The sequence below is a fragment of the Pezoporus wallicus genome, unplaced genomic scaffold (assembly GCF_028554395.1).
Source record: "Pezoporus wallicus isolate ANWC-B61680 ecotype Strahan unplaced genomic scaffold, APGP_CSIRO_Pwel_v1 contig_8188, whole genome shotgun sequence".
Taxonomy (NCBI): Eukaryota; Metazoa; Chordata; class Aves; order Psittaciformes; family Psittacidae; genus Pezoporus; species Pezoporus wallicus.
This window is the reverse complement of record NW_026640104.1, coordinates 4,215,476-4,337,371: the sequence shown is the minus strand read 5'-3', so window position 1 is coordinate 4,337,371 and position 121,896 is coordinate 4,215,476. Positions and strand designations below refer to the sequence as shown.

At 41.4% G+C, this 121,896-nt stretch overlaps 2 protein-coding genes and 1 long non-coding RNA gene across 10 annotated transcripts; 1 reads left to right on the top strand and 2 right to left on the bottom strand.

The window, feature by feature from the left end:
* The first annotated feature begins 2,486 nt into the window (after positions 1–2,486).
* On the top strand, positions 2,487–24,252 carry ENO4 (enolase 4). Of its 2 annotated transcripts, XM_057417356.1 has the most exons (14): positions 2,488–2,704; positions 5,211–5,339; positions 6,237–6,427; positions 8,009–8,142; positions 10,208–10,377; positions 10,689–10,814; positions 12,271–12,336; positions 13,322–13,384; positions 15,292–15,459; positions 17,177–17,302; positions 19,545–19,740; positions 20,664–20,731; positions 21,295–21,412; positions 24,038–24,252. In XM_057417356.1, exons 1-14 carry the CDS (start codon positions 2,561–2,563, stop codon positions 24,184–24,186), a joined length of 1,848 nt encoding a protein of 615 aa, XP_057273339.1. In that variant the 5' UTR covers positions 2,488–2,560; the 3' UTR covers positions 24,187–24,252. The 2 variants fall into 2 exon arrangements, with proteins under 2 accessions (XP_057273340.1, XP_057273339.1); XM_057417357.1 differs by lacking the exon at positions 21,295–21,412 and having other exon boundaries at positions 2,487–2,704.
* Positions 24,253–24,729: 477 nt separating this feature from the next.
* Positions 24,730–90,349, bottom strand: SHTN1 (shootin 1). 6 transcript variants are annotated; one of them, XM_057417263.1, is made up of 17 exons: positions 90,161–90,348; positions 80,888–80,940; positions 73,702–73,762; positions 69,064–69,158; positions 66,778–66,946; positions 64,158–64,255; positions 63,120–63,201; positions 61,626–61,720; positions 48,702–48,848; positions 47,279–47,432; positions 44,889–44,994; positions 43,245–43,327; positions 39,683–39,795; positions 39,026–39,079; positions 36,123–36,243; positions 35,045–35,177; positions 24,730–26,674 (listed from the first exon to the last, which is right to left on the bottom strand). In XM_057417263.1, exons 1-17 carry the CDS (start codon positions 90,216–90,218, stop codon positions 26,464–26,466), a joined length of 1,833 nt encoding a protein of 610 aa, XP_057273246.1. In that variant the 5' UTR covers positions 90,219–90,348; the 3' UTR covers positions 24,730–26,463. The 6 variants fall into 6 exon arrangements, with proteins under 6 accessions (XP_057273246.1, XP_057273243.1, XP_057273245.1 ...); XM_057417260.1 differs by having other exon boundaries at positions 35,045–35,228; positions 90,161–90,347; XM_057417262.1 differs by having other exon boundaries at positions 35,045–35,228; positions 39,683–39,792; positions 90,161–90,347.
* Positions 90,350–103,272: 12,923 nt separating this feature from the next.
* On the bottom strand, positions 103,273–110,169 carry LOC130603519 (uncharacterized). Of its 2 annotated transcripts, none has more exons than XR_008973202.1 (3): positions 110,086–110,169; positions 104,484–104,675; positions 103,273–103,702 (listed from the first exon to the last, which is right to left on the bottom strand). It is a non-coding gene; the product is annotated as an uncharacterized LOC130603519 (long non-coding RNA). The 2 variants fall into 2 exon arrangements; XR_008973201.1 differs by lacking the exon at positions 110,086–110,169 and adding an exon at positions 109,166–109,196.
* Positions 110,170–121,896: the final 11,727 nt, after the last annotated feature.

Here is a 121,896-nt window from a genome sequence, read left to right as displayed (position 1 = left end):
TCATAGAATACAGAATATTAAGAATGAAAAGAAACACTTACAGAAGCATTATAGGTGCAAAAAGGGGGAAAAAAAAAAAAACCAAACCTTTTATTTAAGAAATTCAAATGCCTCAAAACCAGTAAGATAGCTGTACAAGATTGTTTGTATCACCGAGCTAAAATGGCAATCCTGATTTTATTGGAAATGTCATGCAGGTTTTATGTACTCAGACATGGCTTCTTGAAGACCCTGTCAGTGGAATGAGCACACATTACTCTCCTGTGGAATCCCACAAGAACCCAGGTGGCAATGAGACCATGATCTTAATTGATTTAAGGGTCGAGTTTATATCTTTAAAACAACATTTTAGAACACCAGAAAGCAAATCCTTTACACGACGCTCAAGCACGCCAAGTTATACTTGCTTTTAGAGCGCCCCAGATTAACATCACATATAAACACCCAAGTGAGATGCAATGCATCTTGCAAAAAAAGGAAGGTACACAATACAATTTCATAAATTAGGAACAGTTTATCATAATTTATTTCCTGGCACTAGCTATAGTAAAGGCAAGAGGTGATACGTACAGCTATTTGCAAAAGAAACACAAGACTCATTTCTTTATCCACCCAAAATACTATATGATCTCAAAGATTCTGGGAGAAAATCTATTGAAGACATCAAAATACAGTGTGGAAAAGTAGGAAAGTAGGAAAGTGATGATTGCCATCTTATACAACTGGGTTTGTATGTTTTAAATGCACGTGTTTATATAAGTAAAGCATCTTTAGTGTTTAAAAACAAGAACTACTGTAGGGCATTATTTTTACCTGATCACTTCTCAAAAGCCAGAGCCACACTAGTCACAGGCTTTTCATCACTGGGTTTTTCCCTGGGGCTTGCAATACATACTTTGATTAGAGAGTTTTTAAATTACACTTTAGCCTGTTAACACCACAGGGCCAATAAAACTAAGAGAAATAGAACTAAATTATTTTCATTCAACACAACTGTTAACTAAACACCAATTAATTACACCCACACAGGCCTAATGAAGATAATGGGGTTGCAGAGAGTTCACTGATGGTATGAAGTGGCTTGCAGCATCCTAACCTTAATCAGTTAACTACTGCATAATAGGTAGGATCACAGGATAAGCCATCCTCTTTCTACATGCTTACAATTACTATTACTGTTAATGGAAATTACACGGCCATACAGAGGATTCATTTAACATTCGCTTGATCACGTACCAAAAGTGATAAATATTTGAGGGGAATCCTCACTAGTATTTCAAATGGTTTATTAAAAAAACAGAGTGCAAGGTTACTAAATAAACCGAGTATCAATCTGCTTCAGGTCACTGCTGTCCTAAAGGTAAAGCTGACAAGTTGGTTTTTTTTTTTTCCCAGATGGTTAATCAATACCGTCGAAGCTGTTTCTCTATGATGCATTTTATTTAGAGCCCTTTAAAAGGCAGAAGGTGGGAAACTGATCTAGAGGCACTTGAAACGTATCAGAAGGCACAGCTCTCGCATTGGCTTGCATTATCTAGCATGCTGAGGATGCTCTCACAGCACGACACCAGTTACCTCCACGAGTCTTCTTCCAAGAATACTTAATTAAACTGGAGCTTTCCTGGCCAAGCACACAGACGTGATGCAGATCTGGAACTAGTCCACAGTAACGTACCCAAAGGAGCAGCCGCCCATCGTGCTAACGTGAAGGAGGGAAGCCTAATTCGCTGCCTGCTCTCCTCAAGGAACAGGTAGTGTCAGTTTAGAAACTTACTCTGAGGAAACAGCTTGAAAGAAAAGAGGGTTTAACTCTCTGGAGAGGCACCATATTATTTCTGAAGGATGTGAAAGGAAAAGAAAACGATTCAGTAGGGATTTTTCTTCATTATCACCCCACCCAGAGAAGCGAACACACAATGAGCAAAGGTCTACACATATTGATTTTAGAGCTGAGGAAGTGTGCAGCTAACAGCTTTTTAAGTATCTCCATTTTCAGTTACTTCAACAAAATTACCAATGAACAGTGTAACAAAGTGAAAGTTTTTTTTCGTAGGAAATTGCAGACTAAAAATGATCATTTAGGTTGTGAAACGTTTCTTTTCATTGAAAGTAAAGGGCTTTTAAACACAGGAGTTACCGGGGCATTTTGCGACGTTCTCCTCACTAGACATTTCACAAACCATAATCTGTCTCTCTGTCAGGATGATAATTTCACACCATTTTGTTGCTCGGAGACTTTTAAACCTAAAGAGTACCTGCTCCCGGCATTCTGACTTGGATCGCCACAGCCAGCCTGAGGGAAGCGCCGACACGCGCGGTATTAAGGAAACCACCCCACCCCACCGCCCGGCTCTGCAGCACCCAGCCCAGCACGGGCAGGGGGTTCATCAGCGGCTCCGCGGCAGCAAACCCCCGTTTACCGACATTCACCCCCTCAGCAGCACCGTGAGGAGACCCCGGTACCTCAGGAAGGGGTGGCGGTACCGGTGCGACGCTCTCGCGAGAGCTGGGGCAGCCGTCGCCTAGCAGCCAGCCCGGCCTGCACCGCCACAGCCGCGCCATGGAGGCCGAGGCGGGGCAGAGGCTGCGGGCGTTGCGGATGGAGGCGGCGGAGTACTACCGGAGCCACGGAGTGCCGCAGCGGATGGAGGACGCGCTCAACACGCTCTTCCCCCAGCGCCCCGGGGATCTCTACGGGGAGCTGGTAGAGCGGGGAGGGGAAGCAGCGCGCAGCCTTGACGGAAACCCCGCAGAGCCTCCCTCCTCCCGCGCCGGGCTGAGGGGCTGCGGGGCCCGGGGGTTGCTTTCCTCGGCGGGCAGGATGGTCAATTTCCTTCCTGTACTCGCTACAGGGGCGAGGAGCGGAGGGGAGGCCCCCCCGATGCCCGCCGTACCGGGCTTCCCCGCGGCTCCCTCCCAGTGCCCGGCGAGGTGCCGGGCTCTGTACTTGCCCGCAGGCAGAAGGGATGCTGCCTGCTCCTTGGGTTTAGTCAACCAACATGTTGATGAGTGTTCAACGTCTCCGACTCATAGAATCACAGAATGGTTTGAGTTAGAGGGACCTTAAGGCTCATCCAGTTCCAACCCCCTGCCGTGGGCAGGGACACCTTCCACTAGAGCAGCTTGCTCCAAGCTGCGTCTGACCTTAGATGGGCTTTGACTCACACAAGGTTTGCAGTGTTTTTACCTTTGTGCCCGGTGGCACTTTGATACTGGGCCAAATACATTTACACAGCAGTGGGGCTTTTGTCCTGTGCTGGTTTTGTGTGTCAACACAAAACCGAAGTAAGGTCCCTTCCAGTCCAAACCATTCTATGACTCTGTGTAGGCTTAGGAGGGCACAGATGGATGTCCCTAACAAAGGTGTTGCCTAGCACGGCAGTGTGTGGGACCAGTGACAATAGGAGACAGGGTGCTATCCATACTGCAGCTGCTCCTGAGAAGCAAATGGGCCTCAGTGGAAGTGTCAAGAATCAGACCAATTTTATTGTTCCCAGTTGGCAAAATACTATAGACAGAAGTTCTAATGAAATGTTAGTGGTGATACTGGAATTACCATCACTGCAATAGTGAGAAACTCTTGAAAAAATAAATTCTGGTATGTTCTCTGACGTGAAAGTGAAATATTTCGTTGCATCTTCCACCATTTCCCATCTCCAAGAGTTTTGCTATCACTAGTGGAAGGGACTAGAACTGCTAACACCTTTGCTTGGTGTTTGGCATATCCTTCTTCTATGTAGCTGCAAGTGTTTCCTGGTTTTCCCATTTGGTATATTCAAGGTTTGGTGACTGTCTCTGATACCAGACTAAAGAATGAAACTAGTAAGGAAGTATGTAATAAACCTCAGGGAGCAACTTAATCCTTTTGTTAAAGCAACATCAGTGTTTATTAAATACGGGCAGAGCCCTGAATAAATTCACATAGTTGGATGATGACTGTTCAAAAGGCCCATTAAAGACCATGTTGGAAGATGCAAGAGAGTTCTGCCTGCCAGAAGTCCAGGTTTCCATCTTTCTCATAGATCTCAAAGTGTCCTAACCTAAAATCCCAGATTTCCTATGGAGTAGTGACCCCTAGCTATATCCATTGTCTTGAGTCTTGCTGGTAAGTGCAGCATAACCACAGCTCCTTAAAATCGTGCTGGCCTTGTTAGCTCACTTCTAATTAGGAGAGCTGGTCATGGTGATAAATAACCTTACACCAAGTATGTTCTGTAAGAGAGGAAGCTACAAAAGAAGTAGTTATCATTGTTATTGAGAAGCTTCCTGACAAGCTTCTCTTCCAGATTAAGTCTGCTATGAAGATCTTTAATATTAGTTGAGTGTTGAGACACATGAACATAAGAACGTATGTTCTCATGTACATATGTATTTGATGAAGCAACCTTGAAACATTATTAGATATCTGGGACATTACGTACTTCCTATAAGCAAGAGGTATATTCTAAATATACTTATTGTTTTCCCTGTGTGCAGCATGTACACAATTTTATGCATAGAATTTCACATGAGAACTTTTTCTAAGCAGGAGGATTTGGGTTAAAGATTGGTTCTAGTTTTATTGTTAGGGGAAAAAATGTAATATTAAATCTTAATAACTACCGGTTAATAGATGTTAATAAATAAAAGCATGCCACAAGAATTTTAATATGCCATTAGAATCTAGTAGCATTCTTTACAGATTTTAAAGAGTTACTCTTGGCCAGGATTTTTTTCTTTCCTTATGAGAGGGAAGAGACAGGTATTCTTTCAAGATCTTATCCACAAACAAACCCATTATTTTAGAGCACCTCACTGCACAGGGGAGGTGGAGGCTATGTGAATTCTAATAGAAATCAGTTTAATGAGTAGCACGATGACTAATTTTGGTTTTCTCTGTAAAGCCAAGTAAGCTTTGGACAAATGCATGGTTTTTAGGAGAGTAAAGGAGATTTGGATGCTCATTGCTAACTTTGCTAAATAAAACACAGGTTCATCTAACCTGGATGCGGCTTTGGACTTCCACACTTAGGTATGAGTTGGATCTGTTCCCTGGAATCTCATTCTCAAGGGTATACTACAGAAGTAAATGTTCAGTAACAAATCTTTTGAATACTGCAACATATAAATGAATTTGCTCAATGGTGGATTTGATTGAAAATACTTAATGTAATAAACCCCTCTTTGCATAGAAATTGACTTTTAACGAAGTTCTTTCTCTTTCATTTAAGGCTAACTACTTATCTAAATTTTCAAAAGTTCCAGTAATATCCAGATTAGTTGGAAGAAAAGTTCTTGATGGAGTTGGTCAGCCAACACTGGAAGTGGAAACACACTGTACAGTTAGAAACTATGAGAGGGTATGAGCTGCTTCTTCCTGGTTGATTTATTTTAGTAAGGAATCGAGGAGAGGTACTCTTCTACTCACATCCTAAAGAAAAATACGTACAGGTGAAAAACACAGTATAGGTGAAGGCAGGTTTTTACACTGAGCTAATAGGCTGATGTGGGTGATAGTTAAGTCAAACATGATCACCTAGCACCTGCAATGCAAAATTGATGGTGCATTGCTATCTCTTCCCCAACCACAAATACTCAAGGTATTGTGTTTGCAACTCTAGCTGTTCTGGAGTAATTATTTCTGCTTTCTCTCAGCTAAACTAGGGTTCACCTCATTCTTGAATTAAATAGCATTTCTTAGCTATTCACACTATGCAAAGGTAATACTGTTAATGCAGGCAGCACTGTGATATTTGTAAATGATTTCTTCATTAAGCAAATTCTCTTTTAAGTATCATTCTTCAACAGTACAGAAAGGTAAGTTTAAATTACTTAAGTAAGACAAAATGTAATTTATCATGAGGGATGTCATCAAGCATGAAAGCTGATGAATCGTGGTACAACAGGCTACCGACAGCTGCACTTAAACATTCTGCTGACTGTATAGTCTTTAAAATAACTTCATTCTATTCTGGTAACAAAATGTATGTGTAAACCAGCTCTGTCAGGAGGTTTTTACCTAAGTAGCTGTAATTGAGGTAAGAAACTTGAATAGCATCTGTGATTACTAGAGATAAGGAAGAAAGGAATGGATGAAAAAGCGAAGCAAACAGTAAACTTGGAGAAAAGTCCTTATAGAGTTGATAAGGACAAATACTTCTTAGTCTTTCAAATGCCATTTCCAAGCGAGAAATCAATAAATAGTGTTTTATTAAATCAAATAGTGGTTTAAGCCTTTTCATGTTTTTATTTTGCAGAGGATTTGCTCTGTTGTCATGTCTTCGCATTTCCAAACACTTGTAAATGCTTTACCTGAAACAATTGAAGCTGATGAGAAAGAAAGGAATAACTCTGTTAATGCTGCCGTGGAATGGGTCAATGAATCACTGAGCACAATGTTAAGAGACGTGAAGCCTACTGACCAGGGTGAAGTTGATAAGATGCTTGGGTAGGTCTTGCTTATTATGCAAATTATTGCATTTGAAATATACACCATTAATTTATATTGTAAATTAAAAACATATAAAATATTAAATGTTTTCTACTATTTTTAAAATATTTTTAGAACACGATGTCTCAGGTACATGCACCACATTATTTCCTGCTTTTTTCACAATTATGATATGAAAATCATGCTGGTTTTTACAAGGTTTCATACACGGGATACAAAAATAAAGAGTCCTTAAGAAAAAAAATGCTTGGACATGTTCATGAGTCAAAGTTTACATTTATGAAACTCATTCAGTGCCAGTTTAATTCAGTGGGAATGTTTCTTCAGACTGCTACTCTCCTTCTGTTCATTGCACTGCAGAATAACAGTGATAAAAAAGGCCTCTGTGTGTGCCTTCTGCATTGAGGTAATCCATAGAAAACATATATACATAAAGTTTTCAAGTTCTGGTGGAGTCTTCCTTATGTGCAAGCTACTCCAAAAGGCTTCTTAGTTGAGGCAATTATTTTCTTTGGAAATATAGTTTCTGTGGTAAACATCCATATTAACTTTTTTCATACAAACATTTCTTCTTGGGAGTATCCCAAAGTGAAATACAATGGCCATGTTTTTCCATCTAAGGAAATATGTTTGGATTTTATAAGTCAAAACCAAAAGAGGTAAGGTAAAATTATCACAGATATATCTGAATGTGTTTTCACAGTAACATTAGAGGAGCTACCACGCAACATTAGTGGCTTGCTTCACCCTGGAAGCAGTAATAACATCCTTTGTTGTAGTCAGAAGTGTCTTTCAGCTATATCACTGAGGGAGATGACACAGCCTTAAGGGTAACGATTGGGCTGCCACACTTAACACAGTCTCAAGCAAACAGACCTAATTGCCTTCCGTGTGGATTAGCTTTGGGGAAACCTTGATGAAGGGAGTAAGGACTCCACTGGGAAGAAATTCTTCCAAATGAAGTGAGTCTAAATAAGATTTTAATGCCTTGTTTACACTACTTTATATATCTTATATATTTCCTTTGCCTGAATTGGGTGAGTGTGACCCATGACTTTGGGCATGTAATTGAAATTCTGCCGCTTCTGAGCTTGGAGCTGCTTAGATAACCAGTATACAGCTGATCTATTGGATTAGCAACCTAGGCCAGGCTGCTGTATGTCATGAAGTTATGACAGGATCTGTTAATACAAAAAGCAAATACATCCCTCATGCCAAAATTGTCTGCTCAAAGCTGACTTTCCAACCACTGTGATTTGAAAAGCATGCTTTAAGGTTTATAATACTTGCTTGTGTTTCTTTTTGTTTAATCAAAGCTGCAGAAGACTACCTAAAAAAAAATGTCATTTATTGACTTCTGTAGCTTCACACAATGAGCCTATGGCAGAAGCTCAAGTAGATGCCCGTAATCCACCTCTTAGCATGTTCTTTGGCATGTATCCTGTGTCTGCTTGTCACATATCTAACAATATTTTATTAATATTGTAAATATGATGTTATATCGTTAATATTAACAAAATAAATATTAGAATATAATATTTTTAATAGAGACAATAATCTTTATGTCTCTTCCCTCAGTGAATACTTTACAAAAAAGGTAGAGGAAAAAGAAGAAATTCGAAAGCGAGAAGAAAAGGAAAAAGGCGAAGAATCCCCTTCATGCGTTCCACCAGCAACAGCACTACCTGGGGGAAAAAAAGCAGCAAAACAAGGTTTTATTTTACTTCATTGTAATGTTCTCTGCAATACAGATGTTGATAAGGGTGCTAAAATATTTTCTGAATTATTCTGTGGACACATGACATGATGTCTCATGGTCAATGGTTACTCTCCTAAATCTTTCTGATCACAGCATTTCTGCAGTTTCTACTGCAGAAATGAGAGGGGGGAAAATACAGTTTTCTCATCATTCACATGCATTTCTGCCTTTGTTTTACAGTTGGCTTAGACAGGAGGTTATTAATCTTCAGAGTAAGGAATAAGAATGGAGGAGGATGTAAATGAATAATAAAAATGAAAATGATAAGGAAAGAAAAGAAAAGGGAATCACAGCACTGAACAGGGAATTAAGATAGAAGTTGAAAAGAATGGAAAGAGGGAGGAAGGGAAGTTTCTTGCTAACACCAAGAAAAGGTTAAAAGCAAAAGAGAAAGAAGGAAGGGCATGAGATGGGATTGATGGGCAGGACATAGTAAAAAGCAGTAAACAATCCTACTAAAGGAAAAAATGGTGTGAGAGGAGGGAAAGAGGGGAAGTATAGTGGCCCGAATTAAAATCCCAAAGGGAAAAAGCACCATATGTTATCTCCATATATGCATCACCCTCATTAAAAAAAAAATAAATTATCATTTATTGGAAGGGCAGAAAATTTTGGCAAATTATTATTTCTTATCAGTTTAGTTTCCACTCTCATATACTATTAGTAAAACCTCCCAATTAATATGTTAGGTATGCACACAGTAAATTCACCTTTGAGCTGAAATAGAATCATAGAATCATACAATAGTTAGGGCTGGAAAGGACCTTAAGATTATCTAGTTCCAACCCCCCTGCCATGGGCAGTGTATTATCTGCAGCTGTCAGGACCATCCAGATATCATTATGTTGTGTCTTATACTTTTAGCCAAGCTTCTGCTGACATATATATTACTTGTTATCACTGTGTTTTCTTTATACTTGATTGTGACATTGACTGTAATATTATTGTTATAATCAACACCTACTATTAACAGCCAATGATTATAAAGCTACTTGTTGTTCCAGACCACTAACAGATGGTGACTTCCAGTAGCAGGTGCTTTCAGAGCATCTATGGTGTAATTTATGCACGTTACAAAGTAGTGTAGTGTGAAGGATCTCTGCGAAACACTGCTTTGTCAAAGTCGCTCAGTACTGGATTAGTAGTGTCTATGTATGTAGCTTTTCATCCTCAATGCAAGAAGTATAGAGTCTGTTTATAAGATGAAAATGATGTATTATCTGCTCTGCATATCCCAATTAAGGTTCCATTAAGAACATTTTATCATAAAATACCAGTTGTATCCTGTAGTATTTATCCTTTATTGAAATAAAAACTTGTTCTGTACTCCTGTTAGGAACCAAAGTTGTTGGTCAGGTTGACAAAAAAGTCCCCAGTGCAAAAGTGTTGGGAATCAGAGTACTTACTGTGGTTTTACATAGGTGTTTACTGTACAAGTTCCTGTAAGCACTGTAGGAAATAAACATGGTAGTGGAAACTGCTAGGTTTCAAGCATTTTGGCAGCAGTTACTCTATGTGAAAGGGAAATAATTCCTTTTGAAAATGTAGATTACGTAAAAGACTTGTTTTCTCATTGGAAGACCCAACTATAATAGGACTAAATTTGTTTCACATACATTATTAGAAGAACTCAAGTATGGGAACTCCCAAAAATCAGGTTATTATGTCATTTGCTGGTTTTGCAAAAGCTGAGCATATGAAGGAGAAGGATAAAGAATACTGAAATCATGGCTGTGAAAGGAACCTGAAAAATGATACAACGTTACTGGATATAAACATAGATAAATAAAACCACAGATTTCAGTGGCTGAACATCCCCAGAAGAAATGGATTTGAAATATATTTGAAACCAGGGTGACATTTGCATATTTATAAGGTCATTTCATATAAAACAACTGATTCTTTTGTAATACATCGGATAGAACTGAAATGACAGTAGCATATTTACATAGAACTGTGATACATAAGCACATGTTTTAAACCAAGAAAATAATTAACTACTAGTCTCTGACTTGTAGGAAAGAAGGTGTCAGTTCCAGAGAAAATGATCCCACCTGCAGAACCCATTGAATTGGTGCTTTGTGGCAGCTTAGCCATTGGAGGAACATCCCTTGCTATAGCTAAGGCTGGTGCCACCATTAACCGTGTCCCGTTGTACTTACATATCTCACTGCTGAAACACAATCAGGTACATGTGACTTTTGTCCTTTTTATTGATTTATTTTATCCCAGTTATCACAATTACTCTGGAATTCTGAAGCCAGTAGTCCCTCGTGACAGTGGTGTTAAATATACTTCATGGAATACACCTTTAAGACCATTGCTTGTAGCAGCCTTTGAACCCTGTGCCATAATTCAAATATATAAATTTTATATATATTTACATTTTATATAAATTTATGTAAATCTGATTTTTAACATTTTTATACACATTAAATATGTTACTTTAATATTTAACGTTCATTTAACAATTTTATTAATTGGTACCCCCAATTACAGGATTCACCTAAAGAAATGACTCTACCACTCCCAATGGTTACTGTATTGAACTGTGAAAAAACTGCAAAACTGAAATTAGTGAAAGAAGTTATGCTTATACCACCAGTTCATTTATCATTCAAACAGGTAGTATTTCATTTATGTTCACATGTATGTATTCTATAGACTTAATATCAACTATATATGTACATGAGTACCTGGAACTTTGCAATATAATCCTTACAATCTTTCATTTCCTTGTTTGCTTGCAAGGCCAAACTTTGAACAAATGTTAGTGCAGAATTCTAACACTAGGAACATTAATAGAAGTAAATAGATGAAGACTTAAAAGAAGGTACATGAAGATTTCAATTTAAAAATGTATGTGCTAGAGGAAAAAAAAAACTGCATTGAAGATGATGTAGGGCAATTGTGTTACACAAGCAGGGATTTTAGTTTTGTTTCGATTGTGATTTTACATTATTAGATTATAAATAGTATCAGTTGACAGACCACACAAAACAACAAAACTCTTAAATTCACAGGAGAGCCTAAAATCTTTGGGAATACATTGCTTTTAAAATGACATTGTGAAGATAGAAGGGAATACAAAGCAGAACAAAATCTATTCAAGGGGCAAGAAGGATGGTTGATCCAGTCTGTCAGCCTGGATCAACCTTCTCTTTTTGTTTAGCCATGTGTTGCATTAAAGAATGTATCTGCACAAGATGCCTACATTAGGGCTGTGATTTCTACTTTGTATGCTGGTGACCTGAACAAATTGCTGAGCTCGATTCTCTTTTTCCTTTAACTGTATAGAATTGTCACCAAGAGCTCTGAATAAGGTTGCTAATTCTGTACTTTTCAAAGACAGAATGCCTCCTAGTGCTCATGGGAGAGTAGCAAGCTGTTTGCTGCATTGCAAAAACCGTAGCCATTCGTCCTGTGTTGGTGTGTTGTCAGCTCTGACTGACTTCTGCCCTCTTCAGTATTCCTTTGCTGGCACAGTTGAAGAAAATCTGAAATGGGATTTATGAAGTTAGCATTAAACTTTTACTAACTTAAGCAAAAAGGGAAAAAGGGTCTTACACTAAAAGCAATGGATTCATTTAATCAGAGTGTTCCTCATTCCCATTTTAAAATTAAGACAGCGATTTCTTTTTCCCTGCTTCCTGGGAATGTTCTGAAGGTAAATACATTCAATCTTGCCAGTTTCCAGTTAGGAAGTCTTAGATAGAGTTACAATTGTGACAAGTGATTATCAACTTTCCATTCCTCACATATTACACAGACTGAGGTAACGCTACATGTTAGATTTGGAAAGGCTTTCTTTTGGAGAAGAAGAGACTACTTTTCTTGCCATCCCATTGAGCAGCATGACTAAATACTCATGTTCATGCCACTGCTACTAACCCTTTCTCATTTGACACTTGATGCATTTTTTGGGTGGGGAGGATTGCATTTAGGAAGCTTATAATAGTTTTGGGGTTTTTTTAAGACTTAAGATCTACATCTAGAATAAGTGTTCTCTCTCATCTGATTTAACCTGCTAAAAAGGAAATAATTTATCTTCCTTTTGAAGATTACTGTTGTTTAATTTCAGGGCTTAGAAAGAGCTCTGGATATTCAGAAAGAATTTATGAGACTGTTGGATCTGCTAAGCAAAGAGGTACAATAAGAATGTGCAATAATAATGTGATGTACTTTGTTTCGTCTTTCTGTTTCTATTCTCTTTTCAAGATTAAATACGGAACATTTAGCCTGTTATCAGGCTTTGTCTTATGGCACAGGTTAGAAGGTGTGTTTCTCTGACAGATGAATAAGCATTGGCCATTTGGTGATATTAAATTAACAAAGATAATATAAAACAATGTTCTAAGCATAGTAAGACTTTCTGGTTACCTGAAAAAGTATCCTGGGAGTGAATGGTATCATAGTGAATATACAATATATGGTTCTGTTCTTGCTAAGTCACACACAGCTACACACAATGTGCATTATTCAAGGTGCTGTTGCTGTTAGAGTCTACATTATAATTTCTGAGATCCCCTGTATTTTTGATAGACTTGGTGAGAATCTTTGAAACAATGGTTGAAGTGATGCCCATGTAGAAATGAACATTTCTATACAGGTTTAGGGGAGACCTTATCACCATGTTTCAGTATTGAAAGGGTGGCTACAAAGAAGATGGAGACTCTCTTTTTATAAGGGGTCACATGGAAAAGACAAGGGGTCACGGGTACAGTGAATCCCAGGGAGATTTAAGTTCAAAACAGGAGGAAAATTTTTCACAACGAGAACAATCAACCACTGGAATAATCTCCCCAGGGAAGTGGTGGATTCCCCACCATTGGGCACTTCTTAGATTCAGCTGGACAGGGTGTTGGGGCAACCAGTCTAGGTTTTCCCAGAAAGGTTGGCCCAGATGAACCTTGAGGTCCCTTCCAACCTGGTACTCCATGGTTCTGAGATTTGAAATGAGTTACCACCACAAAATAAAAGTGGATAGCTGCTGATAGTATTCAAGACAAAACAGAAGCTGTATCCTAACAAATATTTGCAATCTCTTTAGGCCAAAATTCAGTCCCTTTATTTGTATGACTTTTTTGGACTTTTCCATGGAATTGATTTCTTTCTTATTTTACCACCACCAGCCCAGTCCTCGAGCAGCAGACAGTAAGGAAGGAAAAGCGCAAAATACGAGGAAGAAATCTGTGGTAAGAAAAGAGACTTTCATTTTAAGCCTTCAGCATAGTAATAACAGCAGGGGACCAAAATGTTCTAAGGAAATGAAGCATTAATCTACATTACTGCTTTGGAAAGGTTAAGGCAAAACTTTTAAATGTTCCAGATGCTCGTATCTTACATAGTAATTTGGATTCTTCTGGCCATACCTTCCCTTCCTGTGGAACAATAACAGAAAGGGGAAATTCTTCTGGAATCTGGTCTTTTTTTTTTCATATAGAGATCCTGGTAAATTATCCAAACAGGCATTTTTCAGGGCTATAGTGCCAGGAGAGAATGTGCCTTTTTGACCATGTAGGCCATAAAACTATAACCTGTAAGATTTGCATATTGTGCTGTTTCCTGACTCAGGGAGCATAACTCCCCTCTTAATCATGCTGCATTAAGTTCTCAGTTCCTGTTTCAGGTTATAGATAGTGGCAGATACAAACCAGGAGCTAAAGGGCAGCACTCCCAATGTGCACAGGACATTATTTTATATGACTCAGATCACTTCAAAGCCTGTAGTTTATAGATGAGTTTTCCATCTAATGGGATTGAAACGCCATGTGGGTTTTGCTCTCCATTCTGAAACGATTAAAACAGTATCAGGTAAGAATTGTTGCTCTTGTTGAGTATGAGCAAAAGAGAGCATGACCTGAAGTTTTCCTATTCTTTTGCTTAAACACAGAATTCATCATCATTAAGCAGTGGGTAATTTCCACATTCTTATCACAATATATACTGAAGTCACAAGTTAAAACAATTCCATAAGATCTGCATAGGGAAACAATCCATTAGATTCTCTGGAAAAAAAAAATCCATTTATTTCAATAGGAGAAAGCTAAAGGAGATAGAAGTGAGACTGAATTTTAAACTGATAAAAGCACCATGTTGGTTTGAACTTTTTTTTTTGGGGGGGAAAGGGAAAATTACAAAGTAGGCAGTGAAGAAGAACCTGTTTAGGTTGTAGAAGGTTATAGTATAGATAGAAAGTACTATGTGCTATAGTATAGACAGAAAAAATGGTTTTATAAAGATCATGCTTTTAATAGAATGAACAAGGGTACCTAAGGGTACCAATGGAACATATGGGTACCTTGAAACTCACATGAAAATGCAGACTTAACCTCTGTAGTTCATTCTCTAATTCTTGTCAAAACCGATGCTTTCCAATTGTCGTTTCCAGTCTAACCTAGGATTATATCCTGCTGCTTTCTGGGCAACTTAAGGTCACTCTTCATAATCCAAAATTCACAGGCTTTAAAGTCAAAAATCAATGTTTGAAAAACCTACAAAAAACCCTCACAATAGAAGGACACATGAAAGATTTTCTTGATACAACTCTGCTTGCGGCTCATGTCCAGGAACACTGTTCCTGAGGCAGACAACTCTATGCAGCTGTGCTTGAGGTATTTCCCCTCTATGAAATTTGTTCCTTCTAGAAGTCCAGGAAGATTCTAGTGTTTCTCGAACACTCCATCGAAGCAATATCAAAGCTGTAGTTGAGGATAAATGAGTAAAAGCTGTTTAAAAGTAGAGATTATGTTTTTGTTGCAAAGAGATGGTCCACAGTACTGTCAACTTTTACACAGCATCCATAGCAACTCAGTGGTTGTTAAAAATGTGTTTAGTATCTTTTTGTAAGCCAGTATTGGCCGCGTAAGTACAAGAACTACGTGACTGGACATATTTCCAAACACAGTTATCTCTCTACTCGTTAGCACTTGATCATCGCTAATTCATAGAAAATTGCCCTTAAAGTTGCCAATGCAATATCTGAGAACAGATTTATGTTTTGATGACTGAATGCAGACTGAAATGACAGTGAAAATATATATACAAGTATAATACATATACATGTGTGTACATAAAGTGATTATTTTTGTTTTACTTGCAGCAACAAGCCTCAAAAAGAGTATCACACTTAGGATGCCCAATAACAGGATGTGATAATCTAGAACAACTGCTACTCCTAATGCAAACAGCTTGTGACAATAGAAGCCTGCAGTTAGGAAAAGATATGTACTTAGCAATAAATTGTGCTGCTCATGAATTAATGGATTATGTAAGTTATTTTCAGCATCTATTTTGTTGTTCTTTCAAAGAAATATAGCTATTTGTTAACATTATTTAGCATTACGTTGCAAACTCACCTTGAAGCTTCTAACTCCATTTTTTAAGGTAGCAATCAAGCAAACCAAAAGAATTGTCTCTGCATTTAAATCAGTCCTACAAGTGTAACAAATGTGTTACTGGCTTGTGAGTGCAAGGGCTGAGACATGCAGACATCCTTCTGGTAGCCTGGTGCGGTGGGAGCAGGGAGAATGGATGTATTCCTCCTCCCCAGCTGCACCAGCATACTGGTGGCATGGAACAAGGCTCTGGACCAAGGCAGACCCCCGTTATAGCTTTGTCCTACGTGCATAAATCTCTGTTCCTTTCATGATTTGACTTTAATCATTGAAATGGTATAAGCCTGACTGCGCCAGCCAGGTTTAGTCCTTTTCTCTGTTTAATTATTCATTCAGATTTTTCAGATCAGCCTGGGTCAAATATAGCAAACTCTTTAATGGGCAAACACCTCTGTTTGACAAACCAGCTTCATCTCGCATCACATCTTAGACAATTTTGAATTCAAGTATTAAGCAGCAAATCCTGTTTTGATGTTTGTTGTTTTTTGTTCATTTCACCACAAGGTATAAATGAAATAATTTTGTCCTATCCACCTTACTTGCAAGGATGAAGAACAAGAGATTATTTACACAAGTGTACTTCTGCAATTCCTTAGCACCGCTACATGCTTATTTCTCCATTATACTACACTACATCTGTTGTTTAATTCAAACAACCTTAACCTTCCTGTCATAGTATGATTCTGTACCAACTAAGATTCATCTCATTGTGTATCCACATTAACCTTTTCATTCTGATTTTTAGTTGATATTTATCTGCAGCTGAAGTCTTAAAGTTCTTGCCCCTTGTTCCAAAATTAATCAGATTTCTCTCTAAGCAGAGAAACTTTCTATTCCATTTAATATCTAAAGAGGTTAATTTGGGTGTACTGTAGTGACTAATATCTTCTGTTAAAGCAGTTGTTGGTTTCCGGACAGTCTGGTGTCTGTATCCCATATACGAGAACAAGAAAAATCTTAACCAGTGAGTTACAGTTACTCTCTTTCTGTTACTGAACTGCTGAAGTCACTAAAGCAGTAGCTATTCTGGCACTGTCTGTCAGTCTGCTTTTAATAATCCTGCAGTTTGTGCTTCCCATAATGATGACACTCATTTTAAACTAGCCCTTTTAGAATGGGGTGAAGGCCAAGGAAAGGCAGCACCTACATTTTGAGCACTGGAGGTGCACTCTTTTCCCCTAGTAATATTTTCTTTATGAAATAAGGACCCAAAGTTAGCTCTGGGGAGGAAGTGATTAATGAAGTTTTTCATGCAAGATTCAATAAAAATGTCAAAGATCGATAACTATCATAAAGCAGTGTAAAATGGGCAGTGTTCCCTAAAAATGCTGAAATAGATCTCCTTTCGTTTAGCAGTGGCATGGTTCAGAGATTTTGGCATGAGCCCCCTGGCAGAGTTTTCTATAACAATATGCTGGGCACTTACATGCAGAGTAAAGCAGACAAGTGAATGGGGGCTTATTGAAGAGCACACAACCCACTGCATTGATAGGGATACTGGTGTCACAAGAGCTGTGTGCTTACATTAGCACTCTGGTTTTTAAAGCATTACCTTCCTTATGTTTTATGGTTTTTTACTTTACTTTCTAGAGTAAAGGCAAATATGAAATACTCACTGGAACATTCATAAGCCCTGATGAAATGATTAAGATGTATGTGGAGCTGACTGACAAATTCCCTTTTATTATTGCATTAATAGATCCCTTAAGAAAAGAGGTAAGATACCACAGTACAGTCCTTAGGAAGCTGATAATACTGTTTGGTGGGAAATCACTGAACTTTTCACATGTTTACAGAAAAGAAAATACAAAGCTTCTGCTTTTGGAGTCATTCAGCATAAGAATATCACTAGAAAAATTATCAATTCATTTGCATATTTGTAACTGACAATAGCTCTAAATCTTCCTATACTTTTGACACAATTCCTGACGGAAAAAAATCCTGGCATGAACAGGAGGTGGTCAGTACAAACATTTTAAAGAATTATAAGAAAATGCCTTTTTTCCCCTGAACAACTGTGCCATTTTTATTACATTTTCCTTACATTTTGTTAAATTATTTCCATAATTCAAATTAGAAAATAAAATTATAAAATTCAAGTTATATTTTGCTGATTATATTGTATTATATTATATTATATTATAGCTAAAATTATAGCTGTATATTCCTTAAAATCCCTCAAAAAAAAAAGATTGCTGCTGTTCTTCATGGCTGAGATTTATTCCCAAAGCCTGACCAAGCCTGTCACTGGCAGCATTGTGTGACAGGGATTAAAGTGATTGTGAGATCTCATGTATTTCCTATTGTGATCAAAGTTAGAGGAGTTAATTTAGTGTGGCTAATAGATTATAACAATAAAGTAGAATACTGTTAAGCATGTTATCAAGTTAGAGATGGGTGAAAGAAACAGATTGCATAACTCTATTAGCATTTCTACATAGCTAAGATTGTTTCCGTGCATTACACAATAGATCAGGACTTAATTGTAGCAGAACCCACAATTGCAGACCTGGATCCTGCAGATGCAGAACTTCATAAAAATTGCTCTTGCTGTTGAACTTTACACATTATCTTCTTTAAAATAAATATGAAGGTGTTGTTTTCATGAACAAAACATGAAGGCTGTGATTAAAGGGGAAGCAGAGTGAGGTTGTCTTTGTGAATCTGCCCAGTGAATAAATAATTCTAAACCTGATGAACTGCAAAATCCATCTGAGTTTATTCTTAACTGGAACTTTAGAAGTTCATTTTTCAAGTCTCTGTGTTAATTGTTACCTCACTGTAGTTAGCCCTGTCTTCCTGCACTGCTTCTCTCTGACTCTCTGAATTACCCGTGTTCCAAACCACCAGCTTATTCCCCACTCCTGCCAGGGCTGCAAACTTCCATGATAATCCTTATGAAGGAACAATTACAGTATGCAAATCCGCAGAAGAACTTTCACAGATAGTGAAGTGCAGTTGGGATTAGAATACTACTAAGGGACATGCCTCTCCTGCTCCTCCCCTCACTCCTAAATCTATAAGGTTTGCCCATGCCACATCTTTGCCACAGATCATTAAGTCCTTGAGGCTTAGTTCTGGTACCAGTTCAGCAATTCATTGCCAGACAGCAGAGTGTTTGAGTTTTAACATTTGTTCAGGTGTCAAAAGCTTCATTTTCACTTATGTGTGGGCTTGAAATCCTGAGACGAACGGACCCTTACACAGATTGCAGCTACATAGGTACAGAAGTCTGTCTGATCTGCAGATAAAGAATTATTACTGGCAGAATGATTAACTAGAATAGTAATGTTTTTCATGTGATAACTCTACATTAATTGATAAATTTCTGCTTTCAAATTATTTACATATCCTTGTCCTTTGTTTATCCTTAAATCTCAGTACCATGTGGGCAGCGCATTAAAAATCAAGAAACAAAACCCCTAAAGCCCCAGAGCTTTGCTGAAAGCGAGCGTTGCAGTCTGCTGTTCTCTCTGGCTCAGCCTTGCAGCTCTGCTCATCCTGTCTCTATACATGTCATTGAGTCTATGACTGCCTCCAGTTTCAGTATTTTATATCCAAACAAATATTAGGACACTTAAAATGTTAACATAAAAATGAGTCCTCTGAATAAAACAGTAGAAAATTATTTGATACTCCATTAAAATGGAATAAATTTCAGGGAGGAAACCAAAATAGCAAACTCCTAGAGTTAATTTATATGGAAATATTTTAAACTATACTTGTATGCAGCAAGGTTTGAGTAATTCCAGATCAGCATTTATGTTTTCTAGCAAGACCTTAAAATTCAAGCAAAATTCCAGTAGCATGTTTTTCATAGCTGGACAGATTTAAAATACAGTATAAAATATGTTTATATGAAGAGTAGCTTTGGGATTAAATCCAAATTTATTCTTTATTTTTATCTCGTTCAGTTTAGTTTTATAAACTCCAGTTATTTACCTGATTCTTTGTGCAGGACAGGCAGCAATGGAGTAACATATGTTGTGCTCTTGGTTCCAAATGTTTCCTGATTGCTGAAGACGCTGCCACGTATATTTCCAAACTTAAAATTGACCAAAACTTAAATGTACCAACGTGCAGTGGTGTTGTCCTAAAGTATATTAACCAAACTAAGGTCTCAGACCTCATAGAACTTACTGGACTTCTAGACGGTGAGTAGAGTGGGGGGGGGGGGAAGGCTGTCTGTCAAAGCTACAATAAATAGCATGGAAATACTACATCATTTTATGTAGTTAGTGCCACTTCTAATTTAGAAACTAAAGAAGAAACTAACATTCATGTTTTGATTCACAAATCTCTGTTCAGGAACTTAAACCGGCATTCAGTGCCTAACTACAGTAAATGAATACACTGTGATGTTTTCAGTGTGGGTGCCCTTTGACACTGCAGCCAAGTGACATACACTAGATATCAGAATTCAACAAAATAAAGATGTAGTTGAGTAATCTGAATTTTAACTGCTACTAGTATTAATGATTAAGGAATCCAAACAAGTACAAACTGTTTAAAACTGCAGTTTACTACATTCTTGACTACATATTGCTGAGCCTGTGTGGTAACAGTACTACGATCTTGTGCAGTTTCAATAGGGATTTCTCTTTCTATCCCTTTTTCTTTATTCATTTTTATACAATAGATGGACAAATTTAATATATCTATTTGTTCCAAAAGCCCAGAATCACTATATCAAAGCAAGTAAATAGCAACTTAAAGCTTTCATTCACTCAGGATGATAAACTCCTTTTTTATACTGAATAAAAATCATTACTGTAAGGAGCACATTTCAAATGAACAGAGCAGCCTCCTAGCCTGTAAGAATACATTACCACACAGATCAGTGAGAGACAGGAATCAGGCTGGAATGTCAGAGATGCCCTTCTCCACTCTGGAAATAAACCATAGTGTTAATGCAGCAGACTTACAGAGTTTACATTTAGGTGAGCTGGGTTTCGATGGGTTTACTCCTCTTTGCATTTAAGTTTTGGTAGCCCAAGGATAAAAAAGAATGCAAAGTCCAAACAATTTCTATGTAAAATATACTCTAATGAAGTTTTTCCACTCCCGTTATGTGCAGGTCAAAGACAAATTACCATATTAGGAAGCCCAGATGGAGAATCTTCTGATGATAGCCTTGTGGATCTGGTACGTATTGAAAGCTGTTCAATTGCAGAATTGCCAAAACACTGCTTTTAACATGAACTGGTTTTTAAAGAGAAAGCCTCTTTCTGCCTGAGAAAGAAACAACGTTTTACAAAATGGGCTTTTTCTTGAGAGTTGCTTTTTTTTTTTTCTCCCCCCACAGAGTGTTAATCTTTGAGTTTAAAGAGAGCACACAGGAAATTTGCCAAAGCAGGGAGGATATTCAGAAGTGTGTGTGATCTGTTCGGTTGCGTAAAAAACCCTGAGTTACTTCAAACATTTCTGAGTAGTAATAATATTTTAGGCAAAAAACTCCTTCACACCAATATATCGAGTCTTTTTGGATCAAAGCTCCATTTGCAAATACAGTTTCATCCCATATGCCAGTGAAAATTATTGTTTGCATACGACCAGTCTTTCACGAAGGGATTTTATTTCTCCTTAGAGGAGGGGTTTTATCTGTAGAAAGCTGCGAGCGTTAAATTAGGAGCAGGATACCATGTTTAATCAGGGAGAATGCCTTCCCTTCCCCAACTGTAGTTTTAAACTGCACTTTCTCATTTAAGGCTGTCGGACTGGGTGCCAGGTTCATCAAGTTGGGAGGTCTTGCCCGCGGAGAAAGGGTGACCAAATACAACCGCCTTCTTGCTATAGAGGAAGAACTGGCCGAGAATAGAACGCTACGTATGAGCTTCTTTCTTACTTTGTTTTCAGCTCGCAATGAATACGGGAACAAAGATTGGAGGGAGAATGATTGAAACTGCACCACAGGAGGGAAGTGAAATCAAAAGACTATAAATAAGCGCTGACAAAAAAAAACGTAGGATAGCACTTGCCACAATGTATATTGTTGTCCTAATGGATTATCTGTTTACTGAATGTTAAAATAGACCCCTTCTTGAGGAGTAGCCCACATTAAGCTTTTCTCCAGAATTAATTGGTTGGAGTCTTGAAGCCCACAGTGCAAAAAGGAACAAAACAAAACCCATGCATGTAACACGCCGAAAAGCTGCCAAAATGGAATTTTAGGCCAAATACCCCACCTCCCTGGAGCCCCTAAACAGATATTGCTAACAAAACTTCATTTCACAACCCTCCTTTGTGCGTTACATTTCCAGCAGAATGTGTTTGGAAAGCTCCAATTGCATAGGGAAGCGGGAAATAAAACCCAAGAAAACCTGAAGCTGGCAATGCACATTCAGCCTGAGCCACTCGTACGCATCTGCCTGCGTTTCAGCATCTGCATCTTCTTTTTACACCCTTAGCTACCCTGTTAAACGCTTAACAGTTCATTAGAGGCACTGCTCACTTGCTCAGGTATCAATCAAGGCAGAATAAAGGCATACAGGCTGAAGGGGAAGCAGAGACAAGGGGAGGAAGAAAGGAAGGAAAGGGTTTGCAGGAATTGCATTGTGCCTAAGAAAAAGACACATGAAGGAGAATTTAAGTCATTTTACCCTCTTATTTCTCATCATTTTCAATGTGCTATACACGGGGTAGCAGCACTTGACATGCACACTATAGAACAAAGTTTTTATGTTAGAAGAATTTGTACTGAAATCTGAGTTGCTGAAATCTCCCCCTTGCTCATGTATAACCTGATAAAGAAACAGAAGAGCAGAAATTCTTCTTTTTGCTAAGAAAGTGGTTTCACAGAATACACTTCTCAAAAAACAAGACAGATAATTACAGAACTATAAATCTGAGCTGCCTCAGGCATAGTAATGTGTTCCCTATTCAAATGGTATAGTCTAAACAAAAGAGCTTGAGTTTGACAAATATTTAGACCTATATCTCATAAAATGAAAGAGCAACAATTCCCCACGCCGTTAATCGCTTGGCAGCAATAAAATCAGTAACTAAATCAACAGCAGGGAAATATTGAGATAGGGCGTCTGAGCTGCATACCAAGCTCTTCATTTGGCTGCGCTGTGAGCCGTGGAATACACCAGAGAGCTGGGAAGTCGAGGGCTCTCTAAGTGGCTCATGGATGGGAGGTGGCACTGGCCCATCAGGAGTCGCCACCCTGGAGTGGCTGTAGGGGGCCTGCAGCTGGGCCAAAGAGTACCCCTACAATGGGCAAGCTCAGGTCTCCAGTGCCTGGTCCCTGCTCCCTACAGGTCAGTCCAAGCCTTAGCCTCAGTGCAGCCCCTCTGCTGGCATGTGTATCAGTAGCTGGGTTCACGTGGCTGTTGCGTGTGAGCTGCTCGCAAGTGGAATCAGAGAATCCCAGACTGGTTTGGGTTGGAAGGGGCCTTAAAGCTTAACCAGTTCCAACCCCCTGCCATGGGCAGGGACACCTTCCGCTGGAGCAGGTTGTTCAAAGCCATGAATCACACACTAAAAAGTAGTCTGTACTACAAGGGAACATACAGCTGAGCCATGTCGGGGTGGGCACTTGTGCCTGTGGCAAAGCAGTGAGTGAGGTGGTGAGGTAAGGGAAAGGAGTCTCACAGAACTGGGGAAAACAACAGTGAGAAGAGGATGAAGTGTTAGTTTCAGGAGCAATGGCTGAGTGTGGGCTTACATGAGGTTGTGACAGGCCAGGGTAGAGAAATGGCATGGTCAGCTGAGGGGAACTTCTGCAAGAGCAGAGTAAGATGGGTGTTCAAAACAAGGGCAGCGAGATGATTAGTGAAGAAGGGAATGTGCAACAAACACCCCAGCTCAGGCTGCTGTCCACCATGCCCTGTAATCAAAGTGCAGACCTGGTGCTCCTTCATTTATAAGGACCATAGGAGGGCCACAAAAATGCTGGAGCAGCTCTGCTCTGGAGCCAGGCTGAGAGAGCTGGGCTGGGTCAGCCTGGAGAAGAGAAGGCTCCTCAAGGGGAGACCTTAGAGCAGCTCCAGTGCCTAAAGGGGCTGCAGGAAACCTGGAGAGGGGCTTGGGACAAGGGCCTGTAGGGACAGGCCAAGGGGAATGGCTTTAACCTGCCAGAGGGGAGACTGAGATGAGCTCTTAGGCAGAAGCTCTTCCCTGTGAGGGTGCTGAGGCGCTGGCACAGGGTGCCCAGAGAAGCTGTGGCTGCCCCATCCCTGGCAGTGTTCAAGGCCAGGCTGGACACAGGGGCTTGGAGCAAGCTGCTCGAGTGGAAGGTGTCCCTGCCCATGGCAGGGGGTTGAAACCGGATGAGCTTTAAGGTCCCTTCCAACCCAAACCACTCTGTGATTCTATGACCAGCTTGTAAAGGTGTTTCCAGGCTCTCATAAGCATCACATATCCCTGGTAAAAAAATCCAAGTGCACCAGAGAACATTACAGGAAACCAGATTCCAGCAAACATTAATTTTTTTCTCTTCTATTTCAGGTGAACCAACTCTTGAATTTATTGCTTTTCCTTATGAATCACAGCCAGAAGAACCTTCTGATGAACTCGCTCCCTCCACAGCTCTCCTAGACAGCCCCACAGGTTCACAGCCTGTCTGCACAGCTCCCAGCAAGCAGCATACTGACTGACCCAGGTTGTCAACATTCACTTCTGGATAAATTCCTAAAGAAAACCCTGTTCTAGTAAGAAACTCAGATATTAACTCTTCTTTAATCCATTTTAAAGGCATTTAAATGGTAGTAGCTTCCCTTTTCCACTGCTTTCAGCTGAAACCAAGTTAACTGAGCAGTGGCTGTAGTCTGAAAACACCCCCAAATTCTGTGCTGTATTTACAAACTGACCAAACAAATACCTCTGTGTTAAGTCCAAAACTAAATGTTTGTTTTGGGAAAGTGGAAATCTCTCTCCACACAAAGAGCAAGCTATTGACAAACAGTAAAAAACCAACAACAAAGCCCTTGACTGTTATCCTGCTCCATCTCCCCCCCCCCCCCCCCACCCAGCACTCTCAATGCTGCTCTTGGAGCCTACATGGGGAGCTGTGCTCCAGTTCTAGTCAACATCAGCACAAGTGCATCTGTGCAAACCCCAAATGTAGGGCACAAAGCTGTAATTGGCATCGCCAGGAAGCCTCAGCCACAGACAGGGAGTAACAAGTCAACTGCACAAGGTCTGGGAAACTTGTCAGGAGTCTTTTTAATAAGCACCAGAGAAGAGATAAATAAGTAATTGATGTCCGAGGTAACAAACAGCTCAAGTGAAAGAAAGAGTCTTTAAAAAACTTGTGGGTTTGGTACCATTTGAAAATTAGAACATATAATACAGAAGCAGTAATTCCAGGGGAAAAATACATATATAAAATGTTGCATTTTAAATTCAGTGTAACAGATACCCAAGAGAAAAATGAACCACCAGACCCAATCCCCGACCCCCCAAATGAGGATATCAATGAGAGACAAATTTCCCCAAGTTAAGGAATTCTAGGTAGTCCTGTAATTAGACCAAGTCCAAGATTTTCTCAGCAAACATGCAAAAAGCACCAAAGAAGATGTGAAACTACCACACTCGTTACTATCATTTTATTGGTAGGGAAAGCACCAGACAGTTGCATGCAGAGCCAAACCACCAAACTCAGAACATTCACCCATCACTACTATCACTGTTTCAAATCATGAAATAAAAAAGAATCCAAGTGCATTCAAGTACTTGACCACCCAATTTCAGTTACACCCACCTTTAGGTAAATCCCTGATTACATTTGTTTGTTCGTTATAAAAGGATGAGATACCGTGTTGGATTTAAGAGACTACAATGGAATGTGAGTTGGCAGTGGAGGGAATGGGTGACGTACCTGTCCCACTGCCTTCACAGGAAGTAAGGGCTGAGGGAAACGGGGATTTGTGTTATCAAATACAGACATCTAAAGTGTTACCTCATCAAGTAATTAATGCCACCAGTGTGTACCAGCTGCAAAGCAAAGGCTGATCTGTTAGTGCTGCAGCTTTCAGCTGGAAGCTCTCAAAATGCTGATGCCAAATAACTTGGTCCCAGAATGAGTGAATCCCAAGTGTGCTCCATGATCAGGGAGCCTAGGCTAAGTTGTTCTTTTGCAGTTTTAAGTGCAGACTCCACTTGCAGCAGTTCCACACTTTGCTGTGTACACTGAAACAAAACTCAGGATGTAAATCATCCTTTGAAAAGCTTTTCATCCAAATGAGAGCACCAGCTTCAGCTCACACACTTCTGGCTTATCATCACCAGAAGTCTCGGTACCAAAATGACAATGCTGCACTGCCTCTGCTTTTCAGTCCCTGACCTGGCTGGCCACTGGGGAGTCTGAAACAGACATGGTGTGCTTGTGCTTTCAGCTTCCTCACAACAGCCTCTGTGGAGAGGGCAGGAAGGAGACCTACGAGGTCCTGGTTTAAGTAGATACCAAAATACTTTCAAACCAATGTGTCCAAACGCTTATGTTTTTACTAATGGGTAACCCCCCACTGTACAGCTGATATGTGTGTTATCACCTTCATAGGGTCTAACCCAGACCTGTGCAGTTCAGAAGGGCTGCAAGGGGCTTCTGGCAAGCTTTGGAATGGACAAGGCATCTTCTCAGTAAAAGAATAATTTTAAAAGCCTTTTCAAGTACAGTTTAAAGTAAAGGTAACTGACCCTATCTAAGAAAATAATAACCATAGCTGCAAAATTAACACGGAAATGGGATTTTGAGGGATATATTGTTATGTAACACTTTAAAGCATGTAACAAAACTGCAGTACAAAAGACCATTTCAATGTCTATTACTGAAAACCAGTTGAAGAACAGACCGCAGCCCCTAGTAACACACCTAAGCAACCCACATGTCCTGATAATGATTCCCAAAAAGTTACAGCCTTTCCAAACAACAACTAACAGTTAGAGCTGTCTGTTTCTTTGATTTTCCCAACAGTAGTTTCTTTATGCAGGGGCTTGAGTTTTCCTTCTCTCATTTTGTTCTGGCTCAGCGCAGCTTCAGACATCTGCTCCCCACTGGTGGAAACGGGATCTAAAACCACCACGGATTCTGTCTCTTTTTCACCACTAGAAGCTTTTCTTGTGAATTCTGGATGACTAGTTGATCTAAAGGGAAAAGAACACATGTATTTATACTTACATAAATATATATACTCATATAATACAGAAAACAGTTCACATATTTAGGAGAAAGAATATAAATATACAGAAGAACATTTCTATTTGGAGTAGCACATATGACCAGGATAGGTCTACTAAACTAGTAAACAGATTTGTAGATTTAACAGCTGTTTCAAAGAGAGTGTAGTGCACTAAATGCAAGTCACATTAACCCCTTCTGAACCATGGAAGGTGCTGAACAGGAAAGATGAACTCACAAGGCACTGAGTAAACCCTTACACTATGAAAGAATCAGTTTAAACATAGCCTTTAAGAATTCATTTTCTCTCTGCTCATGGGTTTAGGTTCCCCCATGTCCAACAGAGCAGCTGCTCTGGAAGGAAATGCTACCAGTTCCTAATAGTCCTGCAGCCCAAAGCACGGCTGCTTCTCCACACCTCCATCCAGAGCAGCTTACACAGGGCTTTCACTACTACGCTCTTCCATACCACAGGGAGCAGCAGCAGCGTAACCAGATCTTCCATGTGGCTCAGCACCAGCAGGCTGCTAGTGGTCTCAGCGGGAGCAAGTGCAAGTGATTTCTCAACATTCACTTGCTGCATTTGCTGGAACAGAGGGTGCAAAACCTGCATTCTGTACTGCACAAACAGGGCTACGCCTCGGTGCCTTGCCAGGCAGGGATTCGTGCAGATAAAAAACCCCTCAGAGCACGGAGAGGAAGGAAAGGTCAGAGACACCAGCGTTTGTTGTCGAGGCTGGCATCATGCTATAAATACTAAAAGCACCTGTCTGTATTCAAAAGCTTTGTACTATGTTGAAAACATGCAGGCAAATCCTTACATTAGCTAAAACACACCAGCAGAAATTCAGAGAATCACAGAATGGTTTGGGCTGGAAGGGACTTCAAAGCTCATCCAGTTCCAACCCCATTGCTGTGGGCAAGGACACCCTTACATCAAATACTGACCAAGCCACAGATGGGGGGATCTCCTTTGCAGGAGGCATGTGCCTCCCACACCACCACATCGCACTTCCTGAGCCTGCTGGTCTCAGTGCCAAGGGTGTGCAACCAAGCACAGTTAGGGCAGTGCCACACTGTGCCCTCCTGCTTATCCTTGGGCAGGGCCACACACACCACAGTGTAGGTGTCCACACCGACAGCCACTCAACGGGCAGGGGCAGGGATGCCTTAAGCGGGAAGGTCCTACTCATACCAGCGGGTGTGTGGCTCTGCTCTCCCCAGCAGCCTCACTGCAAAGCTGCCAAATACAACGGCATCTGCTAGTCCAGAGCCTTTTGTTTTCCTTTTTGCTGTTCTGTTTTATTTATTCTTTACATTTTTCCACGCTTACTGCTATGGAACATCCTTCCACACTGCTACAGTAACACCCTCGAAAGGAAAAGCAGTAGAATCAACTGGAGGGCAGAGAAAGAAATTCAGCTACAGGATCCATCTGCCATGAACCGCCCTTTATTGTGACAGTCTTTGTCCTAGAGAAAATGACAAAGCAAAAAGAGGTCACCCCACGCCACAGAGCATGGGGCGGGGAATGTGCTGGCTCCCACCTGATAGAAGAAGGGAAAGGCACAGGTTAAACCCAAGCACATAATCACACAAACAACAGTTGTTGCCCTTTCCATTTCAGACGGGATTTACTCAGCTTGCTGCTGGATAGAGCAAATGAAATTCCATGTTCAAGCTTTAATGACGAGAATTGTCTCCAACATTAGAACTTTGCTATAAGTTAATTAATGCGGAAATGGGTGCTAATAGACACAGTTTCACGCTCATTTGATTACCATCAGAAGGCAGTGATTTCATAAGGAAAATAATGCTTATTTTATGCAAAAGTTGCCAATCATTCCAGAAAATACAAGCCGGGGTATTGGGAACCTTACAGCAAATTAAACTTTTTAAAGCAGTGTAACCAGAAGAGGGTTATTTTTAAAAGTGCTACCCTCTGAAAAGCTGATTGCCCAACATCATCAAAATGGTCAAAGCCATAAATGCCAAGTTCATTTTTATTTCACTTTGGAGGTAACTATCTTTCAAATCCCAACAGCTGGACTATTTAATACAATCTGGTGAATCAAAGTATAATTCTTCAGTGGGCTCACAGCGGGGAGTCTGCATTAGTGTATGGCAGCATTCCAACAACTGATGCACGGCCAAGCGCGCTCAAGTCTGTTTCATTTCTAACAAAAATGGATAAAACTGCAATCATATTTACCACCTTCAAAGGACAGAAAAATGAAAGATGTCAATATAAAGTAGTTTAATGGAGAAAACCAGTGATTAAATCAGCGTTTCCAGCATAAAAATAAGAATTACTATTCAGACTTTGTTGTACTACCACTCCCTTCTTCAAATCCCTTACGGCACCCGTCTGACGGTGATGCTGTTACAGCTGAGGTGCTGTTAAAATCATTAACCCTGTGTACCAGGTGTTCCCAGCTCCTTTTCAACAGTTTGTCACAAGCAGAATGCAGGTGGAGCGAAGTTTCAGTGCAAGAATGAGCATCATTTGGTGCTCCCTTTCAATAACCGGGTTTGACTGCTAGAAAATGAAGCTGGGGAAAGCAATTCATGCAGATACAGTGAGCCACAGCTTTGAACTGTTACAGATCTGTCCAGCCAAGATACTTGCATTTAGTTCCATATAAAACTCTTCCCTCATTACGACTGTTAATGCTGTTATCAGTATTCCTGTTATTTGTCCAACTATGTAAGCCAGAAATAGAGAATGTCGTTCTACTGTTCTCATTCATACATCGATGTTCATAAGCCTGCCGTATTTTTATGACTAAACACATAAAACCTGTACTGATTTAGATGTTAAGGGTGTTTTAGGTTAATTATATGTGACATGCAAAGTCCGACGCAGTGCAGAGGACTGCTTGTGATACAAGAGTACCAAACTATTTCTATAGTTACAAAAGGATGAAAATAAAGGGTTACGCCTGACGGGCCATCCATGCGCTGGTACTGCTGTGCCCTTAGTAAATAATTTACAGCAGAAGTACAGAAGGACAAACTAGGGCTTGGATTATCAACTGAGACTTGGAGTTTCTTTGTTTCCTTTGGTTAATGTTATAATCTGGGTATGATTTAACCTTGCTCTGTGCACTATGCCCAAAACCATTGTACTGTGGTTCCATTAGAAAACAGAGTTTTGTGTAAATATTATAGAACACATGACTGGAGCAAGTCCCATCCTATTTTTAACTATACGTAAAAGCAGAAAGCTAAAGGAAACCAGTCAAGGAAAACACTGTAGGAAAATCTATGGGGTTTACAGCATATTCAGAAAATACCAGCAAAAATCTATTCTGGCAAAGATGGTTTTGCATGGAGGGGACTCTGCCCGGAATCCGAGGTGGCAGGAATGAAGGCATTTCTGCTGCAGGAGCCAGCGCCAACAGGGCACCAAATCAGCCCCCTGATCTGGGACACTGAAATAGCTGTCAGCTGCCTGCAAACAAAACTGCTTTCAAAGACAAAGTAACACTGAACCCTTAGTCCCCAAAAGATGAAATACGAAGTATTAAGATAATCTGACAGCTGCTCACCACCAGTTGCTTCTTTGTAACACTTAAAAACCAGGCTGCCATGTCACTCACAGAACCATACAATCTCACTTCTTGCTCCAAGCCCCTGGGTCCAACCTGGCCTTGAACACTGCCAGGGATGGGGCAGCCACAGCTTCTCTGGGCACCCTGTGCCAGCGCCTCAGCACCCTCACAGGGAAGAGCTTCTGCCTAAGAGCTCATCTCAGTCTCCCCTCTTCAGACCCAACCCAACCAGCCCAGGGAGCCAGGTGAACTCCAGTGCAGGACAGTGGGTCCCAGCACACAGGATGACACCACGTCTGTCTGTGCCATGCCAGACAACAGGCGTGCTGGCTCCCTTTTATCCTCCATCAAAAACGAACTGAGAATAGAAGTGAAACTGCAGATGTGTCTACTAAATATTCCAGAATTCTTAACAAGGCAGGGAAATCCAACAGACAGGACCAAAGCCTAACACAAAACAGCAGTAAAATACCCACTAATTCTAAGTCTTCAGTGAACAAAAAACTCCATCACACTGTGGTATCTGCCAACATGAAATTACAGGGGATACAAAAGGTGAAGCTACTGAATTTGTCTGTTGGTTCCCTTTTCCGATTTTTAGGTGCTGTTTTGAAAATGCCCAAACAAAAAGACTGGCAATGAAGAGGCTCAGAAAGCTTCTGCCTGCACTGAGAGCACATAAGAAATACACTCATAATATGTGGAAAACATCTTACAGTCTCTTTTCGACCAGTGAAAACTGAGGAGACCTCAAACTTCCAGAACATCCCATTGTTTCCTTCATCTGTTGTTCACACTAAATTGCCCATGCTCAAGCTGCAATGGCAAACCTCTGCAATGGTGTCTGGCTGGGGCTGAGCTGCTTCCCGCAGAGCTGGTGGATGATGCAGGGCTACTAAGATTACAGCCAGAAGGAGGACAAATCCTTTAATTGTATAAAATCATCAGATTAAGACTAACCCTCTCTGTGGTTCCCTGTGAGCAGGGAGCTCTCCTGCCCAGAAACTCAATGTTTATAAAGTGCTGGGAAGAAACCAAACCCAAACCCCCAAAAGCAGCAGGGCAGAGCCAGACACACCTTCCCTTTCTGGGTCTACACACCACAGGGGGGCACAGGAACTCTCCTTGCTCACAAGGGAACTAAATTGTCACCTATTCTCCTTTAAGCAATTGTCACCAAATTGCACTCCTGCTGGATTAAACATTTGGGAAGAGATCTGCAGATTACCTGAATGCTGAGGTAAAGCCTCAATTTCCCTACAGGATACACACCATTGATGTCTTTCCCCTCAGCACCACCTTCCACACATTCATCATCTGCTGAATGGCTTCAGACCTTTCTTCTAACAGCCTCCTGCACTGAAATAACACCTCACCTGGGGGTTCAACCCCCAAATTTCTCACCTGAATTAACTTCTCTAAGCTATTGCCACTTAGTTTGATTAAAATATATTTCAGAATCCACCTGATTCACCATGGCCAGGTGGATGGGGCTTGGAGCAACCTGCTCTAGTGGAAGGTGAACCTGCCCATGGCAGGGGGTTGGAACTGGATGAGCTTTAAGGTCCTTTCCAACCCAAACTATTGTGCAATTCCATGAACCTGTGTTTATGGATGTTACAGCCCTTTTCCACAACCCCTCTTTAGGCGACTCAGGAGCAGCCCAGAAGTAATCACACCATGTGTGGAGTCCTACTGCAACCAAAGACTGGAATTGCTTACCCCATGCCTGTGTATTTGGGTTGGATTGTCACCGATTTGGGGGTGGGGAGGATCCAGGGTTTCACTCAATGAGCTAACTCCTCTCTGGGCATTGTTCACAGATACATTCTCAAGACTGGCTCTTTTTCAAAGGCACAACCTTCTTTCTCTGTCAGAATGGGTGTGCTCAACTGTTACTCACCGTGAATAGAGAATGATGAATAGGGCTGTCCACATTTAAATGTCTGTCTGTATTACCTCCTCCTTCACATTACTAGCCTTAGGAAATCGATGGTGCAGCAAAGAGAAATAGCTCATGCACACCTATTCCTCAGGTTTTCTATAGGAAGCTGTACATTAAGATCTGGGTGAAGAAAGAGGAATAAATATGCACAGTATGGGACCTGCAATCCTCTGCTGTGCTATAAACTGGCTGCTGCAAACAGTCAAAGCAGGTCACACCTCTGTCAGATTGCAAGGAATTGCAAATGATGAGGCAGCTGCATCCTCTTACCTCAGGTAGGAATAAGGAGAAGAGCTACAATAAAGCTTTTGTATGCCTTTGACACTTAGGGTACCTGTTTGTCTAGTTAACAGGGCCTAACTGGGGAAAGAGCGGTTCATGAGAAGCAGGCATGTAGAGGGAAACAGCCTGTGCTTCAGACCAGTGTCCTGTCAGTGCAGGGGGGTTATTCACTGAACTAGCTCTGATATGGCCCCTGGGCCAGCCCCTACAGGCTGGATCACATCTTCTGGCTTAGTTTCAGTCTTCCGGTGAGTCCAGGGATCCAGTTTACGCACTAAGAGCACTCCAGGATACAAATCAAAGCATGGCAAATCATGGACAATGAAGAGATGCTCTGCTGATCCAGACTGAACCGCAGGTAGAGATGGACCCAGGGAAGCCCAGAACGCTGCCTAACCACAAAGCCATGCTGTCAGACAAATGAACTTCCTTCTGATGTCTGCATCACATCAGCCCTGTTTCAAAACAGCACATACACACCTTGGAGTCCAGACAGTACCCAGGAGAAAGTAACTGCATTTCCACATGGTACAAAGCATCTGGGTTATCTCTGCTCCTCCCTGCCAGCCCAGCAGCAGAGTAGGAGAGCCACAGCCCCTTCTCTCTTGCTGTAAAACCATCCTCAAGGATGAACCTTTCCAATTAAGCAGGCTTACACCAGTGGCTGGCTGCAAAGATGCCCCACAGCGATACGGAATCTGGCCCACTGCATTTGTTTTAATGCTTTAAACAGATAAATTAAAGTGAAATGTGTCTTTCAGGATGTCACTGAATAGGCAAGCTGAGAAATAAATTGAGCTTCACGTATGCTTTTATAACACATAACAACTGTGACTGTCAACACAAGATCCTTTTCACTGTCAATTCATCACGCATTCTGCAAGACCTTGGGGCCTGCAATTATTTCATTTCCTTTCTTGTAAATGCAATTTCCACTTAGTTTGGTGGAATAAAGGTAGACAAAAGGGGGTAGGAGTTGCTGTTTTTCTGATTAAGGTTATCTGCTCAAAACTGAAGAAATCCACAAACTACACACACGGTATTTTTCAGGAACAGCCTCACCTTTCTGTCAGGGTAGCAGTTCAAGAAAACACAATGGCATCACTCCTGTCAAATTAGCTGCGGAACCAATCGTCATCTTTCGGATTAAATTCAAATGAAGATCGCCTTTCTTTTAAGAATACTCAGATGAAATCAAAAGGAAAAATACACATGACTGGAAAAGGCATTCTGCTTTTAAAACTTGGTGTGAAGGAAATAAAACTGCAGAGCACAAAAGGAAACTGGGCTCTTTATCCATCCAAAACTAAATGATAGAAGTACCTGCACGAGAGGGAAACAAACACCAGCCCATAAAAATAGATGGGAATTGAATTTCCAACTCATTTGTCATGACTTGCTCCTTTGATCCAAGCAATGGAGACTTGCTACAATTGGTACTGGTGGTATTTTCTTACTGACAGAGCAGGAAACCAGAGGTTTAATTAACCACGATTACAATATTCTGCCAATCTGATTTGTCTCATCCACTCCCTTTTCTTGCAGTGACAAACTGACAAACAACCTGACAAGGGAACTGAAGCAAGTGCACAGCCCAATTTCAAAAGGAGCTTGGTATTGTTGTAAAACAAACCAGTCCTCCAGGAGATATACCTGTAATAAGTATTCCTGAAGCAGGTTTAACTCTTTGATGCTTTACTGGCACCTTGGATCTTCAGGCTGTCATGACAGAAGATTCTGCTGCCCATCTGTGCAAATGCAGCACCAACTGTATGCTGGTTTGGGGTTTCTTGAAGAATTCATCTTGAGATTTCAGGCTAATTCAGAGCTTTCACCAGCAAACATTTAAGAGTAATAGTGAGGACTTCTTTGGGTCCAACAGGACCTGCTTGTACACGGACCAGCATGGATTGCATGATTCTAGTTTTTAACATACTGTGCTAGAACTGCCTTTTTTAAATCAAAAGTTAACTGTATAACTATCATCCCTCTTCAGGACATGGAAAGAACCCTGAACCTTGCTATTCCTCTTAAAACCCTGAGTTGTCTTTTTTGGCAGAGAAGATGAATGGGTTTTTAAAGAATATTCACAGATTTTACAGGGAAATAACTTCATCTCAGAGAATTCAATTTCTACCTCCATGTGAGACTTCAGATTCTTTGAGGAGTCAGTGGTAACCAGCTGCAGACTGCACGTATATCATAGAATCACAGAATCGTTAGGGTTGGAAAGGACCTTAAGATCATATCCTCTTAACCAAAACTGGTATTAAATTTATGTGAAATTAAAAACATAATAGGGTATATTTCCTAATAATAAATACATAATGAAGTGGCTGGCCCACCACGGCAGTGTTCAAGGCCAGACTGAATGGGGTTTGGAACAACCTGCTCTAGCAGAAGGTGTCCCTGCCCTTGACAGGGGGTTGGAACTGGATGAGCTTTAAGGTCCCTTCTAACCTAACCATTCCATGATTCAGTGAAGTTACATTCAAAATTCACCAATTAAACAGATCTGATACTAAAACACATCCAGAGATCCACATTCTACTTACTGTAGTGTAGGCTTGCAGCCTGTTACACCCTTAAGCTGGTTAGAGGTGGGACCTGAGTCAGGAACTTGGGAACTGAATTGTGCCTCCAGGTCTTTCTTGTTCAGGGCTGTTTGTGCAGCACTGGCTCCAGAACCTAGCACAGGCAGAGATTTTGATTCTGATGTGGCCAAGATTCCAGTGGGACCTAAAACCCAAAGAAAGTTTAATGCTTCTGTTATCCTGGTCTAGGAACAACACATAAGCACAGCAGAATTCAAGCTAACTGCAGAAATCAGTTAACAAACAGCATTCAGTGAATGGAGAGGATCAAAACACCGTATCACACAGTATGCCACACAGCCTCTGCTCTCCCCACCAAGATCAGCCCCGTCTTGTACCATGAGCAGGGCTTGGTACATCAAGTTGTGCACTCAACCCCTTTACCTTCTGCGATGGTAAGTCCCATTGCTCACACAGCACTAACAAGTCACAATTTGGCCATGCTCTCCCAGCAGATGTGCAGCTGGAGCAGGAACCAGCCCAACAGCACAAAAGCCTCTTCTCACACTAGTGAGTACTCAGCGAACACTCTATCTGTGAAGTCCAAGCTAAAACCATGCAGTGACACTGAAACTAGTTACACCTGCATCGACTCTGGCATGGGCTTACACTTGCACCGACTGTTTCTAATCAGGCAGAAGGTCAATAAATGATAGTAAAGCATAGCTTAAAAACTGCTGAACCTTGTTCTGCAGAAGAGATTGATTCAAAATCAGTCCTAAACCCTCGTTTGTCTGGTTACCATTACTTGTTTCACAGTAGGCTCAGACTATTAACTCCAGTAACAATGTCTGAGCTCCAGGCAGGACAGAGTAACCTGTGTCTATATGGCTGCGTGCGCAGGAAATCCTGACAGAAGCATCTCTTGGAGAAAATGGGGATGGAAAGCGGCAGGAGCGATGGGGAAGTGAGTCACTGCAGAGGTAAGCAGAGTTCTCCAGAATGGCTGAAATGGCAATGGTCTGGAAGAGAAAGTAAAGCTTCAAGAGTCACTTAATGCAGGGAGAGGAAGAGGACTACAAAGAGTCCAACCACTTACTGCCACTGTCCTGGTCTGTGGTCACTTTCCGGCGCCGCAGCACTCGCTCCAGCTCTGTTTCACTGCTGTCTGTTTCGAGGGACTTCAAGCTTCGGGAACTAGTGGATTTATTCAGTGTTTCCTACAGCAAGAAACAGGCATGAGAAGCTGAGGACACACTGTGGTGCCTTGCCAAACATCCCACGTGCACCTTTTAAACAGCATAAAAGCAACTGCAGTTCTAGACCAGAGTGCAAAGCTCTTCTTTAGTGCAACAGTGAGCATCTGGGGACTGGCTTACCACTCCTCCCCTTACTTGGATTTCCTGATGTAGGGATTAACCACACTTACCTACATATTAGAAGACTGATATCAGGCTTAAGAAAGATGCTCTGGATCATTAATGAACAAATTCTGATGTTTGCAGGGAATTGCCAACTGCCTCTATCTTAACATTTAAAGGATCTTATAAAAAACCTGCTACAGCATTAGCATGGCCAGAATTAACCTTTTGGCAAAAAGCCAAAGATCCATATTTTACATGATGTATGTTTTAGCATGATCCTGTGTTGCTGCATCCTGGTACGTACACGAATATGCAGAAGTCAATACATATTAGCTGCAACTGCAGCACGCTATTATATCCTGTATCTAGCTCATCTGCCATAACCCTCACCCTGTGCCCTTGTACTTCATGTGGACAGAGCTAGATCTCAAGCTGAAAGCTTTTTAAACATAGAATAATCAAGTGGTTTGGCTGAAAGGGGCCTTAGAGCTCATCCAGCTCCAACCCTCACACACCACAGGCAAGGACACCTTCCACTAGAGCAGCTTGCTCCAAGCCCCTGTGTCCAACCTGGCCTTGAACACTGCCAGGGATGGGGCAGCCACAGCTTCTCTGGGCACCCTGTGCCAGCGCCTCAGCACCCTCATGGGGAAGAACTTGTTCCTAAGATGTAATCTAAATCTTCCCCTACATACAGAATACATGTTCCAAAACACGTCTGACTCATACAGTGGTTTTCCAGGGACTAAATATTCTTAACATCTTTTGTTGACAGGCACGTGACTGCTGAGCAGAAATAGCAACTGACAACAAGAAATGGCATCACAAGCTGCAAAAGCTGTGCTGCCTTGGGATCCCAGCAAAGTAACTTGTTCTTTATGCCTGCCCCAAAAATTCAAGTGTTCTCTTTGGCAACTATTAGAACTTGAACTGAGCAGGGACATTAATAATCAGCAGCATGCTCCAGATCCCTACAAACATGCACATACCAGAGCAACTTGAGCAACGGAGTCCCTCAAACTCTGCAATTTACAGAGCATAAATGAGGTTTGTGTGTAACAATTAGATGGAGGCCTATGTGAAATGCACAATTAGCAGAGTAACAACAAATGTTTGCTCCACCACATCCCACCCCCATGTTTGTTGTCTGACTGTGCGTAATGATCGGTCTCAAGAATAGACTGGAATTGGATTTTATACAGTTTGTCTCACACTGCAAATATCCTGAAGGGCTCAAAAGCAACGAGCCAGATACAGAAGGGCAGTGACTGCAGGTTTCTCTCTGCTCCCTCTTAAGTACATAATCGATCAAGTCTCCCCTGATGTCTGTGGTACAGTGTCAAAGACATTAAAGAGCTATTAGAAAAGGAAAGGACCTTCAACAGGACCCTTCAGCCCAACCCTCTCTGGTCCAAACAGCTCACCACATCAAATCAAACCACTCCTGTAATTACAGAGCTCCATTTTAAACATAACCTCCGTGTGGCATTTTATTCCTTTTCTATTTACCTTCACATTTAATTATGTGTCCCTCTAATTAGTGCTCAGTGTTAAGGTCTGGTGGCTCTCTAGATCATTTCTTCCCTTCCTCCCCTGCTTTCATGTGACTGCTGAACTGTGAGTTTAACACAACGGTGGTACACACTCATGATTTTAAATCACAGCACAGGCTGTGGCTACGCTCTTTACTCTCTAGTCTTCCACCACTCAACACAACACTGAAGTTATTTCTATAAGGGCTGTTTAGGTGCTACCACAGATGGTCAGAATGATTAGCCCTACCTTCTGTAGAGTGGATGCGAAGCATTTTGATTCAATGAAGGCAGAATGTCACTGTATTTCACCTTACAAAGGCAAAATTTCACCTGATGTGCCAAAGTTACACTTCAAATTCAAAAGCCTCAGGGTCAGGGAGAAAGAACTACAGCTCCTTCTGACTGATACAATTTTAGCACTTGTGCAAATGAAGCCATCAGTTAAATAAGCAATGCAGTGTATGAGTAAAGGACAAAACAGGAACAACCTTAGCACATTGCTCTGAGCAGGACCAAACACACGCCTGATGTTTGTATTTAGTGATAAATGGGCATATGGACAGCTACTCAGAATCAATGTTTTCTACACATTCACATGCAGACAGACTAGAGAACTCTTGCTCTATTTAAGCTATGCCTACCCTATCAAGAAATTGGGTGACTCGGGAGCAGGAGTTCAGAGCAGTTGATGAGGAGAACCCCACACCTACTGTATGTGCAGTCCAAGGGCTTCACTTCAGACTAGACACAGATACTTGGCTGCCTCTCCCTCCCTAAGCATCCCCACTGTGAGCACTTGGAATGCCTCCAGAGCATCCACGGCAGGTGCAGACTGTAACATCCCCTCTAGTGGCAGGAACATACACATCCAGAGCAGTTAGCAGGCTAGTTTTCTCTCACATAAATTCTGTTAGCAAAGCAAAAACCCAATCCTTCAGTCGGACCAAAATTAAAAGTGGAATTGGTGGATTCACTCCAAACCTGCTCTACAGCTTTAAACCAGAACACTAATGGAGCAGCTTCCAACACTCAGCTATTTTGGGCAGAAGGCCCTGTCAGCTCAACGAGAAGAAACTGAAATACAAACTCTTAAGTTTTCTTACCAGAATCCCTTTTAATTCTTTCATTGCACTTTCGGAGGGCTTTGGTGTTTCTGGCTGTAAACAAACACAACACGTTAAAAACCACGTGAAATGGATCATGACAGACTTTGTACTTGAAGACAGACATGGCATGCACTTGAACACATGCAGGCATACAGTTGTGTTATGCTCCTCTGCTTTCTCCTCTCATGGGCTATCATCCAAAATACTATCTTATATGGATGATGGTAAGACTCTTAGCAGGCTGTGAGTCACCCTTAACCCTGTGAATCACAGCCTACCCATAAAGATTATGCTTTTCTGAACATGGTAAGCAATATCTTATTGTAGCCAAGTTCAGGTATTAGTCTTCAGTACTGTGTAACAGGAATAAATACTGCTAAATACTGTCTACTTCTTGATCACCCCTTTACTCAATGCAGTTATTCTGCCTGTGCTTTTTGTTTCTCGGAACCTGTTTGATTTCAGTTCCTTTGTGTGTCAAAGAAACTGGGATTCTTTTTACTTACTGTTGGCTTCACTTCTTCTTCTGTTCTTCTAGATATATGCTGCTCTAGTTAACTTTGTTCAAAATCAAGGTGAGGCAAATGGCAATTTATTTTTCAGTGTAAATTACTGTACTTAGCTAATATTACTGCTCTGCTGTTTATTCCAAACCTTTGTTTTAGGCCTGCTTGACTGGTTCACTGGTCTCAGATGAACTCCCTTTTTAATTCTGTCCATCATTTCTTCAACAGCTTGTCTCTTCAGATCTGTAACTTCTTCACCTGCTTCAGAAATCAAAGAGGATTATCACATTCTAGATATAAACTACAGAGAAATATCACAAAGGAATAAACATGTTAAAAGCCTCCTAAACAGCTTGCTTGCCATATACAGCCAGTTACCATAATCATAACTTAGTTTTAATGATGAAACAGCATTTATATACACAATGTACTGAGTTATACTTGGTGCAGTAGGTCTTCCTGCCTGTGTGATACACAGTTAAGGCCAGGTTGGACACGACTTGGCGCAACCTGGTCTAGTGGAAGGTGTCCCTGCCCATGGCAGGGGGTTGGAACTGGATGATCTTAAGGTCCCTTCCAACCCAAACCATTCTAGGATTCTTTATGGTAGCAGAAACAAGCAACCTCATCTGTAGTTATCAGGAACTCTAGTTTCTGGACACAGCATCACAGGAGCAATCTTTGCTATCAGCTAAAGTGTCTCAAGTTCTTCAAGTATAAAATGCCAATCCACACATTGAGGATCATGCCATGGACTTCACAAACAACAAACCACAGTGTCTGCAGAAGCTGAGACAGAAGTAGGTCCCACATGCTGAAAAACACAGAGCTCCTCTAAGTGGGAATTGCACAAGGTCAGTGCTACTGGCTGAAGCACCAAAGACTGAAGAACACAGCCCCACTTCCACCGTGGCTCAGCAGAAATCTCCACAGCTCCACTGACATGGGACAAGTTGATAATGCCTCATGCAACCCATCACAAAGTGACCATATGTCTCCTATTTCTCATGGGTTTCTGAACCTTGCTGAAACAACACACAGTTGAACCCCGCTGAACTAAACCCACACATTTAAGGAACCCTGCATCGAGTTAAAAGGCGAAACCTAAATACCATGAAAGGGAATGGTTGCTTCTTCAAGAGATTCAGTATGAAGACTGAAAAAGATTCAGATGAAACAGGAAGCTGCGTGACGAACCTAAACAATACCTGTTAACTTCTCAGTGTTCTGGGTAATGTAACAAAAGACACTTAACATGCCAAAAGGTGGGGGGGAAGAATACTTACAGCAGATACATGGAGAAATAGGGTTGACACTATTCAAAGCTGCAACGTTGTACCTTATGTAAGAGGAATTTTAAATAGACTTTCCCTCGCTCACTTGTCAAGGTACTATTGATGATTCATAGAAATGCAGTTTCTGTATTCCAAGGTAATTTCATGTCAGGCTTTAATTTCACAAACAGGCTGTTTCAAATATAAAAGCTTAATTGGTGGTATGGGATAGAAACCACTCATTCTAAGTCCTTAACAAGGGTCAAAACAAGCTTCAAGTTGGATATAATAACTAGATCAAGAAAGAACTTTCCCCCTTTTTTATCTTTATTTTAAGAACAGCTCAACTATTAAGAGAAAAAGCAGTTTAGATGTGATTGAAGAAAGGTCAGAACTGTTACAGTTTGCTAATAAATAATGAAAGAATGGGGTGTAGAGAATTTCATAGAATTTCCTGCAATCACTGTTTGTAACAGTCTCAACAAAGAGGTGCAATCAAAACACTAAGGATGCTCCAAGGTAAGGAAACGTGGTAAATGAAGGCAAAAGAACTGAACTTACTGAAAGATAAGACTGACTCTTCATCAGAGATCTCAATATGTAGGTTCACTTCTCCAATTATTTTACCCAGACCAACAATCTTACTTCTCTCAGCCTGGTAACCAGGTCCCAAAGATTCCCCATGTCATCCCATTCCTGTGAGGTGAGGAACTGAAGTATTCTGCCTGTTGGACCCTCCACCAGTCCAGCCATGCTTGCATACCATTGCAGTCTGCTAACAGTGTTTTTTTCTCTAACAGTTATATCCTACACCTATAATTTCAGCAGGTTCCCTTCTGCAGCCCCCTTCTTTGTTTAAGTGGCAGCAAATGAGTTAAGCAATTCACTACAAACAAACTCCTGCTGTTTCAGAAGAAAGAGAGAAACAGCAAGAAAAGCTTTGTTTATTTAACTGGCAGTGCCTGTCTAACTAGCTCTGACTCTTCAGGCACTCATGATCATTTGTAAATCTCTACTTAACTCCTGTTCTCAACCTACTAAGTTTCCAGCTTCCATTAAGAACAATAAAAAGCAATTTCAGCTGTTACTTCACATGCAGAGCCACCTCAGTGCAAGATTCTGTTTTGTTTTAGGGCTTCCAGTATTATTAAAGGATTAGCATTACAGTCAACTCCAAAAGGTGATTTTGCAAGATATGAATTGAGGGATGAAAACTGAAGCATTTAACAAACTAGCTCTGTGGAGAGGCTCTGGACAGAAGAAACCACAAAGAAGCAGCTATTTGGAAGTTGGAAGCACCCCTGTATTATGCTGTATATAACCTGCTTTCTGCCTAATGCTTGTTGGGTTTGTTCTTCTGCATCTTCCAGGTAGCCTATGGAAGGCCAATGCCCTGTACACACTATAGCTGCAGCTACATGCTGTAGTGTCTCCAGTTTAGAGGCACAGGTTGAGACCCTTAATGCTCCTATAGTTCAACTACTACAGGCAGTACCAAACTGCCAGGGTACAACTCAACAAGATGCACAGCATCAGTGTAACAGCATGGGGCCTAAACTGAACCATCCTGTTCTACCCCTCCAGCTTATCACCATACCCAACAAAGTGCTTATCTTCTCAGGGCCTTTTGTGAGCCTGTAAGAAACACAACCACAAGAGAAAAAGAGGTATTTTCCTGCCACATCTGCAAATGAAATCAACTCAGTGACATATCTGATAAACATCAGAGCTAGAAGATCAGAACTTCCTTCAGTTACAGCTAGTGCTAGGTCTTCCCTTAAGGTTTTTGAACCTCAGCATCAAAAACTGTTCATACCAAAATCCATTTGGAAAAAGCAAATTGGATGCTGATCACCAGCTCAGTTGTGGAGGCATACATGACTACAATGGCTACACAAATTTACCTGAGATCTCAAGAGGCTTGCAGTAGAATAGCACAGACTATTTCAGTTGGAAGGGACTCTGACAGGCTTGGGGCACCAACCACCTTTGGGAAGCCTGTTCCAACACTTGACCACCTTCTGTCAAGAAAGGCTTCCCCATATCCAGTCTGAACCTCCCCTGGTGCAACTGTGAACCATTCCTACACATCCTGTCACTGGATCCCAGGGAAAAGAGATCAGCACCTCCTTCTCCATGTACCTGCCTTGGGAAGCTGTGGAAAGCAATGAAGTCTTCTCTTAGCCTCCTTTTCTCCAAACTGGACAACTCCAGAGAGACCAAAGCTTCAGTGCCAGAGATATCACTTTCTATTTCAGAGCATGTATACCTGGGCTGCAGTCACATTTCTGGACTGCAAGGTAGATGAATACACTGGGCCATGGACAGCAGTAGTTAATGTTGACAATTCTATCTGTACCCACAGCTCATTTTCAAGAGCTTTATCTGCATTATCTAGTGAATAATGTGCATGACTTGAGAAAGGATGAGCCATACCAGACTCCTGCTGAGGAGGTTTCTCCTTCTTGCTCACGTTGGTGTTGGAGTGAGATCTCTTGCGAATCATTGACATGAGAGACCTGTGGGGGAAATGAAACTGCAGACTGACATTCTGTCCTGTGTTACACACTGCTAGAATGAACTTGAACATGACACACAAACAGCTTGCTTATACCTGATTATACAGCTGCTTACAAAAGACTCACTTAACAGTTCTTGAATGCAGATATATGTACTGAATTACCCCCCACAATGCCTCCCATCAAAACGCACCAGAGAAATTTATTTCTTTTTAACAGACATTAGGCACAAATCAAAACATTCTAGATTTGAATATTAAAAGGCAGTGTCTCATTGTGACACATGACAAATTGAAGCTGCTCTGGCATAATAAAAGGAAAGAAGAGCTGTAGATATTGAAGTATTATGCTCCAGAGGACATTTAAATATGGTGATCAGTATCTCCTCACCAACTCCAAGTTTGTAATCTTCTTACAGTGTCAAATAATTATCCCTTCACTACAGTCAAAACGTAGAAGTCCAGGCAAGGGAATGATTCATCTCAAAGCCCAAGTATGCACATAAATATCACAGTGCATGAAGGAAACACTCTGATTTAGCTACTATAGGGCTTAAAATGAATAGCGTTCTCTATTTCAAATAGTAAAGGGCACGAACTTAAACAAAACAAAAACCCACCACATCCCCACACAGTTAATTCATGCTACATGTTAGTGAGAAAGAAGAAAGAAGCCAAACGAGTTAATGGACCTAAAAAGAGCAAAAGCCCAAATATAATTGTTCAGAACATGTTTAGTTTTGATTTCTGAAAACAAAGCAAGATGCACAAAGGGATGAATTCTCCCTGCTGATCATCTCCATTCATATACTTAACACAGTGTTTGAGACTCCTGTATGTAATTTCCATTACAGAAGGTTAGAAAGTGTCATGGAAGTCCATTTATGTTTAAAACCAAGTAGACAACATGAACATTAGCTGAGTTCCTAAAATTAACCAACCCTAAAGCACACTTCAGGGCTTTGGTAATACATTTGGGTCTAATGCCTGATACAGCATATATTGGGCAACGTCTTTTGCTGTTCTTTGCAAAAAAGCAGGCTTGGTTTTGATAATTTCACCCCAAACTGCTTGATGATGGGGTGGTGATTTTATGTGGGGTTTTAACTTATGAAAGCAATTGTGTGGACTCAATGGAGTCTGCATTTTCATATGAGTAGCTGACAGGAAGTGACATACAGTAATCCAACATATCCTTTGGTTCAAAAGGGTTTTCTTAGCAGTGGATTCAGACAAGCATTTCACAAGTCTATAATTACAGCTATCAGGTGAATAGAAAAAATGTAATCCCCTAAATCTGGAGCAGACAGGTATCCCTCCTCCTCCAAAGTCACAGTCTAGACTATTTGTCAGGCTTGGCAAGGCAGGCACTGTTCAGAATTGGTCAGGGTGTTAGTCTGTCGGCAGGTGGAACGCAGAGCATGTCCTGCTGGTAAACAGCCCAAGATAGATGGAGAAAGCCTTTTTTCTTTAAAGACACTCTTCCTGCTTGAATGCAAGCTCATGTAATGTGTTCTGCTTCAGCAAAGCATTGACGCTGTGATCCTTATTTAAGCACTTACCGTATAGGGTTAGGAGGAGGGGGAGGAGGGAGAGGAGGAGGTGGCGGTGGTGGAGGAGGTGGTGCAGGATTTTCTGACTGCTGTACTCGTTTCTGAAGTTCATCAACTGCACAAGAGCAATAAAACAAACTAGAGTGAGTTCTGGGTTCTCACATCTGCTCTAAAAGCCAATTCTGAGGGTATAAGCAAAGTAGCTACTAATTAACTGAAAACCAAACAAGACTAAACCACACAACTGCTGGCAAGCACTATTTTTGAGTACATTTTCTACCAAGAACAATGTCTTAGGCACACAGGATTCTCATTAAACCAGTTACCTCCAACGTGAGTTACTTTTCAAACTAAAATGACACTCTCCCTCACACAGAATTCTTCTTATTAAGTAATAGAGCAGGGAAAAAAAATCACATTCCTGTGATGGCCTATTTGAGGTTGCATTTGAAAATGAATCATAGAATCCCAGACTGGTTTGGGTTGGAAGGGACCTTAATTAAAGCTCCTCTAGTTCCAATCCCCTGTCATGGGCAGGAACACCTTCCACTAGACAGGCGGCTCCAAGCCCTGGCAACCTGAACTAACCAGAATTAACAAGAACCAACAATAATAATGAACTAACCAGAGATGAAAGAAATGAACAATTTGAGCTTCCAGACTCATCTCTGTCTTGCTGATGGTATGGGTTTGCCCCATAAAAACGGTCAAAACTGGGCAGTGGGCTGAACAGATTCTTTCTCTCCTCAGATCTAAGATGTGGATGTTACTTTTCTGCACTTGAAACATTTTCAAACACAATTAATTGAGGAAGGGCAGAAACAGAGGAAAAGAAGTTAAAATTTCTTTTAGTTACAAAAATTCTTAGCAATTGTCCTAAATACAATAGGAATTATGCAGAAGGGCAGAATATGATTTCCAAAGGGCACACGGTTCTTTGTTGTCATAACGATGGATTCTAATTAAAATTACAAACTTTAACATTTAGTTTTAAATTTTAAAAGGGAAAAAAAATAATCAATGGAGTCACTGTAAATTCCAGGTACAATCTTTATGCTGATAAATCCCTTCTGAAGAACAAATAAGCCTGGAAGGAAAGAACCTGCTGTGAAGGTCAGATCTTTCCCAAGGCAGCTGAGAAGGACTCATATGCTGCCTGGGCATATTTTTAAGGCTGGGTAACGTAAAACTCTAACACAAAACAGTTCTTCCAAGCAAGACTGCAACCAGCTTAAAGATAATCCTGCTCCTGAGGATCTGTTTCAGGAAAGCACGGCTGTATGTGGTGTCTTAGCTAAGGATATGGACTTTGGCCTCCTCTGATAGGGGCTCAAATGCTTCTCTGAGCAGGTGTCATATTTAAAACTAGCACCTCCTTAGGCCTTGAGCTGAACAAGGACTGAAAGCAAAGGCACAATCAAATACTTAACAGCCATAGCTCTGCATTCCCTATTGCAAGGCTACACACACCAGGGCCCTTTTTAAACCCAATTTTAAATAAAGAGCATTAGGTCCAAAATTTCCTTATTCAATAGACAGGATGCTTCAGGCAAGCCAGGCACCATCCTCATAGCAATAACTATATGAACATCTGCACTGCTACAGTTCTACCCTCCCAAATATTCCATGAATCTTCTCTGCCTGTATTCTTTGGGCAGAGACAACACACAGTAGCTAGCAAGACTGTTTCTTGCCTTTCATTCACTTGACATGGAACAAAATATCTGACTATAAGAAAAGAGATTTAGATGTAGCACTCTCATGGATATGGGCCATAAAAGCCCACTGGATTTGTCTGGTTAACTCCCTTTGTAGAGTTTTGAAGGCAGCATTTACATTTTAAGTATCTGCTCAAAAACAAAGAAAAGTAATACCCCTCAGGCCCTCTCACATCTGCAGAAGTTGTTTTCTCATGTGTCAATATGAAGGGCTAAATCATGTTTATTTTCACTGGTGTCCTCTACAGTAAAACTATTAAATAGTTGGGCAGGTTGATAATTCTGTGATGGGTTATTACAATTCATACAACATAGACTCCACAGTCTGTTTGGGGTTTTATTTACTTTTAAAACTAGGTAAGAGGATTTTGACTGAATATGAAGGATTGTGTCTTTCACATAGAAACCCATTCACATGTATAAATCCATCTGTAAGACTCAGGGCAACCTAACAACAGTATTTCTATAGCTTACAGGAGTTAGAATAACAGGGTTATTCTTTCATACACATTGTGGACATGACTGTTCCGTGGTTGAAGGCAGCTGCTGTACTTTGCCTTGTGAAGCACAGGTCTGGATCTCAGCTACACAAGCGCTTCTGGGGTCTCAAACAGGCATAATTCTATTTGACACCACTCATACCTCTGTACCTCTAAAATGAAAGTTATTAGATGATTTTACCTGAATGCTTTAGGTCTCTAGCTTTTTCTTCTGAGTGCTGACACTTGAGCTCTAGTTCCTTTTTATCTTCTTCCAAGAGTTCTAGTTGCTGTTTAAGACGACTGATTTCCTTATGCAGAGCTTGATTCTCTAGCTGCTCTTCCAGTTCTTTGATCTGGAATTGGCAAACAATAGCAGTCATTACAGTAAGAGGTACTTTTTGTCCTTTCTTTTGATAAATTAACCCATTAGGTATGGTTACTCCTGAAAACATGATTTTATACTATAGAAGTGAACTACAAGTCCCAGAAAGGGGCCAATTTTTGAACAAGAGCTGGACAGATTTTTCTAAGAGATGTCAACATTTTCTATCACAATCCCAACTTGTTTCATTTCTTCTTTAGAATACATCTTTAGCTCCAAAGTACTTAAGCTATAAGAATGTTCCCTTTTACTTTCTAGAGCTTTTATCACATAGTTAATTTCAGAATGTTTCTTCATTTGAAGCACAAGAACACTGACATTTTTGTTCTCATGCTGACTGCTTCTGACAGGTTGGTTATTTAAACTCCCTTGTCTCAACTCATGCAGATGCCAGTGGGTGAATTACAGAACATCCAGTTTAAAGGCAGCATTCAGGTGCAGAGTATCAATCACTTCCCAACTCCCCAGATATATACATTTTTCTCTAGACTTCAAGTAGCCAAAGACGCAGAGGTTTTCAATGAACTGCCAATTATTCTTCCAAAACACTCATTCAGAAGCATGTGAGATTATACACAGTTTTAGTATTGCTCCATTGATGAAAGCACAGGAACTGTCTACCTATTCCCTGCATTACTGTTACCAGAGCTTTAAGAACAGGCCTCATAGCTAAGGGAAAACTTGTCTTCAGGCTTTTAAGTGAAGCAATGGTGATTTCTCCCAGTTAGATATTGATTTAGTCCAGTTTCAAAGAACATACTTGTTTAGATCCTAGTTCTATAAATACCACTTTGCAGCATTCACCTAACATTTCCCTACTCCAGTATATCTGGCTCTTCCCCATGCATTTCTTTAGCAAGTGACCAGATTACTATAGTGAACTGCCTGCCTCTCATCTGTCTTCTTGGCTTACCCCCTCAAAATACCCTTTATATTACTCAATGTCCAAAATACTCTCCTGACATCTCTTCTCTTAATGGAACTTGACTTAATGCACTTCACTGGCATTCAGAGTAAAACACTTACTTAAACCAGAGCCTTCAGCCTGAAAAGCTTCCAGGTTTTGTACTCAGGTCTTACCAGTTACCCAGAGAAAGGGAATCACAATCTTCTCTGAAGTTTTGTTTTCAGATGGTGAACTCTTATGGGTACAAGATCCCAAGTAATTCTGAACATAACAAATACATGACACTCCTGACATTCAGAAGGCTTTCAAAGACTTCTGCATGAGATGTTTTACCTTTTGTTGGTGTTGAAGCCTTTCTTCTTCTAACGTGTGGGTTAGCTTAGCATTGTCATCCAGAGCCTTCAAAAGCTGTTGGTCAGGCGCAGAATTCTGCAGAAGCAACTGGCTTTGCCTTTTCATCTTGTTTTGTTCGATAAACATCTGCCAAAACAAAACCCACCCCCAATAAAAGCAACAGTTATGCACATTCTATTGCTATCCTGGGGGAAATGGCAACTAGAAAGAAAATGAAGAAATTAACGTCATGTTAATAGGGATAGTGAGGAAGAAGGTGGGAAGGAAGGGAAAAGGATGTTTGAGAGTAGAATTTACAAGAGCTAAGCTCGCACTGAAAGGAACTGGGTGTTTGCCAAGAACCACCCAGTGCTACACCTTCATCACCCACATGTTGGCAGCATTCAGAATTTAAACATTATCTCTGGAAACAGGAACAATCTGATCCCTATTCTGGGAGCTCTAGAGAGATTGAAAGAACTCTAGGTGGAATTCACAGGCTACCTCCTCAAACACATCTGCAAGCCTTGCCATAAAGCCCATTTATTTGGGTTACCTGGGTATGGGAATGATGGAGAGTCTTTGGGAGATGAATTTCAGTCCATGTTTGTGTAATCAGTGCATTATGCACTGATTACAAGAAAAGACCTTTCAGGTCAATTTCAGCCTTTTAGTTCTGACCCTTGTGTTCTTTCCTCCTCCCCAGTTACACTTTTGATGTGGAGAATGGATACACTGGGGAGGGGGGGGTTGTCAAATAGTCAAAATTCCTAGTGACTTTATTCTGCATCTTGACATCTTCAGGTAGAGGGCTGTCACCACAGGCAATAAGGGCTTTCACTCCTGACAAACTCAGCTGTGCCTGTTCTTACAGCAGAAACAGGGACTGGGTCATGCTGAGGTTTCAGATGAGTGTGCACAAGTCAGCAAAGCAATACTGCTTTATGGCAAGAGAAAAGGGAACAGCCTGAGAATGCAGACACTCCCTCAGACTGTAAAAACACTGTTATACAGAACAGCAAACGCAAGAAGATACTGTAAGAATGGAGTATTACAAATTCAGGAGTTCAATGTGATCTCTCAAGGTTCCCATACTATTTATTCACAAACCAAAGTTACAGATAAATGTATGATTTCTTCCCATCCACTGCTACTGCAGCAGTATTTATCTTTTTATTTATTATTACCTTTTTACTTATTATATATGATTTATCTTTTTAATACAATTGGATTTTAAAGAAACATCAGCTGATGCAGATCTGTGGCAAGCATTCCACCCAGAGCTCTGCATGGGCACTTCAGCTGAGGCTTCTTAGCAAGCAACTCTCTCCAGCTGTCCATGCAGACCTAGAAGCTTGCTGACTGTGCTGAACTTTTAACTCACAAGGTAGCCTGCTCGACCCTGTTTGCCAAGCAGCATCAATTGATGCAGTCCTAATACTAATAAAACCTGCAATAAGCACTTCATTGGGCAACACTGTGCCACAGGGGTAGGCAATAAAGGACTGGAGTAGTCGATGAAGAGGAAACAATGAATACAGGCTCCGGTACTACACCTTGTTGTAAAACACAGACAAATACAGACCATGGTGGTAGAGTGCAAATGTGCACTGTACATGAGACCCCTGTCCCAGAATTACTCCTGGGGAGATTCTGACTGGACACAAGAGGAAAATTTTATCAGTGAGCACAATCAGCCATTGGAATAATCTCCCGAAGGGCAGAGATGGATTCCCCACCAGTGGACACTTCCAAGATTCAGCTGAACAGGTTGTTGGGACATCCAGTCTAGTTCTCGGTTTGCCCACAAAGGTTGGACCAGATGATCCTTGAGTCCCTTCCAACCTGGGATTTCACGATCCGATGAAATTCTGTCAGTCAACCCAATTGTGCTTGCGTGACCTTACACTAGTAGTGCTGTGGCAAAAGCAAGTCAAAGGCACGAGAAGATCAGAATCAAAACTAGCCACCCCAACCCGTAAAAGGTTTGTCTTTGTATTGCAAGTCATCTATTTAACATTTTATCTTCTTAAAACAAACAGCACCTTTGAAACATCATATTTTAGAAAGGTCCCTAAATCACTGCTAAAGAACTTAATGCTGTCTCAAAGCCTCCTGCTTTCAAGTCAGTCAAAAGTTATTTAACCCCGACAGAAACACCATCTCTCTAAAGCCATCTTTAGCAAACATCACAGTTTGCCTACTGTGAACTTCCAGAGCAAAGTGAAAACTTGGGATTCATTTTTTTTTGGAATCTGACAGCTAGTTTGAAGTGCTTTTTCTAGATTTGTGTTCCCTGCATTTCACCAGAACAGAGTTGTTGCAGCCTGAGAGGGCAGAAAGCTGCCAAAACAAGAAGAAATCAAATAGGGCAACTTGAGCAGACACTTCACCAAATGTAGAAAATCCATATTCACTTTGTTTCATGCTCTTCTGAAACAAAATGAACAGGATCATTTTGAAGACCTGGGTGAAAACGTTTTCATTCAGAAGTCTGCACATGAAGTGCTGCATTTTCTATTAGCTTCCTAAATTGCCTTCATGATATTGCAAATACATTCCTGCTTACAGAATATCCGAAAGTGTCTTTACCACCACAGAAAGATTTGATGCTTATAACTTAATGCTGCAACCAGACACATGGGAAACAATTTCTCATATGGAGTCCCAGCCATTTCAGAAGTTATTTACACACATGTCCGTGAAGTACCAGCATATTCTAAATGGAAGGGACAAAACTAGACAAGATGGTCATGGCAGATATAGCAGAAAGCAAGCTGGTGATGAACTGATGGCAAGTTTTTGAGAGGTTGCTCTGAGTGTTTGACATGGGACAAAAGAGACCCTTAGGAGTTAATTCTAATTTAATAAATACAATTCCTGCTTCAGCAGGCAGAAACCTGACTGCCTCCACAGCCCTGAATATTAATTAAAGTGACTGCTGAAAGGGCAAAACAGCTACTAACAGGATTATTTGGACTAGGTGGAATTTAACCAAGTGATGGATTAGTTCCGACTTTGCCACCTGCTAGACAATTATCTGCAGAGCATCCCGATCGATGCTGGAACTGTACACTGATGCTGGAGGAATCTACTGAAACCATGACTGCAACTAAAGAGAGATCACAAAGGACAGCAGTTTGCTTACACCTACCATTTTAACAATCTCCAAGCCGTGTGCAAACCAGCTATGTATCTTTCCCCCCTGAGTTTTCATAGAGAAGCTGCAAGGTGCACGAAATCTAGGACTTGGCCACTTTCCACTAAAGCTTGCACAAGAAAATAACAGATGCTTTTCCCTTGACCTGAATGGAGCCACACCTCATTCTCAGACCCCTGGCTCCAACCATCACCCTACAGAGCGTTCACTGCAGCTGTTACTTCTCTACACCAGAGCTGAATAAGGAATTCTTCCTCATTAAAAAAGTTAGAAAGCAACTCTGTTAGTGTCAAGTCCCTGGGAACAACAATCCTCGTTCAAGTAACATTCAGGGTATAACTCCATGCTCTCCAACTAACTCTTCTCCCAGGAGCAAAATGAAGCTGTAGGAAATGCTTTAATATCTATGTGTTGCTGCATTTACATCTATACTTCATTTGGGTACTCTATGGGGAGCAACTGGTTTTGTCTTAGCTGAAGCGTGAAGGGAGAATAAGGTTTCAATACAGCAGCGCTGTTACAATAATCAGTGGTTGCATACAGTAAAATAAGCATCAGCAGCAAACACTACCCACTATGAACAGAGTAACAAAAGGTATGTAGCAAGGCAGAGTCAAATGCTGGATGTCTGAAACAGAAAAGGGAAGATCAGTCAGCTGAGCAGTTGGCTCTGACTTCAGTCCTGGGCAGCACTTCTCCATCCCATCCACATCCTAGTAAGAAACCAGTAAGTCATCCTCATGAAGTGGTAACCACTCATTCACCGTGGTCACGGTCTACAGGAGCTGATGTCTTTTGAATCATGTGCATCCTGAAGCCTTGTGTTCAGATCTGAAGTAAGTCCTAAGAGAGGCATGGTCAAGGTACTTGTATTTTAAGTCATGAGGGGGAGAGAATGATCTTCTCCAAATATAGCTTGACAGGGCACTACATGGCTCTGAATTTAGGAGGTACTCAGTCTAAAATATAACTCCAGGTGTGGATTTTCGTTACGTAGCTAATTAAGAATATATATCTCTCTCTATATATATATAGATATATATAAACTCACACTTTGTAACGGCTTAACTGTACTCCATTACCAAAGACGCCTGGGCTTGTGAGGTTCACTGCTTATGATTACAGCAGGAAACAATGGCCAGTGGGTTTTTCTGACAGAAGAGTTGAGAAGCAGATATAACTTATTAAAACACATTAATAAACACGTCAATAGTTTGGACATTGACCTTGAAATGCTCCCTCTCCACTCAGGTTCAATCCTGCACATGAAGAAATTATATCAGCCGTGTATGAGTTATGAAATTTAGCGTTCATCGCAGGTGTTGGAAGCCCTACTCATGAAAAAAGCTACAGCAAATAAATAGGTCCTGCAGTTAGGGCACAATCCAGAAAACTTGAGTCAGCCCATGCTTAATTTTAAGAGCTTGTGGTGTTATTTCAATCTGAAAATTTTGGATCTGGTGCTTGTATTTTTCCCTGCCTGGGAACTACTTCTATGGAAAATAACCACCAAATAATGGCAGACAGAAAGAGATTACCCAAACGGCTAATATCAAGGGCAAGGAGGGCACAGGACAAGATTCTCTTTAACAAAAAAACACCCTAGTGTGACACATGGAAACCCAGAGTGATGCATTTCTGGCAACGTGCTGTGACCTTCATAGACTTCAGAGGAGCCAAAGACTAACCTAGCTGGACTGTCAAACTGTCATAGAAAACTGAGGAACGTGATCACAACAAAGGACATATGCATGGCAATGGGGGCAGCCAAGAATCATTCCTCTAGATGACCCATAATACTTTAATGGTTAACAGCTTTATGTTAAGACCTGCATCAATTTTAGACTAACAAAGACACAACACACTTGTTTTAGTTACTTGGCTGATTGTCAGATAACTTCTGAAGGAACTATTAAGAGCTACAAGCTGTCACATTAATCTGTTTTATGGCTCAAAAGAAGAGGCCTAATTTACTCAGAATGTCGAAACTGGAGTAGATGAGTTAACCCTATTTGTTGTCCATCATTTGCTTCTCATCACACAGGTGCCTGGAGCAGGGATTTTGAGTGTGAGAAAACTGAATCCCCATCAGCATCATGACTTTCCTTCAAAACAAGGTATTATTTATTTTACCAGCCTGGTCTGTACTAAAGGGTTTGTCAAACTCATTCTTCACTTATGAGGCATAACTGCCCAAGGCCCAGAATAAAGGGGGAAAAACAATCCTTATTGTTACTCATTTCTTCATTTCCTGCAGTCGATGGCTTTCTTTTTGCCATGGTGCAAGTATGGAGATCAGGTCTATAATGCTCAGTCTTACAGCATTTAGACACCATTCAATATTTTCAGAAATAGATCATATACCACATGAAAAAGGAGGAAACATCTTCACAGGTTTTTCCCCCCAGTAGATTAACTGCCTGAACTAAAAAGAGAAGGGGGCAGGGGGAGAGACAGAGACCAAAGAGATAGTTTCCTAGAGCATACATCTGTTACCATTTCACAAGCCTGTTCTTGGGAAAAAGCTCAATGAAACATATTAGTGTTACATCATGCTTCAAAAGTGGTAACATTCAAGCTCAGGAGAATTCAAGTACTAACCACTTATCATGTCTCTTTAATTATTATTTCCAGTTCAGTCAGCTGGACTGCAAATTAATTACCTTCAGATACCAGTTGCTGTCGAACTAGCCTTGATAATGCACAGAGCATCCGACTTGTAAGGGCAGAGTTGCTCCATGAGTGCTAGTTTTGCAGTACACACTCACAGATGTAGCATGTTAATGCAAGAGACCTCACAAATGAACCCAAAAGGTCAAATGCATCTGAGGAAGCATTCTTTGGGAGCTCATGTCATCAAGATAACCAAATCCATTGCACGCAACCTCATGAGCAGCACAGACATCTGTTGAGAATGACAATAATTCTTCCTAAGTCTTATAAAATGATAGCCACCTTTTATCTTTCTGTAAAGGAAGATTCAGTCCCAGATTGAGTAATGACAGCTGGACACTGACTTAGGTAAGAGGTGCAGGCATTTTGAGGTAAGCAAGTTAAATGGAAACATGTTGTTGTGTAATGATTCCTTAAGAGTATAGTGTGCTGGTTTAATGCATCCGTAAGTATTGAGAACTGGAGGGAAAACCAATGCACGTTATGATTCACTTTGTATTTTTTAATCCATCAGGATCACAGTTCCTCTGAACACCGCTTTCCAACCTCCCAAAGGTGAGGGTGGTGAGGCACTGGCACAGGTTGCCCAAAGAAGTGGTGAATGCTCCATTTCTGGCAGTGCTCAAGGCCAGGTCAGGCAGAGCCCTGGGCAACATGTTCTAGTGTGAGGTGTCCCTGCCCACTGCAGAGGGGTTTGAACTGGATGAGCTTAAGGTCCTTTCCAACCCAAGCCATTTTATGATTCTATGATAAACTAGAAACTATTTTACAGGTAACCATAAGCACTTGGGGAACCCTTTCCCCCTCCTCAGTTGTGCATTTTGAGAAACAGCCTGCTCTAGCCTCAAAAGTGAGAGGAACCCCAACAAAGTGCTCAGCAGTTTGACACTTCATTTCTGGTTTTCCCAGAGTCAGAGGACAAAAAACAATAGCTCAGTGCTAACTTTGAGAGTAGGCTGCCTCTTCCCTGGGAGGTTTCCAAAGTAACTTTAGGTGCAGATTGTCTCGATGCTAGCACACATGACTGGTTTTGGTTGGGATAGAGTTAATTTTCTCCACAGTAGCTGGTATGGGGCTATGATTTGTGATAAAACAGTGTTGATAATGTTTTGTCACTGCAGAGCTGCATTTACACAGAGTCAAGGCCTTTTCTGCTCCTCACCCCACCAGCAAGCAGGGTGAGGGTGTATCAAGGAGTTGGTAGGGGACACAGCTGGGACATCTGATCCCATATGGGGTATCCCATTTGATATGGCATCATGCTCAGCATGCAGACCTGGGGGAAAAGGAAAAGAGGGACAGCGGGAGTGATGGCATTTGTCCTCCCAAGTAACTACGGTGTGTGGTGGAGCCCTGCTTTCCTGGAGATGGCTGAACACTGTGCAATGGGAAGTGGTGAATAAATCCCTTGTTTTGCTCTGCTTGTGTGCATGGCTTTTGCTTTGCCTATTAAACTGTCTTCATCTCAACCTATGAGTTTTCTCACTGTTACCCTTCTGATTCTCTCCCCCAGCCCACCAGGGTGGAGTGAGTGAGTGGCTGTGTGGGGCTGAATTGCCAGCTGGGGTTAAACCACAAGATCACTTTACAAAATATTGTTGCAAGGCAGGATGTATGGGACTTCTACACCACTAAGACTTTCAATTTACTTCTCCCTGTATTCCTCCCCTTTTGGCTTGCTTTGGCTGCGTGTATTGTATTTTGCTCATGTTTGTAGAAGAGCGCTTTTCAGGGCTAGCCTCTGTATTATTGTGATGGCCTTCAAGATACTCTCTGCCTTCCTTTGCTTTCTTACAAACTGCTCCACAAACAGCTGAGAGAGCTTAAAGTGTCTCTTAAAACATGACACTAGAATTCTGGTTAAGCTTGCCAAGATTCCTGTGTTAACAACCCTGTTTTATTCAGGTAGGTGCAGATTCTTCCATGCCCCCACCCTTTACACACTCTATTTATTTAGTTCTTTTATGCAGATTCCTGTACCTTTCACAATGGATTGTGACTCACTTCAAACCCTCTTTCTTTTTCCTTCCCCCTCTCCACACCACGGCTGACAATATTTACTCAGTTTCTTTAGAACCTCTAAAGAACGTGAATTCTAATGTTTGAAGTTGGACCATTTTTGATTAATTAAATATATATTATGGTGGTGCCAACAGCATGACTATAATTACAGCTGTATTAGATTTTTTTTTAATCAAAAGCTCTGATTTTCAAGTGTTCTCTCACTCCTATATGTGCTTCTCCCCCTCTTCCTCCCTCCTTGTCATTCCTCTCCCCTCATCTGTGTTCGCCTCTGCACACACGCTCACCCACCCATTACCTCTCACACCTGCACTCCCACTTGCTCATGTTTTGTGGCAAATCCTCCTTGCTTGTCAGAAGGGCAGGATGCAAAGGGCAGAATGTAAAGGGCATCCCTTTGACAAGCAGCCCGCAACAGCCGCTCATCTGCTCTCCTCCGATCACAGCCGCAATGCAACCCCAGGAAGGTAAAGCTAAAAGGTGAAGCCACGCTATGGAGAAAGTTTCTAATCTGAATACATGGGCCAACTCCCCCCCTGAAGGCAAGATTCAGATCCTTCAGACCCTTAGACAACATGCCCATGACCCTCCACAGGCAGCAAGTCTGTAATTCAGTGAGTTACAAGACTGAGAAGTCACAACCACTGAGATGTGTCATTCTGATGTCATGGTGCTGTGGTGACACCCACGTTACTTTGAGCCTATTTCCTTTCTCGAAGTGCTCCAAACAAGTAAAACACAAAGCACTGAACATCCAGTGCTGCTCTTTACTCAAAGCTATTCCTTCTCTCAACACTGCACAGCTTATCACAACCAACAACTCTGGCTTCTGCAAAATGCAAGCAAAAATCCAGCTGGATTTTTGTTTTGGTTTTTTTCCCCAAGAAACATTTTATAGGGACAGAGAAAACATGTGGCTGATGAAAGCAAACACAAAATCCCTGCACATCCTTAGTGTAATCGAAACAGCTCCTGTAAGCACATCCTAGAAACCTCAGCTTTCAAAACACAGCTGCAACTGCGGCACGATCCATGTGAGAGGAGGCTCAGCCAGCCTCACCAGAGCATAAAGCTTTGCTGTTGTGGATGCAGCTGTGGGCCAGAGCCCGTCTCTCTCATGTCTCAGGTCACTTAAGGGACACCATCAGTATGAAACCAGGCCAAAGATAATAGATTTTTAGAGTAATTTCAAATGCTCTTCATTGCCCAAACACAAATGAGAAATGTCGTTGTTGTCTCAGGCTCCTCTATTTTAGAAAGCTTCCCAAAATCTTTCTAAATAGTGTGATACCAAAGGAAGAAAGCAGATACACAAACAGAAGATTAATACAGGCCTGAAGTTCACTGTTGCAGTGACTCCTTTTTGGATGGGACAACTTCATGGAGTGAAAAGCCTCAACTGTGCTGTCAATCTGCAACAGGAACCCATATTTTTGGAAGAGACAGCAACTAAATAATGACAACAACCAACCAGTAAGTACTTGCTTGCAACTAATCAGCATTTCTTTGGCATTGTACTTAACAGCTTGGCTGTCACTTTTTTATTCAAATACAAAAAGCACTTTCAATATCTTCTTTCAAAATATATAGGTGTCTGAATATTACATTTATGAATCTAAGCAGAAGCAACATTCTAGGCCCAGAGTATCAGATTATACTCTTCCATGATGTGAAAACCAGCTTCACTATGCATTTAGAAATCCCTCATTTCTGAGAGATGCAAGGTCCTTACATACATTCTTCTGTTGTTAATGAACAGAAACACATAATTGCTCTGTACTTTAGAAGATAAAACAAAGCAGCAGGAGACTCAAGATAGATACTGTAATAATGAATAAATGAACATGCATAACACTTAGAGATTTGCTTTCTTAAAATAACAATTCTGCAGCCATTACAGACAACAAACACCACTAATAAAGCAATAATGCCTGCACAATCTCGTGAGGTTTAATACAATTCACGTTACAAAATAGCTATCGTGAAAGGATAGGTAATGAACAAATCCAGGTTTCCTAAAATTTAAAAGTAGTTGCACAAAGGTTATCTTTTATAGCACAGACTGATAACAGGCTTGAAAAAATCCAAATCAATACTTCAAAAACATAGGCAATACTTTGGTTTACAATCATAGAATAGGGTGGAAAAGGACCTTAAGATCATCCAGTTCCAGCCCCCCTGCCATGGGCAGGGACACCTCACGCTAAACCATGTCACCCAAGGCTCTGTCCAACCTGGCCTTGAACACTGCCAGGGATGGAGCATTCACAACTTCCTTGGGCAACCCATTCCAGTGCCTCACCACCCTCACAGTAAAGAATTTCATCCTTATATCCACTCTAAACTTCCCCTGTTTCAGTTTGAACCCATTACCCCTTGTCCTATCACTACAGTCCCTAATGAAGAGTCCCTCCCCAGCATCCCTATAGGCCCCCTTCAGATACTGGAAGGCTGCTATGAGGTCTCCACACAGCCTTCTCTTCTCCAGGCTGAACAGCCCCAACTTCCTCAGCCTGTCGTCTTACGGGAGGTGCACCAGTCCCCTGATCATCCTCGTGGCCTCCTCTGGATTTGTTCCAACAGTTCCATGTCCTTTTTATGTTGAGGACACCAGAACTGCACACAATACTCCAGGTGAGGTCTCAGGAGAGCAGAGTAGAGGGGCAGGATCACCTCCTTCGACCTGCTGGTCACGCTCCTCTTGATACAGCCCAGGATACGGTTGGCTTTCTGGGCTGCAAGCACACACTGCAGGCTTATGTTCATTTTCTCATCGACCAACACCCCAAGTCCTTCTCCACAGGGCTGCTCTGAATCTCCTCTCTAATCTCTTCTTCCAATCTCTTGGCTAATAAAAGCCTCTGTCTTTTATAAATTTGACTGGGATTTGCAGCTCTCATTTTATTTCTGAAAAATCACAGTAAGCCTTTGACCAAATGGTAAATGGCCCAATGGTACTAAACATGTCCCTCGAAGGAGAAGAGAAGGCTGTGTGGAGAGCTCATAGCAGCCTTCCAGTATCTGAAGGGTGCCTACAAGGATGCTGGGGATGGACTCTTCATGAGGGTCTGTAGTGATAGGATAAGGGGTAATGGGTTCAAACTGAAACAGGGGAAGTTTAGATTGGATATAAGGAAGAAGTTCTTTACTGTTAGGGTGGTGAGGCACTGGAATGAGTTGCCCAGGGAAGCTGTGAATGCTCCATCCCTGGCGGTGTTCAAGGCCAGGCTGGACAGAGCCTTGGGTGACATGGTTTAGTGTGAGGTGTCCCTGCCCATGGCAGGGGGGCTGGAACTTGATGATCATAAGGTCATTTCCAACCCTAACTTTTCTATGATTCTATAAAATCACATTAAATTCAAATTTACTTAAACTACAAGGTGACTCATCAAATGTTTGAAGCTTCAGTAGTGGACCTGATAAACAGTAGTCCGTCTAAAGCTAGGCTATATCACATACCTGTGTGAATGAAACAGAACGTGTCAAAGCTTTATACAGCTGAATTTGCAAATACCTGTCCCCTTCAGGATGAACACCCAACCCTGTTACACAAATACGAATCTTCCTGTTAATAAAAATTGATCTGTACCCAGAAGTTACCAGGTTTCTGCCAAGCAAGCTCCTTGAACCAGTTTCCCAAGGGGTCAACAGCGTGACCTTGCAAAGGAGAGAACAGGAAAGAGAACCAGTCCCCTCGGTCATGATGCTGTGAAGTCCTCCAACCTCTACACACAGCACAGAGACAGAGGGCAAATGCAAAGAACATCTGTCAGCTTCCTCACCCTTAGCTTCCAGATTTTCAAATGTACTTCCAGTTTATCTCAAACTTTGTTTTGTTACTATATGATTCTGTTCGTATCCAAAATACTCAAATACCCCACAAACAGAACACAGAAAACCTCTTCACTGTTTTCTATGCAGGTTCAAAATGTATATATGCCCTTGTTTACAATCAGTGACTGAATGCAGTTAGCTGTGCAGGAATTATCAAACATATTTTTAAGGGGTTTTTGAGAGAGAAACAGCAGCAGCAAAAACAAAAAGCAAAAGAGCTCTACTCAAAGCTGACCTCCTGAAGGCTAAATACCTGCTTGCTGGCAACACAGCTTCAAAATGTAAAATCCACTTCATATCAGATGTTTATTTACAATATCCCAGTACTGATGACTCATGTCATTTTGCTATCTAACGGCTTTAAACCTGAGCAACCTGAAAAATGATTACTCGGGAAACCCCACTTTTATTAAAGAAAATATCAATGCATGGTTTGGGATAGAAAAGCTTGAAAATATAATCCAAGTGCAGAGCTCTCAATATCCAGAGTGCAAACAGAAAAAGCACGAGGAAAAAAATAAAACACCCACACACACACACATCCCATTCTACCCCAAAAAAGAACCCCAAATAAACCTCATGATTTTATGGGGCTTCAGTCTATTAAACAGATTGAAAGAGTTTGTTGTGTTTTGTAAGGCAAACATTGCCAGTTTCAAGCCAGCAGAGCAACCACCAGCCATTCCATAATGCTCCCCAGTAATTTCATATTCCTCATTGGGAGTTTATACCTTTTCTAGACTATGGAAACAATTTTTGTCAGCTTGAATGGTGCCTGCAATAGGTCATTTGAAAGGCCTATGTTAAATAGCAGCCAAACTTGCACAGGCCTAAACTAATACTGTATTTTGCAACTCTTTTTTTTTGTGAATTCACATACTTCTCAGGAAAAACACAGCACTTCAAATGATATCACTACAAAGACAGCTGATCCTTCCCAGATCAAACAACTACATACAACACACTGAAATGTCATGGCTAACTAAGCCTGTTACAAATTCACTTTAAAAGGGGAAAGAGGTAAGGCTGCAGGGACAATTCTGAAATGCTTTATAAATGCTGTTTAAACAATAAACCCATTTTACAGATGAAGTACAGATGTTAATTAAGTAGTATGTGGCCACTCAAAGACATCTTTTGTATGAGATCTAGGAACTGAAATCAAGTCACCTAGACTGGTAAGTTTTTGCCCTGTTGTCTTAACGTCACAAGATCTCTTTTTCTTGACCACTCACCTCTTGTGCAAATGACTCTGCTTTCTTCCGCAGGTTCTTTTCCAGTTCAAAGTTTACATGGAGCTCTTCATATTCCTCTACTGCCAGCACAGACACTGTTTTACAAGAATAAAATGAGATCGGAAGTAGAATGGATCAAAAGAAGAAAGTACTGCTCGATTTACCCAGATAACCTGTTATTCCCTAGTAGCATGAATTCTTGAATGAAGGTGTAACCTAGTTTTACATTTCCATATATAGTCCATTTTGCAATATCTATCCTGTTTGCTGTAAACCTCACTACATATATATGCACAATTACTATTCTTCTGAATACAGTAATACTCCTCCCACCCAGACTCCAAATCTCCAGTAACAGGCATCATGTAGCACAGATCACATTTTGCCTCTTTGGCTCTAAGTGACCAAAGTATCAAGAGAGCCTTGCTGAATCAAAGATTGCTGTTATTTTGGAGGCACTTGTATTTGCCCACCTGGTTTCAGTGAGACTAGACGTGTCCCTTCACAGAGGTTTAAAGACACCTCAAGAAGGAAACAGTGCAATTTTGTGTTGCCTGTATTTAATCTGTGTTCACAAAAGCCATGCTCATACGGGTGGCTAAAGCTAACCATGGGGCATGCCTTGGTGTTTTAAGGGTATTCAAGTACTACCAGTCATAGGCTTAAGCAATGCAAACACATGGAAGAGTAAGAAATGAATACATGATGGAAGCTTACAGCATATGCCCTCCTGTATCTTGGCCAGATCCATTGTCTTCCACTTCAGGAAAATGTGAAACAGCCAAGGAGACTTTTAAACAAACAATTTTTAAGTTTATAAGGCTAAATAAGAATCAAGAGAAAAGGGCACAGTAATCCAAGGCACTAAAGTCTTTCTCCTCTCTGAACTTCTTCTGGGTCAACTATTTCTCATCTGGAAGCACTAAAATTCATTATGAAAAAGCTTTCCTTTTCTGAGCTTTTAGACTTGCCCTGCCTTGGTTTTCTCTCATCTCTTTCCAGGAAAGGAAAGTCCCCACTTTCCTTTTGTAACTTGGAAATCGTACTTATCTCATTCCTAGCACTCTTGCCTTTTTCTCATCATCCTCTGAACATACAAGAAGTTGCTCTCAATTCTTCAGATATTCAGCTGTTTCCCAACTAATAGAAAGGCTGACGTAATGATTCAGGAAAACAGGAAATGGAAGATTCAAACTCCATCTCTGTGAAGGACTGCCTTAGCTTGCCACTTTCACCACAGGGCAAAGTATTTTTCTATTCATACATACAACCAGCTATTTACACTGTCACATTTTCGTGCAGTAGAGACAGCCCAGAATAATCCATGTGTTTATGCAGTCCATGTGTTTATGTAGTGCCTGTTCCAATGAGGCCAAGTGTCAGATCTGGACCATAGTCACTGTTGTGTAACCTACTCTTTGCTACAACATAAAAGCTCTGAAGCTTTTGCAAAGGATGTAGCAAACTGTTAAAGAACTTGCCGAGACCACACACCTCTGTTACATTTCTCCAACAGTTTTTGCTGCTTATTAACTTCTGATGTCAAAGCAGCCTTTTCGTCTTTCACTCTATTTACCTAGAAAAGTATAAAGAACAAAAAAGGGTATTTTAGTTAGTGGCATAAGGCATATGGCACAAACATAGTACAAGCAGTATTTTTCTTGATGTAATTCTGTTTCTTAGATTTGGCTTGTTGTTAGGGTTTCCAGTGGGATGGAAAGCATTTTTACCCCAACCCACAGACCTCACAATAGATGTCATAAAAGGGTTATGAATTAATCCTCCTATGGCCCATTCATACGGCACGTACCACTCACAGCTGCAAATACAACATCTTTGGAACCTTTCAGGATCAAGCACCATAGCACCTGGTTGAAAAGTTACTAGCTTGTCCTTGACTGTGTTTTAATATAGTCAGGCTGCTGTTTTGGATTTTTTCCTGTGCTCTGTTCATTGTCCAAGAGCCATCAGCTGTGTCTTTCTGAATGCAAGTGCTGCATAGACAGGAAGAAGCACTAAGTCCTGATTTGCATCAGTACGTGGCTTATCCAGTTTTCAAGCAGGAATGAAACTCTGCTGGCTCAAAAAGCTAATTTGCTGGTCTAATTACCATGACAGGGCACTGCCGATGGCTAAACTCAAGGATATGCTCAATGAAGGAGCACCAATGATTAAACTGGACATCCTCCAGAAGTATTTCTTGCACATCTACAGGTTTAACAAAATCAGAAAAAAAAAAAAACCCTGCAGGCTGCATGGGAGAGGGGCTGTCAGGAAAAGGAGATGAGAGTTACAATATGGGTGTTAAGAACAGATGAGAAGTCACGAGCCAGCAACTGCAGCAGAGTGGACTCTTGACATAGCCCCTTCTAGGTGTATGCCTTAAGTGGTCCATCATATGGGAAGGCTGGCAGGACTTGCGATTAGATAGTATTCAATTAACTTCACAACTGAGTGTTTTTAGCAAAATTAGATACAAAAAGTACTGACTACACGCTAACGTGATCTCGCCTTCCATGGTACAATACATACTTCTTCAATTACTTCTACAAGTTTGCACCTCAGGTTTTCCAGTTCAATGGCCAAGGTCTTCTTTTCCTCATGAACAGATACGATTTGATCTCGCAGCTCTGCAGTTTAGGGAAGGAAATGAAAGATATATCTTACTCTTAGAAGAAAACAACAAAGGAGATGTCATAGCAATGCAAGTAGAATTAACTATGAAACACCCTAACTGCATACAAAGCATCAGCTGTATTCAAGGCATGTCCTCAATAATTTAGGACCTTTGCATAAGTGTCAAGTAACAGACCTATAACTGGGCTCCAGTTTCAGATTTATGCTATTGAGGTAAGCTGCCCTGTTCAGTATTGCTGTCTTTATTTGCATTCTGAATGATTTATTTCCTGCTACAACAGGGCCAATCCTGCAATCCTGCCACCACAGAGTGTCCTCAGCCCTACTCAGGAGACTGGCACATCTCAGAGACTCTGGTACAGAGGTAGCAGAAAGCAATTTTTAATAGGCATCCTTTAAAACAAATTAATGCACTTCAGTTCTTTTTGGATCATGAGTTCTTGTCACAAGGGAAATAAACAAAACAACAGGCAGTTAATACTTGGGAGGTTTTCACTGAAGAAATTGTCCTGAACAGCTGCCAATTCATAGTCTTTGCAACATTCTGTGAGCAGAGGCAGAATAGAACCTTTACTGATGAAGAGCTAATGCTTGTAATTTTCCCCTCAGAATTTTTTGCTCCTTAATTATCAAAATATGAAATAAATTAAATTCACAATGGAATAAAACATTTGATTATAATCACTTCTTAACAGGAGATCAGTTTGCATACATAATACGTCAAGGTTTAGGTTAACATAAAATCACCACAAAAACATAAATGTATTGATATATAGTAGCTTCCAGTAAGTGCTCTGATTCCCCACCTGCTTCCAGGATTTCATAGCACAGCTGTTCATTGAGCAGCAGCCATGAGTTGAGACAATCGTTGCTAATCAATTGCAGATGATGATGACCTACTGGATGTCATTCTGTTTGGTCTCGCATCTTGAAGAGGATTCAACCCCAGCCCCCTTCTCCCAATTCAGGAGCTTCAGACTTATTTTCCTCCAGATTACAGGGGTATACACTTTAAATAGAAAGACCTGTTTTCCCAGAAGATTCTTAAACCAAATTGTCTGGTCTATGGATTTGTGCTTTCCAGTGAAATTAACAGGGGGAAAAAGTCTCACTGACATTTATAGTAACTGGATTAAGTCAGGTCTTACAATACACATATCAACCTCATTATCTAGAAAAAGAAGCATATCCATACAGCATGAAGAGCCTCAGACTGCACAACCTTATTTGTATATCCTTAAAGAAAAGTGGTGGGAGGGAAGGAATCATTCCAAGAAACATGCAGTATTTTGTTGAATGCTGAGAAGGCTAAAAGACTTCCAAGATCCCCAACATGTCACATTCTGCTCTTTGATGAATTCTTCATCAAGACAGAGAGCATGTGCATCAGAGCCTTTCTCAAATATTTTTCCAGTTTGACCCTGCTACCCTCCTAACCATGCTCTCCTCTGATCTGCAGCCAGAGTCTCTGCTCTCTTTAAATGTATTCTTGACATCCTTCTCCAAAAGACAGGAGGAACTCCAGAGTCTTATTTCAGACTCAGATGGGTTGTACGGTGTGGATCACACCCTTCTCAGCCTCTTTTCCTTCATCTACAGGATGGAAATACGCTTAATATACAAGTGTACTATGACATCTTATTTCTTAGGTGGGATTTCTTTAAAGCGTTTTTACAACATTCCTTTTTTTCCTCAATGATACTTTGTACCACTTCACTGAGGCTGCTGCATTCAAAAAGAAAACAATTAACAAGGTCAGGCTGAAAGTTCAAGAACACTGTTCTTAGACATCATTTGCTATTGTCACTTACTAGCAGAAAGAAGTGAAAGTAAAAATTAACCATTTGTCACCAAACGTGGACATTCCCCTTTTTTGGATACTGTGATGTAATAACACACAGAATTGTGTTAGATTCATTACAGAGTTAGATGAAAAAGGAAGGCAGATTTGGGGTTATAGAAATATGATTTGCCTATCGAAAAAGAACCAGAAATTTCTTTATAAAGCACAGATTTTTCTTATCAATGTATTTCCATGTACACCCAGTACAAAGCTCCTTTTTAAGCTGCTTGTTTTGTAACAGCTCTAGAATATGCAGTTCCTGCATATGAAAGTACATAATGGAAACAGAAGTGGAGACTCCTACATTATAAGCTTTGCAATAGTGACATTGCAACTGAAGCAATACCAAGGTGACCTTGTCCTTCTGCTGAACATTTACTTTGTTAAGGATCTGAGGAAATATTTCTTTTACCAACTCTGTAACACTGAACTCAGCTGTAATCTCATTTTCCTATTGTATTGTAACCTACTTTTCAGGCTGTATACCCACTACATACAGTACACAGTATCACTACAAGCCTACCACGCTCTTACAGTCCCCTGGAAATCCTTTGATGGCCACTCTCAGCAGCACGAATCAAAGCCAGAAGGATCTCTGGTCCAAGCCAATACTGCCATTCTTTAGGCAACTTTTGCCTTGTGTGGTGGCATGGGCTCAGCAACAACACTCACCTTTTATTTGCTGCTGACAGTGCACAGAATTGCATGATCCAGAGTTAGCTTCTGTATCTGTGGATGAATCATCCTCATCAATGTTAATCTCTTCAGTGATAATATCTGGGCCCAGTTTTGCCATATAAAGCATACTAATTCTTTTCAAGGTCTTATTTTCTTTGTTCAGCTGGAAGTTGAGAAGCACAAACAGTAAGAAGCTAGTTAGGCTGTCTTTAAGCTGCTGTGCAAGGAAAAAAGTCAACTTTATTTTTTCTCCTCTGTCATTAAAAAAAAAAATCTATCAAAAACACAACAAAATAATGGTAGATTAAATGCTTCATTCAAAATTAAAATTGTCTGAAGATGGAAAGCTTGTTCACTTTCTTCTCTGAGAAGGCTTGAATTCAACAGGATGCTTCATCCATGCCCTTCTTTTCTCTCTGGTACTTCTGATTAAGTAAATAACTTCTGCAGATTCAAAACAAATCAAATCAACTATCAAGCTTACTTACTGCTATACATTCTTTGTGATAGCTGCTTCAGCTCCAGCATGTACCACCACCACAGGAGCCCCAGCTGAATGGCCACAAGAAGGGCTTGTGCTCCTGAAAGCTTGTCTGGTTTTGCCACCTATAGCAATTGGTCAAATAAAAACTCTGACCTCCTCCTATGCCTTTATTTTGCTCATAGACTACAAACACCACAACTACCATTAATTCCAGTCATAATAGAATTACCTCAAAATTCTTCTGAATTATTTTCAATTCTCAGGAATTATTACTGTAGAGTCAACATATGCAAGATGCCACATCATGAACCAATTCTTTATGGGTCAAAGCACAAGTCAGAAACCATACTGGGCTGGATGCTTCAACACATGGATGATACAGAAGAGGCTCTTAAGACATCTCCATCTTGGTTAAGGTGCCAGAAAAAACTGAACAAGAGGGATTGCTGCAAATGTTTCACTCTCTCAATTTCTTTCACTGTCCTGCAAACAGACACCCCATGCCAGCAGCTCTTGACAAGTTCTGCACAGTCTCAGGGGTGCTGAGGCATACATTGGGGTGACTGCTCACCCACCACCCAAGCAATCCCTGTATTCAGGTCTAAGAATGAGACTCAATTTTCTGCTAATGGCATACAACATGTCAAAGTCAATATGCACCTTAGAAGCTCAATATTTACCTTCAAATCAAACACACTGTAGTTAGCCTGACACTGCTACCTTTGATCCCCCCTGTTCCTCAGCCCCCCAACTACAAGAGCTTTCCTTGAGAACTTCTTCAGCTCATTCCCAATGCATGAAACTGAGGAAATGGGAAGAGTGATGTGAGGAACGTTACACGGTTTAGTCAGCTCACAGCAACAAACACATGAGCTTTGGCAAAGCAGCCCCATAGAGTAAACCTAGTCTTTGAGCTGCCCCATATATGCATTACAGGAAAAGTGCAGAGAAGAACAAAAGTTGCATAAATATGTTCATTTTCTTACTTATATGCTGATTGTCTATCTTATGAATTCTAATATAGTGTCATTATGCAAACAATTAAGTAAATACCTCCACAAAGTACATTGCTAATGCATCTAAATTAAAGTGATTTCTTGCTGGTGTGATTTTTACCATTTCTAAAGACGTACTTTGGGCAGGGGATGGGGGGGGGGGGTGAAAGAAGGGAAAAAAAAAAAGCAGTCAGCATTGCTAATGAAATTTGGTTCAAAATTGCTGTAATCCATTTTCTGATGAAGTGGCTCAGATGCATTTTACACAACCAAAAATATATAAGAGAGATAAAAACATTCTTTAATAATAATGCACTTCTGATGAGACGGAATATAGAAAATTACACACTTGCTAAATTCATCAGACTAGACGCAATCAACAGAGCAGTGGAGGTCACCTTTCCCCTGCCCTCGCTTTGCTTTCACAAACAATCACCTGAAATGTAATGCAGTGGTTGACTTTTTCCATTTGATTTAGACATTGAAATGCTCATTATGGTTTTATATCTCACACAGGACAGTTCTAAAACTTGCTTTCCATTTAACCTAAATGCATATAAAAACTAGATATCAAGAGGCTGGTCCCTGACTTATTGTTCCAAAATAGAAAGCAAATGAAAACAGGTATGTTTTGGTTTGTGTAAAGGTAGGAATTGGATTTTTCATCTCACTTATGGGTTTTGCCACTTCAAAACCATCTCAGAGATCTGAAAGATTATACAAAAATATATATGGCACATGTATACAATCTCAAGTTAGTAAAGAAATGAGATGAAACAGAATCACCATAATTCTTCTCACCTTAGAAGCCAAAGCCTCAGCACTTTCACGGCACGTCTTCTCAATTTCAAGATGGTTCTGAATACAGTTTACTTCCTCAATAACCATGTGAGAAACTAGGGGAAGAGTTTAGGAATTAGTCAGTATTTTCCAGCCTTTGACACATGCATCCCATGATCAGAAATACTCCATCATTTTCTGTTAACTTTCTATGTAAGAATTGCAAATACAGGGAAGTACATACTTAGATAATCTCCGTGGATGGGAACTATTTTGAACACTGAATATATGGTGCATTGCTTTAAGGAATTATTTCTAGCCATGTCTGCAGCACTAGGGGTGGAACTGGAGAATTGAGCATAAACTTACGGAAGTAGAAGGGCAGCAGGAGCCTCCTTGACCATTGTCATTAATGACCATTATTTTATTAACACTTGAGGAATCAGAGTGAGATCATTAGGACTGTCCCTGAGGATTGCCACTATAACTCTCTTCAAAGTTTGGTATGGTTGTCAAAGAAGACCGGAACAGCAAGATGAACTCAGGTGTGCTACAGAGATTACTCCCACTTTCTAGTCTTTGGGTTTATACAGTGTTTACGTATCATCACACTTCCTAAACACACTGTAGCAGAAGAGCTGCAGGACGGACACCACATAGCACAGGCCTGCGGAATTTACTAGGAAATGGAGAAAGACTGCAGCCTCGATATTCACAGAGCCTCCTATAGGGTGTGCTCCAACAAAGTCAAATCATTACCACAGCACAATTCCTTCATCTCTGCCTTCTGCCCCATCAGCTTCGAACCTACCTGCAGCAGCTGAGACAGACCCTAAAGGATGCAATCCCGATGGAAACTCAACACTGCTTACACTGCCTGACTGCTGACAACTTCATCTGGACAACCCAAGTTCTATATTACCATATGTCTGTACTGTCTGAACTGTTTCTTGTTTGAAGCCTCTCTGTGCTTGAGCATGCCCTAAAATCAGCACTGCACCTGAAATACACAGCTGTGGTATCACAGTATGGTAGAGATTGGAAGGGACCTCGAAAGATCATCTAGTCCAATCCCCCTGCCGGAGCAGGAACACCTAGATAATGTTACACAGGAATGTGTCGAGGCGGGTTTTGAATGTCTCCAGGGAAGGAGACTCCACAACCTCCCTGGGCAGCCTGTTCCAGTGTTCCGTCACCCAACCAACTGTGGTACTACATTTGATACACAGATGGAAGAGCAAGAGAGCACATCTGTCCTTTGCACTTACAGGATCCCTATTACTGCAGTGGGTACCCACCACTATGTCGAAGATACACAATATTATTAAAAGTGATCAAAAAGTTCTGAAACAGATCTGATTTTGTAACATAGCATACCAGTGAGAGTTAACAGGAAATGTAAAAGCACAGATAGGTTTTGGCTTGCAGTTCCCCTCAACTTCCAGCAGTACACAGGTACTTTACTAGTGAAAGTCTTCTAAGTGACAAGCTTCAGGTTGCACAGGGAAATTAGAGCAAAGCAGAAAACCCAACAGTAGTTCTCATTTCCCAGGCCAGCACCTCGCTCATTGATGCAACTCCTTCGTTGTTCCTGGCACCCTGATCCATGCTAAGCAGCAGCCAGGTCCCTAATTCTGCAAGTTATTTCATGGTGCAGATTCCTTCTCAGCCCGGTGTATTTTGATGTTCAGAAAAGACAATTTGCAGCTGAACAATACTTTGGAGCAGGAACAAGGCTGGAAGAATGTAGGGTAAATATGGAAGACTTTTCCTATCATCTTTCATTTTCAGGAAGATAAGCTTTAAAACCTAGTGAATTCATACCACTGGGTAGAATATCCCCCCCTGCCCTCTTCCAAGACTTCTGCCTAAACACTGAAGAGAGATACTCAAGTCCTCTGATATCCAGACCTCATCTAAATGACTACAAAACACAACTTCAAGAAGAAAAAAGCAGGCTGTTAACAAGGGTTATTTATGCAGCTTTACAGATACTTAGCCAATATTAACTAACATTTTTGTTAGCAACATGGGAAACCAGCAATATATTGGTGTTTGCTATTAAATCAGTAGCTGCATGCAAGAAGTAAGTTCTACAAAATAAAAGCAGTCAAAATAAAGCAGGGCAGAGTCCTGGGAAACCTTGGTCCCAACAATACATTCACATGAGGTCTTCTAACAGCAGAGCAACCACAACTCTTCGGTTGTGTTCTTATTTCCACCTTTTCTCACACTGGAGAAAATACCTGTTCCAAGCACACAGTACCAGCTGCTACATTAAACTGAATTAAGGAAGAGCTTCAGGTTAGCATGTGTCCATACCTCTTTTGGGTTTATTGTACCTATCTCTGGGAATTTGGAGCAACGAAATGCTTCAAGCAGGATGAGGAAGCAATGGAGATACGGGGCTGTTCCCATTTTACAGACAGGAATCTAATGGCCTCAAGCAAGGCTAAAGTTAGGAAATCAGGATTGGGCTCACATGGCAGAACTAGGGATTACTCTTGCTTCATTTAAACTTAATTAACCTGCAATTATGATTAGCTCGGGGGGGGGGGAACTTTCCAAATTAAATACAAAAAAAAAATATATTATTTCCTAAGTCTGTCCAAAGTTCTTATTATGTCAATATTAATATTCATAAAGCAGCACTAAGTGGCCTGAAACATCTCTAACCTTGACAGTTTTTTTCAGGGGTAATAATACTGCGCAGCAAATGCAGGCCAACCAAAAACCACTTAACTAATTAGTAGTTGCAGTCACCGAGAAAACATGAATCAACACTGTTATTACAAGTGGCACATTTGAGTGGCATCTAATTATGACTTGATGAGCACGATACTTGCATTATCAACATTACTACTGCATCCCATCAGGGACTAAAAGCCGCTGATGGCATTGACTGCGAGAAACTCCCACTCAATGGTACTGCAGCACCCAACAATCTCCTTGGCAGGGGCACCCTCACTAAATGACATGTTAAGCGTAATTACTGGTAGACATTGTAAATAAACAGGATTGGAAGTGAAAATTGTACCAAGTGCATAAGACACAATCTGACACATTGGAAGTGGCAGCCTTAATTGAGAGTTTCTTTGACTGCTCAAGATCATTTCAACTGCATTTCTCGGAGGACAGTGATTATAACTGTGGAGACAGACGGCATAATGGTATCAGCACTGCTGACAGAGCAGTGAATTAAATTGTATCTGCTGTTGTGTGAAAGCCTTGATGAGAGGTACAGATCCTTAGTGGTCTTATCATTATAACACAATGGTCATGTTGTCATCAACCTTGCTGGCTCCAATTGAAAAGAAATGATTGTGTGTTGAAGCTTTCCCCCCCACCACCACCTTCTATCTCTTGTGCTCAATAGAACCAATTTTCAGAGAGCTATGAAATCACGCAATAGGGCCTAAAATGCAGCTGCTTGGCATACAAACGGGGCCCCATTAAACTGGAATCACACACAATATGTGTTTATGCCAGGAGAACAAATAGAAGCTGAGTACAGGCCAAGTTTATTCACAGACACAAAGCCAATGTAGCTCTTCATCAATATAATTGCCTTTTATATTGTCGTTTAAATAATGGGCTCTATTATTGCCTTAAAATCCTAATATTCCTGGCATTTTATCACTATGTTTACAAGGTATGTCCTTTAAAAAATGTGAAAGGAAGATAAAAGAAACCTATAAAATTTTACAACATCAAATATAACTTCAAATTTTAAGTCTTAACTACTTGACATTTTCTGCCACACTCTTGTATTTCTCCTATCATAACAAAAACAAAACAGGCTGCAGTTTTTTTCAGAGGAATTAGACTTCTTGGAGAACATTCTTGCCTCACAGAACAGTTATCCAAGATCACAGATGATTCCTGTTGATCTTAGATCCTTTTCCATAATTGTATCAGATGAACAATTATAAAACAGAAGCGAGCAAATTCCTCTATTAAACACAGTCACACAAAAATACAGACCATGTGATTTCCTTCTCTGCATTAACTTCATCCACATTTCTGATGCTTCATGGTGCAGTTCATGGTACTGGCATAAACCAGACATCACAGACCACAATCCCATTGTGACTGTCTCTTGTAAGGAGCTATTCCACTAGGATACTTCCACTCCCATTAGATGTGCTTTGTTGCTTCCAGACACCATACGGTTTCAACAGAACCATTACTATAAAACTGTAAAACTGAATATTGAAATTCTTACAGCCCAGACAAGACATAACTTGCACTAAAAACTATCAAGAGACAGAAGTTCATCCTTAATACCTTTATTGGTATTTTGGATGAACTCGTTCATGAAAAAAAATACCATTATTATTATTATTAGCAATCTCAGCAATGGGTCAAATCCCACTCCATCCAAACATGTCACTTGCAGAATCCAGGTGAGACAGAGATGCATTTGTAGCTGTATTTTCTCCACTCTGCAGCCCAAGAATGGCTACGTGGCTCCCTGTATCACAGCATATAAATGCTGGGACAGCAGTTCACCTGACAATGGTTGAAGTCTCACTGGATTAGCTCCTTAACACAAGGCTTTGAAGGAGAAACATCACATGGACCTGAATCTCAGCCTTCTTAACACTGCTATAGAGTACTCTCTATACCAAAATAACCCCACTAACATGATCAGCTTACTTTTCTGAAACTCCTCCAGTTTTTTGACAGCTTCATCTCGTTCTTGCTTGATTTTGTCACACTGCAGAAGAAGAGAAAATTGAAATGAAACACTGATCCCAGTTATTTCATTAGCAGTCAGTCACAACATGCAAAAGAAGCAAAGATCAACTGCTAGCACAGTAACGGACAGAAGCTTATCAAAGCATTGTTTCTTCCTGCTCTCAGTCATGTAGAATCAATGGAAACGATGCATAAAAAATTCATTACCAAGAGTATTTCCTAATGAAACAGGCAAGTTGCACTTGATTTTAGGTTCCAATTCAGAGCTACTCTGGAAATCTTTTAGAACCACGTTATCCAAACTGATACAAACACTCATCCATGTTCCACACAACAGTAAAAGTAATACTTTCTTAACATGCAAAACTGCATGTCAAGAATATGCTTTAAGTCTGGTTTCATTAATGCAACTAGACTTGGAAGAGAGGCTTACATTTCTATACCTACCAAGTGCAAAGAAAACCTCAAAGCCAATAAACAGGGACATGCTGTTCAGCTTCCCAATCTCATGAGCCAAGCTTCACCCTTGAAGAAGGGAGAACAGCCACCTTCATGCTCTAAGGATTTCCTGTCACCCCAGCTTTATTACTTTGGGGGTTAATACTACACAGGACTGCAATCGCTGATCTTGAGATCGAAAGTTTTCCCAACAAGAAAGAATAAAACAGACATTAAATAGACTTCTCTAAGAAAACCACTTCCATAAGCCAACGACAGAACTCACAAAGAAATAAGTAAAGTTCCCAAGAGCCACAGTCAGTGATTAAGCACACTGTGAAAAACACATGACCCAGGGGGAAGTATGACTGGCACACAATGTATCTTACACACACAGCATAGCAGACATCCTTCCTCACATGCGGCTGCCTATGCTCACAGTAATAAATCAATGTAAGACCATGAGTTAAGTTTTGGAAGAGAACTGTGTGACTGAGCTCTTTACGGTGTAACTGCAAGAACAAGGACACTGGTCACTGGAACAGAACTGGAAAAAAAAACCCAACTGAACCAATTTTGCTTGATTTTCAGTTTTTCCACATGAGAACCCACTTTCAGTTAGCCGGGAAAGGAGCCTGCTGTTAAGTAACAAGAAGGGGAAGAACCTGATTCAAAGGCAGCCAAATTCAAGAGACAGCCCTTCCATCAGCTCCAGAGGAGCTTGGATGAGACCCAAAGAAGGATCTGCTCCTGGGCAAGCAGAGGATGCCACTGATGTTGCTTCAGGGGCAGCCTCCATGCAGGCTTTGGAAGCTGCTGCTGCTGCTGGCTCTCTGTGGGAGCAAAAGGAGCTGCCTGCACTCAACAAGCAATATCTCTTTTCCATAATGGTATCAGATGAACAATTATAAAATTAGAAGTGAGCAAGTCTTCTCTTGGCACTGGGGTGATAAGGTGAGGGCAGCAGCTGAGATGGGGACACAGGTTAGTCACCAGCTCCTGTAAAGGTCTGTGAAACAAGGCAGAGCTGCAGAAGCAACATGAAGTGCTAAGAAGCAGCAAGACGTACTAAGCAAGCGGCACTGGACAAGGACTCACCGTTCATCTGGCCCCGTTAACAAAGGAGCTGTTTAGAGAATCCTACACAGGAGAAGTGGGGAAGGAAAATCTGTGCACAAACCTTGCTGTCGTCCCTCTCAGTTTCCTCAGCGTTACCTTACTGGCAAAAGTGCAGTCTAAAACAGGCATCAAAGACACAGAAAGTATTGCTGATTGTTCCTGTAGAACACAGCCCGGCTGCAGAAGGGGGATGACTGTGAGCTGCTGCCTCTTTGTACTCTACAAAAGAGACACTGTAACCACACTGGCATACTTCACCCACGGATTTTTCTGCAAGCTTTCAGCCCACTGCGCATTAAGTAAGAAAGAGATTTTTAATGCTCAGTTTAAAAAACAGGAAGATTGGGCTCTTTAAGGATCTGATCTATTGCCTGTGGAAGTCAACAAGATGCTTCCCTACTGATGGAAACCTTGATGTAGAGGATGCTGTACACTCCCTATCCCAATGATAGGAAAAACTCCTTTTGAAATCCTCCAGCAACACGCTGTAAGGCATAACAGCTTTCCCGGTGCAGCAAAAAGGGAAGTTCAGTGACCTATTCCACTTCACCTTGAGTGCTGTTTGCAGAGAGAGCTCCATCTGGACCACAGCAAGCTGACTATTCTCCCGACAGCGACGCATGTTTCTCTGCACAATCAGGGTCCGTGAGTTTTGGTCTCTGCAGAGCAATTCCTGCTCCCAGTTGCAGCTTCCTCAATATTTTCCTTTCTCTGCTACTGTGCTTCAGAATGAAAGAGCAGGAAGAAAAGGAGAGCGGGAGATTGTTGCCCTTGCTGAAACGATCAATGGGAAGCACTTTGCTTTTTGTCTTGCAATCAAACCTGTGCAAGCAGAGCTGCTGCAAGTCCTACCAAAAAAAACTAGTTTAGCTCCAATTTTCCTAAGAATTAAAGTTGAGATTGTCTTTAACTACTTGTTACTGTTTCAAACTTGAAAGTTTAGCAAACAAAATATTCCTATTATGTTTCATCATAAAAAACTATTGTTATCCCTTAAAATAAACTGACCTTACCTTTAAAACAGGAAAATTAGAAGATCAAAGCTTAGGAGAGAGATCTGCTCTCAAAAATTCACAACCACCTCACTTTTCAAAAAGGCAGTTTAATGCATACACATTAGGATTGTTAATTAACAAAAAATATCACTAATCATAAATATTAGAAGATGAATAGCGTAACATTGCTATAAAATCTACTGTTCATGTTTCCCATTCAAGCACTTGCAACTGTTGAGGAGAAAGAGCTTTCACGTATTTACTACGTCTCCCCTTGTCAGTATTAACAGACGGCTCCATACTCCAAAGCACCCTCAAATAAAAAGTATAATAATAAAAAAGTTGATAGCTCCTGAATTGTCAATATGTTTTCCATTTTAAGCTTTATTTTGTTAAGAGTTTCAGCTGCTCAGCAGAGGAAAATGAGCATTTGTATCATTTTACTTACTATATTTTTAACCTAATATTTATCGCACCATTATCCCAATAAAAAATAAAAGGTGATAAGACAATTTTCCCATTCCAGTCCTGAACTAGCCATAGGAGTCAATGATAATTTTCTAGCAATAAAAAAACATTGCATTTGTCCTTTCAGAAGCAAACTAACAATTCAGTTGCCAAAATTCATTTTGTGAATAACTCCAGTGAATTCCTCATCTCTGCAGGAGCAAGTTGAGGAGCTTTGCTGATCCCACTCAGTTTCAGATTTTTGCCTTCTAGGTACACAAGGCAACACTTTCATTTCTAGCACAGAGAACTGGTATGCTGCCTACAAGTCTATCATGTACATGTCGCTGGCATTCAAACCAAATGCTGCATATATAGTGAGGCAAACAGCAGTGCATGAACTTGGCCTGTACTGGGAGCTAGCACAATACCAGGACAGTTGTGAAGTTGGTGCACACAACCTGCTGGAAGCCTGCGGATACATCATCTCCTTGCCACTAACTTCAGGGAACTTCTTATCTATTCTTTTCTAACAGGCTTCTTTATTACCGACTGTTCTGCACATAAGCTCCTACTCACTTCAAGTAAAAGACCTTCAAAGGGCAAAAACAAGGAGGAGATTGTTCAGTCCAGATATTAAGATGCAAGAAGTTCACGTAGTAGCCATATAGCCAATCAAGCCATTGCCAAGCAACACAAAACGCATTCTTTCCCATTTACACAGACTGTGAAATTTATGCAGATTTAATGCTTGTTGTAAAATTATGAGTTTGGTACAGCGCTCACAAGTGTCATCTGACGTTTGCTATACTCTACTTACAGAGGAATAAGCATGTCATCAAGGCAGAATCCCTTCCCCATTCCCATTTGGTGACAAAACATATAATCCACTCTATACATTTGCTTTAACAGAGCAAACACCGTGAATGATGTATCAGAGATACAGTATTACACCTACTGTTTTGGATAGCTGTCTCGCCTTCCTTTTTTCTTTTCCCTACTGGCAGCATGACAAAACACTGTCAAAACCAGTGTTCAGAGTCATTTCTGTCTGATTAGCAAGTAGTCAAATATTTATTCATGATCTGTCTCTGAATACGTCAGAACTGCATATTAAGTGATCTACATTTGTTTGCAACTGAACGTTAGTTATCTGTTTTGGGGGGACTAGCATGTGTGTTTAATCTGTTATTTCAATTAAAAGGATGACCTAAGAGAAGTAATCTGATAATATCATTTTTGCTCTGGGTTTTCAAAGGATTTAAAAATATTAATTAAAAAAATGCCTGTCAGAGACCCCACCAAATGGCAGTTTAGGAAGACAATGAGGGAGAGACACTATGGATCAAAGATCTTATATTCTGCTCCTGAATTTTCATGCCTTAAAGCTTTTTAGGTAGCAGGCCTTTGAACAAAGTAACCTACATAAAAGTCAATTTTACATAGAATGGTTTGGGTTGGAAGGGACCTTAAAGATCCTCCAGTTCCAACCCCCTGTCGTGGGCAGGGACACCTTCACTAGACCATATTGCTCAAAGCCCCCTGCTTTGGATGCCTTGAATTGAAGAACCTGACATGCAAACTGGAGACTCAGGACACATTTAAAGTTAGCTGCCCATTATACACCAAGTCCCATGTTTCTAATGTAAACTAAGATCATTTCTCCATGGCAAAGCTCATCTTTCAGAGCCATACAAGTGTAGTGGTGACTTAGAAAAAAACTCCATCGAGCGTGTCAAAAGCACACAGATAGAGACCCCTGTCTAACTCCTGTGTGTTACTGCCACAAATACCCTCAAAGTCCTTCGCTGAAAAGTAGTTTCACTTGTCTTCCTCCTATCAATGCAATTATGGGACCACAACTGATAGAGAGGGAGCCATCTGCTTACACTCATACTGGCAGACAGTGGCAGAAACTGGAACTGAATGCACCCACAACTTCCCAGACCCACAGGCAAAGATAACCTCTGCTATACTTCCTCCAATATCAGCTTTGATCCTGCAAAGCATAAACTAAGATACAAAGTTAAAGACATTAATGAGCTTTCAGGATTACCCAACCTTGCAATAACACAAGGCATAGTTTCTTCCAGTATTGGCACTGTAAGCAAATAAAGCCAAGAACTCTGTATCAGTAGATTTTGTGGAAGAAATACACTCAGGGCCTCACACAGAGCCACTTGAGCCCAAGCGCTTAAACAACTAAGCAGGACTGCTTACACAAGCACCCCAATTTGCAGGATGGAGTTTCTTGGATGGAGAACACTTGCGTAAGAACCGAAAATCCTCCAATCCTGAGCACGTGCTCATTTGTGGATGTAATCCCCATGTGCTCAGAAGTGTAGGATTTTCACTTGTTATGCAAGTATTCTGAAAACCATCATACCAACCTTCAAAAGAAACACAAGGAGTGGCTAGAGAGATGCACTTATAGGAAAGAAGTCTTGTGAGAGAGACAAGCAAGGAACAATGAAGGGCAGTGGACAGGCCCGGTGTGAAACTCCTCACACATGACTGAAATCAGCCATCAGCACAGGCTTAGGGGGACAGGACAAATTCAAGGAAGAGAGCTATGGAGGGAAGAACATGCTGAAACCACATACAGCTGAGGAAGTCCCCAAGCTGCAAGTGTTTTGGAGATTAGAAGAGTACTCTGTGGAGGTGTTATACAAGCTTTTACACTACTCCCTCTCTGTTGCTGTCAGAGACGGGACACTGCGCTAGATGGGCTCTTGGTCTAACTCAGTTTCATTCTCCTTTCCTTCTGAGCACCCTGACATGAATTGCCACAGTCTTCCTAACTGCAAAAATAGAGGATGTATTTCCCAGGATATCTAAGGCTCTGGTGTAGGACAGCAGAACAGAAATGCAGCAACAAGCATAGTAAAAAAGATGAGGAGGCCAGTGGGGAGGAGGGAGTGAAGCACAATATGCTGAGCTCAATGGAATTAGACATAGTCACTGCTGAAGCATAACATGAAGATAAGCTTCAAGTTTTCTTCAAGAATGATACAGTAGTTAAGGACAAGATCTTCCCAGTGCCTTGAGTTGCAACGTTTATAACAACTGGACTAAAAGTGAGCCTTATGAAATGACTTCATAAAAAGCTAAAATAACCTACATGCTTTGGCAGCTAACAGGGATCTGAAAACTAACATTTCTTACATCTTCAGCTCAGTAATACTGATGAAAGTATTTTTTGTTTACAGTACAGTGCAGCACCAACTTCTCTGCCTTCTTCACTAGAATTGATAAGAGGCTTTTAGTGGTCTCAGTTTCTTTTGGCAGGTATCTGCTAAAAACCTTTTGCACATTGACGTGGATTTATGCAATGTAACACTGCCATCAAATCTGAGCGCTCTGTTCCTGTTGGCTTCCTCGCAGAAAGCAGGCACAGTGAATGAAAAAGAGTCCTGAATGAAAAAAGATACTTAATGTGCTTAATTTTACTCCTATAAAGACAGTTCATTGTAATTACAAGGAACAATCTAGAAACTGGTCATTACTTCTTACTCCAGTATCTCTAAACACTGAAATAATAGGCTTGTAGTAATGTGTGAAGTTCAGCCCATACATTTAAAGCTTCTTTTCAAGTTGTACAGGCACCAAATTTCACAGAAGGATGCTGAGAATCCATTTTACACTGCAGTACCATCCTGCAAGTAAAGACATTTTGCTCTGCTATTAAAAATTGGGTTGGAGACTTCAAATACCTTCAGAAACCATATTCCCACATTCTGAATTTTCAGGATTGGGTAAGCAGAATTGGTTTATTTTCTTTTCAGGAAGTCTGACTGTGCAAATCAAGTTGTAATAAACAATTTTCAGATCCAAGAGAAACAAGTTTTCCTAAGAATATCTAAACACTTTTAGTCTGTGCCCACACTGTAACCATAGGCAAACTGGCTATAGCATCAATCATATATATATATATATATATATATATCTCAACTTTTCTGGAGTAAAACAGATAAAATAGCTGCTGGAAGCTGTACTCATTGCTCCTTAATACATATAAGTACAACTGATACTACTTGTAAATAATGAGCTGAGCTCACAAAAGCAGACAACAACCTGCCATAGCCAATAGGGTATTCTGATATTTAGCATTTTAATATTATAAATAAGAATCTGGAGATACAAACCTCTTCTTTCGTTTTCTTATTTTCTGCTCTAAGCTCTTCATATTCGCCAATAGCTATGTAGGGGAAAAAAGAAAAAGAATAAAGTTAATGCTGCAGCACCTCCTTTGGTTAAATTAGCTCTCCATTTCATTTATTGTAAAGCTCTTCTGGCTATCTACACAGACTTCTTACATAACATGGGTCATAAACTTCATTAATAGTCTACGGATGAACTGGATGTACTTCTAGAATTGAAGTAATTGGAAAGTGTCTGAGTAAGATGGTGGCTCCTCAAACAATCAATTTCTGATCAATGGAGAGTTAAACAATCTTATTGATAGAGTTCAAAAATTACAAGGTGAATGTACTGGCTTGCAGTCACCATTTTAAAGCCACACTGGCTCAGCTTACAGATCAATGATAGAAAGCACGGTTAATGCAATACTGATACACATGTACATCCAGACCAGCTGAGTACCTTCATTTATTAACATTTCCTTCCCACGAGAGTCCTAGGAGAGGTTTTTTTCTTTAAACTCCACAGTGTAGACATGAAAGGATCGAATGATTTATCCAAGATCACACAAGAACTGAGCTGCAGGGATCAGCAGGGAAGGGATCAACCTCCAGGATACTGGAGGTCCATTGTTTCAACCAGTAATAATATGCAGAACAATCTAGCAGCTACCAATTCAACTTCCACTTTACCGCATATTTTCATGTGTCTTTCTTAAACCTTTTATTTTACTACCTTAGGGATGTGCCATTATTGCCACAACTTCCCAATTCTATTCTTTCAAGTGCATCCCATGTGGGCTGTTTGGTCTTTGAGACCATAGACGTTTTATTTCACTAAGACAGAAGCTGAAAACACTACCAAACCTTAGAGAAACCAACCTTGACACGAAAGAGCACTGTTCAGTCTTCAAGATTTATACTGCAAGAATGAGAGTGCTGCTCACATCACTATGCATCTCATTCCAGCCCTTTTGTATCTCCTCAGATTTTTCCTTGTACCTGAGAAAAGCTATACTAGCATTCAGGTTTTATTTCAAGCCAACTTCATTAAAACCAGATAGAGGGTATGAATATATAGTTTTCAGCTAGTGACAGCAGAGATATTGGAGTTTCATCCTAAACTTAACATGTCTTACCCTTCATCTGAAGGCATTAACATGTAGAGGGGTAGATTAGCCACCTGAAAAACTGCTAGCTCCTTCTAGCTTTAGATAATTAAACTTTTTCCAGTGAGCAGCTCTTACAAATGAAGTTGTACTTTGCACGGCTGTTACATCCCTTTTCTCCCTCCTCCCCAGCATTTCAAAACCCACTGAAATAAAACTAACTCAACTTGCTCCTAGAAGCTAGGTCCACAGCACCACTGTTCTATTTGCCTTCAGCATGCCTGTTACTCTCAGCAGCAGAATTACCTTAGATGTAAAAACCTCATGTTACCCTCTTTTCTCCAAGATCATTTCAGTTTAGAGATGCGTGACTGAGGTACATGAAGGATGGGATAGAGACAGCAGTATTAGCTCCTGGGCTACTAACTCAAAATGCTACTGCTCCTTGTGTGCCTGGACCAGCAACAGGGAAAAGGCAAGACTCTGCTAACTGTATTAACTAGAAAGCAAAATGAAGGAATGCTAGAAATCTCTTAGCCAGAATCTCAGCTCAGCTGTGATCAGCAACCCAGGGCCCTCAAATTAAAAACACTAAACAGACCTACTGAAAACAAAGTTGCAGTCCACATGCAAACTCGCATGAAATCCGATCATTTCAACATGTGGGAAAACTCCTTCCTCCTGCTCATCCAACTAAAAAGGTGGATCTATAGAGTGAGAATGAACAAAACCAGCTTCTTTAAAATGTGCCCTGCATCCCCACACCACGATAACTAATGTCTCCCATCCATCCCTTTATTTTGCCACCAAGACCCCTGCTATCTCCCATACTGAAGAAGCAGGAAAAAAAAAAAAAACACAGGTAGATAAACAGCGAAGAAACCATGCTGATGCAGTTACTCTAATAAAGAGCACCTTAAGTGAAACAGCATTTCCTACTCAAGAACTCAAAAGCTCTATCTATGTCTCTTCATCACTGTTCCACTTCTAAGCCATTTCCCTGTTTCCTTTAGGAAAACAAGTGAAAAGATTTCTAGCATCCAGATGAAGAAAAAAGGGAACAAAGGAAAGGAAACAGATATACTCAAGTTTTTTCATACTTGAAAACTGGTGGTGTTTGCTCGCCTTTAAGGCAAACTCATACTTGTACTCAGTACTTTATAAATGACCAAAAAATGTAAATATAGGTTTGCCCCACCCTTGACAGCTCTCCTCACATGCCCAGAGAACTGAGAACTCTGAATCACCAGCCCTTGAGGCATGGATACAAGAACAAGCTACTGAAAAACAAGGATAAGAACTTACTGGGAATTGCTGGCATGTTGTGTAAGGGCGCACCTGCGCAAGACTGGGATTAAACTCCCTGCTCAGGGCAGCCCTTCCCATTTTACTGTGCATGGCTCCTTATGGAACAAACACCAAATCATCAGCTATTTTATGCTGCACTCACACAGCAACTTTCTTCAGAGCCTTTTTACCATACCATTAATGCAAAACTATTAGGTCTTCCTTGAATACAGCTAATGAACAGTAAGGACCTGATATCTTAAAATAAGAATGTTCTTTGTGGATGGCAACCTCTAGATGATGAGCCCATAAAAATCCATCATTCATATTTTCAGGTATGGATTTATTAATCTAACAAAGAAACTGCAGTTTTTATCAGGCCTGGAAACAAGTAAAATTTCTAAATGACCACACACATTTCCTGCTCTGTGTCAGATTCTCTGCAAAGGCAGAAGATGCAAGTTGGTGGATGTTTTTCCTTTTTTTAATGCTGCAGGGCTCATTGGGATGCTTTCGCACAAAGTTTTTCAAGTAATTGTGTACAGCAAAGGTCTGAGGCCATCCACAAAAAGAGCCAAGAGTCTACATAACCTTCACTGAAGCGTAAATGGCATGAAGGTGACAATGATTTCTGTGCTCTAAAACTACTTCACAACAATTAATACCAGCAGCACTAGGCAACATGTCACATGTTCCAAATCTCATGTTGATTATTAGCTTTAAAACACTCTTTGGTATATTAAGAAGCCTCACTATGCCTTATTTATAGATTGACAAGCAATAAATCCTGTTGTAGAAAGACTTTCCCAAACCTTCTCCGAGAGGTTTCCCAGTGAGGTAAATGATGAATAAAACAAACAAGATGCTTTATTAAAAGTGCTACTGAAATTCCAGAACTACCCATAATTTTTCAAAGAATCAATAATGTAGCATATATTGATAGTAAACCACCTACACTGTACTCATCAGCCTCCAGTGAATCCTGATGAAATGTAATAAATATGTGTAAGAGGCCTCTTGAGATACTGTTTCTGTCTGACCCCAACTTAAGTTTATCCTTAGTAAAATTATTCCTGATATACAGCAGTATTACATAAACAATTTATTAGGACACAAATCCCATTTCTCTGCCTCAGGTTAACTTCACGGAGTATGAGGACAACACCATGCCTTCATCTCAAGACTAAGGAGAGAAAAAAACTGGGAAAAAAAGAGACAAGAACAGATTATTTTGGGCTAACCAAACACCCTTAATGCACCCAAAACGTAATCCCTGATCTTAATGCAAAATACTCAAACTATGGAAAAGCCAACGCTGAGTGAACACAGAGTGCTCCTTCGTAACATGACCAGGCATACTCACCAACTACTCACTCCACAGCTCATCTGGCCAGAAGGGACGGTCCTGTCAACATCTATCAACGCTCTTGATCTGTATTAAATTAAGCAGGGACCTTTGTGTACAGAAGCTCTTTAATTATAACTTAGTCTTTTGATTTTTAATTGTGAACCTGTGTCTCCTGAACCTGGATTTGCTAACAGAAAATACATGTTATCTGAATTTGATGGTTTATATATTAGATACTTATTATGGCTAAAAAAAAGCACATATTAGTGAAACAAGGTCATAAGAATATGACTATAATTCATAGTGAATAACCAAAAAGACACTTTCATTTACACAGTGATGTGGTGAGAGTCTTCCTAGTCTTTTTATTAAATAATTCATCAATACCCTTTCTAAAGCTGAATACCAAAAAATAGAGATTAAAAGAAAAAACAAAACCACCTTAAAAATGCTACATTCGTGAACTTTAGCACTTATATTTAAACCAGGGTGGCCTTAGAGTAGACCCAGAGCCCTTCCATGCCAAAGCAACAAGTAATGCCACTTCAGCATTCCAAACCTACTTATTTAATCAAAATATAAGTAGAGCTGTCAAAGGAAACAAGTGTCATCCCACTATTTATTCTTCTTGACTATGGACCAGACATGTCTTTGCTGGTACAGACAAGAAAAGAGCTTAGAGTGCAAGAAGTCCTTTGCTTCAGATGAACCAAGCTATCCTAATGGAGTCATTTTTTGCTTTAGGAGTAAACTTTTTGCAGGTTTGGATGTATCATTAGAGAGAGAATTACCCCTAACACTGAACCAAAAGCTTTATTGGGAGTGCTGTCACCATACTCCCCATCCCAGAGTACTTGGAAGAAGAAGAGGCAGGCCAGGGCTGTTGTACAAACCCTCTCTCAAGTAGCAGTGGTCTCCCTACAAGCACATTATCTCCTGGGCCTCCACAAAAAAGAGATGGAGCTAAAGAATGAGCACTTATGGGCTTGTATAAAGGTGAATGTGTACGATGACATTATATCCATTACCTCACAATAACTCCAAATCTTGAGTCAGGATATATGATCCCTTTATTAGGCCTAAAGCTTACATGGCCAAACCAGGTCCTGTATCAGTTGCACCAGCTGATATCTACAAGACTCTGTTACCAAACAGCTCTTGAAAAATATACCTGAAAAAGAATATACTTGAAAAATAAAAAAATAAAAAAAACATAGGTGTAAGTATACAAAGGTAAGCAGTGAATATAAATACCGCGAGTCAGTTCCCACATGCTTTGATTTTATTCAAATCTGTAAAAATATATACAAAGAAATGCTTTAATGAGACCCCAAATTTGCATCCTGCAGCCTTGCAGCTTCCTGCAAACTGGACAGGGAAATTAAACACACCACTGCCTGATAAAGCCCAGCCACCAAGCTTACACCCAAAGGCTGGTTTTCACAAGGTCCTGAAAAACACATACATTTCAATACGAGAAAGTGAAATGGGAAACACTTTTAAACTGTAATAAATGAAGTAAACATTGAAGCAGAATGGGTTCTGTTGGGGAATGATGACTGCTGTGTATGAACACCAACACACACAAGCACATAGGGAAAAAGAAATTATCTATAGAGCTGATGACCTCAGAAGAGGATATAGCAGCCAGCAAGATACCCTCCCCTAAACAGAGAAATTCCTCTGGCTATAAAAAGTTACCCATCTGCCACAAAGAACGTATTTGTCAAACCACATTACGAGCTTGTCAATAGCATATACTTTAAAAGTACTACTCTGAGATATTGCTGTCAGATTGGCAGTCTGTTCCTTAGAAGATACATGGTGTTCCCTTATTCAAAGGTTCTGACATATTTTTTATTAAGAGATCAAATAGAGCCACAGGACTAGAGACTGGATATCATCACACTTGAAATCCAGCCAACAAACACAGAGCAAGATAAGACCTTTAAAACTCATCAAGAAAAGCCAGGCAATACAAACATGTTCAGTATATGTGTATTTAACAGTAGCTGTTAATCACTGCAATTTAGCAAAGTGACCAGAAATGTCACTATGACAGTGGCAGCTGAAGGAATTTTACTTAGTTTGTAGCTCCACACATTCTGGTTGCTGACTCCTGTTTTCAACTGAACAAACAAGTGACCACAGCAGAAGATGACTCTGTCTTTAAAGGCAAAGTACCAGCAGTGCCAATTAAACCAAAGACAAACAAGGCAACTTTCCAGGCAGGTAATCAGCTACTGTTACAATGCAGCTGTTAGCCAGTTTGCTGCAGGTTTGCTCAGGTTTTACAGCCAACCATTAATAACACAAGGTTTTGACCACTTGATTTTTGTTTCAGTTTTAAGTCTTACCCATAGGAAATTTAAGAGGCAGTTGAACAGAAATGTGGAAATAATACTTAGAGTAGTTAGGTAATGCTAATATTTTATAGTGGAGCTGCTTTATCAAACCAAGCCATCGCCGAAAGCCAGTCACAGGATTAAAACTCAAACACCACTTTTAAGTCCTAAATATCAACACAGAGATTGTGTTTCTGCATAATGCTCACCTTAAACTTGGTAAAGAAACCAGCCAAAGAATGATCAGTATCAGGTATCTGAGTTGAACACACAAGACTTGGAAAATTCAGCATGGGTAAACGATAAGCACATCTTGGCACACAGACAGCTTCAGTGTCCTTGTCACTGTTCAGAGCTCTGCCAAACAGCAAAGTGAATCTGTCCAGACACGAGTCAGTGTCACAGCTGCCATTGAGAATTGAGCAGAGAGCTGCAAAACACCTGCCTCAGGTTCAGTCTTGCTTAGGAAAAGGACAAGCAGCAGTTGAGACATGACAGCAATCAGCCACGTACGCTGAGACTTGCCTTCCCCTCCACCTTTCACATGGCTTCTCAGACAGTTTAGCTACCTGGTGCCAGGCAAGTTTCTCAAGACTAGAAAAACACACCCAGAAAGAGAAACCAAACAAGGGCTACTGAACCATGTTCTCTGAAGCCCCCCCTCCCCCCCCAAATCAATGAGTGTTTCACAGAAATCTGACTACAGACCATAATGTTATGGTAATCTGGATCCACATGGCACTCCAAATGCAATAAAGGTAAGACAAGGTAAGTGTATACACCCATTACCCCAAATACTCAGAGAGAGCAGGTCCTTCCATCAACTGCATTTACTTCCAAACCAATACCATTATCTACATCTGGAAGCAGTAAAGAGGAAAATCAAGACTTTTCTTCCTTCTTTTCATGCTGCCTCTGTTTAACAGAGCATCTTAAAATTCCTTGAGGAATGCTGTTAGTGTCTACAATAGCCTTATTTTGTTTTCAGTAAGAATGGAAGGGAAACTATATACTCAAAAGTACCGTGTACAAAGAGGAAGCAAATTTACTTTCCTCCAGTAACAATATTGAGGTCACTACTGTTAGGATAATTTTATGCACCTTTTCCTCACTTGTAATCATTACTTTGGGCACCTCAGACTCATCAGTTAACATAATTTAACTACTAACTTAACTACAGTGTGCTGCTTTGCACTGGTTTAGATACAAAATGGCACAAAGAGTGTTTTCTTAAGCTTTCCACTGGGTAATTTTTCACCTATATAAAACTACTTCCTCACCAGCCGTACAGTTACAAAAGTAATTGTTAGCCTCACAACTATATACAAACATCCACCAAGAACAGTGTCTCACAGGACAGGGCTGCCAAGTACAGCTTCTATTTCAACAGCTCAAGTGGATCTGGGACAGCCAGTCCTCAAGTTACAGAAGCTTTCCCTTGAACCAATTCCTGCAGTCCCAGGAAATTTCATTAGGCGTTAAAGGATACTTGGACCACTTGAGCAAAAGACTCACAGACACTGGAACTGAAACCCCAGTATAACCAATTTCAACAGGTTAGGATTTCGCTAAAGAATAACCCAAACTTGCCTTTTTTTGCAACTTATTATTATCATTTTAGCAACTGTCCTTTTGGCACAGACAACTCCTCTGGAAACAGTTGGAAAGAAAACTCAGATTTTTAGCCTTATTTTTTGCTCCCGTATTATTAAAACACACATCTGTAAGATAATCATGAATTTTACACCCACTGACATCCTTCTAAGTCACAATCTATCCAGTGCAGCTGGTAATCATGAATTTACAATGCTGAGTATATGGGAACAACCAATAAAAATAAGTTCGCAAATAGCTTGCAAATATCCAGCTGTAATGTGGTTAAGAAAAGCTTTGGCTGTATAGCAAAAGTGACCAAGTGCAGTAATGGTCAGAATGAACGGGGCACTACCCACATTCCCGTAATTTCACTTTTACACAACTTTGTCCAACATGTCCATTCCAAACAGCTCCTCCCAGGCTATGGGAGATCAGGCGAATGCAGCTGAGCGAACTACCAGCTGCAAATTAAAGTGCTGGTACACTGCACCTACTGTGGATGAAGCTGTGAGACAGGAGGCACACCAATGCCTTGATGCACACTCACAAGCAGATGTTCACAGTTCAAACAGCCAGTAATGCCGGTTCTTCAGATGTTGCCTACACACTTAACCAGGGTAGAAACTTTGCTGGAACAACTTGGTTTGGGGGTAGACTGATCAGGGATGTTAAAAAATGGGCTACGCTTCAAGCATCCAGGGTTATTTCCATGCCCTTTCTTACAGAATACAGACTATTACAGTGGTTTAGTTTCTAAGCCAAGCTACCCACTCACGAAGCTGAACACTTACACAGCTGAAGTACTGGACTTTCCAACTAAAGCACCAAGGGTGATTCACATGGGGAACCAAACCAGCCCACAACAAGCACTTCCTTTCATTTACACCCTAACTATAAAGGCTCTACAGAAGCTCATGGCGTATCAGGGCAAGCCTCAAGCTATCGGAGGGAAGTTTGCACATGGATGGGGAGCAGATAGAGGGTGTTGATGGGCTGGGTTAGCATCAGATGCCGCAATGCTGAGCAGCAGACAGGACGTGATACCAGGCCAGGTAAAGCCTAAAGTGCCCTCATTCCACATGAAGCTCAGCTCCACAGACAACGAGGCACATGGACTTCACCCCTGGAGCTGGGCCAGACAACGAAGCTCACCAGTGCCACCAGCCAGGGTATCAACATCAGCCACCAGCCTGACCATGGGTAGAAGGTTGGGATGACAGCAACGACAGCCCGTGTGCCACAGCCCTCACCCTGCTCACCATCACCCACCACGATGCCCACGCTCACTCGGCGACAGCCGAGCTCACCTGCGGGGAGGCGAGGCAGCAGATTCATTCCCTTGAGGCTCTTTTATCCCCTCTTCATGGACGGAGAAGGGGGCCTGGCTTCGAGAGGGGGTCGGGGGACGCCCAGGCCCCGGCCACCCCCGGCGCAGGCCGCGCCGCCCTTACAGCCCCGGCCCCCCTCTCCGCCTCACACCGCCCCGCGGGGGCCACGCTCCCACCGGCCGAGCACCGGGCCCGCGGCGGCGGAGAGGAGGGGAGGGGATGTAGAAAGGGGGGTGGGAAAGAGCCGCGGCACCGCCCGCCCCTACCTTGGTCCTTGAGGCTGGCGAGCAGCTCCAGCTGCTTCTCCTCATCGGAGCTGTTCATCCTGCCCGGCCGCCCCGCTCCACCTCACCTAGCGCGGCTTCACCTGGCAGCGGGCGGGCGGGAGGCGGCCGGAGCCCCGGGGCGCGGCGGGCGCGGCGAGCAGCCCGGCCCGCTCTGCACATGCCCAGACTCCCGCGGCGCCCCAGTGAGCATGTGCGGGGGTGCGGGCACGGCGGCACCTCAGCCTGCGGGCGGGCACCGGTGGCAGGACCGTGCACCGCGGCCCCTTCCCTTCCGCTGCTGCTCCTCCGGCCGGACGGGGCACCGGAGGGCGCTTAACAAGGGGGTATGAGGGGAAGACCCATCAACAGGCCACCGGTCAGGGGAGACCCAGGTACTTGTAGCCCCCTTGGCACAGTCAACGTGCCAGCCCCCGTCACGCTGGCACAGACGGGCAGTGAAGGCCTTAAACTCCAGACCCAGGGCAAGACCCACCTATGGATGCCCCAAAAGCAGTGAGGAAGCTCTCCTGCACTGCTGCGGGTGCCTGTGGGTTTAGTAAGTAAGCCGCTTTGCACAGTTTGCATGGGGCAGCTTTGCACTTGGGGTTCATGCCCTGGCCGGAGGAGTGGTGAGAGGACATAAGGTGGTGGTATGGAGGACATTGAGTGCTGTGGTGTGAAGAAAGCTAAAAGGCTTTAAAAGAAAACGAATTGGAAGGTTGCAAGTATTGTTTGTGGGGATATAAGGGAATCAGCTGCATGGCAGTTCCAGCGTCCAGCACTTAAGGACAGCTTTGGAACAACATGAGGACAAAGGGCTTTGACAGGGACCCTGCTGTGTGCATCTCAGAAGAACACAGTTCTCTGCTGTTCTTCCTTACCTGTCTTACCTTATTTACCTACTCACCTTTACTACTTCTTCCAGTGCCTAAAGGGTCCTACAGGAAGCCTGGAGAGAGACTTCTGACAAGGGCCTGTAGGGACAGGCCAAGGGGAATGGCTTTAACCTGCCCGAGGGGAGTCTGAGATGAGCTCTTAGGCAGAAGCTCTTCCCTGTGAGGGTGCTGAGGCGCTGGCACAGGGTACCCAGAGAAGCTGTGGCTGCCCCATCCCTGGCAGTGTTCAAGGCCAGGTTGGATACAGGGGCTTGGAGCAAGCTGCTCTAGTGGAAGGTGTCCCTGCCTGTGTCAGAGGGTTGAGGCTGGATGCACTTTAAGGTTCTTTCCAACCCAAAGCAGTCTGTTTCTATGACTCTCTGATGATCCCTGTGTGAAAAAGAAGGGGATCCAGTGATGATCTCTCTGTTAAAATGGTTACCTTACCCAGCTTATCCCAAGGCTGACATAGAGAGCACTGCAGAAATTGTTTCTGCCTCTGTTTTTGGCTGAGCTTCAGTAGCAATCAGCTGAGTGGCAACTATCTTAAGAATTGCATGGGTGAAGGTACAATTCATACACCTCACTACCTCCTTGGCAAATACCTGTGGTTCACCTTGGCAGGCAGGTCAGAAAACAGCCTTGCCATAGACGTGGCAACATTAGTTAGAAGTATCTGGGAAGGAAAGGAAAAAGACCTCACTACAAAGCGTTGCTCTGTCCTCCTTCCTCCCAGACCACATCCTTTAGTCTTCTCATGCTGACCTAGTAAACCTTTAAAACCTGAAGAGATTCCATATTGATGCTTTACAGCGTTATCTGTCCTAGAGGTAGTTGCTAACACATGTAGCATCCTGGAAAGAAGCCAGGAGATCCATGTGAGCTATACTGGTGTCTCATGAGCGTGGTATGCTCATGTAAGGCAAAGGAGTTCTTATGCTAGTCAGCTTATTTTGAACTAGTCAGCACAAAATACGTTTAACTGTACCAGATGGAAAGGTATAAATTCGTACTTCAGGAGGTGGAGTCATACGTAAAGGATGGGCAATCATCTTGGAAAAACAAAGGCTTTGTAGAGGAAGTGGGAGGCAAAGTGCAAGTAATTACATACGTGATGCCAGTAAGGTACTGCAAGGAAAGAATGGGATATACACTGACAGCAGGGGAAAAAAAATCCTCTATGACATTGACAAGACCAAAATAAAGTTACTGTATCCAGTTCTTCAAGAGATGGTACAGAGACATGTATGGAGAAAGCACAAGAGGAATAAAATAACCTAAGGTTTGAGGGGAGTTCTTTGCAATGAGACACATCAAACCCTTGATCTTTTTAACTGAGCAAAAAGGAAACAAATGTGGTTATGTTTATTTCACAGGAGAAAATCCTCAGTACTTGAGGGGTTTCCAGCCTAGTAGAAAAGAGTCAACCAGAATCTGTGCCTGTAACCAGAAGCTGAACGTAAGAACTACAAATAAAGTCACACATCAGTAAATGCCTCCGTTTGAAGGAACAGAGGTCCTATTTAGGTCCTTAGAGTCCTGGGCTGACCTTGACTTCAAATAGTCCCCATGTTAAGTCAGAGCAGCTTTACCAGTGTTTAACTTTTTCATGTCCTTTCTTGGGCTGCCTGTTGGCTTCCCTTCAACCACAGGTCTCATTCCAAGTCCCTCTTCCCATTGCTGATATCATCCCCCTCTGTTTCCTAACCGATTTCTTTCATGCAGTGCAATGGCACAGTTTGCAAAGCAGTCATTGTAGAGTTGCTTATCCCTGCACCATGCCAAGGCACCGGACATTTTCATCTTGCAACAATGTTCTATCTGTTGTACACAGCCAGAACAGGGCATAACATCTCTTTGATATCTGCAGAGACAGTAAGTTGATTCTTTCATTATTTTATTTATTTATTCTCATTAAAGCATTATGGCTCTCTCAAAAGAATCCCCTTCCATGGTGCCTATGTTGCAGCTTTGTCATTCTTCTTACTGCTATTATTCACTTAGACCTACATCGAGTTACAGTACCTTGAAAAGTAAGTATTTAAAACAAGAATGTCCTTGTTGCAGACCCATCTGGTTGCAATAGTAGGATGGGTGCCATTACATTATTCCCCAAATACGTTAATCAGTCAGGTATTAAGTGTTGCTTTTTCTAAATTAGCAGACAACTGAAAAATTAACTCCATTGTATTTGCTAATAGATTCCCATATGCTCTAAGGACTTAATGCCTCCAGAAGTCTTTCCATGGATCATGAATTCAGTTCCTTGTTTCAGGGTTATTTTAGATGAGACTTAGCGTGTAATGTGGTATGAGTATGAGAGTTAGTCTGTAATATAACATCTACACTGTGATTTGATAACTGATGCTGTAAACCATTAAGATCATAAAAGGCCTGAGCAGGTGATACAAGCACCTGATGTGGGATTTCACAATGTTTAAATAGGCACTGTGTAGTAATTACTTCCTCTATCAGAGAAAAGCAACACTGTACTTTGAACACACATAACCAGTTTCTAGTGACAGCATTTCAAGAACACTATTATTCTTTTGTTAAATGGGAAAGCTGAGACTACAGGTGTCTTAAAATTTGTCCAGTACACATCAGTGCCAGTGTTGGGGAAAAAAATCAAGGATTGAGTCACTTTCTACTGGACATGATGCATCATAGATAACCCATGTCTTTTTGGAGACAAAAATTTAGATGAATTCACCATATCTTTACATTACACCCATATGTGCCTGTTCTTCCAAGACCAGGAATAGTTTTGTCACAGCCTGTACAACATTTTGAGAATCACAAATTTTACTTGGTAGGAAGATGGAAGAAAAACACAATAGGGAAGGCTAGAGGCACTGTAGAAACTGGGATTGGAATTCAGCTCTTGCCCAAGCAGAGCAGTGATTTAAACTGGGTGTCATTCTGCATAGTGCTGTTATGAAACAGTGATAATCAAATGCATCAGTAAAATAAGTGCCTCATTTCTGGACGTTTGAGCAAATTAAGGTAATGTGGCTCTTAAAAAAGACAAAATATGGAATATTAATGTGTGTGGATTCATCCTGCTGTAATGACTCTGGCGAGACATCATGCAGAGTAACATGCCGGCTCCTACTGCCACACATCAGATAGAAACACAGACCTGTCTGGAAGAGACTGCAGAGAGCCTACAATGAGAGCAATCAGTTCTAAATGTAATCTAGACCTGTGAGAAGAATGTGTGTGGTTGGGGGGATTATTTCCTGTAAGGAAAACCGAGGGAAAGAATAAAGAAGGTCTTGATTTCACAAAATAAAAAAATAACTGTTAATAAGCTGCCCTCAGAATCAGTGGAAAATCAGTGCAGGGTTTAAACTGTAAGAGGGAAGACAGTTCCATTAGTAAAGATTTTATTAGTGGAAGCACTGAAATAAGCTACAAAGAGGGAAGGTGAAATCTTCACAAGTTTCTGAGAAGTCTGAGTGACCTGTGAGGATTTGCCCTTCTGACAATCAACAGAGGTGACAGGACTGAGAGCAAAGGTGCCACTCCTGCTCCTTCGTACCTCCAGTTCCCATCATCCACACCAAGACTAAATTCACAAGAGGTCACCCCTTCCATCTTTCTAAGTCTTTGCAGGAAGTCTCATATCTCCAGGCAGGTCCACCTATACCCAGGAGCTGGTGATGGACTCTAAATTCAAGGAAGGATGGGAGAGAAATATAGAGCTGAATATAGAGCAATACCTCTTCCCTGCTGAAGCTCTCAATGTAGTAATGCAAACCAGATACTTAAAGGGTTTAGAGAGCCCTGTGCTCTGAGGTATGATTCAGTCTTCCCAGATCCCCGCTCCAACCTCCTGTTGTTCACAGATGATTATGTTTATAAGCTTTATTGAAAATAACACTGACACACTTGTTCAAACCCTTTTGTGGTTGTTATTCTCCTTGCAGCAGGACACATTTATTCTTTGCTTCTGCTGAATAAATAATAATACGAGATATATATATATATATAAATAAATAATAATTCTTCCTTAGCTGTGGACAGATCTGTGTAGGCTGATCTGTGGAAGTGGTGTATGGCCACAGCTCCACAGCTCCTGGAGCAGATGGAAAGAGCTACCAAGAAATGAAGGGCCACAAACCTAAGCACAGCATCCAGGGAAGCATCCCTGAGCAACAGTAGTGGAGGGCAGCAGCTCCAGGTGTCATCTTTGAAATAAAACATGTCTGCTGTCCTTCCACTTCCCTCTCTGGCTCTGTGCACTGCCTCTCGCTTGCTGCCGGCTCAGCCATGCTGCACTCAGATGGTCAAGTTCTTCTGCAGGATTTCCAGGAAAACTGCTGCCAGTATGCAAGTGACAGAGCAGGTGATAAGCAAAATAGCCTAAAACTCTGGCAAACAGATGAGTCACAAGCCTGCCCCTGACCCTGCTGTTGTAAGAACAGAGCAGGTCTTACGTTCACATCCAGAGAGGTTAGGAGAGCTGGGTACTTTTGAAACGATGATGCCACTTCTGGAGGGGCAATTTCTTTTGTTCCCATAGGTGAACTCTCCTAATCACAAAGGTAGTTTGGGAGGGCTGTTGCTCACCGTTTCTTCCTGCTGCTGTCAGGGAATATTTTCAGGAGGCATTTACTGAATATCTTTTGGAATTTTTCCAAGTGTTCATTTTGCCAAGTGCACTTTTTACCAACTTGTTCCTACTGATGATGTATTTAATATGTATACATATATATCTTTTTACTAGGGCTGCCCCTCATCTCTAAGCTGCATGCGAATAATACAAATATTTGTTTATTCAGGAAAACTTCTGATACTTTTTTAAAACTTCGATAGCATTCCTGCACTTCTTGCAACCAGGTTTCCAGTATCCTCACAAACATAATAAAGATAAGCAAAAGCTAAAGGGAAAAAAGCACATAAAGCATTCAGAATTTGCCTAAAATCAATATTCAGTATTAGAGTAGCTTCAGACTTGTGAGAGATCTTCATAAAAATCACATTTATCCCCATCAAAACATATCTGCAGTCAAGTAACCAGTGCACAGGGTGGAACAAGAGCAATGTTCATAGTTCTAAGGAGCTACTAAAACAGCCAAAAATTAAAGGAATCGTTTTCACTGTATCTTTTACTCCAGAGACATTCCTTTGTAATACCTACAAGAACAGATGCTGAGGTAAGAAAAGATAATCATAGCAAGCAGCATGAAGGGAACTGTGTGGCTGGGACTGTATCAAGCAGTAAGAGAAAACAAGTAACAGAGAGCTCAGAGCTGTAATGGAGGAGAATACGGCTGGTATTCTCAATTTCACAGTAGCCAGCCACCATATAAAATAGGACAACTGTATAGAAAATAGAATATAAAGAAAAATACCAAGAGATTTAACTTCCTTTGTCTCCCCTTGGGATAGATCTTTGCAATGTTGGACACCTCTGGTTGTTTTCACTGGTGCTTGGAGTTGATGAAAATGCACGCTTCACAACACATATATTGTACTGGTGCAGAATCTTGCTAATAATTAGCTTGCCTATGATTTCTGCAGGGTTTTCTTCATGGTTAAGAGCATGCTTTATGCCTGTTCTCCTCTTGGATCAAACCTTGATGACTATTCACACAGATGGACTTTGCAAGTTGAAAATATCACAGAATGACAAACCAAAGCAAATGCTAGTGATTATTCACATAACTCCTAAATTCATAAAATCTAGAGTGAAGAGGTAGGAATGGGGAGCAATTATTATGTGGATGAATGATTTTGGCCTCGAGTCATCTAGACCCAGTAGATTGTGAACCCTAGCCATTTTTTATAGAATATAATCTTTTCTTTCTCATAAATTACCTATTCAACAGAACACTGCACATAACTGCACATGTGGAAGTGAAGAGTCTGGTACCTTATCAAACAGGTATTACAATCAGAAATTTGATGTAGTTGTTTTCCATGCTAGAATGTGCATATTCCTATTCCTCATTTGAGCTAAGTTATTTGGACCTTTGAACGCACACAGTCTTACCTCTTGTGTAAATAAAACTCCAGTATCTCCCAACAGCAAACAGCAAAGGGAGCAATGGAGCTCTTCTAGCTGGAGGAGCAGGGCATTCTCCTCTGAGTCAGTGGCCTCCATCAGTCCCCAAAAAGCCTAAATTAACTCTTGAGGATTCATCATCCTCCTGTTGAGGAGAGCTACCTTATGGAAACAACTGTGACCACAGGCTGAAGTTACTCTCAGGGCATAGCTATGGCCATATGTTTACCACTTTCAAACCAGACATATTTTGAGGGGGAAAAGAGGGGGACAGGGAAGAATAAACTACATAATCCCTGCACAGATAAACAACTATTAATAAACTCACAACAAATGGTAATAGTTATATGAGTGTATAATTATCACAATGAATAAGACTAAGCAGCATATCTACTGAGGTAATGTATATTTTCTCCATCAAACCAATCAGTGCTGAATAATGACTAGCATAATGTATCTTGGTAAATATAAGCATTTCTTGTTTCCATAAGATGGCAACTAACTAATCAACACATATTCAAACTGGAGTATAAGTATGATTAAAAATAAAAAACTCAGATAGTATGGATTCATTTGAAAGCCTTAACCATTTGATTAGAGACATTGACATGATCTTGGCTTGTTATCCCCATCTAGGATGGCAAATATGTACGTCTATCTGCACAAGAAAAGGGCATAAACTGATTGGAGGATAAACCAGAAGAAGATTAAGTATTTAGCATGGCATTTTTAAATGCTCTAATTATACTGTAATTAACAACACTGCATATTAAATTTGCAACTATAAAATATAACTAGGCAAATTATACCTACCTGCTCTTCACAGCAGTACATCGTACTTTATGGATGCTCAGCTTCTGTAATTTGGTTGCAATAGGTGCTTCCTCTGTCTGCAAGCATAGACAGGTGGTGGGTTTCACCCACCGAGATGTGAACACCTGCCAACACGTGCAAGAACACAGGTTTAAAGATAACAAATAGCTCAGGAGTAACTCACTATGTTCCTAACAGCAAAACAGGAGATCTCATTTACTTCGAGCCTGGCACAGACCAATATCATGCTCTTGGAAAGCCAGAAGCTGAGTTGCTCTCCAGACGTCTCTCCTGAGGTGGGAGACCCCATGTCACCAGTATCACACTGGGGAGGATGTGCTTCAACACTGCATGTGAATGTATCTGCTTGAAAGAGAATCTGATGTTCCCCCTCAGATGCATACATTATTATCAGCACTCTGGAAACTCCATATATTTCCTGTTAACAGGTCTGCATATTGCTCACCTGCAAATACTTTTAAGAGCATTTACCCCCAATAGTCTCTATCTTTAAACAGTTACAATGTTTTGGGTGATGATAAATGACAATAGCAAAGAAGCTTTTTTTTTTTTTTCACCTAGGGATGATCTGTCACATCAGGTGAAAAAAAAAAATAGCCATGTAGGAGCAAGTATCTGTGCTCTTAATTTCATTATGAAGCATGGACATAATCAGATTTTGGTGTCAACAGATGTTTATCATGGGAGAGAACTTAGGGAAAGAACACACTGAAATGTAATGAAGTTTCACTGAATACAAAATTACTCCTTGCTAAGTTATTCCTGGAGCTCCCAGTTCTATTTTAGACCTTGCTCTTTGATAAACAACTAACATCACATCAAACTAGATCATAAAATCAGTTAGTTAGAAACTTAAGTATGTCACTATACAGCAGTCAAGGTCTCTTGGTACTGATCATAAGCATGTTAATAGATGGCTCATTATGCCTAGCTTTAGAATTCAATGCCATTGTTATTTTGCCTACATCTTTATTACACTGCTCTGTAAAGTTGTCTTCATGATTAATTTCTACAGGGAGGGCAATTCATTTCACTTATATTAAGCAATTTTGCTGCTTATAAGAAATAACCCATTGCCTTGCTTCCTCCACACTTTCCATCAAGTATTTACATGCAAGTGGAGCCACTTTGTCTCTCTCAGTTGAGCTTTGCATACAGCTCAACAGCAGTTGTTGCTTTTGTTCTTGCTGCAGACTTGTCCATTTACTGGTTCTTGCACTACCTCCATTTTCACTACATAATTAGGGTCAGATGCTAGTTCCTTGAATTAAAAGGCGTTTGGACTCTCCTTCCAACAAGCCCTTCTACTCCCTTCTTGCAAAACAAAGCTGTCACATGAATTCTTTAGGTGGTGTTGGATTACATTACACCACTTGACCACACTTGCTACACTAAGATAATTATGCCAGGTATTTTGCTGATAAAAAAATCACCATGGCATTATTGTGTGCTGTGGAGCTCTATCAATTCATGCCAGCAGAAAATTGGGCTCTTTGTAGGAATTTAGGGACAGAGACAAAGCTCAAAGTTGTCATAAGGATTCTCACCAGGTTAAACAGCATTTCTGGAAGTCCTTCTACAAGGCAGGAGTAAAAAGACCAAGGAGTAAGCAAATTGACTTCCATGAAAATATCATACAAACTTCTTCCCACTCGCCCAACTGTTCATTATCACATACCAAAGAAATACATCCTTTGCAGAAGTCTTCCTTTTGCTGATCTGCTGTACTACAAGGGCAAGTCCTGTCCTATAGCTCATCCAAGCACTGTTACTAGACATACTATAAACAGAGAAAAAGAAATAGTATCCTGCACTAGAAATTCCAAGAAACTCAAAGGGATGATTAAGACAGAGAAAGATTTTTCACAATGGAGTTTTACTGGGACTAAACTTAACCCAAAGTGTTTGTTAACACTTAAAAGGACTCCCTGCTCTTGGAGCCTGAAGGCCAGGCTGGATGGGGCTTTGGGCAACCCGATCTAGTGGAAGTTGTCCCTGCCCATGGCAGGGGGTTGGAGCTGGATGAGCTTTAAGGTCCCTTCCAACCCAAACCAATTTGGGATTCTGTGATTTCTGCAAGTCCTCGGCCACCCCCAACACTCCACTGAGTCTTCCCTATCAAAACAGGTCATACAAAAACTCCTTAGAATGAGCATTTTGGGTAAAAATCCTGCTTGCCACACTAAAATTTGCTTTCAGTAACTATCTTGACTTTAAAATTATTGCTTCACCCTGGTTTAACAAGCGAAGCTTACTCTATCCTTTGAATGAGGATATATGCTATTTCCATCACCAGAAGTAGTATGTATCATAGTCTCACTCTGACAGTGCTTTTTATTTGTATACTGATTCTACATTAATGCTTGTTAGTTAAAATAGATGGCACATAGTGCATTAACCACATCTCTGGGTCTGATCAGAAGATTATACTTTGTGGCTTAATTGCATCTTAACTAGCTTCCTCCACATTTCAGATATCAAGCATATCATTACTTTTATATAATAAACCACCTAAAACTATGTGAAAATACTGCTGTCATGCAAAAAAGGTAGGAAGTCTGAGAGAAAACAGTTATTTCCTACATTGTACAAAACCAATGCAGTGCAACAATTTAATAAATCAGAGTGTTCTCACAAGGTGAGTTGTTTTGTCAGTCGAGTGCTTGAAATGCTATCTAATGTCTCTGTGGAAATGGCTGAAAGAAACAACAGATGTCTCAGATTTTTGCCTTTCATGTCTTATTAAAATCAAGAGGAGATGGAAAGGCAAACAAAGGGTTACTCATCATTTTTCTCTCCTTGGAAGAAGTTCCTATGAACACCGCCTACAAGAAGAGGCAGTGATAACTGAAAGCCAAAAAGCAATTTAGATAATGATGAGCATTAATAAACCAAAAGGTTCACTGAGAACACTATTCCCAAAGATAAAAGGTAGAAAGGAGCAGAGAAATTCTGCAAGCTGCTCATCCGAATAACATTGCAGCCTTCAGCACAGCCATCTTGTGTTATTCCCCACCAAATGCATTCAGCTGAGAAAATCCGAATGAGGTGTTTGTGATCTGATTTGCGCTGGATAGTTTTGAGTTCACGCTCCCATTCAGACTTGCAGCTCTGGCCTGTGAGTCACGTCCCTGCTCTGCAGGGACTGAAAAGCTGGAACCCAAGTAAGGCTCAAGTGACTTGGAGCATCCAGCTCAATGTTCACAGCAGAGCTTTCTACTGCCATTATCTAAGGTGTCTCCATCTCCTACTTTCATCAGCTCCCCACACTGCCTTGAATGTGAAACAGCAACATTTGCCATTGCTGATTATCTGCTAAACAAGAAGAAATGTTAAAATCTGCTTCACATTGCTATGGTAGCCACTTACACTTTGAGCTAGAAGACAAAGCAAACACCCAGTCCCTTATTCTATTGTCTTCTCCTTCTGTTCCTGGAGGAGGATATGTACGTAATTTGCATTGGCTGTACCAAGCATCTCCTGATAAGATGAAAACACTTAGAAAAAATGCATATGCAAAGTGTGACACAAGCAGTATTTCCGAGCCCATATTCCAGCTCTGGCAAGAGCAGGTGAGCACAACTCTGGGGATCAGACATTCAACCAACATCCCTGTGCTTGTCATTGGGCATTTGGAGTCACACAGCCCACCAGGATGCCTGGTGGCTGTGCTGCCCACTGCACTGCTCACCCTGTGGCTCCCTGAGGATGTCTTTACCACCCCTCCTTTGTCTTTGTAGACAAAGGGCCAAGTATTAAACTAAATCATCGCAGGCTGCATACAGCAGCACTCAACAAAACACTAGAGGAAAGGTGCCAGAGCAGGAGATGACTCTTCTGCAGTATAAACCACTTGAAGATGCGCAGAAATCCAGCTGAGGTACTTCAAACAATAGAATAATAATCCTGCTTTTGCATTCCTGAGCTGAAATCCTGCTGAGGAGTTCAGACAGAATAGGTTAGCTTTGATCTTAAATATGTTACACTTCAAATAAAGAAACTAAAGTGACAATGTTCCTTTCCCTGGTTGTTTTCATTTAAGGCCTGAATCCCAAGGTGTTGACACAAACAGGCTGTGCTGATGCTAAGTGCTGCTGAAAACTGACAAGAAAGACTTTAAACCACCCACTGGATGGTCTCATATCCAACACCAGAGGCTACAGGCACTGAAGGTTTGGTTGGTGTGTAGTGCTTGTGATCATGTCCTTAAAGAAGGCTGTCCTCAATTAGAGGGCCATAGAACAATCCTTAAAAAAATACTTTTATTGACTAATTTTTGGATACTCCCTACAAAGACACAGCCTGATCTATGTGCAAATGCATGCGGATCAAAATTCAGTACCTAGTACAACAGGCTTCAGACTAACTGTAAAGCAGACCTAGTGTCATGTCTATGACATTATAAGGACTTACATGAGATACCTTCAAACTTAATACTCAGGTAGGTTGCCTTCCCAAAGTGTTTGAACCATAGAGGACGGGTAGCCAGAGTGATGCAACGGCCACATTCCCTCTTATTTTTGCAGTAACTCACATCTGGACCAGAACATTTGCAAAGTTACCACTGCAGAAAAAGCAATCCCTGTTCCAAGAAGTTTGCACCACCCAATACTACTAGTAGAAACTGCTCTGATGTCTGCCAAGAAGAGAACACCACAACTCCACTGTGACTCATCTTCCTGGGGCTTTCATTTCTGGAGCAACCAGTTAAAGAAAAGCCTTAAAGACTGTGATTTTCAGGGAAAACTGAGTGTTTACCAGCCCAAAGTCAGCTAAGGCCTCTAGGTGGTATTATAAGACAAACACAAAATAACGACCCTTTAGAGTATGGCAGGTTAGGCACTGAACTTTGCAAAGAAAAGATTTGAGTGTGAGTGCTTTAAACAAAGGCTCTAATCTTGACAGTTCTTCACTGGAGCAGGAATTTACAGCAGCAGGTGTGGGAGGAAGGAAGGGAAAAGGGAAGGCTGCAAAGGGGGCATTTATCCCTGCTATTAGCCCAGGCTGCTGTAACACGCATTCCTGTCTCAGGACAGGATTAGAGCTACAAGTCTGAGCAGCTCCATCCCATTCTGAGAGGGGAAGATACAGAGCCACTTGGTTCTCTGCTGTCACTGAAAACAGGTTGCCCTTGCCGATGGCACTGTTCATGTGATGCAGGAGAGTTATCCCTGTGGTTTGTGCAATACCACCAGCTCCAAGACATTTACAGACTAGCTGTTGACATCAGTATAGCGTGGCTTTGTAGCAGAAATGTCACACCAGCACTTCCACCCTGGCTCTGGGTCCTCACATTGAATGAAATGGCCACATCAGCTTTTGAAGAAACCACTCTCCCCTCCACCAAACCCATACACACTCTGAGGATCTGAGCCGCTCTGGAGGCAGCGGAAGGGCAAAGAACAGGCAGTCTTTATTGAGCAGCAGATTTCTTTGGAACAAATGCTTGGCAGAAACCACTCTTACATTTTTACTTCCTACAGTGCCTCGAGAATTACATCTGTTTAACTAGCATGTGCTTATTAAACTGGTAAAGGCAGCATTCTGGTGTGGTTAGTAAAAAACACAGGCAATTGTGTATCGCATGGGACGTGGTCCAGCTTGCCTAGCTCGGCTGAACGGCCTGTTCTACCCTGTCATAAATAACAATCGACTTTTAAAAGGAACCATCTATATTTTACGAAAGTAAGGGCAGATCCTCCAACCAAATCCATTGGCAGAAAGAGTCTGGAAATGAAGGCAGCTTGCAGAGGTGAGAATCGCTGCCTGTCTGGAGAGATGTGGCATCACAGGTCCAGGAGATCTCCTCTAGTTCTGGCTCTGGCATAAGCATTAGAGTTAGTAATGAGCCTCAAGCCCATCCGGGTCTGATAAAAACCTTGGCATGCACCGATGGTGATTTAGTCTCCATTCTTATCCTTTCTGCTGAAGAACAAAGGACTGTAGGCAAAAAACACTATAAATTGTTCCACCCACAACTCGTTTATACAATTTACCAGTGCTGACAGATGCTAATATCTTTCTGTCTCTTTCTAGAAGCTATATATATGAGCAAATAAATTTGACCCAGTCTGAGCTGGCAACCTAACGATGAACAGTTTGAATTTCAATCGCCTCTCTCATGCTGTCTCACCAGAGCACATTTCTACATACCCAGAGCTACTAAGTTCACTTTCAGTAATTATAAATTCCCAGCTCTGCTGCTTCTAATGCTCTGTCTTTGTGTCTGGACAGTTTGTATCTCAGTAATGCTTTTGAAATGTGTATTAGTCTTGAATTTGGTTGGTTAAGAACCAACTATCAGAAGTTCATCCTCCCATCAAGAATACAAGAGGAAATACCCAGCACTTTCTGATTCTCTGATGTGTAGGATGAAACCAGCTACCTCAGTGGGACCACATCAAATTCAAGGTGTCTACAAATGGCCAAGTAGTACAAGTTGGGCAGAAATGTATGAACAAGGAAAGGGGGAATATCAAACAAACAGATCACAGAAGGAATGAGATTTCAACTAGGTGGGCAACCTTTAGCCTAGGAAAAAACAGACTCCTAATGTGTTCTTTGTCTCCCCCTGCCTTTCTGCCCTCTTCATTTCTCCCACCTGCTCAGCAGACTGAAAACATTGCACTTACCAGGTATTTTCCAGGTCCCTTCTCAGCCTGTGTTGCTGTTTTTCCATCTCCTTTTCTATATCAGCAGCGCTTGGGCTCACAGCTCTGGGCCTTTTGTCCTTGCATTGGCACATTAAACATGTGGGACTCATCACCCTCATAAGAGTAGCATCTGCTTTTAACTGTGGAGAAATTCTATAAGGCATTATCATTGCTCCAGGAGAAGAGAGCTATAAGCACAAATCATACAGATGAACTGAAAGAAGATTTTCAGGATTAATAGGTCTGAAACATTTCCACCAGATCAGTTACAAGATGCATTAAGGCAGAACACAATGCTCCTCAAGCTCAAGAATTGCTTTTCTTTCCTTGACTTCTACCCACTGGAGCAAATCTTGAGACACTAAGTCAGCTTGTTGACATACTAGGGCAGGAATAACTGAAGCACGCTAGTAAAAACATACTGCAAAAGCTCTGTAGTAAGTCTGTATCTTAACATTACCAATATCCGCAACAGTCATTCTTCATAGGGTTGCTTGGTATTTTGAGCATACAGGAACCACATTCATTTTAAATTGCTCTTACTTAAGGTACGAGCGCATCACTAGTGACACAAACCTTGAGAAACTATATCCGGGGAACAAAGTCAGCTCTGCCTTCCCTGAAATTACATCAAGAATGATGACTGCAATAGAGAATGGTGACAGAGACCCTGCTGTTGCAATATTAGCATTGTAACTAGATGTTCTGGGTTCAGCAGTAGCAGTCAATTTTTTCTCCCTCTTAGTAGCGGGTGCAGTGCTGTGGTTTTGACTTTCAGCCTGGGAATAGAGCTGATAACACCGATGGTTTTAGTTGTTGCTAAGTAATGTTTACTCTGACCAAGGTCTTTGCGACTCTCATGCTCTGCCAGGGAGGAGGGGAGGCCGGGAGGAAGCAGACACAGGACACCTGACCCAATCTAGCCAAAGAGGTATTCCATACCACAGCACGTCATGCCCGGGATGTAACAGAGTTACCCAGAAGGGCTAGGACTGCAGGGTAGGGTAGGTATCAGTCGGTGCTTGGACGGGCTGGGGGGGGCAAGTTATCGGTCGGTGGGTGGTGAAGTGTTGTATTCTCTTCCCTTGTTATTTCCCTTATCATTATTGGTGGTAGCAGCAGTGATTTGTGTTATACCGTAGCTACTAAACTGTTCTTATCTCAACCCGTGGGAGTTGCATCCTTTTCGATTCTCCTCTCCATCCCTCCAGGAGTAGGGGGAGGGCAAGAAGCGGGGGGAGTGAGTGAACGAGCTGCCTGACTGGTTTTAAACCATGACACTAGAACTGCTTTCCCCACTTTGTTTTGATATAGATCAGGAGAGAATCTAACACTGTATTTTCAAGTGAAGAGAGAGGTATTGGATACATTGGAAGAGCCACCAATAAGTTGTCAAATGTCTTTCTGCCAAGTCGCCAGCAGTGGTAATGGAGTTGCTCCCACCTCCTGTCCATTGGACAGATCAGGGAGCTTTGGGCTCTCAGGATCCATCCCATGAGCTGCATGGCTGTATCAAAGCAGAAAGGCTTTTGAGCTGGTAGAGTTGCTGAACTGGAGTCAGGCCAATGGTCTGATCCATTAAATAAAGGGCAATTCCTGTACCACGGCTTCTAGACCAGCAGGGACAGGGAGCAACCCAGAACTGCTTTAACTAAGACAACTGCTTCTTAGCAGCTCTCCAAACAGGAGCCACCTCTTAGCATGTTTCTACATGGGCGTGAACACTGCAGCACTTCATTCTCCCTTTACTCATAGTCAGACTAGTCATATTAGAGATGGTCAAGCTGTCGATACTTCAACTCCCCTAAATAACACCACTTACCTTATGCACCCAAGTTTACCTTTATGGCATTATAGAATTCCTGGACACTTACAAATAAAAAGACTGCATTGACTAATGCTTCAGCCAGTATTACCTGTATATAGTTCAAAGTTAACTGCAGGACTGACGCACACTGAAGGAGGATGGCCTATTACCCATCTTGGGAATAAATGTAGGTGCTACATAAATGCAGTCAGCTGCCAAATACAAACTGGATTATGGCTTTATTCTTATATAAACACCGTCTCCCGTAATGTAAACAGGAACAATATTTAAAGGACCTAAAGTACATGATGAGCAGTCTCAACCATTTTACAAAAGCAAATGTAATAACAGAGGAAGAGAGGGGTCTTATAAAAATATTATAATGAAAAAGGCATTCAGAAATCCATTAGCAACTGACTGTGCTTCATCACAGCCCTGAGAAAGTATTTTAAATGTAAGCAAAGATCTTTGCTTTTATAATCCCTAATGAAGATGTAAAGTACTAAAAGCCACCAGGAAGTCATAAAAAAATTGAAAACAAGACCGTGCAACAAAGCTAACACCTTGGTTCGTAATGGAATACAAGTTGATACTGTTGTTCTTGCCTGCATTACTGCAGACTGCCATTATCTGAGTGAATGATACTACAAAACTCACCGATATTTTTTTTCCATGGCCTCCTTATTTCTAGAAGGATTTGCTTCATTTATTGATCCCCCTGATGGGTACCATAGCAATGGATGAAACAGGACCATTTACTCAAACTGCCTTTTATGAGGTTAAAAAAAAAAAGCAAGCATTCAGGTGAAAACTCACCATGAAGAAAAGATAAAATAGGCACTGAAAACAGATAAGGAGAGTACTTGCAGAGGATTGGCTTTTGAAACCTGGCTTAAAGTCTGTATTTTTGGCAGGAAATGCCATGTAATCTGTAGATTGTAAAACAGCTGTTTTTAGAAGAAAGGATTTACTAGGTGGAGCAGCTCCTACTTGGGCAAAGGGATCCTGTAGCAACATCTGGAGTTCAGAGCCTCCCAATACAAGTGAAGATACTGAAACTGAAAGACTTCTTCAAACTTCAAAATGTCTTGCACCCAAAAGGGAGCTTTTCCCCCAGAAGACATATGGTTCAGACAGAACCTGACTTTTTTTTTGTACCATCACCTTCGTGCTCACTCTTTGTCATTTTGTTGTCAGGCATGGCTATAACAGGGTATGTTGTGTAGCCACTGCATGTCTTTGAGGAATGCAAGGGCAGAACTTCACTTCAAATAACTCATCCATTAGCACATTGCTTACTCTGCCACATCAAGGAAGAGAAAACGTCCTGGAAGTTGCAAAGCCCAGTATTTTAACCTTTGCAAAGAAAATGATCAGGGACTGATGGTCAGGGGACTGGAGCACCTCCTGTATGAAAATAGGCTGAGAAAGTTGGGGCTGTTCAGCCTGGAGAAGAGGAGGCTGTGTGGAGACCTCATAGCAGCCTTCCAGTATCTGAAGGGGGCCTATAGGGATGCTGGGGAGGGACTCTTCATTAGGGACTGTAGTGATAGGACAAGGGGTAACGGGTTAAAACTTAAACAGGGGAAGTTTAGATTGGATATAAGGAGGAAATTCTTTACTGTGAGGGTGGTGAGGCACTGGAATGGGTTGCCCAGGGAAGTTGTGAATGCTCCATCCCTGGCAGTGTTCAAGGCCAGGTTGGACAGAGCCTTGGGTGCCATGGTTTAGTGTGAGGTGTCCCTGCCCATGGCAGGGGGATTGGAACTAGATGATCTTAAGGTCCTTTCCAACCCTAACTGTTCTATGATTCTATGAAAAGACAACCAAGGAATAGCTCGTATTTGGTAATGCAAACCAGGATTAAAGGAAGAACTTCTTCCAAAATAGGTGGTGTCTGAGAAAAGGATGTTTTTAAGTCTGCATCCTTTGATTTCATATTTGGAGTGTCTTCTTCAGCAAGAAGAAATATCTTGCCTGGGCTAATAATGCTATGCAGCTCTCTTCCATAAGCCATCTCCCACTGCTGTGCTGGAACCAGTGCATTGAAGCTGCAGGTCCTGCTTACTCCACAATCCCCAAGGTCTCATGTTTGGCCATCATTCCATCACAAATCCACCACACCACTGCGCTCCTATGTTGCTTTCTGCTACAGGCATCATCTGCCTATTTTGCATTTTCTGAGTAGGTATGGAGTAGCACAGCCTCCTTGCACCTGTTTTGCATTGCAGAAAAGGTCAATGTTCAACCCTACATTGAAGCAACCTGGCTTTGAGCTCTCAACTATAAGATACAACCAAGTACACTTTTCTAAGGTGAGAGAAGCTGATGTGAGAGAACACAGCTGCATAAGGGATGAGTGATTCACTTGCTTATGCCTGATGGAAAAGTCAATGTCTTCAGTGTAATGAAGTTTATGAATTGTGGGATTAAAGAGATGGATCTTGCATTTGAAGAAAAAAGAATGCAGCTGGCATTCAGGCTTGTGAAACGACTGTTTATGCACTCCACAGCTTAACAAATAGCATAACAATATATAGACATTGATTTTGTAAGTTAACATAATGATTTCATACACAGTAGCTATTATAAAGCAATGTATTGTTTGGGTTTTGTCAGTGCCCAGCAGTAACTGGTTATTTACTGTCTCCCTGCACAAAAGGAAAGTTGGCAGGAGTCCTACCTGGAAGTCAGTCATAAAGACTCATTTTTAAATGGTAAGAGGTCCTCAGATGTGCTACTTTACTTAAGCCTTATGAAAATCAGTACACATTTCTTCAGAGATCTAATTTGTAGCTTTTATATCTCTGGGTCTCAGTTTACCTTTACAATCCAGGTTGTGAAGTCAGGACAGGAGGAAAACTCCTTCTCATGCACCAAAGCTCTTTGTACACCTCTGGCATGATCTTTTGCTGCTCAGGGAGTAGCTCTGTGAGCCAGCAGAACATTGAGGACGTGCTGTTAAGCCCCATGCATCATCTCACACACTTATCAAGCTCCCTTTTAGGACCAGGTAGACACATTTACTCTGATTTCAAGGCTACTCAGATGCTAGAGATTAGGCAATATCTAACTAACTATACATAGCATCAACCTTGCAGCCTTACTCCCTCAAGGCTCTTTTTCCTACATGCTTATAAAGAGTATAATTTCCCTTTTTCATGCTCATTTTGATAGGATAAGTAAGCAAAGCTCTCTTGGTCTCTCTGTGTCAAAGGCTCTCCCTTCCCCAGACTTCTAGCTCTTTGCTCACTTGTATCACTCCCCTCCTCCTTCACATCACACAATTAGTTGCTTTCTTAGCAGTCAAGCTTAACTCACATACAACTTGTTCCATTCACTCTACACAGGCACAGTGACCATCACAGCTAGTAAGCTTTAAGAGGAGCAGTAAAACTTAAATGCACAAGCTTATACACCTATGTTTCATTAGGATCTATGGCATGAAGTACCATCTTTTTCCTTTATACTTGGTTTCCAGAAAGGCATTGCTTGCTCAGGACCTCTGCTCAGATGAGAGAGTCCATCTGATTCTCCAAACACAGGACCAAAGGGAGCCTCATAATATAAGCAATTCTTGCTCTATGTACCCAGCAGCTTAGTTCTACAAAAGTTCATAGAAGTCAACAACAGACATTTCCTAAAGGTTTCATAGACAAAAACTGCTTATTTGGGATAAAAGTCTAAGATGCAACAAACCAGTCACATAGTTAATATCAAAACTTAGTGCAAGGTACACACACCAGTGATACAAGGTTAAGCAGAAAGCAGCCCATCAGCCAAGCACACAGGATACAAACCAGGGATGCATTCAAACCAAACTGAGGTGAATAGCACAAAAAGACTTGCTCTTTGTGGGGCTGCTTTAAATAGAGCTACAGCTCTCAGCAGGGTGACCACAGGTGTAGTTAGGAGCCAGTAATTGCTTCGTAGCCTCAGCTGGGACAGCTCAGGTCTCAGCCCAGGAGTCCAATGCTCATCAGTTGAGGAACACAATGACCTAAGAACAGCGTTGCTCTGTCCCACTTCTAGATCTCCCTTTTTACCTTTTCCCTCAGCCTCTCTGTCTCTTACTACTCCTTTTCTTCTTTCTGCTTTTCAGAATTTTTCCATGCTTTTCACGAAGTGGACAGGGATGGGATTATTTGGGACACAGTGACCTGCTTGTCTAAGCCAGGTTAGTCACTTGCTGGTGGTTTTTAAAGCTTCCCAGTTCAGAAGCTGTTATAAAGGATCTATCTATATTGATAAACAAAGGAAGTCCAATGAGAAATCACTCCCCGGGGCCAACAGCTTGAGCCTGGCTGGTATCCCTTCTGCTCACTAAGGGCTGGTTGCTCTTGATGGGCCATGTTAAAGCTACAATGGAGGTGGCTCTCAGTATTTCCCAGGCATGCTGTGGCCTTAGGCAGAAATAATTAGCAGAGGCAAATCCACCTGGAAGCCCACTAGCTCCTTTTCCATACCTCTTTCACTCCTGGTGGCCATCCTGAGTCATTAGATACCTTGGCTTTCCAGTGACTGGCACAAAGATACACATCACTTAGGGTCTGCCATGTGCTTTTATCACAGGCAATTTATAATGATTATACTGCTATATGGTTAGAAGGTGGAAGAAAGGCTTCCTTGTTAGAAATAGGAGGGAAGGAACTGCATGCCACAACTGCTTTTCCTTTTTAATCATTTTTAAGGGAACTCTTTATTTAGGAAATTCCCACAATGAGCCATGTGATGGGGTGAGATGCCATTGAATACATAAGAGATGATAGATAGATAGATAGATAGATAGATAGATAGATAGATAGATAGATAGATAGATAGATAACTGTTTACCCACGTATCACCCAGTGCCTCTGCCTCTCTCATGCACTGAGATACTGGGCACATGGTGTTTAAATCCACCACTTCTGCTGATACAGGTGTTCCAAGTGGCTGTGCCTGATGATTTGGGGCCAGGAGTGCAAGAGAAAGAAGCATTGCCCCGCAAAGCCAAGAGAGGTGTTGGGGGGACAAAGGGTTGGGAAGGGAAAGCAAAGCTTAGAACATGCATGGTTTGAATCCTGGCTTCATGGGGACTTAAAACTTGCCACTTGTTTAGGTCTAAAGAGATAGTTGGTTATTTCTCATAGGTCACGTGTATCAGACCCAATTCTCTCCTGAAGTGGGTAATGCAAAGTCCTACTACTTAGTGGAAGTTGTGCATCTCTCTGAGGACAGTGGCTGTGTGGTGCAACAAAGGCTTACCGTCCTCTGTATGGGAGGGATGTTAAGAAAATAGACATTTAAAGAGTGAAATAACTTGTGCAGACTAATTCAGTGAGTGTGTATGCAGATACAGGCAGCATCTGTGGACGTATGCACTAGTTGGTTCTCTCTGATGCATTTGGTGGCTTAAGTCACACCAGCCAAACCCCAGGCCCAGTGGTTCTTCCTTCTTTGAACAGCCCATGTCCTTTTTCTTTTAACTTGCACAATCCTGCTGCTCTTGGATGGTGGCAGAGAGGATTCACCATTCTAATGCCCTTTTATTTGTATGATTTACTGTACTTCACATCCAGCTGCTTGCTCTTGTGGGCACGGGTAGAATCAGAGCCGTGTCTGTTCTCCATGTGTAGTAGTAGGAATTAGGATTTCTACATGAGGTCTTGGGACCAAAAGAATTTTAGCCATGCTGGAGACAACTCTGGCTTGTAGCTACGGAAGCTCTGGTCTGGTATCACTGGGTCAGCGAGGAGCTTGGTGCTGCACCTTCAATGAAGCCTTTTTATTGTCACTCTTTTTTCTGCAAGAAAACAAAGCTTTGAAACTGCTCAAATATTGTTGAACCACGTGTAATTTTGCAGCGTTTGTTCCAGGCACACTACAATTTTTGCCATTTAGTGATTACCTTTAAATTCTGCGCAGCCTTTTCTCATGTGCCCTTGTGCAGCGCTTTGGGAGATTGTCTGATGTGAAAGGCACTATTACACATTGAACTGATTATTGTTGTTTGTTGCTGTTAACACAGAGAAGAAACCCTCCTGGCAGGGATACAACTTCTTTGCTAATAAGTATTCATAATTTGTATCTCAGCAAAAGATGTAAACATATATTATCATTAAATAGGCTGTAATTTTAATTGCCTATAAATGTTATTAATTCTGATTGTGATTATTCAATAGGTAATAAAGATAAAGGCTGTCAAAATTAATTAAGTACATATTCATTAAATTCAAGGTAGCTTCAGTTTCTTTATTGCACAAATACAATTAACACTTAATCTGAATCTCAGTAAGTTACACAATCATGTGACTCAAAATAAAGGGAGGATACAACCTTGGCCTTTTACTTTTTACATGGGAAAACATTAATGATGCTGACATTGGAGACAATTAGACAGTGTCGGCCAATTGTTTTTAGTCAGCTTTCTCTCACATCTGTGGTGTCTACAAGCAAGAAGGGCCATTGTTTCTGCAGGCCTCCGTCGCGCTTTGGCTCTTTGTGCTAACCGTCAATCTCTTGCTGAATATCAAAGCTGTGAGGAAATTAGAACAGACCAGCTCTACTGCACCACACTAAAGCTTAGCAGGGTGCATCCACTATGCTACTAATTAGGCAGTGGCCAACAAAATAACCTGTCAATGTGTGCTTGCCATTTCCCACACACCTGCATTTCATACACTAATAAGCGTACAGCCAGGGAGAGAAAGGGATAACTGCTGAAGTGTGAAAAATGAACAAAATATAACAATGTTTCTCTCCCCACCTATACTACTGCCAATTACCATTTAACATTAGGTAGAATCAACATGTCGGAAGAAATACAATACAGTATCTGAAACTAAAGAGGGGGTAGGAAGGGGCAAAGCCACACATAGCGAGTGTATTAATGTTTGCTGGAGAATGTATATCTCGTTATTTGTATAAACCAGGAGGTTGAAAATGATCATTATTAGGCTTTTTCTATTCACTTCAACCCTGAGAGAAATCCATATTTTTGCTGTTTACCAAAAAAAAAACATTAATAAACACCATAGCAAATGACATCCTGTCCTCTTATAGCAGACTCATCCTTCACATGTACTGATGTGGCTAAACCAACGCAGACAAATCGAGCTTCTGGTCTTCTTCTTTACTTTCATCCAGTTGGTTGCAAGCCTCTTGGAAACTTCTGTGCACCATCCTTCCACCTTATAATTCCTTTGTTTAAAGCCGTATCCATCAGGATGTCAGTGCCAGCTTGCCTGGTGGACTTATTTCATTTGCTCTGTTATTCCCTGTCATGAATCTTTTCCCTATCAAACACATGGTTAGAAAACTTCCAGAAATGACTTTTCAGACCAAATGATAAAAATATACAGAACTGCCCTGTTATTACAATTATGTAAGGGGGAAGAGGAATGCTTATGCAGTGATTACAAATATTGTGTCTGGAAAGAGCTCATCCTCAAAATACAGAAATCAGTTTCGTTACAATGGTGCGGATTCACACAACTCCCACTTGCAAGCCTTTGTAAATTGCTAGGTTTCGTACAATGGTAAATCACACACCATATATTTCTTTCCCTTTGCTTTAATGCCTGATCAGACTGCGAGAGTGATGATTTAGAAGTGATATGCACTGAAAACAAAGCAGAGCAGAAGTAAAGATATTAAGTCAGGTGCAAAACACCCGGGGCCAAGCTGCTAAGGCCATTGCCTCCGCTGAGGATCTGCCTTGGTTGAATTCAGCACTTTAGACTTGGAGCTCTTTATATTTTTTCTCTCTTTGCACAAACCCAAGGAGTATAAATGCAAATCTACTCATATGAAACGCAGCGATTCCCTTGTAGGACTCCCTCCCCCTCCATCCTGCTGCATATACTTCAATTCCCCCTTAATTTTTTTTCCTGTGGGCTTAAGCTTTTGTGGATCAGGTAGATGAATGGCAGAATTCCCTTCAAAAAGAGATTTATAGACGTATATCACTCCTGAGCAGCCGTTCCTACCAGCGTCTTCAATGTATAGCTGAATTTAAAGAACGAAATAAACCCCAGAAGGGCCGGTGCAATGTGTGGATGAAGCTGTTTTTCCTCTACAAGAAAAATCACTTCATCTCAATATGTAGGAGAAATGACTATATTGTTATGCTATCCTTGATGGAAATCATACAATAAAGGCCAATATTCAAATGGTATTTGTTAGATACTTTTGAACACCACTCTGCCTTTCATTAGACTTTATCCAGGAGCAGCATTTTCAATTATAAATAAAAACTTTCTCCGCCTCTTCCCACTTGAGCTCAAGTACAGAAGGCCCCTATTTAAAATGCAGCTCCCGAGCAGGCCACCAGGCCGCCTGTTCAGCTGCCAGTGGCTTTTGTGTACAAAGATGTTAATTGGTCCTAATCCCCTCCTAGAAGCTGTTTTGGTAGCCTGACCTGGCACCCCAAAGGACACCTTGGTGTGAAAAACTAAAGGGCCCATTGAAAAGAGAGTGAAAAGCAGCACTGAGCATTCCAACACATTTTAATTTCAGGAATTGAAAAAAAAAAAAGGAGAGAGAAGGGAGGGTGTAGCCAGAGGGGTTACGGCGGAGGGGGGATGGCACACATCATCTTGCTGATTCTGAATCGGTCGTGCAAAGCTTTAGTAACCGTGAAGTAAGCTCTACAAGCACCCTTTCCACATGCACACACGCAGAAAAATAAAGCTGAGGGCTGGTTATATTTCAGCTCCAGGTCTGCAGCCTTCTTCCATTTTGTTCTTTCTAATGCCCAAACTGTGTTTCGGAGAGCTGGAGAAACCCCAAAGCACCCAAGGGTCCAGCATCCCTTCTCCCGTCCTTCTCCGGAGGAGGTGGGTAAGTCCAGGCCGAAGTCCGTTTCCCCGTGTATTCTGCTGGTCCATTATGTGGCACAAATAAACATCCAGGAGCTGAAGTAGCAGAGACATTTCTATTAGGCACTTCCAGAGCAGCCGGGGGCAAAAAAGAAAAGAGAAGGATGGAAAAGGGGAAAAAAGGCAGCTATTATGGCAAACTTATAATCAAATATGCACAAGAAATGTTAGATATCAACACTCCCCCTTAGGAAGTTGTAAAATGCTATCAGTTCAGCATGCCATTGTACAGAGTGTACATTTACAGCTTGGGTGGTAAATTATGCTAATAGAATGCACAAACCTCAACCGTGAGGTTTTGAGTTTTTTGACACAGTTCACAGATCAACTTCTTAGGTCAAAGGAGTTTGCCTCCCACAGCCTGATAAAGCAGGAAGATATAGAGTGCGTGTGTATTATTACAATCTTGCTGAGTGCAAGTTTGCAGATAGAATACATTTGGTACGTTTTCATCCCCACGTTTGCTCATAATGAATATTTTTCACTAGACACTGCTCCAGGCAAGGGTAAAACACTCAGGGGACTCTTTTCATGGAAACGTTTCAAGGTGCTGAATGTAAGAACCCAGTAATAAAAGCTTCCATAGCACATCAGCATACACAGAAGGGAAACTACAGTAGCAATTCTTTCACCAAAGAGCAACTCCTCAGATGTACTTTTTCATGAGCATTTGCACAAGAGAAAAAAACAAGGCACTTAAAGTGATAGATTCCTTAACCAGCAGAGACTTGCTGCTCAAAGAACAAGGACCCATCATTAGAGACGGGAGGTAAAGACAAAGACACGACACTGGCGCAATTACCGCTAAGCAAACAAACCAACCCCCTGAACACAAAGCGCTGAAGAAACGTGGAGTATCTCCTTGGGGAGAACAGCAAAAAGTGGTGCATTGTCCTGTCCATCTCCTAAAGCGCTTTGGGTGATGGAAAGGATGCAAATGAGATTATCACTTTTCCTGACTCACATTAAAAAATGAAGTATTTTCTTCAATGTCAGATAAAGAGAGGCTAGCTCCCAGAAATTAATCTTGTTCAGTTACCTCAAGGTGTGGTTTTGGTACAAATGACTGATTCTCTGCTCTGATCATGATAAAAGTAACTCTCTGGCTTGTCACTTTCTGAGTCAGCTGCTTAAAAATGTTAAGGTAAGGTATAACTCAGAAACAAGGCAGGACCACAAAAGCACCTTAAGAGATGGATGGAAAAGCAAGATGATCAAGCTGGAAAAACAATTCCCTCAGAAGCTGAAGAAATAAATGAGTGAAAATGTCAAACCTTTGATGCATGGGGAGAAAAAGGTGGATAGGATTCCTTCTCCCACAATTTTCCATATGTGTCATTTTAAAGCATGCAGATGGATTTTAATGATTTTGGATGTTCTGTGGATTTATTTCTGCTTTAATTTAGTTCTTAGCAATAAAATCAAAGGTAAGATGAAAGAATTCAAAGTGACTCAAGCAGCCAGGGTAAGTGACAGGGTGTTTCCATGTGATGTGCTGGAGGAGCTGCGCAGCAAGCACAGAGCATCTGCCTGTGGAAAATTGGGCTATTTGAGGAGTTTCAACACAGAAAAATAACCCCAGAATCAGTTCTGCAGACCCAGATCTCAGCCTCGAGTTGCCTGCAGGTGAATCGTGCTGTGTCTCCTGAACTGATTATTCACATGAGTAAGGTGAGAAGGGCTTGTTCCAGGGTCATCCACATACAGTCCTCATTATAAAGCAGGCCTGAAGTCACACAAGGTAGGGCAGCAGAAGAGACTGAGGAAACTAACCCCAGAAATCCTGCTGCAACCCCGCTGTGTCTCCCCCAGACTCTGCAAGCTTCTCTGGAGCGGCACAGCATCAGAGCAGAGGGCAAGGCAAGGGCTTTCCCTGAGAACCACAGCAGATCATTAGGCAAAATAAAAATATTCTATATTTTCAAGGTGATTTAAATGTTAACTGCTCCAGAGCACCAAACAGCTCCTTGTTTTTCACTGGCCTGCTCAGAGAAAGCTTTCAGATGAAGCCATGCTCATGAACTGTTGCTGGTGTGTGCGAATCTGTGCTTTCCACTCAGTATTACTGCACTGAGGGAAAAGCTAAGAGGGAGAGAAGTAGCCTCAGAAAACCACTCCAGCCTCTTCGAGGAGGTGAGTGTATAGTGAATATGTCAAACTTTTTTTTTTTCTCCCCATTCCAATCATTTCCCTCCACTCCCTCTTACATTTACAGCTTTAGCGGTATTTCAATCCAGTTAATGTATGTGTGTTGTAAATGTCACAGGGGTTAATCTCTACCAAGCTTTTAAGAAAATAAATCAGCGTTTCGACTGATTTGATACTTAAAAAAAGTTTCCACCCACTCTTCCTTTCTTCTCTTGACATGGCAGGAAGGGTATTAAACTCTGGGTGAGCCTATAAGAAACTGTTGGGTATTTTCTGTTATCCCTGCCAGGTGGCAAAGAACCACAAGAGTATACTACTCCTTTTTGGAGGAGATTAGTAAAATAGAAGGATTCCTAAATGAGGGCCTGATCCTGCTGGGTACCGTCTGTCCCCCTTGATTTCTGTAGTAACTGCAAAAAAAAAACCAACAACCCAAAGATTAAGTGAAGAATTTAAATGAAAGGGAAAAAATAAAGGAGGGAAAGCAGGCAGCGGGATTCCTCGCCCCCGTTGTTACACCCACGAAACTTGGAGCTGCATGCTCCATAGCCTCCGAAGTTGTGTTTTTTGGCCTTTGAATTTACATTTGTGGCTTTTCAGGGATATTGGTGAAAACCTTAACCACACTCAACCTGCTGAAATCACCTCTGGAAGATCGCTGCTCGCTCTAAATGTTGCTGAAGGCATGGGAAGGACACAGTTGTGGAGGGCAGCACATTTCCAGGGTGCAAAGAATGTCCTTGTGAACGTCAGCAACCGGCAAAGCCTTGCGGGTGGGAAGGAGGGGTCCTGGTGTGTGTGTGATGCTGGCTGCTGTGGTGGATTGAAGAAAGACACACCATGAGTAGTGTCCAAAGAAGCAGAAAGCACAGCTCCCAAGGGCCCTGCTCCATCCTGAGCCAGGTACATGGACATGTACCATGTCTCATCCCCTGTGAGGGGACTTGAGTCAGCTCTAGCGAGCAGAATAGAGTTAGAAGAATTCCAAAACTAACCTTCAGAAGGATCCAGACTATTACTGTCATGATTTTATTGACAGAAATCCAGGGAATGGTCAAACAGGCAAATAATAGAGGTGTTTTCTGCACACTGCGTGTGCATCAATGAGATAGACTGCCCTTCCTCCTGCTCCAAACAGAAAACATTAGTATCTGCAGTTTAGAAATGGGGAGATTTAATAAAAGACCTGGCACGTGACTTTCAGAGATAATCTGTCACAGAACAGAGCATAGAGTGTTTAAAACTTGGGAGCTTTACACTATGTACAGGGAGCCCTCCAAAACCTGCTGGCGTTGAACACAGGGCTAAGAAACCCCATTAAAGGAGGCGTTACAAAACTCCAGGGTGTTTAACCTCTCACACGGGGTACTCTGTCCCCCAGCTCAGGCTCAGATGATAACAGTGGTTTCTGTACATCAGTGAATTCCTTCTCCAAAATCTCCATTCACTTCACCTTTTTCTGCAAGTCTGGCAGCATCAAAACATGTAGTTTTTCTCCAACGGATTAAGAACGAAGCGCCAAACCCCTCCTTGTTCTCTCTAAATAACCTACATACCCAGAAAACAGTGAATACCCAGTGAATACACAATTTAAGGAAAATGAACCTACATCTGTCCCCAAAAGCACAGCAAAGGTAGCGGATGTAGATTGGCTTCCTGTATTTGCATTTCCTTCACACAATGAGTGGATCTAGTTACATTTGTTTCACCTTTCAGCTATTTCTCCAATTTTCCTTTCTGAATGGAGGAATTTATCCCTTTTTTTTCTCCCAGAGTCAATGCTGGGGAGGGAAGCAAGGAAGTTATCAAAGGGGGGAGGGTGGGGAGAACAGCCTAGCCAGAGCTAAGGCTGTAATTACTTTAGAAACATAAAGGTCTATTCTCTCATTGCTGAAAAAGGGGAATTACACACATAACTTCCATTAACATTAATGGGACTCACCTACATAAATCCCTGGTACATCAATGGGAGAATAGATCCTGTATAACTATAGGTACTGTTTACTCAAAGGAAGTGTGTACCAAAGCATACAGCCTAAATCAGGATAGAGTGGGTGAAAGCTCTACCTTACTCATTTCATTGTCATTCGCTCTTGAAGGGCAATTATCAAGAAATTATTAGGTAGTGGCATCTTAATATCATGCTCTCCTGCCTTTTTACTTCTTGTCTGACAAAAGCAAAAGCTGACAGAATGCAAAATATTTCCATGATGGATTTTTTTCCTACTTGTTTTTCTGGTATTCCCCCAGGTTAGTTTTCTACAAACAGAGACAGACATCATTTGTGTTTATCCCCCTCTGCCCTGTCTCTGTGCATGATTATGAAGGCTGGACTGGTTTATAGCCAGCAATGTATTTGGGAACTTTTCATGGATATATGAGAGAAAAGGTTTTTTTTCACCAATTGATCTGCTATTCAGAATGGTTAGGTGAATGTCTTGCATGAATGTCACTCCAGAGACCGCACATAGCCAGGGATTTAGTGTTCACTTTTACTGTTACACAATGCAACAACATCTCATTGGCTCAGTGCAATCATAAGGAAGAAAACTGGGAGCACCAGCTACTCGCAATGCTTTGGATTGCTCCAGATTTTGAAGCGGTACGACAAGATTAAAAGATATTTAGAGCAATTCTGGAACTACAAATCACTGTTGGAAACTTTATGGCTGTAAAAGTTAAGCTCCAGTGAGTTTATAGACTTCCTCTGGCAGGCTGTCTCAATGCACTGCCAGCACCCGCACCCTGACAGGGGGGTTTAAACACAGCAGAGTCCCAGCAGCTGTCTTACTACCAAAGAGATTTCCTATATCCCTAAAATAGAGATCTCAAAGTACTGAGTGGTTTGTCCTTATTTAGGTATCACATACCTTGGGGTTTTTTGTTGCTGATTTGGGGGCTGGAGAGGTTGGTTTAGTTTTGAGGTTTTTTATTTCAGGGACTGCAAAATTCATCCCCAAAAGACCATTTCTCTTTGGAGGAGTCAGGTATCACCTTCAGCCAGGAATTCAGTGCAGGGGAAATACCATTCAGTGTAGGACCCCAGACATGCACTACCAGTGAGCTGCCTCCACACTTCTCCTTCCTTTCTTGCTCCTCCCTAGTCTGTAGGGAAATCAGTTGACTGTATGGGTTTGGGATGGAATGCCTTTACCTGCTGTCCCAGGAAGGTTTTCTCTCTGTAAGGGACTCTTTAGCCAGCTTGTGGTGCTATGCATCCCATCCAATGCCAGCAGAAAATATAGAATTAAAGCAAAAAGTTACGTGGGAGAACTTAGCTGAGAAACATGCAGATAGTGATGCTTCATGAGAGCCACCGACTTTAAGTCTGGAAGCACTGCAGCAAAGTCATCCTTTGCTCTAGGAGTTATCAGTTTCTATTGCTAAATGCAAGCATAAAAGGAGGAGGAAGAGAAGATAAAACCCAGACCCATTCAGATCTGTTATACGTGCCAGGGGCTAGACTAGATGGAAAGACTGGATTTATAAAGCACTCATGCCACTAATGTGAGTGGCATGAGTCAGCTCAATGTATCATGTTTGGAGGGGGAAATAATTTGTGATGGACTTGTAGCTCTTGCAGGCATCTGCAGAGATCATATCAAATCTATTTCTGGTTCCGTAAGTCAAATTCAATTATGTTTCTGACTTTGATGAGGGCAGAGTTTCATTTACAATGAAGGCAGAGGGTACAGGGATGGAAGTTTTCACTGTCAGCTTGGTTTATTCTTTGGAGCTGCTCCTTCAATGATTTACCTTTCAATCAGGAGTATCGCTCCAGCTATGAAGGAAAGCCAGGTTCTGCAATCCTTATTCCTATAAAAGTGTGGTTAAGCCAGTGTGAGATTTCCTTGAGTAAGGACTGTAGACATGACCTCACATTTTGGTAAGGTAACTTCCAGTGGGACAATTCATTTTACAAGCAGCAAAGGTGGGGAGGAAAGGGCTGTAACCTTAGCAAGTGGTGAAAACAGGAAGGAGATTTTAAACCCAAAAAGCTAATTTAGTTAGAAACAAGTGTCCTGTAAAGCTCTTACCATTCACCTGCTCAGCACAGTATGCAGCCAGTTGAATTATAATGCATTAACTTTTCTTGGAAAGATTAACTTCCCCCTTGTATTTAGCTGCCTATTTTTATGCTGAATTTCTGCCTCTCCTGGAAGCTCCTCATACAAGCCCTTGTAGCCAGATTTTATGTATGTATGTAGTTGTCAGGCAGGAAGAATACACTAGGTATGCTGTTTCCTTCTTTTCATGTCTCAAGTGTAGAAGAATTCTTATCAGTAAAGCCTGATAATAGGCCCTGTATACAAAGTAAGCTAAAGTAAATAGAAATCAGTGCTTTAGCTGATTCAGCATTATACATATATATATATTTCCTCATTAAAAGCAGATGATAACCAACTTCCTCTGCTCCTCAAGGAAAAAGCTTTTGGCATTCACAATTTGGTCCAGAAATGATGTATTCTTTCAGAGACCAGAAACCTCCCAGGAACAGATAATTCAGGTTGGTTTTGTTGGTAAGCAAACATGCAACATCTAGTCACA

Bases quoted from the DNA above. Each gene is read 5' to 3' on its own strand.
- ENO4 (XM_057417356.1), top strand. From the start codon at position 2,561: ATGGAGGCCGAGGCGGGGCAGAGGCTGCGGGCGTTGCGGATGGAGGCG. The intron at 6,428-8,008 runs GTAGGTCTTGCT...CTCTTCCCTCAG, and splicing joins GAAGTTGATAAGATGCTTGG to TGAATACTTTACAAAAAAGG. The intron at 15,460-17,176 runs GTAAGTTATTTT...TTTACTTTCTAG, and splicing joins CTCATGAATTAATGGATTAT to AGTAAAGGCAAATATGAAAT.
- SHTN1 (XM_057417260.1), bottom strand. From the start codon at position 90,218: ATGAACAGCTCCGATGAGGAGAAGCAGCTGGAGCTGCTCGCCAGCCTC. The intron at 47,433-48,701 runs GTAAAACATCTC...TGCCAATTCCAG, and splicing joins GGCTTCAACACCAACAAAAG to ATCAAAGAACTGGAAGAGCA. The intron at 26,675-35,044 runs GTAAGTAGAATG...TTTTCCCTTTAG, and splicing joins GGCTGCAAGCCTACACTACA to ATCAACTAGTCATCCAGAAT.